The sequence below is a fragment of the Microtus oregoni genome, unplaced genomic scaffold (assembly GCF_018167655.1).
Source record: "Microtus oregoni isolate MIOR12 unplaced genomic scaffold, Mior012 000005F_ref0000423, whole genome shotgun sequence".
NCBI lineage: Eukaryota > Metazoa > Chordata > Mammalia > Rodentia > Cricetidae > Microtus > Microtus oregoni.
This window is the reverse complement of record NW_024543064.1, coordinates 66,149,637-66,270,975: the sequence shown is the minus strand read 5'-3', so window position 1 is coordinate 66,270,975 and position 121,339 is coordinate 66,149,637. Positions and strand designations below refer to the sequence as shown.

The 121,339-nt window shown below is 39.7% G+C and overlaps 1 protein-coding gene across 3 annotated transcripts; it reads left to right on the top strand.

Annotated features, from left to right (window-relative positions):
- The first annotated feature begins 58,500 nt into the window (after positions 1–58,500).
- Positions 58,501–118,313, top strand: Lurap1l (leucine rich adaptor protein 1 like). Of its 3 annotated transcripts, none has more exons than XM_041653069.1 (3): positions 58,501–59,422; positions 104,944–105,358; positions 117,438–118,313. In XM_041653069.1, exons 1-2 carry the CDS (start codon positions 59,132–59,134, stop codon positions 105,316–105,318), a joined length of 666 nt encoding a protein of 221 aa, XP_041509003.1. In that variant the 5' UTR covers positions 58,501–59,131; the 3' UTR covers positions 105,319–105,358; positions 117,438–118,313. The 3 variants fall into 3 exon arrangements, with proteins under 3 accessions (XP_041509003.1, XP_041509004.1, XP_041509001.1); XM_041653070.1 differs by lacking the exon at positions 117,438–118,313 and adding an exon at positions 113,138–113,547; XM_041653067.1 differs by lacking the exon at positions 117,438–118,313 and having other exon boundaries at positions 104,944–105,681.
- Positions 118,314–121,339: the final 3,026 nt, after the last annotated feature.

Below are 121,339 nucleotides of genomic sequence, written 5' to 3'. Positions count from 1 at the left end.
ATTAGGTAGGCGGAGTAAACAGAACAGAATGCTGGGAGAAAGAAGCTGAGTCAAGGAGTCGCCATGATTCTCCTACCGGACACAGCTGCAGGTTAAGATCTTCCCTGGTAAGCCACCTCGTGGGCTACACAGATTATTAGAAATGGGTTAGTTCAATATGTAAGAGCTAGCCAATAAGAGGCTGGAACAAATGGGCCAGGCAGTGTTTAAAAGAATACAGTTTCCGTGTAATTATTTCAGGTGTAAAGCTAGCCGGGTGGTGGGACTCAGCCCGATGCTCCTATTACAACACACCAAAATTTCACAAGAATGATCTTTAGTCCACATGTTAATGTTCTTCTCCTCTGAAACCTCTTGTATCAGGCCCCGCAGTTCAAATAACTCTTAGCACCACTGTCTCCCATGCTCCAAACAGTATGACCCATTAAACACCACTCAATGCATTCACCTGCTTTTCTAACTCATAGTCCCAAGCTTCATATTCCTTCAAACAAAAAGCATGGTCAGGCTATCACAGCAATACTCCAGTCCCTGGTACCAACTTCTGTCTTAATTACAGTTTCTATTGCTGTGAAGAGATGCTATGAATACAGCAACTCATATAAAGGAACAATTCTTTTTTAAAAAAAAAAAGATTTATTTATTTATTATATGTATAGTATTCTCAGTATTCTGTCTGTATGTATGCCTTCAGGCCAGAAGAGGGCACCAGATCTCATTACAGATGGTTGTGAGCCACCGTGTGGTTGTTGGGAATTGAACTCAGTACCTTTGGAAGAACAGGCAGTGCTCTTAACTGCTGAGCCACCTCTCCAGCCCAGGAAAAATTCTTATAAAGGAAAAATTGGGGTGGCTTCCATTTTCAGAGGATTAGCCCATTATCATCATGGCCGAAGGCAAAGTAGCAGGCGGGCACACATGGTACTGAAGAAGTAGCTGAGAGTCCTACATCTAGATTAAAAGGCAACAGGAAGTGGTCTTTCTCACTGGAAGTGACTTGAGCATATATTAGAACTTAAAGCCTGCCTCCATAGTGACATACTTCCTCCAAAAAGATCACACCTATTCCAACAAGGTCATACCTCCTATTACTCCCTTTGGGGCTATATTCTTCCAAACCCCACATTGGCCTTTATTACCTTGAGGTCAGTTTCCTTGGTATCTAATTTTTTTGAGAGTTTGGCCTTTGTTTTTCTGAATCTATTTAAATAACCATGTCTTTTTCAGTTTGTAGTCCTGGCTGGCCTGGAGCTCACTGTGTACATCAGGCTGGCATCTAACTCATAACAATCCATCTGTTTCTGCCTCTGCCTCCCAAGTGCTAGAATTAAAGGCCTGTCCTACAACACTGGTCAAATAATTTTTATCTAATATGTTCTTTAACGATTCTATGCATGCGTAAAGGATGTTGTGATTATTTTAATCCCCTACCATCTCAAACCTCTCTCCCATTCCTAGTAGCCTCCCCTTGTCACTTTCAAATATTTATGTCTCCAGTTTTGCTTTTTTGTTATGATTTGTTTAAGGGTCCGTGAGTTTAACCAGGGTCGTCTGTGTAACCACAGGGAGGTTCATCAGTGGGTACATAACTGAAGACAATGGCTGCTCCTCCTCCATAATCCACAGTGACCAACACATCACACCAACAGGAAGGGAGGAGGGCCCTTTGAGTGCCTTCCCATCCATGACTTACTGCTCTTAAGACCACTCTTTTCAGACCCATTGAAGGCAGCCACAACTGGATGTAAAGTCATGACACCATTGTCTCTGTCATGACCAGAAGACATTCCACAGCACTTCTCCCTATCTTCCAATTCTTTTATCTTCTTTCTCCCACCTCTTCCAAGGTGGGTGAGAGTCTTCAGGGTGTAGTGCTCTAAATGTCCTGTTTAAGGCTCAATAGTCAACTGTTACTTTTCCTTATCACCTTGAGCAGTTGTGTATTTCTGTACTCATGGCCAGTCACTGGAAAGGGGCTTCTCTGATTAGGGTTGGGAAGAGCACTTGTCTTTGGGTACAAACATAAATAGTGAAGGCAGTTTTGCTATGTGACAATTAACAATAGAGTAAGTTTTCAGCGACAGATATGAATTCCTTCTTGTGGATTTGTCAGGTAATTGAATGAAACTAGAAAAAAATTATGCTGAATAGGGTAACCAAAGCTCAGAAGGATGAGGGCCACATGTTTTCTCTTGTATGTGGACTCTGACTTAAGATGTTTAAACTGGGGATTGGAGAGATGGCTCAGTGGTTAAGAGCATTGCCTGCTCTTCCAAAGGTCCTGAGTTCAATTCTCGGCATCCACATGGTGGCTCACAACCATCTGTAAAGAGGTCTGGTGCCCTCTTCTGGACTGCAGACATGCACACAGACAGAATATTTTATACATAATAAATAAATATTAAAAAAAAGATGTTTAAACTGGAGTAGCTGTAGTGGTAGGGAAACTAAACAAGGGCCCTTTGAGTGGAGGATGACTTAAGAAAGTAGGAATAGTGGGACACAGGTTATGTGAAAATAGAGAGGAGGAATTGGGAGTGTGTGGGGGTGTGGAAGCATGGATGGAAATGGAGGTGTGAGAGAAGGTAGGACAATGGTTAAATAAAAGTAAGGATGCAGGAAAATGCCATAAAAAAAACTTCCTTCCCCTTAAGGCAACTAAAAAATATAAGTGGAAAGACAGGTAGAGTAGCACAGGCCTTTAATCCCAGCACTCAGGAAGCAGAGGCAAGCAGATCTCTGAGTTCAAGGCCAGTTTAGTCTACAGACAAGTACCAGGACAGAAAGGACTACACAGAGAAACCCTATCTCAATAAACAAACAAACGTGTGTGTGTGTGTGTGTGTGTGTGTGTGTGTACCACAGGTAGTTGATAAGACTCTATTGCTGAACACACCACACATTTTAAATAGAGAGAGAACAAGCTGGAACTGAGCTGTAAGCGTTCTCCCTGCTGACTAATGGTGTCAGCAAGTGCTATGCAGGCCACTAGGGGAAAAAGATACACATGAACTAGAACAGCAACTTCCCAAGCAAGGTGTGTGCACCTGCACAATAGTAGCATCAATCTTGTAGGGTAATCAACCTCTCTCTGATCAGGTGATTTTTAAAGCATATTTACTTTGTGTATATGCATGTGTCTGAGTATATGTTTGTGCACCACTTACAAGTAAGAACTCTCAAAGCTCTCTGAAGTCAGAACACTCAGAAGGCATCTTATCTTCTGGAGTGGAATTATATACAAGGCTGTACATCCAATCCTCTGGAATGGAATTATATACAAGGCTGTGAGCCACCATGTTGGGTCCTGGGAATTGAACCTGATCCTCTGCAAAAGCAGTATGTACACAAAACCACTGAGCCATCTCTCCAGCCCCTGATTATGTGGGTGCTTTACACTTCATTGTTAGTGTGTTTATTGCACTGATTGACTCATGTATGAAGTCAATCAGGATTTTGCATGTACTTTATCAGAGGCCTGATCTTTCTCTGTGGTGTCTTTTTTCATTTCAGTATCAGGGTAAAGCTGGCCTCAAGTTGATGAGTCTGAAAATTTATGAATTCTATTTTTTTAGTTTAAGGAAAAATATTGGTTTTGATTCTTTAAATGTTTGACAGAATTTATTCATTAAATCATCTTGATCAGATTTTTCATGTATAGGACATTTTCGTTGCTGACTCGGTATTGTTGGCATATTCTTTATTATTCTTGATTTAGTTTTGATAAAGTATATGTCTTATCAATTGTTCTTTTTTAATTGCAGATACATATTTGAATGAAATTCATTAAAGGCTATCCAGTTAGGAGTCAAATAATTTTTCATTAAAATTTATTTCTTTTAATTTTCAGAACATCACAGATATTTCTGCTGTTCATCAAGGACTGAGGCACCCATATATTCTAATAATGCTCACACACACTCAAGCCAATGTTTATTTAATAGTTTATAAGTAATTAATTTAGTTGGCATAAAAAATAATGAGTTTAATTTTGACACTTTCTATGCACTTTTTCATATTCTTAGTGCCCCTTCTCTGCTCGCCTCCTCCAGTCTCCCATTGATCCCTTTTCTCTCTGCAAACATCATCCTTCTGTTTTCATGGTGGATACCCACATAGAATAATATATATTTATATTTATAAAGTATTTGACTCACAAGCATAAGAATCTGAATTCAAATTCTCAGAACCCATGTAAAGCCAAACACTCATCCTTAATCCCCAGAAAGACAAGAAAATTCTCAAAAGCTCACTGAAACTTAGCCTGTCAAATGCAGTTTGAACAGCAGGGACACCTGTCCCAAACAAGGTGGACAGTAAAGACTGAAACCTGAGGATATTCTGTGACCTCTAAATAAGCGCTTTGGCCTGTTCACAGTTTCTCAGTTCAAAGAATGAAGAATCAGATCATCAGAAGTAAAAAGCTGACCAATACGCAAATCCTACAACAGTGACTAAAAAGAGAGAAGATAGAATTGCTAAGGTCCTCCATAAAGGGACTCTGTTAACTGGGATTATAAAATTAACCAATAAATGATTATCTACTAGATGAGTCTCAAAGATTAAAGTTAGGAAAGTGGGAGAAATGACTCAGTGGTTTAGAATGTTTGCTGTTCTTTTTTTGTTAATTAACTTTTTACATATTCAATTTTAATTTTTAATTTTTTATTCATTTTACACACTAACCTTGGTTCCCCCTCCCTCCCAGCATTCCCACCACTCTCCCATCCACTCCTCAGACAGGGCAAGGCCTCCCATGGGGAGTCAACAAAGCCTGGCATGTCAAGCTGAGGTGGGTGCTTGCTGCTCTCACAGCAGATAGGAGTTCAATTCCCATCATGTATTCCAGCTGTAGGGATCTCACACTCTCATGATCCCCATTGCACTTGCATACATGTACACACACATACACCAAGATGCACACATATACACATAAATAAAATAAAAATGAAGTATTTAAAGTTTAAGCTAGACCGGCAGGAGGGATGATTCAGTGATTAAAAGCACCAGTTGTTCTTCCAGGGGACACAGGTCAATTCCCAGCACCTCCATGGCACTTACAGCCATGCATGACTCCAGTTCTGTGGGATCTGACATCCTTCTCTGATTTTCTTGGGCACCAGGCACCCACTTGATATACACACATACATATAGGTAAAACACTCATGTCTGTAAAATAAATAACTAATAAAAAAAGAATATCATTTAAAGGTGGAGACACTCGACCATATATTTAAAAGACTGCACTAAATGTTTCCTAAGAACAATTATTTCAATTTGGTAAAGCAAGTTTCAATTACACAGTTATTTTCGTTTCATTAAATAATACTTTTGGAAAACAAAGCTAATCTTTGTGAGTTCCTCTACATTCCTGGTGGAATCTCTTACATGGATGAGGCATGGGGAAATGCTTATGTAAATAGCAATTGTTTTATGATGAAGCCAGAGCTAATGTAATAAATGATGTACCTCATTTAGGAATAAGAAAGAGATAGTACAATCAGAATTAACTAACACTACCACACAAAGCATAATATTTTAAAACAAAAATATTAATATTTCTATTTTTTTTTATTTTGGTCTATTGAGACAGGGTTTCTCTGTAGCTTTGGTTACTGTCCCAGAACTAGCTCTTGTAGACCAGGCTGGCCTCGAACTCCCAGAGATCTGCCTGCCTCTGCCTCCTGAGTTCTGGGATTAAAGGTGTGCGCCACCACTGCTTGGCTCTATAAACACATTCTGTATAATCCAGAAATATATTTCAACAATTCCCAAAGCCTGAATGAAGCCCTACTAAAATTGTGATATTTTTATTTCCAAATATCTCATTAAATAAGTAAATATACACATTTATTCCCAGCACTCGGGAGGCAGAATCAAAGTGAGTTTGAGGTCAGCCCAGTCTACAGAGCGAGTTCCAGGACAACCAGGTCTACACAGAATAGCTTTGTCTCAAAAATTATTTTTAAAAATCAGATATAATCATGTTTACTTTTATTTCAAGGAAATGAGACAGAGAAATCATCTAGAATTTTCTATAAAATAAAAGCCCATTTTAAATTAATCAGTTGATTTTCTCATATCCTGGGTTCAGTGCTAATTTACAGAACCTGTTTTCTAGCCTGGATGCTTTTATGAAAAGCTAACCCTAACTTCTGCAGAGAAGGAAAACTCAAGTCTAGGTAATATCTCTCAAAAGTTAAAATACTTGGAAATGACAGGGCAACACTAAATTTTATGTCACGTATGTCACATGAAAGGCACAGAGATGGGAAAGCCATTTTGTTGAGACTATATATTAAGTCCTAAAAGGTTACTGTAATTCAGTGAAGTTCATGAAAGGTGAGACAGTTCAGAAAATAGTTAGGGTGTGAGGAAGGAACTTTCACTGTGGGAGCTGTGTAGAAAGTTTAAAAACGGGAGCTTTATAATAGCATAAATAGTAAATGACTTGGCAATACGAGTTATAGTATAACCAGGCAGTGGTAGCATGCACCTATAACCCCAGCACCCGGGAGGCAGAGGCAGGCAGATCTCTATGAGTTTGAGGCCAAACTGGCATACAGAGCGAGTTCCAGGAGAGGTTCCAAAGCTACACAGAGAAACCCTGTTTCGAAAAACCAAAAAGAAAAAAAAGAATTGTAGTGTATAACGTTTACCTAAATTGTGTTAGTATTAATAAAAACTAGGGGGTCAGAAATTGAAATTTAAAAAAAAACTGATAAATCCAAGGAATAGTGGAGATGTGACCAACTAACCCTTCTCAATATTTTCTGATCCAAAAATCCTGGATGTCCCTCTCAGCCCCACCTTCTCTCTTCCTGTCCCCCTCTATCCAACTTCCTCGGTCCTCCAGCATCTCTATGGCTAATCCAGTCAGGCAGTAGCTGACTCTGTCCTTGATTCAAGGTGTTTTGAGCAGCGTGAAGTGCCAGTGAGAACAATTCAACAACAGTAGAGTTATCAAAAAAACAAAAAAAAAAAAAAACAGAAGAAAAATCATGTGAAAGATGAGTTGGATGGAGCCATGAAATATCAGTGCTCTCATCTTCTTGAGTATGTATAAAAAGACAAGAAATGCAAATCTAGTTACACCTACTGGTCCTCAGCTAGCACTTGGGAGGCAGAGGTGGGCATTTCTCTGTGAGTCCCAGGCCAGCCAGGTCTATTTCAAAGAAGAAGAAAAGAGAGCCTCAAGTCTAAACATGCTGGTTAGAAAAAAAGAGGCAAATCAGAGACCCCACCTCTCAAGACGAAAATGCTCTCTTCCTGGCAGTGTGATTTGGACAGGAAAGCTGGCAGGCAACTTACAGGGCTCCATCAGCTTTGATTTAGAGAAAATTGTTAATGAAAGTGATATTCTGGAAGTAGAAATAAAATATGAAGTATTTCAAAATATATAACTATACAAAAGTTTATTCTTAATTTTTCTTGTGTTGTACAAAAAAAAATGTTAGGCATATAATATGGGGGAAAGAGCAGAAGAGACACAGAATAAAATTCACTGTGGCCTTCAGACAGAAATTTAGAACAATTTTTTCAGTTAAATAAATTACATTTGGAGATACACTCTGGCCATCTTTTGTTATTTAGATTTTAAAACAGAAGCTTATGACATGTCACCAAATGGACAACCACGCTGTTATTTTTTTCTAACCTTCAGATTTGGCCAGATTTTGTCAATAAACCTGCTGAAAATTGAATAGAAATCTCCCACAAGATGGCCCCTCTGAGCACATTTTACAATTTGGATTATGAGCAGCAAGCAGCTCGGACTGAAATGAACAGTGCTCGCAGCTGCTGCTCCTTTTCTGGCTTAAAAAAAAAAAATGCTCGTGTGGTAGTTGAGAACAAAAAAGAAGCAGCTTCTATGAGGATGGGAGAGGCATTTGTAATTAATGATCTCCCCATACTGCTAAAAGTCCCAGGTAAACAGCAATGGCAAGCATGTGTTCTTGTTTCTCGTGCAATTACACCCCTTCGTCATAGTCACCGGTCTCCTGGGGACACAGAATGAAAGGTGAGGGGCACAGCATCCAGTGCTTCCACAGACAATAAGTGATCGCCGGACCAAAGACACTGACGGTTAGTGACAAAGGAGGCCCTGGGAATCAGCCCCATTTGGCAGCTGCTAAGAATACAGATATTGAATGAATGGCTAATTTGGTATATAAATATTGAAAGCTTTCAAAGAAAAACTGGCCTATAATTCATATTTACCTTTCTTTAGAAAAATTCCAATTTCTGGAATGCTTGTGAGAATACAAAATGAGCCCTCAAATACATTACAGTGAGATTTAACAGATACTGAAATTTGCACACGTGTTTTCACTATCTCTGTGTGGAGTTATGTCTCCTTTGAGGATGTTTCAGTAGAAATCTCTTATTAAACACAATGAAATTAGCAGGAAATCTGACAGAGAACAAATACCCCTTCCTAATACATAGTTCACAAATTTTGCCAGTCGTCTTAGTAATGATCTTTAGTGTATTTTTTTAAAAATAAACAGCTTTGAAGAAGAAAACTAAAATGATGTAGAAATGTCAACATCTTAGTCCTGGCTGTCCTGGAATTCCATTGCTAAGTAGATCATGCCGGCCTCGAACTCCTTTCCATCTGCCTTTGCCTCCTGAGTATTGAAGTGAAGGCCATGCCCTACCCACCTGGCTGTCCTCTATTACCTCATCTTGGCTCTGAGCAAGTTCATGACTTCTCTAAGCCACAGTTTCTTATATGTCAAATCAGGGTCGGTTTTACAAAACAGAATTTTTTTTTAAACACTCAAAGAGTGAATGTATGTTAAATGTATCTGAAGTGAAGGTGAGTGGCCTAGAATGTAAGAAAATTTAATAAAATTTCAACCTTGTTTCCAATAAAATTCCATGAAAACTTTTTTCCCAACAACTATGTTTTAAAAAACAAAAAAAAATCCTGGCAAAATAACGAGTTTATGCTCCAAAGTTTGATCTCTCGGTTTGCAATAGCTTGTAGCACGCTGGTTTCCAACTGAATGCTCTCATCCCAGCGCCATCGAGGGCATGTCACAGCTAATTATCTGTCATCACGCCCTGTTGCATAGGCGGTACCTTGCCTGCTGCTGCTGGGACCTCACGCTGTCTGTTGATTCATTTGCATTACCTCCCGAGAGTCTCCGCTGTGTGTGGAGCACACAAAGCGGAGCCCAGGGGCTAACTGGCAGGCCCGTCTGAAACGCAGACCGTTTTTAAATCCCCTCCTCATTACTTAGTGAGTAATGTGGGGATGTTCGCTGCTTCACGCGCTCTGGCAATGTAAATGGTCATCTGCTGCTTCAGCTGCTTCCCAGCGTCTGGGGTGCCGAACCACATCGCAGGAGGAACGGCACTAGCACTTATGCAGTGCTTCAATTTCATCTCTAAACTACGCATTTGAGACAGAATCAGCTTGTGTATATCTAGCTTTTCAAATTAAGGGGGAAGTTCTTCCTTAACTGATTTTCCAGGTTAGATTTGAAATACAGAAGCAAATTTTTACACATCTACGCATAGCACAAAGCACTAAACTGCTGGAAACACACTCACACACACATATATAATGTTGCACACACACATATATAATGTTGCACACATTCACACAATATATATAATGTTGCATATACACACACAAACAGAGAGAGAGAGAGAGAGAGAGAAATATATAGTCAGGTTCTGTCCCAATAGTATCTTATTATCATTATGGGGAGTACATAGTTTTCAAGTAATAAAATAAGTTTGATTCAGATTTCTGTTCAGTACCTTTCAGCTACTGAACTCCCAGCAAAGATGAGCTTCATGACAGGGCATCAAAGGGACACAGATTTTGCTTCATCTTTCTTAGTTTGTTAATGAGTGGGAATTATTGGTTTATCTTTCTGTTTTCTCTACATTGTGTTATGCTTTTCATGACAAGATATTTCTATACCAAATAAATTCCTAGTTGGCTGGGAACAAAAAACATAATAATAATAATAATAATAATAATAATAATAATAATGAGAAGTGGGTCAGGAAACTTGTAAAAACCACTGGAACGCCTCAGTGCTTAGAGCCGATTTCCGCTAGGTGTCAGTATAGTCCTAGAAGTCACAGATTCTAGCTGTAAGGCGAAAATAAAGAGCACAGTAAAATGTTTATTGCCAGTCCATACTATGTATGCATTTGAACGGTTTCTCTTTTGAAAACTGAACTAAATTTGCAACTATGAATGTTCATGTGAAGATGGCAGGATAGATTTTGTTCTAGAACAAAACATGGCCAACGTATTTCTACAAACATAGCTGTTCTCTGCGTCTTCGAAACGTGCAACCTTATTATTCAGTGTAGGACAGTGATAGTGGAATTAAGGATGTCCCATGCTGAGACATTAGTATTTTAAATGCTCAATAAGTTTCATTATCCTAGGTGGTTATTGATATAACTGATCATGATTGAACTCAATTTAATCTGCCCATTGGCATAGTCTTGCATTAAACAAAAAACAGTTAATGGATAGTCTATGACTGACAGTCTCTAATGCTCTTGCTAAAATCATTGGAAAACTCAAATAAAATATAAAACGTTATAATGACAACTTCCTCAAATAATGGCAAAATACAAAGTTGTTCCTTATTGTTAAACACAGAAGGGACTAAGCTAGATAGAACACTGCAGTGAAGGTAAATAAATATATGCTTATTCATTTCTCTGCTTAAACTGGTGACAAATTAGCCATTCCTACAGATGGATTATTATTTGCCCCTAGCTCATAAAAAGAATGACACAGAGAATTATTATTAATTATGAAAGCTCAACCTGTGGCTTATGCTTGTCCTACTAGGTCTTATAATTTATATTATATTAATCTATGTTTTGCCTCAGTTTTTTTTAACCTTTCTTCCATCTTGCATCTTCTGCTTCCTCTCTATGTCCTCTGGTACCTAGATTAACCTCCTCTTCTTCTCCTCCTCTCTCTGTCCGGAAGTCCCACCTAATCTCTTCCTGCCTAGCTATTGGCCATTAAGTTCTTTATTAAACCAATCAGAAGGTGCCTTGTCACAGACATTTTCATAGTGTACAAAAAGATTATTCCATAGCATTGTCCTGAGCTCCTGGTCTTCTCAATATGTATCATGACCCCATCAAGAATTCAACTGATCATGTTGCTCACAGTTAAGATCAAAATTCTCCAAAGAATAGATTGCATTCATATCACAAATGAGGGTTTATTTCACACTTAGAAACAAAACAAAACAAAAGCCGTGTGGTAAGCCTAGCACTCAACAGGAGGCAGGGAGATACCTGAGTTTGAGGCTAACTGGGTCTACAGAGAAAGTTCCAGGCCAGTCAGAGCTACGCAAAACAAAATATACTTTTATTTAAATAAAGATTCTTAAATAACATTTTAATGGATCACTAGAGTAACTGTATTATATGTATAAAGTATCGTGATGGCTATTCTTGGTTGTCAACTTAACTACATTGGGAATAACTAAAACACAAAAGTCTCTGGACACCTGTGAGGAATATTTCTTTAAATAGTTTGAAATGGGAAGACCCATTCTTAATCTGGATCTTTTGAACTGGAAAGATACACCTTTAATCTGGGCCACATCTTCTGATGGCAGTTTACAGGTTGTAGTCCAGCTCTGCCAATGATAGCCATCTACTAGCAGAAAGTTCAAGAATCCAGTAATTCTTTAGTCCACGAGATTGAATGTCCCAGTATACACTGTAATTCTGAATAAGTTGGCTCTAATGACAGTGAAGGAATGGACTTGCCTTTTAGAGGGAGGGCATGTAAACAAAGAGCAAAAACTTCCTGCTTCCATTTCCTTTATATAAGCTGCTCTTAACTTCCAAGTCAGTTTTGCTGAGCTGAGCCCAGCATTTGCTTTGGACTGCCTTGTCTCTTGAAGCTAAGGCAAAATCCTCCTTGTCTTTCCTGGCTTCTAGAATGTCAAGGCTTAATTTCCTTAGCTCATGCGCCTTCCTCCAGCTATAAACTCTGAGGCCTGCATCTCCCACCTCTAACTGTGTACATTTGTTTCTGTCACAAAGCCTTCTTTGCTTCTCTTTATTGAGTCTTCCCTTGACTTCACCTTGTCAGGAAATGTGAGATTGCATTTCAGACCCACCCAGGTAATCCACGATAATCTCCCCATCTTGAGATCTTAATCATGTCTGCAAAGTCCCCTTTATCCCACAAGGTAACACTCACAGTCCTGTGGATTATGGAGTAAGCAACTTCTGAGCCAATCCTCAGCACTTCACAAATGGTTCCTTTGTGAGAAAGTGGCTCAGCTATACCAGCAGAGAAAAATGAAGCCAGTTCCAGATTCTTCATGTTTCCTTACTAAACTCTCATGAAAAGTTTATCCTTAACTCTCTTCTGGCTATGATCAGGGGCAATAAATCAAGACTACAAAGCTGACTGAAAGATTCTAAGTCTCTGTCATAAATCTTGAAAGAAATTTCCTGTTCTTCAGTTATTTCCCGCCTACCCACGGGAGTCTGTTGGAGGCTGCTTCTACTGAAGTTGCTTGTGCTCTCGACTCTGTGATCTCCTTAACATTCCTTAATTCCTTCATAAAACCAGTCTGTTTGGTTTTTCCTTTCTTAAATGCTCACATAACTAGAATGTTTCTACTAACCAAATTAAACATTGCAATTCCATAACATTTTATAAACAATGGGCCAGGTGCAGTAGTGCAGGCCTTTGATTACAGCACTCAGGAATCAGAGGAAAGAGGACCTCTGTGAGTTCAAGGTCAGTCTGGGCTCTACACAGCGAGTTCTAGATAGCCAGGACTACACTGTAAAACCTTTCCAGGAAGAAGAGGGGTATTGTTTACACAATAGAGAAAACCAACATTAAATTCACACAGAATCGTGAAAAACTCCAAACAGCCAAAGAAATCTTAAACAAGGCAAGCAAAGCTGGAGGTGTCACAGGACCTGATTTCAAGACAAACTCTGAAAAATAAAAGGAATCATTAGGGAGAAAAACACAGACCAAGCCATGGTAGCCAAGGCAGCATCAGTGTGTGACAAATACTAAGACCGGGGATTTTACAGAGATTCCAGAAATAAACCCATGTGTCCACAACCAACCAATTCTCAAGGAAGGCATCAAATACACACACTGTAGTGAGGACAGCCTCATCAACAAACAGTGCTGGGAAAACTAGATGCCCATGGGGAGTTTTAACTCCATCACTCATTGTCTGGTTAGGGTTCCTATTGCTGCGACCAAACACCATGACCTAAGCGACTAGGGGGGGAAAGGGTTTATTTGACTTACACTTTCCACAGCACTGTCCACCGTCAAAGGAAGTCAGGACAGGAACTCATACATGGCAGGAACCTGGAGACAGGAGCTAATGCAGAAGCAATGGGGGAATGCGTTTACTGCCTTGCTCCCTGTGGCTTGTTCAACCTACTTTCTTATAGAACCCAGAGCTACCAACCTAGGGATGGCCCCACACACAATGAGCTGAGCCCTCCCACATAAATCATTAATTAAGAAAATACTTTACAAACATGGAGACTTCTTACTAATTATGAAAGTTCAGCCCATAGCTCGGGCTTGTCTCTAATTAGCTCTTATAACTTAAATTAACTCATCTCTATTTATCTACACGTTGCCATGTGAGTGGTGACCTTCACCTCTCCTCCTGCGTGTCATGCTCCTTTTGTGTCTGGCTGGCAACTCTGCCTTCTTCTTCCCAGCATTCTCTCTGCTCCCAAAATCCTGCCTAGCTATTGGTCATTTAACTTTTTATTAAACCAATCACAGTGACATATCTTTACACAGCATAAAGGAATATTCCACAATACCATACCTTTTAACTATTATGTATATGAGTGTTTTGCCTTCATGTATATCTGTATACTACATGCCTGCCTTGTGTTCATAAAAGCCAGGAGATTACATCAGAAGCCCTAAGATTAAAGTTATAGATAGCTATTTGATGCCATGTGGGTCCTGGGAAATTGAACCTAGTACCTATGGAAGAGCACCCAATGCTCTTAACCACTGAGTCATCTCTCCAGCCCATAAATATCTCCAAAGGAAATTAAGCCAGTATATCAAAGACATGCATACCCATTTCTACTACAGCACAACTGTCTCCAATAGCTAACATATGGAATTAACCTAAGTGCTTGTCTGGGTTCACAAAAGAAATTTGGTACACACTTGGAGTAGAATGTTATTCAGTCATGAATAAAGTGAAATCCTGTCATTTGCAACAAAACCGGTGGGAGAAGAGAACATTATTTAGTGAAATAAGTCCCATACAAAAGACAAAGACCTCATGTTCTCCCTCATAAGCAAAGGGTGAAAACCTGTATGTAAAGTAATGATAAATAGAACTAGAGAAATGACTCAGATGTCAATAGCTCTTGCTGCTTTGAATAAAACCCAGGTTTGGTTCCTAGCCCCCACAGCAGCTCAACTCTAGTTCCTGGTAATCTGACTCCCTCTTCTGGCCTCTGAAGCCACCAGGCATACAGGAGATGTGAACCCTTTTGAAGTAAAAGTAAATAAATAAATAAATTCTAAGCAGCAATTTCTAAGATGGATAAGGGTGGTTGGAATGGAGGGTGGATAAAGAAACTGTATTTGGCTGAGTGATGGTGGGGAGGTCGAGACAGGAAGATCTCTATGAGTTCGAGGTCAGTCTGATTTACAAAGCCAGGGACACACAGAGAAGCCCTGTCTCAAAAGAAATAAACAAACAAAAAAATCTGTATTTGACTAGGGCATGTTATATACATATTTTGAAATATCACACTAAACCACATCAATATGTACAATGCATTTGAATCAAAATGCTAAAACATTGCTTTAAAAATGCCTTTATGTGCCACAGCCTTCAGAAGAAATGCCAACCCAGCCGCCATACTTGTGAATCTTCTCTGAACTCCAATATGCCCAAGGCATATTCTTGGCTGTTTCTACTCTTGCATCTCAGAAATGCTGCGATTTTTAGGGTGGAAATCATGTCTTATTTTAGTGACGATACCCTGCAGATCACTCAGAACAAAGTAATGACTTCTGCACATAGATATTGATCAGGACGAAGTCTGAAAGGAGTCCATCTTCAGAGCTTAACACCTTCCATCTTCCCCCAGGGGGCACTACGTCATTCTCTAAAGGGATCCCACCACAAAAATAAAAGGGAACCCATGCAAGTATACATACACAAGAGTCAGTGCATTGTCTCAAGTCTGCGGGTGTGGGGGTGGGTAGAGTGTGTGTGCGTGTGTGTGTGCGTGTGTGTGTGTGTGTGTGTGTGTCTGTGCATACACACACACACACACACACACGCACACACACTTGTGCAAGACTAGGAATTAGATCTCTGGTAGGCAGGGATCTACCGTGCCCCAGTCAAGCAGTGATGAGCAAGTTAAGTTCAAGGCCTTTTCCGGACGTATTTACCCCCAATGATATGGGCCTGTTGGTATCCCTGTCTTCGTTCAAATTAACTAACCATAAATTCTGAAATGAGGACCTCTGGATGACCCTTAAAACCTCTAGCTCTCAAAGAGAGAACAGATTTGGAGACCCCCCCACACACAGTGTGTAGATGAGCTGTCTCTTTGTGTGCCGTGTGTCTGTGTACTCACATTTCCTCACCCCTAATAAAAGCCTTTCTTAAGTGGCGGATTCTGGTTGCCAAGTTTGAGGTTTTCCCACAGCCTTCTGTGGTGATTCCTTTTAATTTTTCAGTTGTCAGAGTAACCGACTCTCATCCAGACCCCTCAAGGGTAACATGCCTGCACAGAGTAGGCCTCTTATCACAGCTACCCATTTTTAAGTGCAATATAAACTTGTGCATAGTGGGTATTTCATTTGTACTTTTTACAAAATCAGAAAAGAAAGATTAAACTAGTAGATAACTATTATCACCAATTTTTCTAATTAAAAAAAAAAAGACATAGTGTTTTTGTTTGTTGTTTGGTCACACTGTTAGCACTCAAAGGTAAAACAAAACCCTCTTCCCCACCCCCAGGCATACTGAGTTTCCAAATCTCCATTCTGGACAGATTCTGGACAGGGAGATTTGGAGTCTGATTGTCAAAATCCCTCCCCCTTACAGCTTTAATCTCTGACACAGGCTGTCTCCATTTACATGTTCTTACCTCTAAACTTTGTGATATAGAAGATCAGACACCATGCTTTCTACAACAATGTGCAAAAACCCAGGAAAGAGAGAAAGGAGGGAGGCTTTGGGGAGCACGAGTAAGGAAGTGGGGTGAAGAACAAGGTACTGAAGAATGCATACTAGAAAAGAGAAAGAATGCAGGACAAACAGCATTTCGTTAAGTAATAAATGGTCCTTCTTATCTCTTTAGTATGGCTTGAAAGAAGCCCACCTTCCTGTGGGCCGGCTCTCGGTCAAAGTCTCCCAACAAGTCCAACTAGAATGTCAGGTCTCCACCCAGGCCAGAGTCTACTCTCCAAACCAGCAACTATTTTTGACTCAAAGACTGCCAGTTCCAGGATCTTCTTTTTTTACATCACTTTGTTGTTTTGTTTGTTTGTTTGTTTCTTGAGATGAGATTTTATACTGTAGGCCAGGCTGCCTTAGAAGTCACTGCGAAACCGAGGTCAGCCTCACATCTAAGACAACCCTGTCTCAACGTCCCACGTACTGGAATTTCAGTTGTGAGCGACCATACCTGGCTTCCAACATTTGATGTGAAACAAGCCATTAAATCTAATTTTCCAAGCTACAAAACTGGTTTTACCTGGCCCACTGTTGCTAGGGCAAGTCACCTTCTGTATCAGCTGTTAGGCAAAGTGATCACAGCAAAACTAATCTAGAAGTTGAAACACGGGGTAAACATACACTAAACAAAAGCATCCTGGGAGAGGACCCAGAAAAACAAAGGCCCAAATTTAAAAGATTCCTTAACACTCGGGCCTTTGCTACACCAACTGGAAGGCTACAGACTTTTAACACCTCTGAGACACTAAAGCCCAGGGAATTGGGCAAGAAGTGTGTGTCTACCTCAAGAAACAGCTAATTCCTAGAATACCACAGCTACAGATTCATTTCTTCTACTTTAAAGCTTTTGACCCCTGGTAAACTCACATTGGGACAGGTGACCCTCAAAGTCTTATCACATATTCACATCTAAATAATACCGATCTTATCAGGCCTCAGCCCTTCAAGCAGATATTTTAAAAAGAGAGTCTAGAGAAAAGGTCCTAAAAACCCGGAAGGGGAGGAGGAGGATGTTTACAGAGTAGGAGCTCTGTTTGACAGATAGCCTCCGTCAGCCATGCAGAAGTTTGTAGTTTAATATGTTTGATTTCATTTGTTAATAAAACAAAAAGGAAAAAAAAATAACATCACACAGTAGAGCTTTTATTCAGATGAAATTCTGTTCCTGCAAATTCTCTATTTTCAAAGTTCAGATAATGAGGCTAAAAAGTGTAACTTCATAGATGGCTTGTCTCACAACTGAGCCTCCATGAAAAGAACCCTTGAGTTTGAAATCCTTATTAAAGCAGCAACCTCAAGTTCACAGCTCTTATCTGTGTTTCTAAATCTTTGTCTCTTGTCATTCTACACATATTAATACCTTTGATATATGTGGAAAAATCTGAAGAACATGTTTTAAACTCATCTGCTGGGAGCTGTGATGCCACTGATTCATCTGCTGGCAGCCATGATGTCACTGAAGATGTCTTGAACTAGTGTTTACAACCCAAAGTTCTCTCCCTTGTTGCCCCAGCCATTTCTACCTTCAGCTAAAGATGCTCAAATGCTGGAATGCTACAGAGAAAAGCAAAAACAGTATTAAACAGACTTTCTTTTTATTTAAATTTAATTTCTAGATTAATAAAATAAATTAGATTTCCATTAAATAAATAAATAAATAAGAATAGACTTAATAAAAAAAGAAAAAAACTAAATTATATTTAATATCCAAAATTTAGTATTGAAGCTGACATTGACCTCATCACTATTTCCAGATTTAAGCCTGACGTAACTACCAGCATTTTGCATAAAATGTGGAACTGAGGGCACTGTGGTCCGGGTCTTCTTGCACAAATGCTAAAACACATCTCTACCCATCAGAGGAGTTAAACAAATACATCAAGTTTCTTTGTAAGCATATAGTGTTTGGAAATGCATTGATAGGCTAGATGTCATAGATCCCCTTTAAAACCTAGAGCTTAAATTCTGCAATGACACAGGCCTATTTAGAAATTGCATCATGGTTAGTCTAAATGTGGTTGGCTACAGCTTTTTTTTTTCAGATTGATCAAATGAACTTATAAAAAAAATTAAACAAAAAATATATAGACTGTGGCAAGGGTTTTGCTATATACTCACTTCTTGAAGTCATTCCTACCATGAATAAGGGACTATAATTTACAACACAGAGAGGGTATGGGCTCCAGGAGATCATAACAGAGAAAAACCGTATATGCAAAGCTATGTCATAAGCAAGCGCTTAAGTAATTCTTCTGTGATTAGAGATCCGGGAAGCTCCTGCAAGAGTCAATTCCAAGAGCCAGAAGGTGCTAGGAAAAGAGCTGCCTTGGGACTCACCTGCCTTGGTCCTTCCAAAGAGGCCACACCGCAACCAAACTGTTTGGAATCCCACGAGTCAGTAGAGGAGGAAAAGCAGCTCTGCCTCTCCCATCATCACTTGCGGGATCCTTGTCAGAAATGAGAGACTAATAAGAGAAAGTCAAACAAGCAACAAAGCAGAGTAAGAAAGCATCATAAAATTGATTGAATATAGTTTGATCATAGAAGAGTTCAAAGGAAAACGAAGACATAACTAAATGGATAAAGCAGAATGCTTTATGTTTGGATTGCCAAAAAACAGACAAACATAGTAAATATGACTTAACATGGCTGATTGAAGAGAGGTGATAAATGACCAAACTGGAGGAAACATAACAAGGTGTTATTTGATTCCTCTTGATGCCTCTGCTCCCGGGAAACAAGAGCCTGTCTTTCTTGGTCCTGGTTACAGAAAAGGTCCCTCAAATGAGTTTGTGGCTTGCCTTGGGGGAAGGTAAAAGACCTTCATTTCTGCTTTTATCTTTTTATTCCTTTTTTCTTCCTTCTTTCCTCCCTCCCTCCCTCCTTCCCTTCTTTCCTTCCTTTTTTTTTTTTTTGTTTTTGTTTTTGTTTTTGTTTTCAAGACAGGTACTCTCCTTGTAGTCCAGTAGACCAGGCTGGCCTTGAACTCAGAAATTCACCTTCTTCTGCCGTGGAGTGCAGTGTGTGAAACCACGCACAGCTTCGGCTCTTTTTTCAATGCTCTTCCCATTTAAAATATTCAAATGCCAAGGGAATATTATCCGGAGGTAACAGATCCTGAATTTGCACTTGGGAGTACAATTTCATCAAGTTTTATTGTTTATCAAAAAAGGAACATTATTGCATGTGAATCTCCAAGTTTTTGGTTCTACTGACTTGCAGATGTTTTTTAAATGCTGTACAAGCTTAAATGTGCTTGCCTATAAATAAAGTTGTTTCCCAGTTGAAAAGCTTTTAGAGGATAAAGAATCCATGTACTATGAGGGAAAAGTTGGACACACAAATCGATACATTGATTATGACTTTAATAGGAAACTATTTTTTTCAAAAGATAGGAAAATTAGAGGTACAAATGAAATCCAAGATTCAAAGGGGGAAAACTGGGAATGTGTTTGCTGTGAAACACAGTAGGAGGCTCACATAGCCTTTAAATCCTGGTTATCAGTGTTGTGATTATTATTGTTTATTTTGTGCAATCTCTTTTGGCAGATATTTTGGACCATTTCAAGTTTTCTCTCTACTGAGAATCACTAAGGAAGACCAATTCAAACTCTCAGAACAACATGGAGTGACTCAAAACTGGCGACCTAATCAAAGTGTGGAGGAAAGGCAGCGATTCACTGGGGTTCAGGCAGAGGTCAGGCTCCACTGTTGTATACTCTTCTTTGGAAGGACGTGCTTGGTTCCTTAGCTGATGCAAAATTTATGAGCAGAAAGTCTGAGGTTCAAAATCAAATAGAAACTTTAGGAGAAAGCAAAGTCTCCTGATCTATGATGCACAGAGGTGTCTTGAAAACCCACCTATCTCTTGTGACACAGTTGATGCGCTAGCCTAGCAGTGCAGCTATCTCTGAGAAGTCGCTGAGGTCAGCCTCTCTGTCCAGAACTCTAGATGCATCTCTATACTCCACACTCAGGTGCTAAGCCTGGGAATGGTGGGATAGTCCTACCCAAATGTTTTCAGCATGGGAAGCATCCTCATCCATGCTTCTAAAACCCAGAGAAGAAGCTAGGCAGTTTGTCCTGAGAAAGGATGAGTCCCCAAGTCTAAGCAAGGTGAACTCACTCATCTTTCAGAGAAACCCAGAAAGAGGCCAGAAAGAGGCCAGGAACCACATCTATCCATCCACCATCATAGAAGGTAGCTTCCCAGCCTTTCCTGAAGGATTCGGCCTGATGAAAGCCTTCTGAAATAAATGGATAATGAATGCTATGCACTCTTAATTCAAGGAAGAAACAGGGGAAGCCATCTGTGAGCTGGATGCTCCTGGATTCTCTACAAAGATACATACACAGTCCCCCAAGTAAACAGATATACTCTTTGATATGCTAAGGAAGCTGAGCCTCTAAAGAACCAAGAAACTTTAAAGGTTATTAACAACAGTATGGGAGAAGTAGAATAAATGGGTACCTTTCTTAACACATATGAAAACACAGCTATGAATCTATAGAAAACTTAAATCAATCAAAAGTAGTGAGATGACATCAGTAACAACCAGCCTCTATAAAGAAGAACCAGAATCCATGGACTTTGCTGTTGAGTTTTATCAAGCTGCTAAAAACCAACTAACACCAATTATTCTCTAGTTATTCTAAAATGTTGAAACTTTTAACTTTATTTTGTCATGTCAAACTGACCTGGATACCAGAGAAGAAAGAGTACAACAAAAACAGACCAATATCACTGATTTTGCTGTGACTACTCAGCTAGGGTCCTGTTGAGAAGGTCTATTAGACCTAAGTGGAGTTTATCCAAAAACAGAAGGATGGATCAAGATGCCGAGTTCCAAAGCCATAAGACTCGTGCTAGCAGAATAAAAGATTAGCATTGTATGCCCATTTATGATAAAACAAAAGCATTCCATAGAAGTCAATGTTCTGAGGGTTGAAAACTGTCAGGACATTAGGGACAGTATGAACATATCTCAAATAACAAAACCTATATAAGACAAACTCAGAGCTGACCTCACATAGAATTCAAAAGGACGAAGCTGTTTTCTCTAAGACTTGGAACAATCAGAACCCCACCACCAATACCATCACCACCTTTTAATATTCAGTCAACTGAATATTAGACAGAATTGAGAAAGTAATAATCCAGGGGAAACAAACCAAGGCTCTTCAAATAGGAATGGACCAGTTAGCTGACCATTGTTTACTGTTGACACACAATATATGACCCCATAACATGCCACAACATAGCAATTAGAACAGCACCATGGTGGTCTAAGCTAGCACGTAGGCTACTTTACTACAACTGAAGACGGAAACTGGAAGTGAGTCCATATGCTCACAGACAACTGCTCTTTGTGTCAACACCTAAATATCAGATATGGGACCATGAAACCACTAGAAAAAAAACATGAAGAGAACATTAAGATATAAGTATGGAGAGTGAGCTTTTGAATAAAATGCTAAAAGCACAGACAGTGAAATAAAAAATAAACTATATTCTCTCCAACCAAAAAGCTTCAGCAAAGGAAATGGGTCAAGAAAGCAGAGAGAACAAGTAACGCTTGGTATTACATGTTTTAGAACTGTGTGTCTTCATTCTTTCTCATATTTTAATTAATTAATTTCATTATGTTTGGGGGTAAGTAACACTTAGTTATTACATGCAATCTTTTGATATGCTATTGAATGTGTTCTGCTAGTATTCTATAGAGGAGTTTTAAAACATATTTGGGCAAATTATCTAAATAAACATTGTGTAAAAAAATGGCTTAGGACATTTTACAAAATCACTGGCTATGTAGGCAGGAGTGGTGGCATATGTCCTTATTTCCAGCATTCTGAGGAATAGGTAGAGACTAGAATATCTGTGAGTTTGAGGTCAGCCTGGTCTACATATCAAGTTCCAAGCAGTCCATCAATAAATAAATAAATTAATAAAATTCTGTCTAGTCATCTAGTGTATGAAAAAAAAACTTCAACATCACTAAATACCACGACAGTGTAAATCAAAATAACAGTCACGATAAGACATTATCATACTCCCAATGAAAATGGCTTACATTAAGCCTCTGAGCTACAGTCCTAGTCCCTGCTGAAATTGTAATTTAGGACAGCCTTTCACTATGTAACCTAGGTTGGCCTTAAACAATCAGCTGAACCACCTTCTGCTCCCACCTGACAAGGACCTCAGACTATGGGAGTATGGATCAACAGATGGTTACTTTGTTTCTTATTTTATTAGTATATATTAACTGTATGAACAATAGACTTCATTATGATGTCTTCATGTATATAACTTCTTAATCTCTCATTACACTCTCTTGATGCCTCTTTCCCTTCCCTCATCCCTTCCTCTCCCAAAATCTCCCCACTTATTTTGGTGTTATTTTATTTTAAGTGGTCCTCTTGATGAGTGCTTTATTTGTTGCATTCTGAGACAAGATCTCACTCTTTAATTATAGCTGGACTGGACTTGGAGTGATCCTTTGGCCTCCATTTCCAGGTTGTCAAGACTACGGATATGAGCACCATGCCTGGAAAACAAGTGCTTTTTAATCACAAGGAACTAGATGGGAATTAGAAACGAATCCAAAGCAGAAGGCCATGTGAAGACAGAGGCGGAGGAGACCAAGCAAGGCCATGGAACATCTGCAGCCAAGGGAAGGTAAAGATGGCACAGAACAGATACCTCTGGAGCCACAGAAGGAGCACAGCCTCGTGACATCTGGAGTTTTCACTCTGGTCTCCCTTCCTCCTGAATTTTGTCCTGCTTTAAACCATAGAATTTTTAGAAAACTACCACTGTGTTCTCAGGTAAAGCCATGTATGAATGTAGCAGAGGCAGGCAAGCCATCAATGATTACTACAGCTACTAAAATTGCTGGAGCCTCTGTATTTTTATTACATAAAAATTACATTCTGTCTCTCTCTCTCTCTCTCTCTCTCTCTCTCTCTCTCTCTCTTTCTACTCTACTCCCTATAGTTCTCAATTTCATTTTCTCCTAGTCTGTTGCCTCGTAATTTCATTTTGCCCTTTTTCCTCATGTAATTGATTCTACAAGGGGTTTTTGGTTTGTTTGTTGTTTTGTTTTTAAAATCATTTCTATGTTGGAGTAATTTCTGTCTCCAGCTACCAGTTCATTATTTTTCATTTCAAGTCCTCAAACAGTAAAAACATTTGGCTTATCATAGCATGGTCTACTTCACATGAAATTAGTCTTCATGGTACCAACACGGCTAGCCACAGCTTGTCACATCAATGCATCTTCTTCAGATAATAACTGTAGATATGATACTATATAATATAGACTTTCCATGTTTCTCATGTTCAGAAAGCATCCAGCAGATATGCTGAGAGAAGAATAACTCGGGAACTGCCAGCAGGCTTACCCCATCATAAGGAAGGTCATTTTACTTTACTCTTAGGCCAAGGCTTTGCATGAGTACGGAGATTTTAACAGTGGAATACTATTGCTTTATGTAATCTATTGTGGAAACTTCTGAATTTCCAGAAGAAGAAAATAAAAGTACCTCATTGGTCTACAAAAAGACAAGTCTACAGGAAAGGTTCAAGTTTATTGAAAGTGACCTCGCTGGCTGTCTCTAGCTAACTTTTGTCCAATCACGATTTTACATGCTTACATTTTCTTGAGGTTATTTTATTAGATTGAATAAGGTGTGAGTTTATCTGGGCCAGGACAAGAGGGAGCTAAGATTCTTCCTTCCCTAGCATTTCCGAAATAAATTTGCATTCAGGATACAGGAAGTTACAAAAATACTTTAGGGAATTTCCTTAAGGTGATTTTTAAAAACCAATTTTAATTCAAAAGGCAGCAGCATTTGGCATAGACATTCAGGAGCCACAGGATATAATACTATACACAAAAGCTGAAGCCAATATGGGTAAGGGACAATGGTCATTGTTCCACCCTTCAATTCCATCTGCTCCAACTTAAAAGGTAATTGGAAATGCATTATGCATGACACCTGTAGGCCATGAAACAAAGACAATGGAGTAGAAGGGAAAACAGAATTACTTAAAATTCAATTGGCCTGATGTGTTGGTCATATTACCTTCCTTGTGTGTATAATCAATCCCCAAATTTGGTATATTTATTTAATCTTGTGTTGTTTCGTTTATTGCTCTTTAACTTTTAATAAACAACTGGTGCTCTGAAAATGTATAACTTGTTTGGTAAATATCCATCAATGTATGAGTGCACAATGAGAAATTGTGTCCCAACAATCAGATTATTGTGACAAAAGATTTGGACTACTTTCCAAATAATGTTTACTATTTCCCTTTATATGAATCTCGATAGAGTCTAAGAGATCATGTAAATTGCTTTTCTTTCAATTTTTTTTTTATTGAGAAAAGGAGAAAAAAAAAACAAAAAACAAAAAAAACCAAACAAGTTTCCACCTCCTCCCAGCCTCCCACTTCCCTCCCCCTCCTCCCACCCTTCTCCCCCTCCTCTCACCCTTCTCCCCCTCCCCTCGTTCCTCTCCCCCTCCCTCTCCAGTCCAAACAGCAGTCAGGGTTCCCTGCCCTGTGGTAAGTCCTAGGTCCTTCCCCCCTCCGTCCATATCTAGGAAGGTGAACATCCAAACTGGCTAGGCTCCGACAAAGCCAGCACATTAAGTAGGATCAAAACCCCGTGCCATTGTCCTTGGCGTCTCATCAGCCCTCATTGTTCGCCATGTTCAGAGAGTCCAGTTTTATCCCATGCTTTTTCAGTCACAGTCCAGCTGGCCTTGGTGAGCTCCCAGTAGATCAGCTCCACTGTCTCAGTGGGTGGGTGCACCCCTCGTGGTCCCAACTTCTTTGCTCATGTTCTCCCTCCTTCTGCTCCTCATTGGGACCTTGGGAGCTCAGTCCAGTGCTCCAGTGTGGGTCTCTGTCTCTATCTCCATCCATCACCAGATGAAGGTTCTATGATGATATGCAAGATATTTGTCAGTATTGCTCTAGGATAGGGTCATTTCAGGTTCCGTATCCTCAGCTGCCCAAGGAACTAACTGGGGACCTCAGCTTGGGCACCTGGGAGCCCCTCTAGGGTCAAGTCTCTTGCCCACCCTAAAGTGGCTCCCTTAACTAAGAATTGTGGTTCCGTGCTCCCCTATCCAACCTTCCTTTATCCCAATCCTCCTGTTTCCCCAAGTCTCCCCCCCCTCCTTCCCTTCTACTTTTTCTCTCCCCATCTCCCCTTACCCCCATTCCACCCCACCCCCAAGATCCCAATTTTCTCCCCGGCAATTTTTGTCTACTTCCCTTAGCCAAGAGGATAACTATATGTTTTTCCTTGTGTTCACCTTCTTACTTAGCTTCTTTAGGTTCACCTATTGTAGACTCCGTGACCCTTATTTATGGCTAGAAACCAATTATGAGTGAGTACATCCCATGTTCATCTTTTTGGGTCTGGGATACCTCACTCAGGATAGTGTTTTCTATTTCCATCCATTTGCATGCAAAATTTGAGAAGTCATTGTTTTTTACCGCAGCGTAGTACTCTAGTGTATATATATTCCATACTTTCTTCATCCATTCTTCCATTGAAGGGCATCTAGGTTGTTTCCAGGTTCTGGCTATTACAAATAATACTGCTATGAACATAGTTGAACAAATGCTTTTGTCATATGATAGAGCATCTCTTGGGTATATTCCCAAGAGTGGTATTGCTGGGTTGAGGGGTAGGTTGATCCCGAATTTCCTGAGAAACCGAAACACTGACTTCCACAGTGGTTGCACAAGATTGCATTCCCACCAGCAATGGATGAGGGTACCCCCAAAGTATGCTCTATGTTAACTGTTTCTTTATTTAGGTTTTAGTTATCTGTGTATATGGAAGGGTATACATGTAAGTGCAGTGCCCACCAAGACCAGAACTATCTGACAGATCCCCGAAGCCATCTTGAGAGCAGCAGGAACTGTGTAAGCACCTCCCCAAAGCTCTCTTGAGCACCCTGTTTGTCTAGAAAGTTGAATCTAAAAATGAACATTTCCACTAGAAGTTTCCACCTCCCCACATCCCTTGTTCTGTTTTCCCTTTTTTGTTTTGTTTTGTTTTTTTAAGTTCAATTGTATGTGTATCAGTGTTCTTCCTGCATATTTATCTGTGTTTCACGTGTAAGCCTGGTGCCCACAGAAGCCAGATGAGGACATCTGATCCCTGGAGCTGCAATTATAGATGTTTGTGAAGCACAACATGGGTACTGGGAATTGAACCTGGGGACTCTGGCAGAGCAGCCAATGTTCTTAACTGCAGAGTCATTCTTCAGCTCAAATGCATCCCTTTTTCTCTATGAAAACAAAACCAAAAAACCCACTCCTAACAGAAGTTCTGTCCTTAGAAAACCAGCTTACCTGAAGATCAATGAAAATAGAAAGGATTTTAAGTATTTTATTGCTTATTTACAAACCCACATTTTTATAACACTAGATTTAAATCTAGTAGACTTAATATGGATCCATTTAGACTTTAAGGTTTCTACATCCCTGTTGAAAATGGACTTCAGTTTGATATTGTAAATCTATGAAAACATTAAACCCTCCAACTGTTTATATACGCCATTAAATTGATTGTGATCCACAGTGTCCAGCAGGAGTACCAGGGAACCCAACTTTATTACCATCAAGTCTTCAGCTTATTGCCAAGGGTTCCAGGGCTGTGGTCTTATGCTGCCTCAGGAACTTCAAGAGAACTGTGAGAAGAAGGTCTGGCAGCACATGTGGGCTTCTGCATGTGTTTTACATGCATGTGGGCTACTGCGCATGTTTTACATGTATATGGGCTTCTGCACATGTTTTACAGGCATATGGGCTTCATCGCATGTTTTACGGCTCTCAGCACAACTTCCTGATTACCTTTCTGGAGTCATACTAACTTTGCTTAACAACTCTGTTTCTTCTATTGTCGTTTAATGCTACTATGTAGCTTGTTGTATAGTTCTTTAACTACCAATAAAAGGAAATCCCTCATTCAATGAGATTATAGTCTGGAAGGAGGGCAAGGGTGAGTTAGACAGAGCATGAGTGGACTAACCACTCCTTGGATGGCCGTTTAGAAGCTGGATGTTAGTCATCTAAGGAAACATCTAAATCTATTTGGAAAGGGTGGTGTCAAGAGGAAGTAGGAAGCTGGAAGAAGTGTTGACTCCTCAGGACTGAACAAAGCTACTCGTCTGCTGTCCTTATGACTCCATGAAGACTCTAAAGTTCTCCCTGAAGTCCTTCTTCCTTTCCATGAAATTAAACTGTGAAGCGAAACCACTACAAGGATTTTTAAATTAATTTTTAGTTCTTTAATAAATATTTCATTTTATGTGAATTAGTGTCTCACATATATGTTTGCAAGTACATCATATGCATGACTAGTGCACATGGAGGCCAGATTGGGCCAAGAATCCCCTTGTGTTGGAGTTACAGATGGTTGTGAGCCTCAATGTGTGTAACGGTCTATCCTGTCCCTTGAAGAGGCAAGCCCCACACACTCCTCCCCTTCCACGGAGGCAAGTGGATCTTCCTTCCACTTTCAGCCTGTGCTCTCTCTGCCCTGTATCTCTTTGGAAGAGGCAGCTACTGCCATGGATCTTCTCCTCTTCCCCACTTTCCCTGTCTCTCTCTTTCTCTCTCTCCCTCTTTCCCTGTTCCTTTTCCTTTCATAACCCACTAAATAAATACCCACTTTCTCTGCATGGTGTGCCTAGCCATATCTGTATCTCCCCCACTGTGGCTCCTTGTGGCCCTCTGCCATCTGCCCTCTGCCACCCCTCGGGGACCTGCACCATTTTATCTAAATCATAATATTTAATGCTCTGTGACTCAGCCAGGCTCTCTCCACATTCCCTCCTGCCCATCCGCAGGCCAGTTGAGGACACATGGAACCCTAGGCTCAGGAACTGTGCTTCTTTACAACAGCTCTGCTTGAGCACCAACCTCTAGGCACACCAGCATCTTTGGTGGTGAGTTTTCCCCTTCCAGTCAGCTTAACCATTTCCCTGAACCTGAGGAATTGACCATTGAGCTCCCAGGAATCCTATGGCATTCCTAAAAAAGGGGGAGGGATTGTGCCAACCACAGCCTTCATGGTTATGGTTGAGCCCTTCATTGACATTCATTTCTGGTTGCTTCCCATAGCTATAAATGTGATTGGACAACCCAGGGTAATCCTCCTGCACTCGCACAGCATACACTGAGCAATGTGTTTGCTTTGGGATCCAGGGTCTCTCAGATTTTTCTTTCTCTTTTCTTTTCCTTTTCTTTTGGACCACTCATAAGTGGTCCTTGCTGTGAGAGACTGCTCAGAAAGGCCTCTAGCCTCTCTGGCTTCTGAGTCGCCTGGACCATGACCAGTCAGCTTCATTCACACCCCACCTGTAGAGAAAAGACCTTGTGGTGTCACTTGTTTTGCTGGTTTTCACATTTTCAACTATGGAGTATAAACCCTCAAACTATCAGCCCGTGTCCCATGGCTCTGCTTTTCCTTTCACTGGGCAGCCCCTTCCCCGCCTGTCTGAAAATGCTCTTTTTCTCTTGCTCCCATTCCTTCTATACTATTCCTGCCACTGCTACCGTTGGTCCCATGGAAACAGACAAGATTAGTCAGATCCGTGAGACAGCTGTTTTCAATTCCAGCCTTTGCTCCCTGCCACAGCTTGTGGCATTGAGGCTTGGCGATATGGCAGATCATGCCTCTAGGTCTCTCTTGTTATTATGTTTAAAACTCCCCTGGCTCGGGAGCTGGAGAGATGGCTCAGAGGTTAAGAGCGTTGCCTGCTCTTCCAAAGGTCCTGAGTTCAATTCCCAGCAACCACATGGTGGCTCACAACCATCTGTAATGGAGTCTGGTGCCCTCTTCTGGCCTTCAGGCATACACACAGACAGAATATTGTATACATAATAAATAAATATTTAAAAAAAAAAACTCCCCTGGCTCAAAAAAAAAAAGTGGCTTCTCCATACAACATGTGATTGCTGCTATTTTGATTGAGGTCAGGTGACTTTACCATCATCTTAACTGAGGGCCAGATCAGGTGACCAAGTCCTGCCATATTTACTGAGTTATCCCCTGTCTGGGCCCCTGGTGCTGACTCAGTTACATGTGTGTTTTATGCATTGGCATGCCTTTGGTAGGGCCCACCAAAGGCATCCACTTCACCCAATTCCTGTTCACTGTGTGTGTGTATGTGTGTGCATACATGTAACTTAAATACACCTACGTTTACTGTTAAATGTTATAATTGCCTGTTCATTGTATCTCTTTTCAGACTACAAAACAATAAGTCTCATGTTTTAAATTGGTATGTATTTTTAAGTCTCTTACAGAAAAATACTGTATATGTAATCCAATTCTATTTTAAAATATATTAAGCTGTTTTCTACTATTATCAGTTCTGCCATTAACCTTCTATTGCAGGCAGTTGTTTTTTCTTTCTGTCTTTTGTTGGTTTATTTGCTTTCGAGACAGGGTTTCTCTATAGCTTTTGGAGTTCTGTCTTTTACAAGTGTAAATTTTACCTGTTAAATTGAGAGCCAGTACAGTGAAGCTTGGACACAACTCTCCAGGCAGATTCTATAACTTATCTATATCTGATAAACAGCCCTCAACTGCTCAGAGATCTGGAAAATAAATTTTATCCTTCTCAAAAATTTCTGATGCTTTTTGACAGCTGAGAGATTTTGTCATTTAAAAAAAAAAACAGCCTCACCAAACAAATTTCATTAATATATTCTCTCTCACACTGCCTTTTATAGTCTTAAAGATACTTTTCACTATGCAAAAATATCTGTCACCATCATTCTGGTGCAATTTAAAACTTATGTTTTCAAAACCCCCCAAAAAATCTTGTGAGTTCCAAGCAGCCAAATTAAGGGATCCACCTTAAACAGGTCAGATGCACCTTTCTCAATTCCCTGATCCTATTTTTTCCCCTAAACTTAACTTTGTCCTCTGTTCTGCCATTAACTTAAACAGGTGTAAGAGACACCAGACATTTCCATACCACAAACACCAGACCATAGCAAAGAGAACAGCTACCTCAAGATGTGACCAGAACACAGCTTTCTCAGGTTCCCCCCAAGATGTCACCCACAAATAATCAGGAAGAAGTCTTGAGAATCCGCCATCCCAGTTCCTTTAACCTGTTGTGCCTAACCTCCAGCCTTTTTATTATAAAAAGGAGATGGGAATGTAATAGTCTGTCCTGTCACTTTAAGAGACAAACCTCTCCCACTTCTTCCCCTGTCTGCTGAGGCAAACAGATCTTTCTTCCACTTCTAGCCTGAGCTTGCTCTCTCTCTCTCTCTCTCTCTCTCTCTCTCTCTCTCTCTCTCTCACACACACACACACACACACACACACACAAACACACACACTCCTGCCTCTCTCTGCTCTTTCTCCTCCCCCTCCCCTTCCCTCTTTCCCTTTCCCCTCCGTAACCCACTGAATAAATTATACCCAAACCCTCTGTCTGCATGACTTGTCTATCCATTTCTGTCTCTCACCCACTGCAGCAACTCATGGGACCAGCTGACCCTCCAAGATCTCTTACCCACTGCCTCCCACCTGCCTGGGACCCACAGAGTCCTCGGGTCCTGGGACCCAGCTGTGGCCACCTACAGTTACCCTAAACCACCTGCAGTGGCCAGCTGCTGTCCCTGGGGGAACTGCAGGGTTTAACATTACAATGTGGATGTTGGAAATCCACCCTGGGACCAAGGGAAAGCATCTAGTGGTTTCTGGCTGAGCCCACTGAGCTATCTCCCTGTCTGGGCCCTTTTTATTTTATTTTATTCTTAGGAATTTCATAGATATATATAGTGAAACATATGGTATCTCCCCTTCCCCAACATGACCACTCCTAACTTCATGTCCTATTTTCTTTTATTTTATCCCATAATATCCCAAATCAGTTCTGCACATGTATATGGCTCTGGAGTCATCACTAGAGCAAGGGAAAGCTACCAGAGGTCATATATTTAAAAAAAAAAATGTAGCCAGGCAGTGATGACACACACCTTGTGTCACAACACTTGAAAGGCAGAGCCAGGCAGATGTCTGTGAATTCAAAGCCAACCTGGTCTACAAGAGAGAGAGAGAGATCCAGGATAGTCAAGGGTACACAGAAAAATCCAGTTTCAAAAAAATCTTAATAAATAGCAAAGTAAAAAGAAAAAGAATGAATCTCTTCTCAAAGTAGCTTTTGTTAGAAATATTTAATACAAGCTTCCCATCGACGCAAGAATTCCCAATCAAGCCAAATCAAAACAAGCCAAATTAAGAAATATCCAGGTTTAATGGGAGATCTGCACTCTCAGATGGCCCCAGGGGGAACCAGGAAGCTGTGGGAATGAGACCCCTGGGAGGAAAAAAGGGAGACCACGTGTCCCTCTTTCGGGAGATCACTTAAGTACCCTGGGGAGTGGTCCTGACCCCAGCCCCAGGGAGGGGTTAGGATCTGGCCAGCTGGAATTTGGAGTCCAGACCAGGCCTGGGGGCTGGGATAGATGCAAGGGACTGGGGTCTACACTCTCAACTTGACATTCCAGACTCTTTGGATATAGGGGTGACAGAAAATTGGAATGGTAATTATGACAAACACTTAGGTTCTCTTTGGGAACAAAGGGCATAGACTCAAATCTGGCTACTTCCTGTGGGCATGGGGTGGAGTGGAGAAGGGGAGAGCCAGGTCTCCATGTTTAGCAAGAGGTGTGCCTGGAAAGGCATCCCATGAACTGTCATCCTGGAGAAGGCAGGCATCTGTTCCTTGGGGGAGATGAGAAAGCAGGTGTGAGGTCCTGTCCATTGAGGCTCAAGAGCCCTAGGAGTTAACTGTTTGATGAGTACTCTGTCCTCTAAGGAGAGCGGGACAGGTTTAGGGACATTAGCGTCCACTGGTGTGGTAGCAGGAAGACAACCGTCAGCTTTCAACTGTAGATAAAGTCTCAGTAGGCTATGGTGCCTGGTGAGCTCATCCTCTATCTCTGTCAGTGTTGTGTCTGGGTGGATCCTCTTTCAAGGAATCCTTTCATTTCTAAGTGTCTCATTCTAACTACAAATTCCAAAACAAAAACAACCAAACAAGCAAAAAACTATTCAATTTAGTCCAAAATTGAAATGTTTTTATTTTTATTACTTAATTTATTTTTAACGTATCTGTCATAATTATGTAGTTGTGCTTCGAACTTTTCACGGATATAAGGTCTCTCATTAAACAGAACAACAAAAATATCATATATGAGCATTTTATTCTTATGATCTTCTATGAAAAAGAAATACAAAAATCTCCTAGAAATTAAGAAATAATATTAGGATTTTCAAATCATAGTAGCAACCACATACTCTTTAAAAAGAGACTGTAGGAAAATAAAGTGGAATTGGTTCAGTGTGAAAGTAAGTTTTAGTTTATACCAAAGATTTTTGGCATTTCCAGTGTAGATCCTGAGGAAATAAGCTAGAGGTTCCAATAAGGAAAGCCTGCATTTGTTCATTTAGAGAAGACACTGAAACACAGAGAGCAGCTTCTCGTGGCCAGGCAAGTCTTCTGGACGCGTGAGAGTTTATATCTGAGCAACCCCCAAACCAGAAAGAGAGTTAGATAGACAAGCTGGGGGAAGAGCATTCCAGAGAAGGTGGATCGTGTAAAACTCGCCAGGTATGTGGTCTTTTCAGAGACACACAGGTGGAGCAGAACATCTGGAGAGACAAAGATGCCTGTCCAGCAGTCTTAGAATTTACACAGAGGAGAGTACGGCAAAGCACGGGGCAGGGGGGTAATGAAAGATTTCAAACAAACTACACAGTACAGATATGTTTTGAGAAAAATTACCTAGCTTTTATATAGGAAACAGTGGGAATGAGGAAAGAGAATACGGCAAAGACGCTTGGGGAGTAACCCACAGCAAAGATGATAACTCTAGGGGAGATGGCAACATTAAAAAGAACAGAGGATTGTGTCTTGAAACATTCAGAATTAATCAGACTTGATGATGGGTGAAGGCTTAAAGAAATTGGGCAATCGGAAATTACCCTCCATTTTCTGGATTGTCCAACTGGGTGGCTGGCAGTGTTCCTGAGATACACGACGCTGTATGAGGAAACAAGCGGGAATGGAGAAATACAGTAATTATACTTTTAAATTTCCTAATCAGTCATCTGTGCAAGTATTATTGGGGTCATGAACAGAACAATGTATAGATAATCCTAGCAGCTAAAGGGAGAATTTAGCTGACTGTGGTATTGTTCCAAAGCATTTGGAAAGTTTGGCTTTTTTTTTTTTTTTTTTTTTTTAGCTTGAACGTGTCAGTCATTTAATGGAGGCTTGGAGGCTTGTTCCCACAGTTAGAACCTTCAGCATTAACTGTCTGTCCGTAATGACCTGATTGAGGCCCTACTCACAACTCCCATTCCCAGCAGGGACTTGTGCTTTGGTAATTATCAGCCCTAAACCCTGAAGCAGTGTTCTAGAGTAGGGAGTGTCAGGAGAAGACCCTTATTAACTAGTTAGAACAACATCTATCCACCCTGTGACTTCATTTGGCTCTAATGGAAGGGAGGGTAAATGGGTGGATGTCACTCTTGGGCTGTCTGCCTTTAAAAATAATGGGTCGAAACACTTGTTTTACACTTAATGGATGTGGGAGGAAACTATCAGAAATGAATTTATTTTCATGTTAATTATGTAAAATTTCAAGGTAGAGCAAAATTGAAAAAAAAAAACAGGGTATTTTCTGTCTCTCCCACCTAAATTCACTAATTAACATTACAGCAAAGGTGGTTTACGCCAATTCATTTAGCCACTCCTCTATCCATGAATTTAGGTCCGTGTTTAGTGTGTTTCAAAGGAACTATGGATAACAGCGCAGTGCCTACCAGATATTTTGGGGTGCTTAAAGTTAAGTGGAACTCATCATTTTTTTCTGATTTCTGGTAAAGTTATATGCAGAAAATGTGTGTGCCTCTGTGTAAGGCAAAGCCTTATCAAAGATAAATCCCAACTACACCCAAAAAATGGTCTCACATTCTCTTCAACTCATCCTCTACCTTCCCACAGGAAACCTCTCATCTGCAGCTTTTAATTCTCCAATTTCATCCATGGGAATTCAGATATTAAGCTTAACTTTTTGCTTAACTTTTTAGTCTGCTGTTTTCTGTGTTTATCAACCAACGTGAGTCTTCCGTTTCCCTCTAAAATTTGTAAATACTTTTATCAGTTGAGTTATAGGTAAATGAATGTACCTTGGATTTTGGAATTTTCATTTTCAGTATGAATGTCCAGCATTTCAGCACCATTTGTTGAAAAATTTCCCTTTGCCAGAAGCAGCCTCATTCCCAGGAGCTGTCTTTTACCTGGGGTTACCCTACTTGAAAACGCTCTTGTTTTGGCTTAGCTGCCCGCTTGTTTTCAAGAAGAATATAAAACTTTTTTTTTTTTTTTTTTACATTCTGTCCCTGCCTCATCTTCAGCAACGCAAGTCACAGCAGAGCAGTTCTGTCTGGCCCAGGCCACCCTCCCCCTCGCCCAGACAAAGGTTGTTTATGTACAGGGCAGAGGAGCTGCTCTACCCACTCTGATGATTCAGAGATGCGGGCAATGATTGCGCCTGGTTCTCACAGCACTCTCAGAGCTGCTTCTGTGGCTCAGTTCCCCACCAGGCAAACTGCCTCACCAGTTCTGAGAAAGTGTTTCCAGAGAAATCTATGTTTGGTCTACTCTTCTCACCAGCACACGATATCATGCTTCCCCGTGAAGCCTATATCCTGAAGTCTGAGGGGTTCTATTGTTATAAATGAAGCTTTTCTCCTGCCCCCACCAGTGGTAGATGTCCCCTTGCAGGTACACCCATTGCATTTGGCATATGGCTTATTCTTATTTCTTACCTTATTCATTCTATGCTCCTCTTTCCTGGAGTGTCTCTGGTGAGATCAAACTGTTCATCTTTCTTTACACTCTGGCTGGCATATTAAAACAACTTCCACGATGGTTTTGCTGGATGAAAGAATTATAATTTTCTGAGGAAGATTTTTTTTAATTTTTACAGTTTCTAAAATTTTATTTGTTAGCATTGGGTTAGATGCATCTATGTCACAGTGTACATGTGGAGGTCAGGGGACAATTCTGTGTAGTTGTTTCTCTTCACAGTTGTGTAGGTTCTGGGGACCAAACTCAGATTGCCAGGTTTGTACAGTGCTTTCACCCAGTCTATCTTGGGCAATCTGTACTGCTGGACCATCAGATAGTTTAAATTCCATATTTCTTCCATCATCTCTATATATATTCTTACACTTAAGAGAACCCACTTCTTGGTGTCTTGACTTGAGAAGCTTAGTCATATTCTGAATATCACAGAATAGAGAGAAGCAGTTCTTTTGAAGGAATAATAAACATTGGTAATTTCACCTTGTCCTTATTCTAACTATATTTGAAATTCTAATTATTATATATAGAAATCAGAATAATGATTGCAATATAGCATTTAAAGAATACACTCTCAAGACACACATTGATAAGCATAACCTACAGTTTTCCAAACAGCCTATTTGAGATTCTGAGAGATAGCCTACCAAGCAGATAGGCTCCTAATTCTGTTATTTGTTAGCTGTTTTGAGGTGTCAGGGAGGACAGACTGAGTCATTTTGCAGTAATAAGCACTAAACATCACAATGATAATCAGACCAAGACATTTCATGCTGCTAACACTATCAAATAGGTTGGTATAGCTGACGAACACCCCTGCTCACTGAGGAAAAAAAGGAAAAGGAAAAAACGCCAAGAAGAGTCAGATTCTGATCCAGAAACTTCTTCCCTGAAATGTCACATCATAGATCTATGTATATTTGCTTTATGTTTTTAATAAATTTTAATTTATTCTTTGACTATTGCATATACGCATATAATATATTTTGATCACATTCTCTCTCTCTGTCTTACACACACACACACACAAACACACACACACACACACAAACACACACACACACACAGTGTATCCCTCTCTGATTCCCCCTCCATCTGGAGCCCTTCTTCTTTGGCTCATGCTTTTATGAATTTATCTGAAATAGCGGAGTTTCATTAGGGTTGCTTACATGTGTATGGGTGTGGGCTTATCTACTCAAGCAAGGACAGCTTACTGGTGGCTATACCCTTGAAGAAGCAACTCCCAAGTTTCCAGCAGCCATTAACTGTCAATACTTACACTACGAGGGGTGAGATCTCATGTGTGCCTCCCTCGTTCATGCTGGGATGTTGAAGGTCCACATAATGTACAGGTGACAGCAGTTGCTATGGGTTCCTCAGTGCATGGCTATGGCATATTCAGAAGATAATGTTTCCCAGCACAACTGGCCTTCCTCTGGCCCTTTCTTGTCCACTGTCTTCTGAGATATCCCCTGAGCTTTGGATAAAGGGTGTTGTGGTGATAAAGGTGTCCACAATTGGGCTGATTTCTGTTTATATTATGTTATTATGTGAGGAGATATCTCATATGAATCAACTCTTTTTATAATTGTTATATTTCATTTCCAGTTTAGGATCTAGTTTTCTCACTGAGCATTTATTAGGCACCAGAAAGAGCTTCTTTCACTAAAGAATGGAGTGTCCTATGGATGTTATTGAAGTTTCTTGGCTGAATATGATAATGTCTGTTTCTTTCATGTTCTTGCTTTCTCTGCATCATCCTTCTTTTGTCTTTCCTATTTGTTTGAGACAGTCTTGTTAGTCCCACGTATGCAAAGACAGACCAGCAACCCAAATCATTGCCAAATTAACTACAGCAAGCTTTATTCATGTGCATGGCTGTCGCCCCTAAGGCAGGGTTTAAAAGCTCAGCCCTGGATGTGGGGAAGATAAAGCATTTATAGCTGAGGAGCTGGGGGTTCTCAATGGAGTATTTGGCTCTTGACTAAATGATGCTACAGAAGCAGAGTGTAAGTATAACAAGCTAGTGACAACAGTCTCCTGAAACAAAGGCGTGGTTCCAAGGTGGTCACAGCAAGATGGTCATATAATCCTCTTGAAACAAAACTATGATTACCATTTCCTGTAACAGGAGTACAGAATCACTAGTGGTTAAGGTTACAGGTAGGGTATAGCCCAATCTGTGAGGAACAGATTTAATCATAAATAGAAATGAATCTAATTTATCTTTTCTATATCTTTCAAGCATAAGATGGAGACAGACTGGTTTATCAGTCTCTCTACATAACCCTGGCTATCCTGGAGCTTGCTCTGCAGACCAGGCTGGCCTCACACCCACAGAGATCCGCCTGCCTCTGTCTTCTGAGTGCTGGGATTAAAGGCGTGCGCCACCACCTGACTCTGTGTCATCTTGCTTCCTCAATTACTAAGGCAATATTGGACACTTCACAGATGTGATTGTAGATTTACCTATTTTTTTAAGCTATATCAGTTATTTTTTATTTATTTTGAATTTTTGTTGTTAAATTATATACATGTAGAGTTTCCAGGTCCTCTTCTTGAATTTACCTATTCATTATTATGTGAGTCTCCTCTCCCCCTACCCCCGACTTAGTTCCTTGATCTAAGTCCTGCTGTGATGTGAATGATTGTCTTCCAGCTTCCCTTTGTTTCTCATTTGAATTGTACATCTTCCTTTGTACTTTCCTTTTAATTTATATAATCTTCTTAACTCCCACGGTGAAAGCTGATTTGCTATTTTATGAATTTGGTCAGGTTCTCCCACATTATACTCACATTGTCGACCTACGGTTTCAATATCTAATATCTTCCATTGCTAAATGCCTTTGGAGTACTAACATTGACTCTGCGTATTGGCTCTGTCATCAAAGACTCTGCTCTGTGCTCTTGACCATCAGATCCAAACCTGGAGTTAAAGGTTCATGCACATTTTGGAGAATCACTTTCCCATGCTTCTACTATTAGTTTTATCCAGGGTTTCCAGTTCTCAGTCCTCCTTCTGATCTTGAGCTAGAGAGACATGGTCTTAGCTTGCATTGGACATTTCTTATCAGTGACTTAGCCATTAAGATTAAAACAGAGAAAAGAGCCATGGAGCATCTCTCCACTTTCTCTCCTTCACTGGTCATGAAATACACAAGTGTTGTTTGAACCCCATCAAAACAGACACCGACATAGATTTGGATGAATTGTGTTTCCCTGTTCTTGTGAGAACCTGGTCAGAGGAATCCCTTTCTTTGAGCAAGTGTATGTTTGGAGCTGACACCATCGTCACCTTGCCTGAATCTAATGCTTCAAAACAGCAGAATAGGTACAATCTTAGAAAGAACCATGGAAAGAATTGAAAGAAACTACAAATAAAAAGGAGGCAGAAAACACAGAAGTTTTTCAGTCTTCCTGCCCCAGAGGCTGATTTAATTATACTTTATACAATAAGGAGAAAAGTTATTTTCAAATTATATTTATTTGCAAACTTAATGTATGTAGTATGTACCTTTATGCCCACTCTTGTGTATATGTAAGTGCATGTGTATATGTGTGAATACACACACTCCTACCTATATCAAAGCTCTTATGTGGACGTTAGAGAGTTACTTACAGGTTCTCTTCTTCTACCATGTAAGTCTGGGTGATCAAGCTGAGACTTCTGGCTTGGCAGCAATCACCGTTCACAATGAGTTACCTTGCCAGGTCAAGGGAAATATTTATTTGGAGTTCTCATTGTTTTTACCTAGGGTACAGATGTATATTTAGGCTTCCTTGTACTCTAATCAGGAACTTAGTATGGGATCATCTGTATTCTTATGTCCTCTTTTTAAAATGTTGTTATTATTAATTCCTGTTTATTTTTGAGAAAAGGTCTCACTGTGTAGCTCTGGCTGTCCTGGAACTTGTTGGGTAGACCAGGCTGGCCTTGAACTAAATAGGAATTCTCTGACTTCTGCTTCCAAAGTTCTGAGATTAAGACATGTCTGACATTTATTTATTTATTTATTTATTTATTTATTTATTTATTTTTCCTTTCTTAATGCACCTACTACTATCTCTAGTTGCTCAGACAATCATTTCACCAATTCATGTGGGGCTGGGTTCTATTCAGAGGGATTTGGTTCTCTTCAGGTTAGGAATGCTCCCTAAACCTTTACCCTGATACACAAAATACAATTTCCTAAGTAATTTATGTATAAAATCGCATTGCCTCTTATAAATTGTGTCTTCTGCCTTACGCAGCATTAATCCTTCATACGAAGCTGCTCGGGTTATGTACTTCCAACATAACTCTATCTTTTATTTTCATAAAATGCCTCTCAAATTTTATTTAAGGAGTACCATTCCTGCTCAGAATCCACTTTTTTTATTAGCCTTTAAAATACACACATGTCGGTGGGGATATGGGAAACCTAAGTTCATAGCAAGATTCTGATTGCTTGGTATACTGTGAAGACTGTATTTATATAGCTAGAATTAGATTTACCTGAGTTTTAATGGCAGTTAGCATCGGTCTGCATTCCTAACACCCCTGAAGAGACCCAGACTGACTCAGTTGCACGTTTGTAGGCCCTAAGAGAGCAGGGAACTATTAGTCTACACACAGTGTGAATGGATGTTCGGAAAGAGCACCCTCTTCACCAAAGATAAAGTATAATTAATGAGGGTAAATGGGTCATCGAAAGCTCAATTCATCTTATCTAGAGTATTGATACACTCAGTGAGTATAAACAAATTTAAATTGATTCAAAATGCAGAGGAAATTACTCCAAGAACTCCAGAGCATTTTGGGGAAAGTGTTAAATGCCCTCTTTACAGATTGAAATTCAAATGATCTTTGATATATAGAAAAATTTTATTAATTTCTCTTCAAAATATCCCGTGTATCCCAGCAGACTTCAAATACTAGCAATTAAGGATGACATTGAGCTGCTGATCCTCCTGTCTGCTCCTCCTGAATGCTGGGATCACAGGAGTGTTATGTTGTGCTTACTTTTTGCAAGAACATCTTCCTTCTGTGTTTAGAAGACTATCTAAGCCCTTGACACTCGCTGGTGAAATGGATAAACTAGACTTTCTATACTTTACTTGGCTTTCTTCCTCCCTCCCCCCTCACCGAGACAGGGTTTCTCTTATAGCCCTGGTTTTCCTGAAACTAGCTCTGTAGATTGGGCTGGTGTGGAACTCACAAAGATCTCCCTGCCTCTGCTTCAGCTTCTGCTGGGATTAAAAGTGTGTGCTACCACTGCCTGGCTTACTTGGCTTTCTCCATTTTCAAGTGCAGAACCTTTTTCTTTAAACTTGTTCCCTGACAAACCAGAGCATTGGTTCTCAACCTTCCTACGACTGTGACCCTTTAATACAGTGCCTCATGTTGTGGGGACCACCTACCATAAAATGATTTCATTGCTATTTTATAACTATAACTTTGCCAGTGTTGTGAGTCATAATGTAAGCATCTGATATGCGACCCCCAAAGGGGTCAGGAAGCACACGTTGAGAACCACTGTAGTAGAGGGATTCCTGATATGCTTCAAAGGTGATTTGTTGTTGAGGCAAGTTTTTCTACCCACCCACCCAAGCGTCTGATCCTGTAGTTCTGGACCTTGACCAGTTTTCTGTGTGTTTCATTTCCTTTGTGGAAGCTCTAGCCCTGTCTTTCAGCTTCAAGCTGGTCCATACCCTCAGCTTCCTTCCTTCTCCTTTTCCCCTTTAATCCTATCAAATTAGTCCAGCATCAAAGATCCTGGCTCTCTGCCTACACATTAGCTCTGTGGGGGGCTGTTGGAAAACATAGCTCAACTGTTTATACTTTCAGAAGAGCATTTGCATTTTTAAATGAGCTTGCCTTGGCAGGCAGGTTAGTTCTTTATCTTAAGAACCAGTCCCAATTTGTTTATTTCAGTATACTAACACAAGAGCCTAGGGACCAGTATGAGGCAGAGGCCCCTAAAAAGTAAAAAGTACACCTCCTGCTAAGAAGGTGATCTGGACGGGGTGGAGATCCCTGGAAGTGTGGAGGACACTGTGTATAATATTGTAAGGGAAATACTTATAAAATCAGAGAAGTGGGTAACAGAAAAATATCATGTTTCCTTAAAATGCATCGTCAGTTTGTCACCTGAATCTGAGTATGAAGGAACTGTCACCACTGGCCTAGCAGAAATCACGGTGATATGACAAAGGACTTCAAGGGTTTGAAAGAGGTCTTTTGTGTCCCGAGCTACAGTGTCAGCCCAGTCCCACAACCAAACATTGCAGTGGATTATAGATGTGCATTGCACGTCTTTTATTGAAACTGTAGAAATGCATTCCGCAACAAGAGTTTATGCAAAATAAACGTTACAGAGATTTTATGAAAAAAATAGATTCCATGGTCATGCAAATTTAAGAAATGCATATGATGTAAAAGGGGAGGGACTTTGGAGGGCAAAGAGGCCGTGTGGTGGGTGGAGAGCCCACAGAGGGTGAGGGACAGACGTGCCATGCAGGCAGAGCTTACGTGGGAGTTTTATTGAATAGAAGGATGGGGGAGAGAAGAGAAAGACAAATACAGAGAGAAGGAAAAGGCAAGGACCAGTCTTCCACTTCAGAAAAGCAGCCAAAAAGAGAGCAGAGATGGGTTTGTCTCTCTTTTTTTTGGGGGGGGGGGATTTTACGAGACAGGGTTTCTCCGTAGCTTTTTGGTTCCTGTCCTGGAACTAGCTCTTGTAGACCAGGCTGGCCTCCAACTCACAGAGATCTGCTTGTTGCTACCTCCCGAGTGCTGGGATTAAAGGCGTGTGCCACCACCGCCTGGCTTATGAGTTTGTCTCTTTTTTTTTTTTTTTTTTTGGTTTTTCGAGACAGGGTTTCTCTGTGGTTTTGGAGCCTGTCCTGGAACTAGCTCTGTAGACCAGGCTGGTCTCGAACTCACAGAGATCCGCCTGCCTCTTTTGTCTCTTAAAGGGACCTTTTGTACCTACATACTGACTAAGTAGCAGCCAAGGACCCTGGGTGCATTCTGCCAGATAACAGGTGTTCTTAATTCTGCGGGTTAGACGGTAAAGATGTTAAGCGAGGAAGAAGACACAGACACGTGATGGTCCCAAGTGGGTGCACTTTAATGGGGGAGGGGTAACAGGCAGGTAAGGGGCGTGCAGACACGGTAGGAAAGGCGGGGAAGAGAAAGAAGGGAGGGAGTCGTGGCAGCCTTTGCTTTCTAGGGGGGAATGCAAAGGCTTCTGGGAAATGTGTTCCGCGCTTGCGTGCGCTGGAGTCCAGGGGAACGCTGGGAGCTGTAGTCTTGCAAGAGAACAACAACAGGGGCCAACCTAAGGCCTGAAACCTAGCACCATAAACTTTCTTCTCCAAGATTTAGGATGTCCTTAACCAATTAAAAGCACTAATTTGCTCTATAGTTAAAAAAAAAGTTAATTTTCTTTAGTCAAAAATTTCCAAGTTGATTTCACACATGATTTTAAAAACAGTGAGCCACTCTATCCTAGAAAATAAATGAAAATAGTTTTGGTCACTCCTACCTACCTATTGGCAGAGATGCATTCAGGAGCTTTTACAAATGCCCATACTCATTGTGGTAGTTTGAGTAAAAATGGTCTTTATAGGCTCATAGAGACTGGAACTATTAGGAGACATATTCTTGGTTTAGGTGTAGCTTTATTGGAGGAATTGTGTCACAGGGGGTGGGCTTTGAGGTTTTGAATGCTCAAGCCAGGACCAATGTTACTCTCTCTTTCAGCTGCCTGCCAACTTAGATGTAAAGGTCATACTAACTCTCCAGCACCATGTCTGCCATGTGCTGCCATGCTCCCCATCATGATGACTGATGTGGGAGTGTCATATATCAATCTGTTGATTTCATTGGTTAAGCAATAAAAAAACTGCTTTGGCCTCATAGGTTAAAACATAGGTGGGAGGAGTAAACAGAACAGAATGCTGGGAGGAAGAGGAAGTGCCGAGAAAAGGCTAGATATAATGGGCCAAGCGGTGTTTAAATGAATACAGTTTGTGTGTCGTTATTTCTGGTGTAAAGCTAGCCATGCGGGAGCTGGGCAGGACGAAAAGCAGGCGCGCAGCGCCCTTATTTCAAGAGAGGATAATGGACTGAACCTGTAAGTGAACAATGCCAGTTAAATGTTTTCCTTTATAAGAGCCTCCACAGTTCTCGAAACCTTTCCAGGATCTAAATCCATAAGTGCCCAAGTTCCTTATTTGTAAAAATGGCATACTGCCTTTATTTGAATACTCATATGCTCTGATACACTTAAAAACATCTACATATAATATCTAACACTATGAATTAGTGTTATACAAAACTGTAAAGGGAAAAAAATGACCAAAGTCTGTGCATGTTTAGTAGAGATGAAATCTTCTTCAAATGTCCTCTACTGATTGTTGGGTGAATCTGAGAATACCAAATATACATTGGTCAGATAAATGGAAAGATGGTTGTACATGAGAACTGATGGAAACAGAAGTGGTTTCTACACCTGACTACTACCATACAAGCTGACAGACAAGTCCTTTGTGGGATGGATTCTTTTACCAAACTCAACCTGACGTAACCCTGTTCCCAAGGAAGCACACAGATATGCCCCATAGAGCACTGCGTTTTACCCCATCGCAACCTGAGCAAACCTTCCTTGGGGGGTCAGGTAGGAAGGGAGACCACTTCTCCATGGGTAACTGATCCCTCCCTCTCCTACCAGAATGAAAGATCTACATGTATAAGCAAATAAACATACAAATGCAAAAAAAAAAAAAAGTCTCCATGGTCATGGTGTTTCTTCACAACAATAAAACCCAAACTAAGACACTCATGAACACATGATATCATAGAATTTCTTTCATAATGTGCACAAGTGTTAATTGAGCACCATAAAAACAGGCACCAAACTACATTTGGTTGAAGTGGTTTCCTGCGCTTGTGAGGACCTAGTAGATACAACTGTGAATCTTCCAGGCCCTCACCAAATGAAACACTAAACTCTTCACCATCTCCAGCTTTCTTTGGTTTCAAACATTGTCTTATTGCTTTATTGCTCTATTTCACTATCGGAAAATGGTTGTGAGATCAGTTCCTCTAGTTGCCCCTTTGTTTCTCCTGATCTCTAAATCATTATCTCTGTCCCCATCCTGTTCCATCCTGTCCTGTCCCCCACTTCTCCCACTCCAACCACTGTGAGTTCCATTGTTCTTGTTTTGTCTTTTCCAGAGCTGTGAAGTTAATTGAAGCCTAAGCTCTTGAGGTACTATGTGCATCTCTGAGGGAAAATATGTGGGCAAACAAATATTATCAGCCTTATTATTTAACTGTTAATAACTGCCAGTGGTGTAGTTCTTGGGGGACTGTAGATAGCCCAGGGGAAGTGTATTTGAAGTCAGATACAAATAGTTTGCTTCTAAACGACCTCGGACAAGCTGATTTATATTTCTATGATGTATGTCTGTCTTCCTCATTTGCTGAATAGGAGATTGATAGTTTGAAGCCACTGAAATAAGAAGCGCAAAAGGTCTACAACTTAGCAAGTAGCCAAAGCAGTTATAACCACAGACAAGAATAGCTTCATGGCTGAAACAGCAATGAAATCTGTTACTGCAAATGCCTCTTGTGCTCACCCTTACGGGCAACAGGCTAGGGCATGATTTATTTCACCAACATCTTCTGTAACCGAATACAGATTGTGCTGTATAAAACATTCAATAAACATCGACTGGGTCTTCTTCTTCAGCACTGACCAAATTCTGGAAGCAAGCAGAGAACAGAATAGATCCCTCTGGTAGGAGGAAGAGGACACTCATTTCCACACTTTGTCTCACTTCTAATTGTAACAAGCTTCTCTTTCAAAAAGCTATCCAAATGTCAACTTTCTCCATCTTCCTAGTTAGGTCAGCACCCTGACCTAGAAAAGAAGGTTATTTTTTGCCTTTGCTGTACCTTAGGGAAGAAATAAACATCCTGCTAGTCTGAAGAGAGGGGTTGATGCAAATGACTGCCTGAAGCAAGTGTGTGCGTGGCTTTCACACACCCATTTTCTTAAATGCAAGTACTGACAGAAGTGAGTGTGCGTGGGGTGTCACATACCCATTTCCTTACATGTGAGACAGCCTCCTTTTCTTCTGGTATCCTCTGGGTGACCTCCTAGGTCCTCACTGTCTGGCCTGAAACAATACAAGCTGCGAATAAAGCATAGTGGTAGAAACCTTCATGTTTAATCCACCCTGGCTCAACTTCCCTGTTTTGTGGCAGGGGAGATGGGACATAATCTCTACAACAAAATATGTCCCATGTGGCAGAAACACAATACTTAGTACACTGTCATCACTTTCTGCCAGAAGCAGAGGGAGAGGGAGAAAGAAGGAAAGGCAGTGGGGGAGGGAAGAAGAAAGACCGATTCTGCAAAGTAGTTGGTGCTTTGTGTGACCGAAATCAAACAAAACACAAACAATGGCTAGATCGCTATGACAACAGAGTCCATGCCTTGGTTTCAGGGAAACTTAGGCAGCTGACTGTAATCTAAATTGTTTGTTTTGCTACCTTATATCACGTGAATAGCACTGAGGGCCTCGAAATGTGTGCCTTGGCCATTTATTTAAGAGTTCACTCATCCTGTGTTTCCCACACACATGAATACCAGGCCACAGAGCATGAGTAGCGTGCAGAGCTGAAGCTCTCGCTAACGTTGCCAGAGGAATCTTGAGGCTCTTCTCCTGCCTGTGAGCCATGAAAACCTTGTGTAGTCAGCCCCTTTCCCTGCCTTGCTTTCTCTCTTTCTTCTTTTCCTCTGTCTGTCCTCCCTTCCCTCTCTCCCTCCTTCCCTTTCTCTCATTTCCTTTAACCATTCTTCTTGTCGTGAGAGACGGTTGCTCTGGGTAGCCTATGCTCAAACTCAGCATTCTAATTCGGCCTTCTGAAATCTGTAATTACAGACCTGTTCCTGCACCTTACCAGCTCCAGACAGTGCAACTTTCTCAAGCAAGGTACTAGCCAGAGTTAACTTAAGCATCTAATTAGTCCTATGATTTCTATGTAATTAACTTTATAGTAGAGATGACAAAACTCAAATGCAGAGAGGTTAAGCAACTTGTATCAAAGTCATAGGAGAACTTGAAGCGTGGATGCTCTGAAATCCAATTATAATCTTCCAAGTTGAGCCTTTCAGTGACTTTCATTTTTTTTTTGCATTCAAGAGCATGGTTTAGAACGATGATAATTAGGAAACATCATTGTCTAAGAAATATTTTATGAGGGCAAACAATAACATTAAGAATAGTACTATTGTTGGTAACCTCCACCTGTATGCACAGCATTTGAACATAAATTAATTCTCTGAACGCTTCTGAAAGCTGATAGTTGTATTTGTAAAGCAAATAATGTCTCGCATAGATAGCTCCTAGGAATTTTAATGGAAAGTGGGAGGTAAAGTGTTATGATATCAGGTCACATTGAAACTCCTAACACCCCTTAAGAAAGACTTGATGGGTTACTTATTCTATAATATGTGTTCGAAAACAAAATAAAAGTATGTGAAAACAAAATATAATATGTGTTAGCTTTCCCTACAGTAAAACCCCAAGTTGTAAAGCTTAAACGTGAGTAATAAAAGAACAAGTGATTCATTAGTGCTCATTACAGTATGGTTACCTACAGAAAGTTTGGTGTGAATATGCAATCATGCAACAGTCTTCATTTGCTGAGATCAGTTTTTATAAATGGAGATTATAACAAACAAGACTCCTGGAGAGTTATCGAGACTCAATTTATAGACAAAAGGAAATTGCATTAAAATATAGAATTAGATTCTGGGAAACATTCTTCCCCTGTTTAACCACTATTGTGAGATATATTTCTCCCCACAAATCCTGCTTATCTGTGAGGCCTTTTCTATGTTTTCTAGCACATACGTTGACCACTTTCTGAGCTATATTTTTCTCAATTAGCATATATGTCAGAATATACGATCTACATTTTTAAAAACACACAATCTACTTTCTCAACTAAATTATAAGCCTTTCGACCAGGAGTCGTATATGATTCCTTCCTTCGTTTCCAAGTCAGATGTTTTGCTTGGCACGTTGGGAAGTCGTACTGACCCCTCTGATCCAGTTCGACGAATGCTGATAACTGTGAGAGAAATGTAGACTCAGAGCCCTTGACTGAGGCTGTTATGCAGCAGGCTGAATTCACTTCACTGAATTCTCAAAACACAAGAGTCAGATCTTCTTTATGTCTTCTTTCTCTTATTGTTATTATTCTTCCATAACACATGACACATACAGGCCACAGGGATGGGAGGAAAGGAAAGAAGAAATGGAAGTAAAGTCGGAAGAACAGGGAAAATAGGAGAGAGGAAGAGAGAGTAGAAAAGAGGAAAAATGAGCCTTGGATGTTGAAGAATGAATTAGATATGAGTAAGAAGTGACAAATATGAGCAAAAGGAGATTATCAGCAAGGCTCTAGACCAGTCTCCTAGAACAATAAACTGACCTTGGGTGCCCTTGACTATTTTGTTGAAGAAGTAAAATATATTTCATGGTCTGGAAGCCAAACTGCAACCAGAAAAGCAGTGTTGTATGTAGGAGTAATTTTGTATTAAGTTTAGAAGCAATGGAGACACTTACATCTCTTTAAAGCCATACAAATAAATTTTTAAAATAAAGTAATTACAAAAGCCTGGAAATCACAGCACACACCTTTAATCCCAGTACTTGGAAGGCACAGGCAGGTGTATCTCTATGAGGGTAAGGCCAGCCTGGTCTACAAAGTAAGTTCTAAGACAGCCAGGGCTACATAGAGAGACCCTGTTTCTAAAAACAAAGAACAACAACAAAAAGTATTTAGAGACAATATATTGTAAATTAGAAGAGAAAAACCCTTCATGTTTCTCAAAGAAAGAGCAGTTAGGATCCTGATGTAATCACAGACTGATGAACCTATGCTACAGTAGACTCTTCAGAATAGAAAGCATCAGTACAATGGCGTAACTCCTGAATACAGTAGTAAGGGTGAGAGACAAAGAGAAGACAGTGAGATGCTGAGGTCACAGATCACAGAGCCAACAATTAAAAGAGGAAGTACAGGATATAGCCTGAGAAAAGTGAGAAATTCAATTTTGCACAAGATGGTTTTATAAAATAATAGATAATGCAGATGTTATGGATTCCAGAGCCCAAGAGAATAACCAAAGCAGGTGCCTGGAAGCAGCATGGAGACAGCTCCTAATAGGGTCAAAAACAGTGCCACAGCCAGCCCACAGCAATGGAGATGGAAACAACGCTCAATTATCACCTTCATTAAGTCGCTTACATCTCTGGGTGGTTTTGTCTCCTAAAATATTAATGAGACACATTTATTTTTGTTATACTTATCATGATATAAGGAGGAAACTAAGTGATAATAATTAGAATTTGGGACATTGTCAAATCTTATGCAAGTGGAATTTAGAAATCACGGAAGGAGCTGCACATATTTGCCTAACTCAGGTAGAGAATGTATATGTGTTTCAGCAGATCTTGCAAAGGAATAACACTTACTCATATCTACTTTCCAGGAAGGCTGGAGGTACCACTTGGTGTTAGAGGATGGACATTCAGCAGGACTCCTAACATGGCATAAAGATGATGGGGGAAGAAGTAGAGCAAAGCTAGACACAACACAGGACTTGTTCACTGAAAAAGAATTAGTTGAGCTTTTTTTCTGTCAACTAAGCACTTACATTTTCTTTATTAATTTTATTGTATTTAAAATGCATCTCTGTGAGTTTCTCTGTCACATATGCACAGGCACCCACTGAGGCCAGAGAGGGCATAAGATCAGCTGGAGTAACAGGTAGTTGTGAGTTACCTGACAAGGATGCTAGAACAAAACGTAGGATGTCTTGAAGGGCAGCAAGCACTCTTCGTCAATAGCCATCTAGCTCTCTAGCACAACGTTCAATGATTCTCTGTGTTTTTTTTATTTGAGGTGTGGCACTCGGGGTGTGTGGTGGAGTGTGTGTCTCACCATGCAACTCTAGATGGCCTGAAGCTTGGTGTGTAGACTAGGTTAGCCCAGCATTCACAGAGCCCTGCCTGCCTCTGTCTCCTGAGTTCCTGGCCCTCGTATTCATTACTATAAGATAATAAGGTATTCTCTCTACCCACGTGACAGATGTGTTCTGCAAGGTTTAATAAACACAAGAACAGAGACTCCAAGTTGGTGAAGAAGGAATGAAAGGCTCTGGGTGACAGGACAGGTGGTATTCTCAGTCACTGCAGAACTGTAAAGAGTTGCACTCAGGTGGAGGAAGGGAGCTGAGCCCTGGCAATTTTAACCAACAGAGGGCGAGAGCATTTCCTACTGCTTAAGCACACAATCTCTGGATTCAGAGAGAGGTGTTTACCTTCAGATAAAGCTTCTCCTAAATGTGCACCTGTGTGAACTTGGTCAAACTTTACTGAGCACAAGGTTGTGTCTGTGACATGGTAAAGGGACCTACTTTCTTCTTACATTTTATTTTCTACTTATTTTATGTGGACGTTTGTTGTTTTTGTTCCTGCTTTACCTGCAGCATGAATGTCCATGCACATGTACATATCTAGTGCCCAGAAGTGCCAGAAAAAGGCCTTGGGTTCCCCTAAGACTGGGGTGAGAGATGGTGGGAGTCACCATGTGGATGCTGGGAAGTGAGCCCTGTTCCTCTGGAAGGGCAGCAAGTGCACACAGATGCTGACCATCTCTCCAGGCCCTACTTAATTTATAACCATTATTTTAGAGAATTTACTTTCTATGGCAGCTGTAAAGGCATGATGAAATGCAGAATACTAAACTTTAGTGAACTGTTAAATCTACTTTAAGCAGTATGAGGACACCCCACATTTCTAGTCAAAAACTTGAAAGAAAAGATCAGAAAGAGAGATAGAGACAGAACAACAGAAGACAGAATACAGGAAGCAAGAATGGCTAAAATAGTAGGAAAGAGAGAAAAAGGTTTAAACAAAAGTTAAAAATAATGAGAATGAGTTGTAGGGAACTGGAACGGCCTGCCCAAGAACCTGGGCTCAGTCCACAACACTGGAGGAAGCAGAATGTGATGAGGGAAAATACCAAGAGAAACTTACAGAGACACGAGAGGAGAAAGCGGTGCACACATACAGCTTGCAAGTTCTTCACCGTTCATTGCTCATTCCTCCTCCTAAGAGCACAGTGAAACATTACCATGATGGGAACAGAAAAGAATGCTTAAGGAAACACCCACTGAGAGCAAAAGGAAAAGGGAGAAAGGGCCTTGGCGTTGGACATAGACAGATGATTGACAGTGCGACGTAGGACTTCGAAACTTCGTTATTGCTTATTGAGTTTTGTGCTATTTGCTTGTTTCCTGAGCCAGGGTCTTGCTCTGTAGCCTATGCTGGCCTCAAACTCTACTATTCTCCCATTTCAAGCTCTAGGTGCTGACCTCTACTTCTTTCTTTATTCTTTGTCTTTTCCTTATATGTCTATCTCTGTATTGAAATGCTTGTTTAAATAATGTGAAATGCTGCTGCCAAAATAGGAAAGTAAATAGCAATTAACATACAAACCCTCCGATCTACAAAGGTGTCCTGTCTGCAAGTTATGCTTATACAAAAATAGCACAAAGCTCATAGGAGTAACCAACCAAGATCTGATTGGATTTCAGACCCACTCCACAAGATGGAACCATACCTAATACTGCTTGAGTGACCAAGAGCCTGAGACTAGATAGTCCAGGGATATAGAGGAAAATCAAATACTACTCTTCTACTAAAGGAACATAGCAATAAAAAAGTTCCTCTGAGTACATTCTGCTATACTCATAGATCAATGACTTGCTCAGCCATCACCAGGGAAGCTTTTCCTGTAGCATATAGGAACACAGCTAAAGACCTACAACCAGACAATATGCAGAGAGTGAGAGACCTTGGAACATTCATCCCTAAGCAGTATGCCCACATCAAAACCCTTCTCCTTCTGGCTCAGGGACCTCTGCAGAAAAGGAGAAGGAAAGACTGTAAAAGACAGAGGGAAGCAGAACCTAAGGAAACAACAGAGACTGAGGCAGCATGCACAGAGCTTGCACAGGTCTTTATCAGATGGTGTTCTAGAGCTGAAAGCAGAAGTGATCATCTGCCCCCACCCACGAACCCAGAATCTTTCTGCAATTGATAAACACTTGCAAAAAAGTTAGTTTTCTCCAAGAGAGTCTCAGTGAGGAAACAAGCTATTCTTAAGGATAGGTTGCATGTCCAGCAACAGATGGCCAACAGAAAAGGAACTCAGTGGCATCTTTGGAGGTTCCTTGTCCCATAATGCAGGGTCAGGACTTCTTCTTTTTCTTCTTCTTCTTTTTTTTTTGGTTTCTTTTTTATTTGTTTTACTTTTTCTTGTTTTACTTTCAAAATTTTTGCCGTACAGGGTTTTTTTGCATTTATAATATAGTTTTTGGTTGTATGCTTTTATAGGATTTTTGAGTGTACAAAAGAGTGGGTCTCTGTATCCATGTTTCTTGTGCCTTTTCTAGGGCTCTTTTCCTTCTGTTTGCTTTGCCATATATCAATGTGTTAGGTTTTGTTTTATCTTTTTATTTTATTTTCTTCATTTTATTATTATCCCTTAGATGCCTGTTTGTTTCTAATGAGAGACAAGAAGGGATGGATCTGGATGGGAGTTGGGAAGGTACTCAAAGAAGTAGAGGGAAGGGAAGATTTAATCAGAATATATTATATTAAAATATATTTCCAATCAAAGAGAAAATACATGAAATGCAAGCCTTCTCAGCCAAATATGGTTTGGTCTGTAAGTACTGTTTTAACCAAAGTCGACTCACATAAGTAGGAAAGGTGCTACAACACAAAGCAAAGGCTTCAGATTACACCAAAAAACCTAAGTTCTGTAAAACAGAGGCTACATTCCAGTAAACTAGGAAGTCCTCCCCACACCACTAACCCTCATTCACTCAATTCTGAGTGATTTAATGTCAGGTTATATGTCAACTGAACCATTCCTGTAATGGATCCATGACCCAAATACTTATGGAATCTCTCTGGAATTGACAAGTGGGCAAAAGAAGTGAATAATTCTAAAACCTGTTTTTGTTAGCCAGAGGTCTCACAGAAGAGCACAGTCATTCCATTTAAGATGCTCATATACATCCCTGACCCTGATCCAGTTTTGAGATCAAATCTAGGTTCTGGCTTCACAGATATTTCTGATCATTTATCTTCTCTATTGGCCCCTTCAGAAACAACAGAGAGTTACAGATTCAAACTGAAGATGAAATGCTTTCTGGTACTGCATGCTGGCATGATGTAATCTAAACAGAATTTAGCGTGTTTTTAAAATAAACTTTGAAGAGTTTGAACTACCAAAGACAAAGGTTATTATGGAGTTAAGGGTCAGCCACCACGAAGTCAGCTGTCATAGGTGGCCGGGATCTGGAGAGATCACAGGAACTAAGGAGGAGTTAAGCAACTGCCCTGCACTTCATTTTCATCTTTCTGGAATGTCAGGGTGCCTTGACTTTTTTCTTGAGAAGTTGTCATGCCCTTGGCTTTTGCTTCATCAGGCAGAGAGGAGCAGTCTCTCTGGCCAGAAGGTCACATTCCCACTACCCAACATGGACTAAGTTCACAAGTTTCCATTGGGCATTGTTTCCCAAGCACTTTCACACCTCCTCGTTTCCCTTGGGGTCATCAGTTGTGAGTCAAATCACTAATTTCTATACTATCCAGACCTAAGTTCTCCCAAATGAAGATCTGGTCTCAAGTGCTGACCTTGTCCTTCCCAAGGGTGTGAGAGTTCATAGGAAGTGGGAGGTGAGAATGGGAGCTGCCCTCCCATGGCCCTTACCTTTTACTGATCATGCCTCTTATGCAAGAGCCTCAATTAGTTTTCCCTTTTTTTCTTCTTTCTGTCTCTTATATTTTTGAACTCTGCTTCAGCTGCTGTATAAAGTCCCCTAATTCATCAGAAAAAATAATTTAAGATGTTTTTATATTTTTATTTCTTAAAAGTGTGTGTTGAGCTGGATGTGGTGATACAATTCTTCAATCCCAGCAATTTGGAGGCAGAGGCAGATGGATCTCTTCCCTTAAATATTCTGAACAAGGACTCACATTTATTTGGAGGTAAAGAAATCTGTAGGGGGCTACAGAGAAGGCTCAGTGGTTAAGAACACTGGTTACCTTTCTAGAGGACCTGGGTTCAATTCCCAGCACCCACATGGTAGCTCTCAACTGATTGTGACTCCAGTTCCAGGGAATCCAATGCCCCTTTCTGACCTCTGAGGGCAACAGACACACAAGTGATACCCAGACACACATGTAGGCAAAACACTCTTATACAAAACAAAACAAAACACCCAGAATCAGAGAAACAAACCAAAAACAGAAAGACAACAAAACAAAGTTGGTGGTAGAGTACAATTTAGGAGTAGTCCCAGCCTCCTTACTTGCCATGAATAGAACACGGTGTTTTTATCTGTTGGACTTTAAAATGTGTCTTCACCGAGGAGGGTTAACAGTATTCTTCTCTGGATTGTTTGGAGCATTACACAGTGAAAACCTACAGGGGTTGGTCATCAACCTCCTTCAGGTTGTAACAGCTTCCTCCTAGTACTTTTCTACTTTTTCCCAAATTATCAAAACAATTTATGATTTTTTGAGTTAAAATAACTTTCTGGTACAAAAAGCTTCTTGCAGCCGGGTGTGGTGGTGCATGCCTTTAATCCCAGTATTCAGGAGACAGAGGTAGGTGGATCTCTACAAGGTCAGCCTGGACTATAGAGCAAGTTTCAGGACAGCTAGGGCTATTACACAGAGAAACCCTGTCTCGAAAAACAAAAAAAAAGGAAAAAGAAAAAATAAAAAAGAAAGAAAGCTTCTTGTTGATGATCCATCATATAGATATGAATATGATGGACATAATGACCAGTAGCCATTGCTTTATTACTCTGAGTACATAATTATAGTGCTTATCTTTTATATATGATACAAATGCTTCCCTCACTATGATAACAAAAATAGTCTCACCGAGTCACAAACTGCTTTTAAAAGCACACACACAAACACAGCAAACCTCGTCAGAAGCTTTTGAAAGCTAATTTTTAGTTGTGGTGTCCAGAGTGTGAGATTACTGGGGAATGAGATGACTTCAGTTGTAATTTGCTAACATAAGATACACTGGGATATGATGGATGGGCCTGTGAGACAATAAGATGTCCTTAAAAGAAACAATTCAGATATAGTCATGGAGCAAAGAACCAGCAAATATGGAAGCAGTGGTTGGAGCTGTGCTACCACGGGACACCTTGGTCACTCATGGCTGGAGTCCTTTAGCCTAAAAAACTGAAAATAAGAAATTGTTATTGTTCTGGGCATTCACTTCCCCTGTCACAGTAGTAGAAACTCTGAAGTAGAGGTGTCTAAAAATCAACCCATACCATTTTGAAAGAGATTGTTGTGAATTTTCAGAAATCTCTGCAAACCCATTGCTAACCATACCAATTATTTAGAAATTACATTGTATAAGCGTTTGGCTAAATAAATGCAAACAAATACAACAAACCCTCAAATTTTGTTGTTACCCCCTTATTTTTGTCATTTGATTGCCCTATGTTCTCGAATGTATTTATTTTCATAAATAATTTGCTATTATTTATTTCCATCAATAGTGTAGTTCCTTCCATCTATCTGACCTACAGAGGAGAAGCACTCTACTGAGCTGGGCCACTGAACGTCTTTCCCCAGCTCAGGCTGATTTCTCCATGACAGATATGGATACGATGGAGGCCCTTATATCACTGTAGAGAGTGATAAATCAATTCTTTTCATATTTGCATGGAGCATATTGTAAACATTTACCAATACAAAATCAAAGTTATCATCCTGTAAAGCACACTGGGATGGCTAACAGAGCAAAGCACCAAGATTTCTCCGTCTGCGTCCATTTGGAAAAGCTGAGTTAAAGCATGACAGAGAAAATCAGGCACGAGTACAAATAATGAAGGCAAAGTGAGATTTGACGAGGACGATAAAGAGGGGATAAGGGAGGCTTAGATGCCAGTGACCTACTTTTAGTATTATGTACGAAATCTCTTCAGGAAGAGGCTGGCTCTGATTATAAATATTAACTAGGTTTCAAAGAGTGCTGTGTAAAGGCTCTGTGCTTTTTAGACAGAAACATTTCAGATACACGAAAGGTAGAGCACAGATAGGGTGGTAGGTAGATAGACGGATGGATCGTAGGCAGATGACAAGAGTTATGGCATTCACATGTACAACTTGCTCAAGTTGATTGTGAACCAAATGATGGTAATAGGTATACAGCTCCAAGCCATCAACAAAATCATAGGCGAATTAAATGATGTTATAAATATGGCTTTAGTAGCTATATAATTCTCCTATGTATGGGTAAGGTCATGATATCTTCCTTAGAAGGTGAACAAAAATATTTACGGATACAGCCGTTCTGTGCATTTAAGTCAAAGATCCAAAGAACCTGAAATAGTTACTTCCTAAAACCCTTAAGGGTAATTTGGGCCTGCTGGCAACTTCATTTTCTTTTGCACTGTGGGGAGTGGAGTCTCAGGAAAAGACTGCTTGAGTCCTTGAACTCTGTGCCAGCAGGAGCTGGGCAGATGTTCAGTCAGTGCCAGAGCAAAGGTAGTGGCTGTTCTTGTTTGACCACAGTGGCTGCAGCAGACTAGGGAGTGGTGCTAGCCCCACAGTCAAGTCCTTCTGAGTCTGCTTGGGCTGTGAGGCCTGGGCTCTGACCAGGAAGTGTTCTCAGTGAGGAATGTGTGAAGCATGCCTCACCTCCGTCTGATGTGACCTGGGCATTCTTTGAGAACGTGTCATCTGAGTCCAAAAATACTCCTATTTAATTAACCTACAGGGATTTTCTAGAACAAATAAGAGGCCTCTGTTCTCTGTGAACACAATCCACCAGGAGAGGAAGTTTGGTATCTCTGTGTTTGCTGTGGATTAACATCCATTCCTAGTTTCCTCATGTATTTCCATAAAGCAGAAAGGCCAGTGGAGCTCAGACCTGAGAACCTATCACCTACTATCACCTACTAATGTGTCGAAACTCTCCACCCTCAATGGTTGTACAGCTCTGCTTTTTAGTGCTTTAGGCTTCAGATAAATACCCTGAGATTTGGATAGCACTGAAGTGGATAAGCAGTGCAGTCGGAGTGCTTTGTCCTCGTCTATTTTTTCTCCATGGTGCCCCCCCTCCCCCCGCCCCTCACTGTTCCTGTTGCCACTCCCAGCCCACAGCCCATCTAGAGCCCACTGCTCTGCTTATGACTAATCTCCCACATCACGGCAAGACCTATTGGCCAAATCTCTCATGCATTTTCTCATAGACACATTTCTAAAATTAACAGAAAATGTGCTCAAGACCAAACGTTAAAAAAATCCAATTTTCAGAAGTTTAGAGAGAGAAGTATTATCATATCAGACCAAAGAGAAGATAAATTTACCATATTCTCCTTAGGCCTAGTAAGGATTTTGATTCCAAGTTCTTCCCCAAATTAGGAAACTGGGCCTTCAAAACATTTATATTTTATTTTTTAATATTTATTTATTTTTGTTTTTTGCTGTAGCTTTGGAGCCTGTCCTGGAACTAGCTCTTGTAGATCAGGCTGGCCTCGAACTCACAGAGATCTGCCTGCCTTTGCCTCCCAAGTACTGGGATTAAAGGCGTAGGCCAACACATCCCGGCAACATTTATATTTTAAACAGAAATATCACAAAGGATCATACAGAAACTTTCAAAGTTTAACATAACTAACCTTTTCCTCAACAGCTGAATTTGTTTTATATTTCGCCAGAACGAAGTGTTAACAATACACAACACACTTTGTTTTTATAAGGTTCTCCTTTAGACTTTCTTAAAAAGACAGAATAACATATCTTGTTTAAAGCGATTGTTATTGTCGGCTCCTGTCTGAGTTATGCACTGGGACTGCACTGATGATAATTTAAGGGTGGCTTTTTGAACCAAGTTCAACCTAGATATTGAACACATGAGGTTTGCTTTACACCCAGTTCCGAGCTGGACTTTGAGTTTATAATGAAAAGCTGTCCATGACTCACATGAGAGGCGTCCATGATTACATGGCACAGTCCAATCCTCATGCAATGAGCTTGCGGTTTGCCAGCTTTAAGACAATAATGCAGTTTTATGGGAGAGTTGAGGCTTAATTTTGTTCTCCTTTGATTCCATAAATGGTGGTTTTGACTTTGAAGTGAGCCACCTAACTTATGACTTTTTTTCTTATGACTTTATCTTGTTCAAGAAGAAGAGTGAACAATGCAAAGTCCTGGCTTGCTGACAAGACAATTTCATCAGCATTCTCCCTGACGTGAGATATTTCATTCAGAAGGTCTATGTTTTCTCTCCTTTTAAGGTTTCCTAGATGGGAAAATGATATAAACAAACTCTAAACTCATGTATCTTTTTTTTTTTCTAATGCAAAAGCTGAATGGGAGGGGGGCAGAAGAACAAAGGGCACAACTATCTAGTTGTTCCAGAAGAAAATGTCAACTTTGAAATACTTTAACAGAAACCAAAAATTAAAGTTTAGTGGACTGAAAATGGTATTCTCAGATCTCATTGACACAAATACAATGCTCAAGCAATCTTATAATCTATGGACTTTATGCTAGTTTGCTCTGTAGAAGTATTGCAGATCAATGGTTTATAAAGTTTTGTGTTTTCCTAAATAGATGAAAAATATAGGTAAATTCTCAAAGAAGACAAGAATGATTTCACTAGTTATTCTCAGTGTTTTTCTTCCACAATTAAAGAGAAAGGATCCAGCAATTTCTCTGTTTGAGATTCTTCTGCTTCCTCGGTGTTCATATATCTATACATATATCCAGGCAATTCTAATTTTCATTTTGGTGTGCGGTAGTATACTGGACTATTGCTAGGGCGATTATATTTTATTGTACATTTTCATTGAACTATTGATTGATTAACTCTTTTCAGTCTTCTTTGGGGAATTATTGGGCAAGTTTTCTAATGCTAAGCTCATTGGCTGTTAGGAAGACTGGGGGACGGAAAACGACATAAAATAAAGCCATTTTTTTCTACCTCTAATTTAAAAAATATGTTTAACAGGTTGTAGTTGTCAGTGGGACAACTTTCTACTCAGTAACCTAATATGGGTATGCTCAGCTGAAGTAGGACTCAAAAGTCAGTTCAGGATTGGGAAAATTTTGCTGCTCCTCTTGTCTGTGATATACGGTACAAGGGTTGGCCCTGGTTTGGTCCACCTGCCAGCCGAGTTTAAAGTTTCTGAGGCTCAGAGGAACACAATGACTTGGATGAGACAGCCTAAATGGAAAGGACACTGCTGCCGCAACCAGAGAGCCCTTAAACCCCAGCTAAGCTAACCATCTCTACCTTAAACGCCTCCATACCGCATACGAACCCACTTCTTTCATTGACCAGAGATTTTTGTTTTTTTCTGACGATCCTTGGAGACATATGGCTGGAAAATGAAACGACCCGGGAGTGTGGCTACATCGTTATTCTGTGTGGTGTAATACCAGATGGGCACTGTGAACGGCGCAGGGATGTGAATGGACAGTTTGAAATGAGAATTTTCTCTCCTTGAGCAGGTTCCGTTGCTCTCTCCTGTCTCTTGGTATAACGTACTAGCTTTTGCCCTTCTCTGCCGTATCAATTAACTCAACTTGGAGGTGGAGTGGCCAGAGAAGAAGGAATGAAGCGATCTGACTAATCTTGCTAGCTGCGGAACGGCAGAGCCTGGAAAGCGGCCGGGTGCAGATCTGCCGACTGCGCCCGCGGCATGGAGCGCACGGGCGCCCGCGGGGACCCAGGCCCGGCCCGGAGAACCGGCTGCTGAGCTCCGGAGTCAGCCAGGCCGCCGCCTCCTTGCGCCCTCTGCCTTTACTGTCAGTGTCGCCCCTCTTAAAGAGTCATGGAAGACGGCCCGCTGCCAGACCTCAGAGACATTGAACTGAAGCTGGGGCGCAAAGTGCCCGAGAGCCTAGCGCGCTCGCTGCGCGGGGAGGAGCCGGCGCCCCGAGAAGGGGCTGTGGACCCCAGCGGGGTTGGCGGGAGCTGCAGCAGCAGCAGCAGCTGCAGCAGCTTTGCGCCGTCTGTGTCCTCTTCCTCTTCATCCTCCCCTGCCTCTGGCTCTCCACGACGCGGCCACCCCAGCGCCCTGGAAAGGCTGGAGACCAAACTGCACGTCCTCAGGCAGGAGATGGTGAGTGTGATGCGTCAGCGGTGACCTGGGGACCGGGGTGCCTGAGACCCGGGAGCAGGGGAGAGGCCGGGAGGAGAGCGGGAACTCGCCTCTGGACTAGACTACAGCTAAGCTTGAACCCTGAGGACTTTGCTCGGTCACCGGGTGCTCTTGAAGCTCAGTCGGCCCTACTTTCTAATAGCGTCACTCACTGCGCACCACCATGCAGCTGCCAGCAGATTATCCCGCATCAGCCTACCTAAGGCCCGCAATTGCTGCGCGGGTCTGGGCCTACTGTGAGCTTTGCCTGGGTTCCAAGGGTGGTTTAGTCCAATGCGCTTAACGCAGAAATGCCTTCCAGTCGTTCGAGAGGGGGCGCGGCGGGGTCCTTGCAGTCCGCCTCGGGGTAGTTTGCTTTCCTCTGCCCTCCCCTTGCTGCAGCAGCTGCAGCTGTCCCAAGGCCACTGTGGAGTAGATTCTCCACAGCTGGTTCAGAAAACAATAGCTACTTGCTCTTGATGTGCCTAAGAATGGCTTGTTTCACTGTTTTGATCCTGGAGAGCAGGTGACCCGAGCCCAGGGATTTGCTAATGATTGCCTCTTACCCTTTCCTCTAGTCCTCAATCAGCACTTGTTTTCTCTGCCATTTCTGTTAACCTCGGATTAGGATAATGGGTCAAGTAGATCTAAAACTTGTTATTCCGGATGTATTTAGACTAAAGCATTCATTCATTGGCCTTGCGAGTCTTAGCCTCTCTAGATCTGTTTGTCTTTGCCGTGGTGAGCTGATTGGAGGAAATTATCTCTTTTTAAACCTTCTGAAGAAAATGGCCACAAACCAATAGCACTTTCTGCCACCCAACAGAGGCCCTCAGTCCTCAGGAGGTGAGAAGGGCTTCTTCTTACACAAGCAACCTCCTGTCAGGGTTCACGTCTAAGCATCCTTCCATTCTCACTTTCTGTGATTGGAAGACACTAGTAATAAATTCCAAGCAAAAAGACAGTCTTCAGAGGTCACGACCTATCAAAAGTACTGTAGAATTTCATTCCAAAGACCCTCACTAGATCTCCAAATCTTGTCTAATTAAGGACTTCATGTCTTAAGTACTCACTTGACATTTGAGAATGTTTCCAATATGGAAATATATGTATCTTCCCATATATATATATATATATATATATGTGTGTGTGTGTGTGTGTGTGTGTGTGACTTTGCATTGCAGATTATTTTTGTTACTGTTCATATTTCACTAAATATGTCTAAATACACATATACACATTGTGCATATTAATCACTCCAAATATTTATTAAGTCGTTATCGTATCTTTGTAAGCAATGAGTTCTGAAATAGAAAAGTAAAAGAAAGTGAGATTGCTTAGACTCTAAGCACTCCAAACATCCACCAAATTCAGAGTCACTACTGCAAACGGATACATTTAAATCTAGGCAGTGCTTCTCAATATGTGGCTCGCGACCCATTTCAGGGCCACATATCATATTTATAATGGTAGCAAAATTACAGTTATGACATGACAACAAAATAATTTTACGGTTGGGGTCATCACAGCATGAGGGACTGTATTAAGGGTCACAGCATTAGGAAAGTTGGAAACCACTGGGCTTTAGAGGGTGTAAAGGTTCTTGCCCCAGCCTGATGGCCTGAATTTGCTCCCCAGGACTCACATGGGGACTCAGCTCCTGCAAGCTGCTCTCTGACCTCCACACAAGCACCATGGTGTCACGTGCACGTGTATCGAAACCCTCACAAAGTCCAAAATTGTAAAAACAATTTTTTAAATCAATGAGTTTGTCTACTATGGGCTTTCGAATCTCTTGTGCTTAATTGCCTTTTATTTGTTGTATTGAGTACTGTAGGATGAAGAAAACTGATCATTTGCAATAGATATCTGGAAGACATCTATTTTTCCTAGTGGAAATTTCCAAGTGGATAAAAATTCCTTTCTTTCAACTATATCTTGCTATTTCAGATGACCATGGAATATTAGGTTTTTTTTTAAAGATTTACTTTTGTTGTGTGTATGAATGTTTGGCCTGCATGAATGTATGCACTGCTTTCATACCTGTGTTCTCAAAGGCCAGAAAATGGTGTTTGATACCCCAGAACTGGAATTACAGATGGTTGTGAGCCACCATATGGGTAGTGGGAACTGAGCATGGGTCCTCTGGAAGAACCACAGTGCTCATAACTGGAGCCATCTCTCCAGCACTCTAGTATTAATTTGTAAAAATGCAAGTGGACAACAACAGCAAATTAATGAAACTTCTTTATATTTTCTCTGTGATGCCTGTAGACTGAGAAAAAAATTGTGTCAGGATAGATGCTTGTTGATAAACTTGGTGTTCTAACCAAGATCTCCATTGAGTAAATCTTTCAAACACTAGTTTCAGACATTTAGAAGGCAGTGAAGGTATATTTCTTTGTCATGAAGGCCATCATTCCCCTCTATCTCCATGTTAGTCTTGTTGGTATTCAAAACCTTTGCTTAGGTATAATTGCAAAGCAACTGACTTGTCTTACATAGAGTTGGTGGTTTTGTTGTGAAGATGGGATAGCTACAGCTCAGTAGTTCCTTTTGTGTGCTCCTAGCATTCCAGAGTCGAGGGGGCAGACAGCCAGCATGGACGTAACCTTCCAGACCTATCACCTGAGTCAACCTCCTTAGTAGTAGGCTCAGTCTGACATCTTATTTTAATATTCGCAGATTAGATGGTCTAGAATTATCATCTTGTGTGTGTGTGTGTGTGCGCTTGTTCTCACTATTTTGTCCTCAAATGCATTCTGTCTATGCACAGCCCTTTCTAGGGATCTCCCAGAATTAGACATTTTCTTTTCCTATTAGAATGGACGAGTGCCCCAAGAACACAGTGCAGCAGACACTTGCAATTAGTCTCAATACCTAAGACATTTTTTGGTTTTGTTTTTCAAGACAGGGTTTCTCTGTATATCTTTGGCTGTCCTGGAACTCACTCTGTAGACCAAGCTGGCCTCGGACTCACAGAGATCTGCCTGCCTCTGCTTCCTGAGTGCTGGGATTAAAAGCATGCACCACCATGCCCAGCTTTAAGGTTTTACATATATATATATATATATATATATATATATATATATATGTGTGTGTGTGTGTGTGTGTGTGTGTGTGTGTATATATATATGAATATGATTCCACGACTATCACTGTTCTCTTTTTTTAAAACTTTCCCCCTGAAGGTATATGTGTATTTTGTATGTATGTATGCATGCATGTATGTATGTATAATGTGTGTGTGTGTTTGTGTACAAGTGCATGTATAGGCTGACATCATATGTGTTTCTCAACTGGTCTCCACCTTATATAAATACAGATGCAGTGCTTGTACATCTGGCTAGTCTAGCTAGCCAGCTTGATCACTGCATTACATGAATGCATCTGGCGTTTGTGTGAATGCAGCGGGCCCAGAAGCTGGTCCTCATGCTTGTGTATGCAACAAGTGCATTTCCCATTGGCTGCCTCTGAACCATCTCTTTACCTCTGTCGTCTCCTTTTATGCATCCATGGACAACATCTTTCATTCTCATCTGTAAATGCTGTAACTGCTCTTAGAGATCATGAAGGTAGTTTGTGAATCAGAAAAGTGAGTGGAGAGACTGAAGAGTGGTAAAAAGCTGTTTCTGGCCCAACTCCTTAAAGTTGAAGCCCTTCTTCACGATACAAATAGTGCCACATGTAAGGAAAATATTGGTAAAGACATTTGCAAGTGTAATTGGATACAATAAGCCAATTGTAAGTAATTTCAGGATGTTTTGGGGGAAGGAACAAATATTTCAATGTGAACACTTTTTATTTTGATTTTTGAGATTAGGAGATTTATTAGGACAAGAAAGAAATGTAGCATTACACATGAAATTTATATAACTGGAGGTAGGTGTGAGGCCTCTGATGTAAAATCCTGTGCATGGTGCAACACTTGGGAGGCCACCTAGTCAAAATAATTTCTACAACAAAGGCAGACAGATCTCTGTGAGGTTCAGGCCAGCCACTGGGTATCAGTGAGACCTAGTCATAAAAAACAAAACCAAAACCAAAACACCACAAAATAAATAGATGAATAAACACAATCTACCCAATAGTATTTGTTCCCTGCTTTTCAGTTCATTTTAGTGCATGTCATATTATTTGTACCTAAGGCTAGACTACAACAAAGGAGGTATTCTCATCCACAGTTTGAAAAGTAATTTTTTCTTGGCATAGAGATGGGTCGAGAAAGCAGACTTAGGCTATGCAGTTAGCCAGAGACCAATATCATCACTTGGACTCATGGCACCTTACTCTATGTGTTTTTTTCCACACTAGTCTGTATTCCAGAAATTTCTTTTAAAAATGGTTTAGCTCTTATAAATGTATGATATCTCAAGACAGTACCTTATAAAATGGTCGAAACCCACAGAACAAACCCTCAGGATATGTGATAGGGGTTGTTGTGAGTATGGATTCATTTAATAGTCAACAATTATGTCTCTGTATCACTCCTGCCTTTGACCTTAGGGATTTAGGACAAAATGTCAACCTTAAAAACTCATTCTTGGGGTCATTGAGATGGCTCGATATTTAAAGGCATTTTCTCCTGAGTTCAAGTTTGGAACCTACATGTGGAAGAAGCTGGCTATCTCTAACAGCTGTCTTCTGACCTATACACCACACACACACACACACACACACACACTGTGGTACATGCCACCCCACATATACATCATACACATATATAGAAATAGGTTTTGTTTTTGTCTGTCTTTCTGCTTGTTTTTAAAGTAAGTTTTGAGAGTCTCTCTTTGCTTTAACATTGCTTCTCTGGAGCTTTCTTCCTACAATATATACAAAGATTCATTTTGAAGAATTTTCTTACAATGAAGACTTCATTGGTTATTAAATATGACTACATTTTATAATCTCATAATATCTTAAACCTTCTTCCAGCAAGTATAAGTAATGCCTATCAATTATTTTCAGTGTTTAATAAGCTAGTGTATGCCATACTCTTTCTTTATGAGTTATTCAAAAGACTGTTGAACTATTTCTAAAATCATTTTCATTGATTTACTCTGTAATAAGTTTGAAATGCAGAGGATGATGGTGGCAATCAGCAAAGTGCAGGAAATATTCGTCACAAGGGATCTAATGAATACTCCTGACTTTACCTTTCTAGACCATCATTAGCTGGAAAATCAAAGTATTTTGTGGGCTAGGACATGCACTGACCAGGAGTGACAATCTGGATCCCTGTCAGGGCTGTCCCAAGTGGGGACAACTTGCAGTCTTCAGGTAGGGTGGTGCCCTGTGAAGGCTGATGTGAGAATGCTGTGTCCTGATTTCCATATTGGGGACAGAGGTTGGAAATTTCAGTATCTCTGAGTATAGAAATCTGAACATAGTGCCTTAAACTTTCTTACTATAACACAGTCACACACAGCAACTGATTGTCAACTTTTGTTTCAATAAAGTTTTTGGAGCCATTCCACGGACTAGACACAAATATCCATATGGGAAAAAATGGGGCTTAAGAATTGCCTCGGAAGTGAAGAGCACTTGCTGCTTCTGCAGAGGACCGAGTTTGGGTTCTTAGCCCTCACATACATTCATGCAGGCAAAGCATTCAAACACATAAAATAAAATAAATAAATATAGAAGTATTTTTTGAAAGAAAAGTTCATAAATGTTGCTAGAACACAATTTAAAATGTTTGAAAAATCTTGAAAACAGATTTATACTCAACTTTAATGGCTACTTTTCTTCCTGTTTTTACTATGCCCCTGCCATTTTAACTGGTTTCTTTGCTTTTGTAACTTAGAAAACAAAACAAAAGGCTTTAAAATTCCATAAGAAGCAGATTTTAATTTCACTAAATTAACATCACACTTACTTTGGGCACCTGTCAGGGCAGGCAAGGAGATTTTTATCACTTAGACCCCTCTAGGTAAAAGCTGGGAAATGGAAGGCATTTTCCTTAATGAGTTCTCAAGATGGTTGGAAAGATAAAATGGGAAGATAATTTGGCCTGAAAAAAAAAAAATCACAAACCAATGTGTCAGCAGGTGCCAGATGCCACATTGGAGACTGGGGCTGGGGGGGGGGGGCAGGAGAAGGAGCCCTGGGTGACCCTGGCAACCATGCAAATTAAAGGTTTAACATAGGCATAAAGACAGTAGCTGCTCCTAGGTATCAAACCTGAGAGGAATGGCTAAGGTGTCAATTTAACATATCAAAGCGAACCTGGTCTTCAGTTTCTCTCTGCACCCCTCAGTCTCTATGTGTACCAGGGTATGTCTGGAATACTCATCACCCCAACCTAACCATCTCCAGTCCAGGGATTGAAGCTGGCTCTCCCCAGTTGTCTTTTCCTACGCAATCCAACCTTTCTGTTTACGTGATCTATTATCTACCCTTTAAGCTGCTAGGCTCTTGATCTGGCTCTCTCCTCCCCACCTCTCCTCACATGACTCAGGGTCACATTCACTCCGGACTCTCCCAGATGTCCCTGCCTCTGGCTATGCTCTCCCTTTTATCTACAATAAACTTTCTCTTCCACCTTACCTAGGGGCAGTAAAGTCCTTTTATTTCTTTACTGAAGTCAGCTGCTTCTCTGTCATTTTGCCTCAGAATGTTAGCATTCTTAATGTAATAAGTAAATCCTCTGAGCTATGCTTCCTTAAGGAGTGGCACTAAGATTGACAGTCCTAATGCCATTTTCTAGAAGCTCATAGAAGGTAAATATATATCCATCAAATATCCACAAACTACTGTCCCATCCCATACCCAAGAATGTGCTTTGGAATTATTGACACATATATAAAGTACATTTTCTTCAATTTTTTTTTTTTAAAAAATACATGTGGAGGTGGGGGGTTCCTTGGACTTCCCACAGGACAGGGAACCCTGATTGCTTTTCGGGCTGAGGGGGGGGGGGACTTAATTAGGGGAGGGGGAGGGAAATGGGAGGCGGTGGCTGGGAAGAGACAGAAATCTTTAATAAATAAATAAATTAAAAAAAATACATGTATTGTGTGTATGTGTTTTGTGTGTGTGAGAGAGGGAGAGAGACAGAGAGTGAGAGAGAGTCAGAGAGAGAAAGAGAGAGACAGAGAGACAGACAGACAGAGAGAGAGAGAGAGGGAACAGAGGACAACTTGTAGTAATCAGTTTTCTACTATGTAAGTAGGTAGGTCCTGGGGATTTAACTCAGGTTATCAAAGCTGCTAAGCCATCTTACTGGCCAAATAACTTTACTCTTCCTTCCTTCCTTCCTTCCTTTTTCTTTTCTTGAGACAGTGTTTTTTTTTTAATTTATTTATTTATTAAGGATTTCTGCCTCGTCCCCACAACCGCTTCCCATTTCCCTCCCCCTCCCCCGATCAAGTCCCCCCCCCCCCATCTGCTCGAAGAGCAATCAGGGTTCCCTGACCTGTGGGAAGCCCAAGGACTGCCCACCTCTATCCAGGTCTCGTAAGGTGAGCATTCAAATTGCCTAGGCTCCCACAAAGCCAGTACGTGCAGTAGGATCAAAAACCCACTGCAATTGTTCTTGAATTCTCAGTATTCCTCATTGTCCGCTATGTTCAGCTAGTCCGGATTTATCCCATGCTTTTTCAGACCTAGGCCAGCTGGCCTTGGTGAGATCCCAATAGAACATCCCCATTGTCTTAGTGTGTGGGTGCACCCCTCGTGGTCCTGAGTTCCTTGCTCGTGCTCCGTCTCCTTCTGCTCCTGATTTGGACCTTGAGATTTCTGTCCGGTGCTCCCGTGTGGGTCTCTGTCTCTGTTTCCTTTCATCGCCTGATGAAGGTTAATATTCCTGAGGATGCCTATGTGTTTGTCTTTGGATTCACCTTATTTAGCTTCTCTAGGAACATGAATTATAGGCTCAATGTCCTTTATTTATGGCTAGAAACCAAATATGAGTGAGTACATCCCATGTTCCTCTTTTTGGGTCTGGCTTACCTCACTCAGGATAGTGTTTTCTATTTCCATCCATTTGTATGCAAAATTCAAGAAGTCCTTGTTTTTTACTGCTGAGTAATACTCTAATATGTATATATTCCATACTTTCTTCATCCATTCTTCCGTTGAAGGGCATCTAGGTTGTTTCCAGGTTCTGGCTATTACAAACAATGCTGCCATGAACATAGTTGAGCATATACTTTTGTTGTATGATAGGGCCTCTCTTGGGTATATTCCCAAGAGTGGTATTGCTGGATCCAGGGGTAGGTTGATCCCGAATTTCCTGAGAAACCGAAACACTGCTTTCCAGAGTGGTTGCACAAGTTTGCATTCCCACCAGCAATGGGTGAGTGTACCCCTTTCTCCACAACCTCTCCAGCAAAGGCTATCATTGGTGTTTTTTATTTTAGCCTTGAGACAGTGTTTTACTGTGTAACTGTGACTGGTCTCAAACTTCCAGAGTCAACTAACCGTGCCTCTCAAGTGCTCAAGTTAAAGTAATACACCGCCACACCTATCCTAAGAACATTTTCTGGAAGAAAAGAATTTCTTTCCACTCAGGTTGCAAAATAGAAGCATGCTGCATTGTTGTATAGATTAAACCCATAACAACCATCCTGTGCTGTCAGGAAAATATACCTCCTGTCTGTCATCGAAGAGAGTCACATTTAAAAGATATTTTCCTGCATCGAGACTTGAGTTTTTAAGACACAGCTGTGGAACTGGGATTAATGGAGAAACTCTTTTGAACCCCTGAACAACTATCATTGTCAATCAGAGGCACTGTGTCTCCTGGACCCACTGGAACTGGAGTTACAGAGAGTTGTGAGCCATCATGTAGCTGATGGAAACCAAATCTCTGCAAGAGCAAAAACTGCTCATAACGGCTGAGCTGTTTCCCAGAGCCTTGTTTTTTCTTTTAATCCCAGATTTTTGCTGTTCAGATAGTAGCCCTCCAGTTCAGCAGAGCCTCGGTAGATTTCAGAAGGGGATTTTAAACACAGGTAGGGGTTGGGAAGTTGGCACAGTCCATAAAGTGCTTTCTGAGAAAGCCTGAGGACCCGAGTTTCAGCAACAATACTTGTAACCCCAACACTGGGGGATGGGACAGACAGAGGAGGATCCAAACAGCTTGCTGACCCCATAGTCTAGTTAAGTTGGTGAGCTCCAGGCTCTGCACAGGACCCTGTTCCCCAAATAAGGAGGTAAACGATAGAGAAAATCATCGAACATTGAACATTGATCTCTGTCCTACACACACACACACACACACACACACACACACACACACACACAGAGAGAGAGAGAGAGAGAGAGAGAGAGAGAGAGAGAGGATAAATAGGATAAATGCATGAACACAAACTAGACAAATCTACAGCAAGTTTTGATACCAAAAGTACTAGTGTGTAGAGATTTTTTTTAGCCCATCAGAGTCATACTATGCAACCCTAGCTGGTGTGTAACTGTCTATGTAGACCAAACTAGCCTTGAACTCACAGAGATTCACCTGACTCTGCCTCCAGAAAACTGAGGTAAAAGGCATGTGCCGTCATGCCCACTTATATTCATGACTTTTAGCAGCTCAGATACAGCTATTTTTCTAGGTTAAGTCAATAAATAATCTTCTATCATTCTTTTATTTATATATCTTAGCTATCTATCTGTCTGTCTGTCTATTTCTATCTGTCCATCTGTCTGTCTGTTATCTATCTATCATCTATATACTACCATTCATGTTTTTCCAAAGCATACTTAAGGTGTTGTGATTATGTTGTGGCATTAGAGACTAATAGCAATACACTTTGATGCTTGTTTGCAAAGAGAAGAGAGTGCCAATATTGTTACTGATGTTTTGCTGCGGGCTGTGTGCTGAAAGTTCCTTGATGAGCTTGATATTATTGTAAAAAAAACAAAGGTACTCCCTCCATAACCTATTAATTCTGGCATCGGTACCAGTGCTGCAGAAATTTATCTGAAAGGAATCATAAGTTTGTGCAAAAATACAGTTCATATGTATGTTTATTACAGTGTATCCTTACTAAAAGCCCAACAAATCTCAGAGATAGCTCAGTCTGTTAAGTGCTTGCCAAATGAACATGATGACCTGTGTTCAATCCCACGAACGTGCATAAAAGTGCCTGGCATGATGCTGCATGCTTGTCATCCCAGAGCTGCAAAGAAACACTCAGGGAGTTCCCTGGGACTCACTGGCTATCCAGTCCAGCTTACTTCATCATTTCCTGGACACTGAGAAGCCCCGTGTTACAGGAAGCATAGGACATTCCTTAGGAGGACAGGGGTTGGTTTTCTTTCACGTGCATGCACACATACAAACACACGAAACATTTATACCCTCATTAAAACATGTACATTGAAAAAGAGAGCTGCATAGCCTAAATTAGTAGTGGCAAGTAGGTTATATTTGAGCATAAGATAGAAAATTTGGGCTATTATTAATATAGTAAGCATTATTGACATTTGATCTTATTTTATAAATTTATTTATGGACTAGAGAAATTATATAAACATACTTTGTTAGTTAAAGTTTTCTTTCTTTTTAAATTTCTTTTATTTTTTTTAAAAAGAAAACACACTTTTTCATTTTACATACCAATCCCATTTCCTACTCCTTCCCCTCCTCCCATTCCTTCCACTTACTTTCACACCTCATCTCCCACTCACTCCTCAACCAGGGTAAGGCACATTACTTTGGGGAAGGTCCAAAGCCCTCCCTACTATATCTAGGCTAACCAAGGTATCCATCCAAAGAGAATAGGTAAAAAGGAACCTATTCAGTACAATCAGTAGGGATAAATCCTAGTGCCACTGCCAGGGGCCCCACAGTCTGCCCAGACATACAACTGTCACCCACATTTAGAAGGACAAGTTTGGACCTATGCTGGTTCCCTTCCTGTTAGGCTGGCATTGGTGAGCTCCCATTAACTCAGGTATACTGTTTCATTGGGTGTACCCATTATGGTTTTGACCTCCTTGCTCATATTCTCACTCCTCCCACTCTTCAGCTGGACTTTGGGAATTCAGCCCAGTGCTCTGCTGCAGGTCAGTTCCTCTGATTCCAATAGTTGCTAGATGAAGGTTCTATAGTGATATTTAAGATATTCATCAATCTGACTACAGGGTAAGGCCAATTTGGGCATCCTCTCCTCTATTGCTCAGGATCTTAGCTGTGGTCATCCTTATGGATTCCTGGGAATTCTCTAGTGTCAGGTTTCTTGCTAGCCCCATAATGGCTCCCTCAATAAAAATTCTTTTTTTGCTTTCATCTCTGTCCTTCCTCCAACTTGACTATCTTGTTCCCTCAAGTTCTTTTCCTCCTTTCTCTTCTCCCTTCCTCTTCCCCTTCCACCCTCTCTTCTCTCCCTACCTCTATGCTCCCAATTTTGTCAGGTGATCTTGTCTATTTCGGCTTTCCAGGTGGATCTATGTATGTTATTCTTAGGGTTCATCTTGTTACTTAGCTTCTTGAGGATCATGAACAATAGGCTCAATATCTTTTGATTTACAGCTAGTATCCATTTATGAGTGAATACATACCATGTTCATTTTTTTGGGTCTGGGTTACCTCACTCAGGATGTTTTTTTCTAATTCCATCCATTTGCATGCAAACTTCAAAATGTCATTTTTTTTTAACTGCTGAATAGTACTCTAAAATGTAAATGTGCCATATTTTTTTTATCCATTCTTTGGTTGAGGGGCATCTAAGTGGTTTCCAGGTTCTATTACAAATATGAACATAGTTGAACAAATGGCCTTGTAGTATGATTGAACATCTTTTGGATATATGCCCAAGAGTAGTATTGCTTGGATCAGGTTGATTCTCAATTTCCTGAGAAACCACCATACTTATTTCCAGAGTGGTTGTACAAGTTCACATTCCTCCAGCAATGAAGGAGTGGTCCCCTTATTTCACATTCTCTCCAGCATAAGCTATCATTGGTGTTTCTGATCTTAGCCATTCTAACTGGTGTAAGATGTTATCTCAGAGTTGTTTTGATTTCTATTTCCCTGATGGATAAGGATGTTGAATATTTCTTTAAGTGTTTTTTTGACAGTTGTGATTCCTCTGTTGAGAATTCTCTGTTTAGTTCTATACCTTATTTTTTAATTAGGTTATTTGAAATTTAATGTCTAATTCCTTGAGTTCTTTATACATTTTGGAGGTCAGTTTTCTCTCTGATGTGGAGTTGGTAAAGATCTTTTCCCATTCAGTAGGCTGCCTTTTTGTCTTATTGACTGTGTCCTTTGCTTTAAAGAAATTTCTTCTTTTCAGGAGGTCTCATTTATTTATTGTTGCTCTCAGTGTCTGTGCTACTGAGGTTATATATAGGAAGTAGTCTCCTGTACCCATGCATTGAAAGGTCCTTCCCACTTTTTTTTCTATTAGGTTCAGTGTGGTTGGATTTATATTGAGGTCTTTAATCCATTTGGACTTGAGTTTTGTACATGGCAATAGATATGGATCTATTTTCATTCTTCTACATATTGACATCCAGTTATGCCAGCACCATTTGTTGAAGATGCTTTCTTTTTTCCATTGTATAATTTTAAATTCTTTGTCAAAAATCAGATATTCATATGTGTGTGGATTAATATCTGAGTCTTTGATTCAGTTCCATTTGTAAACCTCTCTGTTTTTATGCCAATACCAAACTGTTTTTATTACTGTAACTCTATAATAGAGCTTGATGTAAGGGATGATGATCCCACTGGAAGGTCCTTTATTGTACAGGGTTATTTTGGCTATCCTGGGATTTTTGTTTTCCCATATGAAGTTCGCTATTTTTTTTTCAAGGTCTGTGAAGAATTGTGTTGGGATTTTGATGGGGATTGCATTGAATGTATAGATTGCTTTTGGTAGGATTACCATTTTTATTATGTTGATCCTGCCCATCCAGGAGCATGGGAAATCTTTTCCATTTTCTGGTATCTTCTTCAATTTCTTTCTTCAAAGACTTAAAGTTCTTGTCAAACAAATCCTTCACTTCTTTGGTTAGTGTTACCCCAAGATATTTTATGTTATTTGTGGCTGTTGTGAAGGGTGATTTTTTTTTTCTGATTTCTTTCTCAGCTTCTTTGTCATTTGTGTACAGGAGGGTTACTGATATTTTGTCAATTGATCTTGTATCCTGCCACATCGCTGAAGGTATTTATCAGCTGCAGGAATTCCCTGGTAGAGTTTTTGGGATTGCTTATGTATACTATCATATCATTTGCAAATAACAAAAGTGTGACTTCTTTCTTTTCTATTTGAATCCCGTTAATCTCCTTTTGTTCGTTTGTTGTCTTATTGCTCTAGCCAGAACTTCAAGAACTATGTTGAATAGATATGGAGAGAGTGGACAGCCTTGTCTTGTTCCTGTTTTTAGTGGAATTGTTATGAGTTTCTCTCCATTTAGTTTGATGTTGGCTGTCGGCTTGCTGTATATAGTTTTAATTATGTTTAGATACGTTCTTGTATCCCTGATCTCTCCAAGACCTTTATCATGAAGGGGTGTTGTATTTTTGTTGAATGCTTTTTCAGCATCTAATGAAATTATAATATTTTTTTCCTTTTACTTTATTTATATGGTGGATTACAGTGATAGATTTTCATATGTTGAACCATCCCTGGGTCTCTGGGATGAAACCAATTTGATCATAGAGGTGGGTTTTTTTGTTTGTTTGTTTGGTTGGTTGGTTGTTTTTTGTGATCTGTTCTTGGATTCAGTTTGCCAGTATTTTATTGAGTATTTTTGCATCTATGTTCATGAGTGAGATTGGTCTGTAATTCTCTTTCTTATTTGAGTCTTTGTGTGGTTTCCATATCAGGGTAACTGTAGGCTCATAAAAAAGAGCTTGACAATGTTCCTTTCATTTCTATTATGTGTAAAACTTTGAGGAGTATAGGTATTAGCTCTTCTTTAAAGTTCTGGTGGAATTCTGTGTTGAAACCATCTGTTCCTGGGCTTTTTTTTTTTTTTTGAAGCTTTTGATGGCTGCCTCTATTTCTGTGCAGGTTATAGGTCTACTTAATTGTTCACCTGATCTTGATTTAATTTTGCTATCTGGAACTTATTCATAAAATTGTCCAGTGTTTTCATTTTCCAATTTCAAGGAGTACAAGTTTTTGTAGTATGACCTAATGATTCTCTTGACTTTCTAGGTGTCTGTTGTTTTGTCCCCCTTTTCATTTCTCATTTTGTTAATTTGGATGTTCTCTCTCTGCCTTTTGATTTGCTTGGATGAGGGTTTGTCTATCTTGTTGATTTTCTCAAGGAACCAGCTCTTTGTTTCATTGATTCTTTGTATTATTTTCTTTGTTTCTATTTTATTGATTTCAGCCCTTAATTTGATTATTTCCTGTCATCTACTCCTCCTGGGTGAGTCTGCTTCTTTTTGTTCTAGAGCTTTCAGGTGTGCTGTTAAGCCACTAGTGTGAGCTTTCTCCAGTTTCTTTATGTAGGAACTTATTGCTATGAACTTTCCTCTTAGCACTGCTTTCATAGTGTTCCACAGGTTTGGGTACATTGTGTCTTCATTTTCATTGAATTCTAAGAAGTCTTTCATTTCTTTTTATTTTTCTTCTTTGACCCAGGGGTGGTTCAATTGAGCCCCGTTCAATTTCCATGAGGTTTTAGGCTTTCTTCAATTAGTGTTGTTGTTAAATTCTAACTTTAAACCATGGTGATTCCATAAGGTACAGGGGGTTCACTCCAATTTTTTTTTTTGTATTTGTTGAGGTTTGCCTTGTTAGCAAGTATGTGGTCAATTTTAGAGAAGGTTCCATGAGGTGCTGAGAAGAAGGTATATTCTTTTGTGTTTTGGTGGAATGTTCCATAGATGTTTGTTAAGTCCATTTGAGTCATGACATGTGTTAATTCTCTTATTTCTGTTAAGTTTCTGTCTGGTTGACCTGTCCACTGGGGAGAGAGGGTGTTGAAATAGTTGGTGTTATGTAAGCTTCTTGTACCTTCATAAGGATATCCTTATGGGAAAGTTTACTTCTATGATTTTGTTGAATATATTTTCTGTGCCTTTGAGCTGGAGTTCTCCTTCTTCTATCCCTAGGTTTTGGTCTTTTCATGGTGTCCCAGATTTCCTGGATGTTTTGTGTTAAGAATTTCTTGGATTTAATGTTTTCTTTGACCAGTGAATCTATTTCCTCTGTAGTACCTTCAATCTCTAAGATTCTCTCTTCCATCTCTTGTATTCTATTGGTTCTATTGCCTCTGTAGTTCCCATTCCTTTACTCGGGTTTTTCATTTCTAGAATTTCCTTGGTTTGTGTTTTCTTTGTTGCCTCTGTTTCATTTTTCAAGTCTTGTACTGTTTGCTTCACCTGTTTGATTGTTTTTTCTTTGTTTTCTTGGGTTTATTTGAGAGATTTATTAATTTCTTCCAACTTTTTGTTTGTCATTTCCTCCTTTTCTTTAAGGGAATTTTTCATTTCTACTTTAAAGGTCTCCATCATCTTCATAAAGTTACATTTAAAGTCATTTTCTTCTGCTTCTTCTGGATAAAATATGATCAAGTCTTCCTGTTGTATGACAACTGGGTTCTGGTGTTACCATGTTGTTGTTTTTTTAGGTTTGAATTAATTCTTGCATTGGCAGCTAACTATCTCTTCCAATTGATGCTGGCAATGTCTTTGCCTCTTGGTCCAATGCTTGCAATGACTGCCTATGTCTTTTGGAACTGTTCTTGGTCTGCTCTGTACTGTCATGATCTGTGTCTCAGGGAGGCACTGAGGTCTTTCTTGGCCCTCTCTCTTGGCCTGCTCTCTTGGTTCATTCCCTTGGTCCACTCTGTGCACTCACAGCTTACACTTCAGAGTTCCTCTCTTGGTCCTCTCTGTGTTTCAGAATTCCACTGAGCTTGTGGGGTGGTGGTGGGAGTAGGGGTAGGAGGTTTGCAGCAGAGTGGGACTTGTAACTTTCAGCATCCAATGAATAGGATGGGGTGTTGGAGCAGCCTATCTGTAGGAAACTCACCTGTTAGCTGGCTAGAGAAGCAGAGCCAGGTTGGGGGAGGGGGGAACCCAGGGTTTTGCCCCAGTATGGAGGGCCTAGATAGTGGGGTGTTTTTCAGGGTTGCTGGTCACTTACCTCTTGGTCCTCTCTGTGTAGTAGCCGACAGTTAAGGTTTTCTAGCGGAACAGAACCAATAGGATGAATATTCATTGTATTAGCTTACTTTCTTTTGTATGAAAAGACACCATGATCAAAACCAACTTAGTGAGGAAAGGCATTCTTTCTTCTCACAGCTTGTAGTCCATCATGAAGATAAGTTAGGGCAGAAACTCAAGGCAGGAACCTGGAGATGGGAATTGAATTAGAGGCCATGGAGAAGCATTACTTGCTCTATTTTATGTAATCCAGAACTACCTACCTGGGCCTGGAACCACCCACAGTGAGCTGGGCCCTCCCACATCAATACTTAATCAAGAAATTGCCATCAGACTTATAGGCCAAGCTGATGGGGAGGTAACTGCTCAATTGAAATCCCCTTTTCCTAGATGAGTCAGCTTGTGTAAAGTTGACGACAGGCAAACAACCAGCACAATCGAGCCCTTGCCAGCCTGGCACACAAACATATCTCTATTAAGTCATAATTCTTGTTTGTTTATCCCCAAGATATGATGTCAACACCACAATATAAACCATAGCATAACTTCAAAATCCCACAGTCTTTAAACAATTCAAACTTATTTTTTTAAAGTTAAATGTCTTTAAAATATCCAAAGTCTCTCAACTGCAGGCTCCTATAAAATTAAAAACAAAAACAAAAAATTTAAATACTTTCAATACTTTCTTCCTTCAAGAGGGAAGAACAAGGGACAGTCACAAACAAATGTAAGCAAAGCAAAAGTCAAAAAAATGTAAATAAAATAGCTGTGCCCAGCATTTGGTCCATCCCACTTAGATAATAATAAGATTAGTAAATACTCTGAGGCAATTGCAAACATTCTACTCAGGGCTCATGATAGCCCAAATGCTGCTGGCTAGAGTAGTTGAAGAAAATGCATTAGACCCACCAAAAATGTTTAAATAAAGGCTTTTAGAGAGAGAAAAATAGTCCTTGTCAAGACTAGAGGATTAGAAATAATTAAGGGCAGAGAAAAGCTTCTTTTTTAGGATTATACATGACCCATGGATGAGAATCCAAACTTTTACTTTAGTCCTCTGACACCATGATGTGACTATAAAATTGTATTGCAGAGACAGTTGTACCCCTAGGACATTAGAAGGGCACAGTGGCTGGGGCGTACTGTATCTGAAATCTTTAAAACAGTTAGCAACATTGTAGTGAACATCCCATAAGTGAGGTTCTCATCATAAGGTGAGTGAACAGAAAGAGGAACACTGGATTTCTCTATAGGATCATAATATTGTAGGGGTTTTGATGAATCAATCTATTTGTGTATGTGTGTCTTCATTTGAAGCTATATTAGTTAGAAAGATCTAAAGTGGTCATCACATAATCTGGTGTTGTAACTAAAGCAGTTACTATATATTCCCTTCTGTATATTTTGGTCTTTACACAGCTGCATGAACACTGTCTTTCCCAAAAGCATCAGTCTTTGCCTTTTGAGAAGTACCATTGCACGGGATTTTCCTGCCTATAACCAGTCTTTCTAACTCAAATCCTCGACAGGAAAAATTCTAAATATGTGGCAGGCATTTAAAAATGATTTGTTTTGTAATATTTTAGTCTTTTCATAAGAGTTGTGAAAAACTGGGCCGAAACCAGTACTGTGCTTACCACTAAACTTCCTATTTATCCATCTCATTCTCTTCCTTCTCTTTCTCTTTCTCTCTCTCTCTCTCTCTCTCTCTCTCTCTCTCACACACACACACACACACACACACTCAAACATTCTTAAATCTCTAAAGACTACAAGTATGATATTTCTGTGCTTCTATGATTCTCAATAACTTAGTGAGTACTTCCCAACACAGACATTCAGGAGCAGGGTGGGGGAGTCTTTTTTCCCTCCTGCATATGTTGAATTCAGATTTATCCTTAAAAGTTTTTTTGACGGATCACTGCTAGGATCTGTCTCACAGAAGCCTACCAGAGATCAATGTTCAATCAACGTTCAACCCCACATTGGTTGCAAAAGTATCAAGTATTTACATTACGATTCATAACAACAGCAAAATTACAGTTATGATGTGGCAATAAAAACAGTTTTATGTTTTGAGGGTCACTACAACAGTCGTATTAAAGGGTCAAGCATTAGGAAGGTTGAGAACTACTGAGTTAGAAGATACAAGTTGGTCTAACTAGAGCATCAGAAAGACCTCAGAACAGCCCGAAATTTCTCTTCTTGCTTGGTTTATGCCAGTTCTGTTCCAGAAAGTCATCTCTTCACTCACTCACTTGATCCATGAGAAACTTTGAAAGGCTAATTGGAAGACTCTGCTCTACAAAAGGTATCCAGTAACTATAGTTTGAATAAAAGATAAAGAAAAAGCATCATTACCTTACATTTAAACAGAATTAATATTCTGCGAGCTGTTTTTATTAGGCAAGTTATGGAGAGGGATGTATACAAACCAAAGAAGGAACTTGCTTGATTATAAGCCACCACCATATCAACCTATAAGTGTCATAGTAATTCATAGGAAAGGGAACTGAAATCTCCATTCTCCGTTGCTGTGCTTGGAACAACATGGAACTGTTTTCTCAGATGTCTGCATTGATTTAGGTTCGTATATAAGTTCTGAGTATGGCCGTCAGACTACGCCATCATCTTCATTGGCACCAGTAATGAAGTTGGCTGAGGGGTTATATTGCCTGCTCTGTAAACTCTTACACAGCCATTTGCTGTTAGTTGACTCTCTTAGGAGCAATAGCACGTGCTCGCATTGCCGAGTTGGAAATAAAGATGCAGAGGTGGAGAGCGTTCACACTGATAAACACAGGCCAGCTTCTCCACTTCCAGAACTGGTTGTTCCAGGTGTAGGGACTTGGCCAATATAAATAGAGGAAATGCATTTCCATTTACACTCCGATTCCAAAAGTCCAGCCTCACTCCTGGGAATGTGCTACAGTTTTACCACATGAAGTGTTGGGTCATGTTTGTTTGCATTCAGTCTCGAGACAAATGGATTCCATTTGGATTTCACCCAGTTCTTACAGAGGAATGTACTGTTACATTTTTTTTTTTGAATCACTGACTTGGTTTTGTTGCAGTAAAGATAAAGGAACTTTTATTTCCAAACTCTCGCTTCTTGCTGGATCAGATGAAACTCATAAGCCCAGCATTTAACAGCATCAATACGTTCCCTAGATGGGGCTCCACATCTTCACCTCAGGAAATGTTTCAGCAAAAGACATGAAGTCAACACAGTCATATTCTTAGGTATTGCAGTATTGCTTCCTGTGATAAGCCCCATAAGGGATACAGGTAACACCCGGAACATGGGTTCAGGTAGTTTACCAGTGAACCAGATAATAATGCATGGGGTTACTATTAAATAATTTAATTTCTATGGCATTAAAAATTCTTGTCAAAGCTCAAAGGTCTCATGATGTGTAATAAAGCTATATTTTCATAAAGAAAATTAGTTTTTTCTTTTCTGGGTTCAGGAGCTATACACTTGTATCTTAATTCCCAACTGGAGCCCCATTTCCCTTCCTCAGACCCTTCCAGCATTCTAAACTCTTGTCATCGGTAGTTCCCTTTGCCTGGCTCTTCCCTCCCTTCCCATGTTATATGTATTTAATTTATTATCCTGAGGATCAAACAATTAAACATTTTACTTAGTATTGGTTTTGATTTTTGGTCCTTTTTTAGATATCTCAATATATGACATTTTTTCATAGCTAGGGCCTGGAGAGATAGCTCAGCAGTTATGAGCACTGCCTGCTCTTCTAAAGGTCCAAAGTTCAATTCCTAGCAACCACTTGGTGACTCACAATCATCTGTAATGAGATCTTGTGCCCTCTTAAGGGAGAGATCTGGTCAGTTGTCCTCATCAACTTAGACCATGAAACCCAATATGGACAAGTTCAACAGAACCTATGAGATGCCCATGCATGCTTCAACATTGCCAGGGCATAAATTTCAATTTTTCTCATAGCTTTAGAATTTATTCAGCTTTAGAATTGAACAGAGTAAAAGAATTCAGAATTAGGAATAGATTCACAGGAAAATAGTTAATTTATAAGATTACTCGGATAAGGGAGATTGGACAATAGCAGCTGATTCAGAGGTGTAATTGCTTGAGCAAACTGGAGGTAGTAAGATGTTGGAGGAGGCTGCTTGTTCGTCCCGGCTGCCCAGCACCAAAATAATCACACAGAAACTGTATTATTTAAATCACTGCTTGGCCCATTAGCTCTAGCTTTTTATTGGTTAACTCTTACATATTAATTCAACCCATTTCTATTAATCTGTATATCACCACGAGGTTGTGGCCTTACAGCAAAGTTTCAGCATGTCCATCTCCAGCAGCGGATCCATGGCGTCCCTCCCACCCTGCCTTCTTCCTCCCAACATTCTGTTTAGTTTTCCCCACCTACCTAAATTCTGCCCTATCACAGGCCCAAAGCAGTTTCTTTATTCATCAATGGTAATCACAGCATACAGAGGTAAATCCCACATCAGTAAGAAGCTTGAATTAATTGTGAAACCTTAATGACCAAGATAGCCAGATGGCTGTGTTAAGACTTAGTAAAGGGGCTGGAGAGATGGTTCAGCAGTTAAGAGCACTGACTGCTCTTCCAGAGGTCCAGAATTCAATTCCGAGGTCCCGCATTGTAGCTTACAACTATCAATAGTGAGATATGATGCCCTCTTCTGACCTGCAAGCATACATGCAGGCAGAACACTGTATACATAATAAATAAATAAATCTTGTCAGGCGGTAGTGACGCACACCTTTATTCCAGCACAGGAGGCAGAGATAGGCGGATCTCTGTGAGTTCGAGGCCAGCCTGGTCTACAGAGTGAGTTCCAGGACAGGTTCTAAAGCTACAGAGAAACTCTGTCTCAAAACATGCCCCCACAAATAAAAAAGTTAGTGAAAATGAGATTAATAAAAAGGTGGAATAATGCTAAATGAGAGAATGACAAACTAAGAAATTTGAGTATGGCTGGATAGTCAGTAAAGACCAATTATAATTGCTATTTTAGGGGACTTATTCAATGCAGGTAGGGGTATTTTTGCATGCTTGTTCATTTTCTTATGTTTCTTTTTTTCAGAGAAAAACAGTTTCCATGTGTTTTATATCTAGTGTTTTAAAAGATATACCTTTGAACTAGCCATAACAAGAAAACATTGTTGATTATTGAGAAATAAAATGTGCAGTAAAGCATGACAGCATGTTTTTGGAACAAGAATAGAAACAAAATATGACTATTAAAATTTTATGTGATACAAATATTTGTTTTTTTCCTAATGTAACCCCACTGTTACAATGGTTTGGTGGTTTCATAATATGATCTCAATAAATTAAAGTTGCCGGGGTTACCATATTTAAGTTTTCCAGAGAAAAATTAGATGTTTGTATCATCCTAATGCCATAGATCCATTATTTTCCATGAACAGCTAGAACAAAAAGATGATGATGCTGCCAAGACTACATCATTTTGTTAGTGGCATTTTCCTTTTATTTGGGTGTTTTTCTTCTGCAGTTGTTTTCCTTGTAGAAGATGAGCTTTTTCATTTCTAGCGTTACATTTTTGGGAGCCCAGTCCTTTGCTTCATATTGTGCTTGCAAATTTTCCCCATGCAACTGTCCCATAAAAATTATTTTATGTGAATGAATGTTTTGCCCGCAAGTATGTCTGTGCACCACTTGCATGCCTGATGATCACAGAGTTCAAGAGTAGGCTTGGTTGATCTGGAGCTGGAGTTAACAAATGGTAGTGAGCCACGCTGTGGGTACTAGGAATTGAACCTGGGTCCTTCGGAAGAGTAGCCAGTGAGTGCTCTTAAGTCCTAGCCATCTCTCTGGCCTCTGTACGTGATTTTTTTTTTTTTTGTGACTGTCTTAAACATCATTTGTATTACCCGAAAATGGTCTTTTGTGTGTGCATTCCTATAATAATGAATATTTAACTTGTTTCCTAGATTGTAATTTTGATGAATACTTTCTAAATTTCATGTTATGTTCAAATAATTCCTAGGTCAAGGAATAAATGTCACTGTTTTTACATGATTTTCAAATTCTTTATGTTTTGTTTTGTTTTAAGATAGGGCTTCTCCATGTAACAGCCTTGGCTGTCCTGAAAGTCACTCTGTAGACCAAGCTGGCCTCTGCCTGCCAAATGCTGGGATTAAAGGCATGTGCCTGCACAGTTGCCGCAATCACCTGACTGATTTTAAGTTCTTTATGGCATTTTCTCTTGTCACATTGCCTCTCGTCTGTAAAAGAGCATGTGCATACTGTTTTCAGAGCTCTTTCATGGGAACAGAGCAACAAGTTAAGCCTCAGAGCGACTGGGAATAAGGCCTGAGTCTCATTCCCACTGATTCATAAGAGAATGACTTCTACCATTTAGCGATCTTATTAAGATTAGGTGAAAGGAAATTCATTGAAGTATTAGCTGTAGTTATGACACTAAAGCTGCTTAAAGACTGTCTGCAGTCTTGTTTATTGTTATTGGGATATATGCCAGGCAGTATGAAAGCAACCTTGAAAAGTAAAAATTAAAACTTTCTGTGAGATTATAAAACAAAACCAATAGGAAAACAATACACCGCTCCACTGCCTCAGCAATGCATGGCTGGCAGAACACCCCTACTTCTGCCATCAGCTGGACTGCACTGAGCAGAACTTAGCACATCATGGCAGGTGCCCCTTTACCCTGCTTCTCTCACAGTGGACTCTGATAACTGCGAATCAGCCCAGCCGAGCCTGCTGGTTCTGAAAAAAATGCCATCACAGTCTGCTCGCTCTATTGAAGCAGCGCAGGCAAAGCCGAGACAAGTTCCGCGTTCAGTTTGTAATCATCTTCCGGAAGCAGGAGAGACATTGGTAACAGAACCAGGTTGTTTGACTGATGTCAGGGGAGTCTAGATACAATACAGATTAGATTTTTCAGAGCTGTGCCCGCCAAGATCTTAATTGCCATAAAAGCAGCTCATGTTCCCGTGAGCAGTTGTGTGAAAGATGAGCTTCTGTTGTTGGACTTGCTCTTTTCGTTCCTGTGTTCAAATGTGAAGAAAGCATGGCAGTTTTGGCTTGATTTAGGAAATTCTATAAGGATTTTGTATAAAAGTTTTTATTTGACTGACACCCTAACAAAACAACAGCAACTTCTTCTCCTCCTTCTCCTTCTTCTTCTTCCTCTTCCTCCTCCTCCTCCTCCTCCTCTTCTTCTTCCTCCTCATCCTCCTGCTTCTCCTCCTCTTCCTCTTCTTCTTCTATTTATACCCAAGAGAAAGCTTATTAATTTGACATTATGGCTTACTATGTGATGAAGAATGCTACATAACAAAATTCAGCCATTCAATTCTCACAGTGTGAGCACCTTTTGTTTTCATTTTACTTACTGGGGAACCACCTCCAAGTGATAGTGGAATTTCCCTTTTTCCAGAGCAGTAATGTAATGTTGCTTCTCTGGACAGACTTCTATCTGAAGGTGTCTCTGCAGTATCGTGGTTGAGTCAGTGTTTTACAAATTAATTTTTCCTATGTCTGCATTATAATAAAGGGCATGTATAAGTGTAAAATTGCAAATGAAAAATTTCAGGTCACACTAGACTAGGGAATCACAACGAGCAAGAATTGTGTACTTGGAATTAGGAGCTGAGGTCTGGACATGTCTTGATGAATATATCATGTACCATCTGGTCTAATAATTCTTGCCACCAACTGACATATTCTGCAGAGGTGTAACAAGTTCCTGTTTACCATTCTCTGATGTTTGCTTATGAATTTTCTACCTGGATAAGACCAACACAGTGACATGAATACCCTGCAAATTGCAGGTCCCATATTTTTGTAGGGCACATAAAAACTGTGGGAAAATTAAGAGCCCATTAAGCCTGCCTTGCATGGATTGCTTCTCCTCCATTCTTTTCACCTATTTTTTATATGAACTGAGAAAAGTGAATCATGCTATTCCCAGCAGCTCTTTAAAATGTGTTGACCCATCTGTTACCATATGTCAGACATCTGCTTTTATCATCGTCATCTGCGGGCCTTCAAAACTGGAGGCAATGAATTAACGTTGAATGGATGCTATTTTGTAGTGCTAGAACAGCTCTTTGTGAGGCATTTAATCTGGCCGTGGCAATTGTCAGAAATTAGCAATATTAGAGGCTAAGAATAGAAAGCAGAAATGTATTTGTATTCTCAGCCACCTTTGTGGAAACAGTAATTGCAAAGCCTTTGTTATTCCTCTTCTGCATTGTTAAAATCTGAGGAGTGATTCCTGCTTGTTATTTGTTGAATTTCCTTTAAAGCAAGCATGGGATAATATATAACAGAGTAGAGTCATGCAGGAATGTTCTATGTCCAGTCTCTAGAGTTGTTTCTATTTGAAGAAGTTATTGTCTTTCTACAATTAAGGTATCATCAAAATATTTTGGAGAAACTTAAGCTCCCTTGCCAGTGTATCATCAATCCAGAATTTGTACATGTATCATAAAACACAGTAGTCCAACTCCACCATTAACTATGCTTTTTTTTATTTAGCATTAGTAATCTACAATTTCTAAACTGAGCTGTAGGCCATCTTTTCATTGTTTCATTGAAACACTTAGGAATTTATCAACCCAGTTCAGACATGTAAATCTTCAGAGCAATATAGTGTCACGGGTAACAGATGTTTAGATTTAAATGTTATAAATGAAAACTATAGTCCCTTAAATATAAGGATTAGGCATATTTTTTCTCTCCTCCTTTCTCTCTCCCTACTTCCCTTTCTCCCCTCTTTCCTTTTTGTTTCCTGTCTCTGTCTCTGTCTCTCTCTCTCTCTCTTGATTTTTGAGATTGGGTCACACAATGTAGCCTGACTGACCTGATCTCATTATGTAGACCAGGCTGGCCTCAAACTCTAGAGATCTTCCTGCCTCTACCTGCCAAGTGCTGGCATTAAAGGTATGTTGATACACAGCTGATTGGATATATTTACTATGCTAAAGTCAACTTTTAAATAAGACTCTTGATCAACTGAATAACCAAATTTTTATCAGAAACAAAATTTGGTGCATTCATTTTCATGCCAGGTGCAGCAGAAGGCCAGCCCAGTCTACACAGAGTCGGTCTTTAAATAAATATAAATGTACATTCTGTCTTCCTTGAACATGCCAAGCATTTTAAAATTTTATGCCACAATAATTTGTATTGTTTACATTTAAGGTGGTGACGAGGATGCTATACTTATATAGTTAAGCCACTACAAAGTTAAGCATATTAACACATCTCAAATGCTAACTTTTGAGAATTTTTTGTGTCAAGATCATCTGAAACTACTCTCTTGGCAAATTTCTAGTATGCCATAATTGTATTATTGACTGTAGTCCTTGTGTGCATTAAATCTGTGGATTTATTGGTCCCACATAGCTGCAATTTCAAAAGCAATGAAATTATCTAAACTCCATTGAGCACAGGGTGCATTCAGTATCTCATGCACTTCCACCACTGTACTGTCATTACGTGGGTTAGAGAGCTGATGTAGAGAAAGTGTTAAGTAACCTGTCCAGCGGACAGAAATGCAAAACCTACTAATGGAAGAATGCTATTTTAACCTGTCCTTTGAAGTCAAAACTAGGCTTGTTTGTTTTAATATGATATCAAGCTGTCTGAGGTTTGTTTTAGCTCATCTACATTTGAAAACTCAAAAGGGTTTGGCAATACTGAGTTTAGATTTTGAGGACGTGGTTGTGTACATTCCTAAAAATGTGGAAATCATGCCTAGTAAATCATTGGAATATTTGATGTGTTAGTAATTTGCACAGTTAAATCATGTCTCTAGCTATCTCTCATGTCAAGTTCAAACAGAAATTAAAATCTCTTATTTTAGATAATTTCTAGGCATAAAGTTAATTGTGACTTCTAAGGCATAAAACAACAGAAAAATTTTAGAGCTTTTACAGCTTGATAAAGATCATAATTCTTTTTTTTATCATGATTCTTATACTTAGTACTAAACTATTTTCTAGTGAGTTGCTTAAGTCAAAAATGTGTCTCTTAATTATAAGTATTATATAGCCATCCTCGTAGGCCCATTCATCCAAAAACTTGAACGACTCCATGAGCTCTAACAGCTGTGCTCCTGGAGGAAGCCTCACATTAGGCTATGACTTCATATTGAGAATATTGAGAATTATGCCGATAGGGACTGGTGAATTAACTGTTCCTAAGTTTACAGAACACTCTGTGCCCCTGTGGCTTCTAGAGGAGCAACAAAGAAAATGTGTTCCTAAACTCACCTATGACTATTTAAAAAACTTTTTCTGTGTCCATCTCATTAGGCTGGTATGAGGATGCTACTTAAAGAGGAAATCTTTTTTTAAGGATTTATTTATTCGTTTGTTTTATGTATGTGAGGGCTCTGTATTCATGCACACCAGAAGAAGGAATCAGATCCCATTTTAAATGGTTGTGAGCCACCATGAAGTTTTTGGGAATTGAACTCAAGACCCCTGGAAGAACAGTCAAGTGCTCTTAATCGCTGAGCCACCTGTCCAGCCCCAAGGAAATCTTATTTTTACCTTTTTGCTTGAAACTAGATCTTGCTGTAGGGTCCAGGCAGTCCTAAAGTCAGCATCTCTGACCTCAGCCTACTAACTAGGTGGGATGAGAGACACGCACAGCCATGTTCAACAAAGAACAGTTTTCAAAATTTCAATTAAAACGTAATGTATGTGAAATTGAGATTGGGAACGGTGAGCTTCACTGCATTTGAAGTCATGTCACAATATCCTTTGTGTTTTTTTGGTTTCTTTCTTTTGAAGACATAAACTGGAGAAACTTAAGAATACCCCCCCCCCCACACACACACACAAAGGGAGAACGATTCAAGAGGAAGAATGTATTGTCTATGAGAATTTAGGGACAGCAAGGTTGAGTGCATGGGGAGGAAATGGAGATCAGAATAAGAATTTGGTGTCAATGGGCTAGGTCTTTCAGCGTCAGCCTCCAAAAGTGCTTTGCCCTGGTTTTCAAACCCCAGCTGAGAAATGGGAAGCAGCCTGCTGCTTCTTCTCATGTGCAAATTAAACCTCTGTTTATTCCCTTCCCAGTCCCTCAGAGTGGACCTGTCACTTTGGACTCCGGAGAATGAGGTAATTACATGCCGTTTGGCATGCAGCACTTGAAGAGTCAGCCGTCCTTCTACAGAGACCTGATTAAATTGGGCCCTTGTCAATTTAAGCAGAAGTTGTTAAATCCCTGTCTTACACGACCAAATCAGTTTTCTCTAATGTCCTTTGCTATTGCTATTGGTGCATTTTTGCCCACGAGAATGAATGGGCTTGAGATGCTCTTAAAACCCTGCACAGTGAAACACACTTTCCGAGGGAGTTCACTCAGCAACTTGCCGCACAGCTAAGTCAAATCTCTAATCAAGAACTACGCAGGAGCTCACCAAAGCCAGCTGGACTAGGACTGATGGAGCATGTGATCAAACCGTACTCTCTGAACGTGGTGGTCAATGAGGGCTGACTGAGAAGCCAAGGACAGTGGCACTGGGTTTTGATCCTACTGCATGTACTGGCTTTGTGGGAGCCTAGGCTGTTTGGATGCTTACCTTACTAGACCTGGATGGAGGGGGGAGGACCTTGGACTTTCCACAGGGCAGGGAACTCTGACTACTCTTTGGACTGGAGAAGGAAGGGGAGAGGGAAGGGGGAAATGGGAGGGAAAAGGGAGGAAGAAAGGAGGTGAAATTTTTTTAATAAAATTTTAATAATAATAAAAAATATATTAATAAAGAACTACACAGGAAAATGCAAGGAGCTTCTCCATGTAAACAAGCTGTCGGCATGGCCCCACCTCAGGCTTTCCCACTTCTGCTTACCACACTGTACATTTTGGCTCTTCCAGATGGATTGTCAGCTTTAAGCACAAAAGGAGGATCATTGTATTTCTGGGCAAGTGGTTATTTTCCTTAGGCTCAACTCAAATGATGTCCCCGCCATATGAGTTCTTTCCTCAGTGACACAGTGTGTCTCCTGTTCTCTGCACATGCTGCCTTCCTCTCTCACTTATTTCTTTAGTATAGGTTGCTGTCTGTGTCCTGCAGTGGGATCAATGGATTGGCTGCCTGATCAATGCATGGGCTGAATATATGTAGAACATTCACTTTTTCACATCTCTGTGCATGACCGTCCTCAGAAAATCATCATCTATGTATACTTTTTTTTTTAATAGTTTCTTCAAGAATCAATGGCAGTTCATTCTGATGTCTTATGGAGCAAGGGGAGAATCCTTCCCTTTTCTTTGCAAACTCTACAATGGCCATGTACTTCTAACAAGTGTTTTTTTTTTTTTTTTTGTTTTTTTGGTTTTTTTTTTGTGAAAGTCAAGGAACTTTAGGGATAGAGGAAATATTAAGAATGATCTTCAGCATTCTTATCTATTAAAGAGGACAATGAAAGCGTGAAAAGACTAGGTGATTTAAGTCATGAGTATGCTACTAGAGGCAACAAAACTAAAATCAAGGTTATGCTCTCTCCACAAGGCCTTCAACTACTCTGCCAATGGATGTTTGGATTGCAAAGCAACCTAGAAGTAAATACATAGCAAAGCACAAATCACTTCCATTTTAAATCTATTTACAGGTTATTTATGCTGGAACTGTATCTGTCTAGATATCCACATGACATATTATATCAAATTCAAAAGTGAAATAAACCTCTAAACAAGTCATATGAGTTTAAAAAAAATGCAAATAGGCTTGTAAGAGGAAAAAAGAGTATAGATAGTTATAAGAAGAAGTAAATGGTTTTAAGATATAAAACAAAGTCTTTAAAGAGACAGTAAAAGTAATAGAAAAGAGTACAGACAGACAGTCATCAATTAAAGGAGTAAAAAAATAAGCCATGTAAAAATGGAATATACACTGAGAATCTGGATTATGTATATTATTGTGTTTTCTTTAAATTTTATGACTGCAGAGAGACAATTGATTCTGGGGGCTGCTAAGTTAAACCAACTTACCAAAGTTAACCCAAAGGTATCTTGACTTCAAAATTTGAGTCTAAGGATATGTAACTACAATTCTTACTTGACAACTATCTTATATACGTAATTTTACTATGTTAAAGTTAAAATCTTTCTTTTTCTTTAAACAGAAAAGTGTGATTTCCCTCTGCATGATGTGAATGTTTTATTACCATTTGTTAATAAAGAAGCTGCTTTGGTCTATGTCAGTGCAGAATAAAGTCAGGTAGGAAATCCACACAGAGATAAAGAAAGAGAATAGGTAGAGTCAGAGAGATGTCATGTAACTGCCGAAAGAGACAGATGCCAGAATCTTACCTGTAGGCCATAGTCTTGTGGTGCTGTATAGGTTAATAGAAATGGGTTAATTCAAGATCTAAGAGCTAGCTCGAAATATGCCTGATTCATTGGCCAAGCAGTGTTTCAATTAAAATAGTTTCTGTGTGATTATTCAGGTCTGGGTAGCTAGGAACGAATGAGCAGTTTTAGTCTACAAAAAAAGTGGGTTGCTTTTATTTCTGTTTTCTCTGCATATATAGAGAGTAGGTGGAGTCAGAGAGACTCCATGTAGCTGCCCAAGGAGGCATAGGCAGGAACCTTACTGGTAGGCCATTGCCTCACTGTGATATTGATTAATAGAAATGGGTTAATTCAAGATGTAAGAGCTGACTAGAAATATGCCTGAGTCACTGGCCAAACAGTGCTTGAGTTAAAGTAGTTTCTGTGTGGTTTTTCGGGTCTAAGTGGCTGGGAATGAATGAGCAGTTTCAGTCTCCATTTTTCCTCATGGAATTCACCTTGTTCCTAACCAAAAGATGTATTTCCTTAGCTATCTTGAAGTATTCAATTCAGTGTATCACTGTACTGGGTAATTGGAATGGCTTTTTATATCAAACAAAAGGTGAGGAATAGATAAATTAGTTAACAATGATTGAAGACCAGGAGACACTAACTTGACAGTCACTTGCTAGGCTACTGCCCCGATTCCTTGGTTTCTGTTCCCTCAGCATCATCTGTACTGTGCTGAAACTACCTCTGTTTGTGTCAGTTCCCATAAGATTCCTCGCAGTGTTTATCGGTGGATACCATATAAGAACGAACGTGTTTCTTCAAAAGAGGCCGAGGACAGGAAACACAGACATAAAACAAGCCTTTGCTGAGGACATCTACAGCGCAGTGAGGGCAGCCATTGGGATGGAAAGGGTGGACGAAGAAATCAATATTCCAAGGGCCAGACTTCTGTGATCTAGAAGAAAAGCTTGCAGAAAAGTTCTCCAGGAAGTGTCTTGGCTTTTTCAAATTTTATTTCATTTATATATTTATGTTTTGTTTCTTCTTTGATTTCCTTGTAGTTGGGATTTGGGCAACCTGATACCTACATCTAGCTCTCTTGTTATTTACAAATCCTTCTGTTGGATCACAGTATGATTTTTCTTTGGCTGCTGTCTAGTTGTCTTCATGGAGGGCCCTGCACCCAGAGAACACAAGAAAAGTTTGGCTAAGAAAGAAATTTTTTAATTCTAGTCCCCCCTCAATTTGGGCTTATATTTAGAAAGGAAAATTGGAAGGATTCTTGGAGTAGACTTAGTTATTTTATTAAAACACTGTCGTGTATACTTGAAAACAATAAATAGCTATAATTTGAAGTTAGAACACTTGAAAATAAAAGGTATGTTTACTTTTTAATTTTATGTGCCTGAGTGTTCTGCCTGTATGTATGTAAATGCACTACATGTGTGCCTGGCACTTGTGAGGATCAGTAGAAAACAGCCTTAGATGCTCTGGGTCTTGAGTTATAGATGGTTGTAAGGTGCCTTGTGGGTGCTGGAAATAGAACCCAGGACCTCTGGAAAAGCAGCCATTGTTCTTAATCACTGAGGTATCTCTCCTGCCCACCATATTCTTCCATAAATGTTTTTTTTTATTATATCATCAGCATCATCATCATCAACGTGTGTGTGTGTGTGTGTGTGTGTGTGTGTGTGTGTGTGTGCGTGCATCCATCCTTTTATGTGGGTCAGATGTTATGTAACAAGACTTTTTACCTGTTAATCCATCTGGCTGGTCTTGTATGTCATAATGTTATTAGTGAGTGGTAAAAGATTTTCTCAGTTTAGTCCACAGACACATATAGAACTTGAAACCTCATTTTCATGGTTTTGGACACAGTACACTAGAAAACACAGGCCACCGACTTCAAAGGGTTATTTTGCACTTTAGCAGAAAAGGAATGTTTTCTTCACAGATCTTAGCAAGATGACAAGCAGACAAAGAGAGCAACCAGCTATAGCCACTGTTGCCTCCCATATTATTTAGACAGGTTTCTGTCTTCCCACAGAGACCATGAAGTCATCCCTTCATGAAACCAGATTGTCAGTTTTAGGTACCCCTGAAGATGTATAAAATGTGAGACTTCCTGGCCGCAATATTCCTTAACTGCTGTAAGTGACTGTTTACACACATTTTGAGGCGTACTTGACTGTGTAATTAAAACCTGCCATTATCTAGTTGTGAAATGGACCTGATGTAATCACAGGGTCAAGTAAAACATGGGCCTGCATAGATTGGAAACAACAAAGCAAGCAAACCAGAAACAAACAAGAAAGAAAGAAAGTGAGAGAGAGAAAAACAAAGAAAGAAAGAAAGAAAGAAAGAAAGAAAAGAAAAGAAAAGGAAACCAAGTTCAGGGAATGTAAAGTGGAAAAACCAATAGTTAGTTAAAAGTTCATTCAAAACAAAATTAGATAAATGTACTGTGGCTATATATTTTCTCAGGAAAAAATTAAGATCAAATCCCTCATCTAGAGATGAAACTGTTAAACGTCCCTTAGAGCAATAAAACTTAAATTTTTGATATAATCCTGGCAGAAGTCATTTATTTGCACATCTTTGAGACACAAATTTCCAAGTTCACTTATGACCCTGTAAGTCTGAGCCAAATTGGTAGTAAACAGCAGATTACCTGAGAAGAAAAATCAACCTAGGCAATCAGATCATGCCCTTAATCTGTTTAAGGCATGCCCTTAATCATCTGAGGATATGTTGAAATTTTATGTTTAGATTCAGAAGTCTATTTCCAATAAAGTTTAAAAGTCTATGATAAAAATAACCTTATTAAGTTGTTTTTGGTCTTTTCTAATAGGCCCAGAGGATAAAAATGAAGGTAATAAGGTTTATTTCTTGAAAGTGAAGTTCTTCAGTTGGGGTGATAGTCTCTGCTATCTCTGTGGATATTACCACAGTGGCACACAGTCTCTTGGTAATGTTAATGTTAAGCTTCTTAATAGCTCTTAAATAAAACAAAAGAAAACCTTTGCTGTTTTGGCTACTATTCAACCACTCCATGCCTCTCCTATCAACAGCCAACGTCTGCTAAGTTTTCTCCTGCTAGTGGGTTATGGGAGAGGCTGGCTGTGTCCGACCTGGACTGTGAAGGCTTTCCATGAAGTTGAAGGGGAAAATAAACAGTCCATACTTGATTAAACTTCAATCTGATTCTCCTTCACTGTGATGCTGTGGATACGCAATTCTTGTGGTAGAATTGATTTTCCCTCTTCCCTTCAGAACTTAAATATTTCTGTAGTTTAAATTGTTTGTTAAAAATACATAGTTTCTGGGATTAAAGGCGTGCGCCACCACCACTCGGGAGGCAGAGGCAGGCGGATCTCTGTGAGTTCGAGACCAGCCTGGTCTACAAGAGCTAGTTCCAGGACAGGCTCCAAAACCACAGAGAAACCCTGTCTCGAAAAACCAAAAAAAACAAAAACAAAAACAAAAACAAAAACAAAACAAAACAAAACAAAAAAAAACAAAAAATACATAGTTTCTTATCCTTATTCTCTTTGGGTTTTTTTTGTTGTTGTTGTTGTTTGTTTGTTTGCCTTTGTTTTTTATGCTGTTCTGGTCTGTTTCTAGACTTCTCTGGTTTTCTGTGGCTGTTGAAGATGAAGAAGGAACTGGGTTTGGAGGCCTTTAAGTGGGGCTCCCTGTTAGCTTTAGTCAGAGTGGGGCTGTTTGCTGTTTAGGCTAGCTGTGGTGTCAGGTGACTGAAATCTCCTCCTCAGGGACTCCTGTTTGACAGTCTATTATCTCTCACTTTTCTCCAGCAGTCCTAACTAGGATCAAAGGCCTGAAGCACTTTCCCTCTTACCCCCCCCCCCCCCCCCCCCCCGTGTTACACACTAGTATCTGGTTTGCTGATGGCAGCTGAAGGCAGAGTGTTCTATAGAGAGCTTGACTTGAGGGGTTTCCCTCTTTTAAGTTGGTTATGCTTTACGGAAAACCTAACTTTAATAGTCTTTGTAAAACAACCTCCTTTAAAGAGAGTCTGCTTAAGGAGAGCAGAAAGATCTGAGAGTACACACTGCAGAGCGTCCCTCTTCCTGCCCGAAACCCAGGAGATCAGGGGAACTCATCATGACTCCTGGAGGTAAAACTGAAAGTGTGGCTACAGGTTTTGACTGACTCACAGGCCGGTGCTACCAGGCCTACACCACCTCACAAACTGCCCTTTAAAACACTGCTGCTGACATTAGTCCTGGCTTGGGGTAGCCTGCTTCTTGACTTCTGGACTTCTGTGTCTGTACGCATTGATTTTATTGACTTGTGTTCCCGGCTTCAGTTTGCCTTGTGACCTCAGTGCTATGGTTATTCTAATGATGTTGCTGGCCTGCAGTTTCTTCAGCTTCTTTTCTTATTGTTTGTTACTTGTTTGACTAGAACCATGATGGGAACAATCAATCAGCTTCAGTAGTGTGTGTGTGTATGTGTGTGTGTGTGTCTGTGTGTGCGTGTGTGTGTGTGATGACATACATATTGACAAATATGGCCTAGGAAGTTTATGATAATGGCATTCTTTTTTAGTATTCCCAGAGCTGTTTTTAAAAGGTGAGACCTGAATAAATCAATAGAACAGAAAGTAGAGGTACTGCAGAGGGTGCTGGAATATTGCAGGTGTTATTACTGGGCTTCCCTTCCCACCCTTGTGTCCACCCATGAGGCTTACAGCACTGCTCCTGTCTGGAGAGTCCTGCCTGTAATCCCAAGTGAAAATATTTAGTTAGTTTTGGGCACTGTGTGGAAAGCAGGAAAAGACTGAGACTCGTGCTTTGTAACAGATCGCAGGTGTAGCCAAAACACTAACAACAGGTGAAAATAAGTACCACAATAAGACTCCAGTGCTTCAGTTATATTTCCTACGCAAAGCCATCATTTTACAGGGCACCCGTTGTAAAGAAAGTGAATTAATGTATAAAAAAATTCTGGTTTATATTATACTTATTACGAGAGAACTTTATCTCATCCCATGCTTCTTCAATATTTTTTTCTCTTTCGAGGCCAACTCAAAGTGAATTTTCAACTTAAATGAATAATTTTGAAAAGAAAAATTATAATAGAAGGCGATTGTAAATTTTGAAACTTCAACAACGGCACTATGTTCATCTTTTAGTTTGTTCCAAATTCTTCTTCATATCATGTCCAAATGTTATGATGTAAGTCTAGATTTGCTAATCAGTGTAATTATTCACTTTTTATTTATATTCAGGAGTATTATGTGAGTTATCTCCATCGAGGGTATCTGCTGTGTCACTAAATATTAAACATTTTTTCCGCTATCACACCTCAGTGTAAGAAACAGCCTTCTCTGGTGAAGAAAGTTTGCCCCGTGGGAAATCAAGATAGCTATTTAAATATTGACTTTGCCTTACTGAGAATAGTCTTTGTTTTTACTGATAAATACTTTACTACTTACTCAGTTGTTAAACACCCAGCTGTTAGATATTAGAAGAATAACATTCCACAAACACAGTGGCCTGCCATTCTCCTTAAGTATCTACAAGCTGAAAACCCTCCAAGCCCTTGCTGATTAAAGTGTGGCTGGATTGCCACAGTGATTATCAGTGATCTGTGCTCCCCCAAATTCAGAGTCATCAAAAAGCAAACTGTTTCAGAATGTCTTTGAGTCAGCGGTCTGAGCACATTTTAACTGAGTGCCCTGACTGAGAGATTCTAGCAGATTCCCACCAAGGTCCAGAGCAGGGGTGAGGCTAAGGACTGCAGTTATCTCTAGGTTCAATTCTGCAAGAATGTGCTTCCAGGCTCACTGAGGTGCCTAGGAATGGTGGGCAGGGCTTTCCCCTTTCTGGCTATTGCCTAGAGCTTAGCAGGTGGATCTCAGATTGACACTAAAACAATAATCCACATATAGAACTTGACCATTTCCATAAACGACATCTTATATTTGAGACAGTGTCTTGCTGAGGAACCCAGGTGGCACCATCATCTCGCGTCAGGCTCCCAAATTCCTGTCATACCTACCTCAACATTAATAATTTCCTTATGTTTTACATTTATCACAAGTTCTGTTTAGTAGTAAAGATAAAGGTAACTCCTTCCTTCCTTCTTTCTTTCTTTCTTTCTCTTCTTCTTCTTCTTCTTCTTCTTCTTCTTCTTCTTCTTCTTCTCCTTCTCTCCCTCCCCTTTCCCCTTCCTCCTCCTCTTCCTCCTCCTCCTCTTTTTCCTCCTCTTCTTCCTCCTCCTCCTCCTCTTCCTCCTCCTCCTCCTTCTCCTTCCCCAAGACAGGGGCATTCTTTTTTTAAATCATATATCTGGAGATAAAATTCCTAAGGTATAAAATGAAAGTCCCTAAAAGTACTTAACACAAAATATTGTAGATTAATAAAGCCTTCTTTATCTTCCCAGTGATTCTAAAACCAACACCTCTTGGGATGCATAAGCTGCTTATTAAGCTTTCAGGAGCTTTGAGAACTTCCTGTCAGACTCACTATTAACACATTAGGTATGGCTGTACGCCTACAGATCAGTGTTATACAAAGGTAGCAAGCACTCAACCACTTCTTGATGATCTTACTCCTTCTACTTCAGTTATAGTCTTGAGGCAAATGTCTTCTGTACATGAGAGGGAGGCTGTACCCATGGAATTTCAATAATATGGTTATCTAAATTAGTGAAAAGATCAGTTGACATGCCAGCATGGATAGGGGAAATTCACTAGGCCTCACCTCCTAGATGAACAACATTAGTGGATGACGAGAATGAAAAACAAGTCTTCCCCAGGGATGAGCCTCCTGATGTTATCCAGTCCCAAATGGTCAGTCCTTAACAGATTATATACGGCAACACTAACACTAAATGGAGTCAGGAGTTGTACTTATAAATTTATATGTATACATGGTACATATGAATATATAAGTATATGTAACATATATACATATATACACGAATAATTAAAGAATAAGAATCCATGAATTTAAGAAGGTTTGGGTAGGGACACTCAAGCAATTGTAGGCAAAACGTAGAAATGATGCAAATATGAAATTCCCCAAAATAAAAAATATAATCTTTCTGTTTGTATCTAAGAGATAAAAATACTCTATATGAGGTGTTCCAAATACCTATCAACTGCATTTGCTGACATCACATTGCTAACTCGAAATTAGCCATGGTAGGAGAATGCATATACAAAAACTGGAAAACACTATAAATAAGTCTTTGTGTTTTAATTAATTGATTCTAGACTTTAAAAGGTCAGAGATGATTTTAATACTGAAGACTAAACTTTAAAATGTCCTTGTTGGGTTTGAGAGATGGCCCAATGGTTAAGAACCCTGGCTGTTCTTCTAGAGGACTTTGTTCAATTCCCAGCACCCTCATGGCAGCTTACAACCTACCCTCTGTAACTCTGTAGGCATCAAGCACACAAGGTGTAATAGATGTATATGCAGACAAAAAATCTGTACACACAAGATACAAAATAAATACATTTTCAAATGTCCCTGTTACTTTACTTACAGTGAAAAGGGACTTGAAATCTTTGTTGTATATTCAAAACCAGTTATACAGTTCACCAAAGGAATTGCTGACATCATGGATAAAGCAGTAACATCACCAATATAAGGCTAACACAGCTTTCAGTGTTAATGCATACTCTTTTACTGTACTAGAAAGTTTAACTACAGGTAACTCGAATTTAAGGATAAATAATTACTGAGAAACGCATCAGTGAGGTGTCAGCAATTCTTTCTTTGTAGGTTCCACACATCAAAGAGTTCATCAAGAACAAATAAGGCATTCTTTGAGGAGCAATTGGTTATCAGATGTTTGTAGCAAAGGCTACCTTGTATGTTACTGCAAATGTATCTATCATTCATTTTCCATATTAACTCAACTTATAATTTGTTTATTTATATGGTACAGTTTGGCTCTTAAATGCAAAAAGTCCATGTGTCCAAAGGCTTGATTTCTGACTTGGGCACGGTACTGGAAAGTGGTAACATATTTATGATGTACAGCTTTCTAGAAGGAAATTGTGTTGCTGGGCATTGTGTCTTGATACTGGAATCCCAACCTGTTTCTCTGTTTCTCATCCATTGCAAGTTAAATAGGCCTCCTTCCCATGCACTCTCCCTGTGGGGTACTATTCTGCCACATGACCAAAGTGTGTTGTGTGAAGACATGAGCCAAATAAATCTTTACACCTTATAAATTGATTATCTGTTATTGCAACACAGTGGTGGGATGTTTCAGTCACTGCTTCATTTCTGTGACGAAACATCATGACCAAAGCAACCTGGGGAGGAAAGGGTTTATTTGCCTTGCCCTTTCATATCATAATCCATCACTGAAGGAAGTCGGGACAGGAACTCAAACAGGGCAGGAAACTGGAGGCAGGGACTGATCCAGAGGCCATGGAGGGGTGCTGCTTACCAGCTTGCTCCCTGTGTGCTGTAAAACCATTATTATACTCCAATCTGGGCTAAAGTGGGACTATATTATTATAATCAACCACACCTGTGACTTAATTGGTCTGTTTTCTTATATAACCCAGGACCATCAGCCCACAGGATTTTCTGGAGGTGTTTTCTCAGTTGAGGTTCCCTCCTTTCTGAAAACTCTAGTTTGTATCAAGTTGGCATGAACTAGCCAACAATACAACAGTAAATAAGTGTGTATGTGTGTATTGGTTGTGGTTGGTAGATGAATACTTGGCATTATACCACCCTGCATCCTCTTAGAAAAGAGACCTGGTCACAACCGGACACACACTTTTAATCCCAGCACTTGAGAGGCAGATGGATCTCTGTGAGTTCGAGGCCAGCCTGGTCTATGAAAGCTAGTTCTAAGACAGGCTCCAAAGCTACAGAGAAATCCTGTCTTGAAAAACCAACCAACCAACCAACCAAACAAACAAACAAAAAAACCTGGTCACTACAGTCACAGAGAAGTAAACCCTGTGACCTAAACCTTATTTGGAAATGCTACTTTAAGGAAAAGATGGAAATGGAGAATAATTGATGTTAGTGGAAAACCTTCTGGTCTATGTTCTGTGTGGAGCAGCTTCTCTGTTGTGAATGTGAGGCGTGTTTAACTCACTCTAAAGAAGTTTTGGCTTAGGTAATTTTCAGTCTGTTGCATTAACCTCAGATGTGCTTCAGACAATTGAAAAAGTTGACATTCAGTCTATTAGAATATGAAAAAGGTATTAGTTTGAGCACAACCTGATGAGATAAGAAAGAAAAGTTGTGCACCTCTCTTTAGCAAGGGGAAGTCTCACCGGAAGGAGCTGAGAAGTACTCATAAGCTGCCCTTGTCCTGGAACTGGTTTCAGGTTTAGTGAAGTCACACGTGCCTCGTTCAAATAACCTAACTCAGCTGTCTGTGTCATCAAAAGTGTCACTGGTCAGCTGGACTGACGGCAGTGTTTCCTCAGTAATGTGGTCATTGGGGAAATTGCTCAGCTATCAGGCTTTGGGAATAGAGCAAACTATTGTAGTTACAGTTCAGTTCTACCAGAGAGCAATGTAAATGAAGGCTGTCAAAGCTGACAAAGGGTGTCAGAGTTCAAAATTAAGCCCTCCCCTTTTCAGTTAGAAACAAATTTTGCTCCGAATTTTGAACCAAACGAGAAAGGTGGGTGTGGTCACAGGCATTTCTCCTGAAGGTTCTAAACCAGAGTCACTGAAGGGAAACGTGGTCCAGTATCTTCCCAGACTGCAGAGAGACAACAGTGACCTCATGGGTCTGCTGAGAAAGGCAGATAGAAAAATGTGCTGTGTAATACAGCTATCAATAAAGCTCTCAGGACATCCAACCATGAGTAGGCAGGAAGTCTCTTGCGATTGTTAGATCATTACGTGGTGATTCATAGAAGGAGCAGAATTAGGTACCAGAAGGTCACACAATGGAGACGTGCATTTCCTGGATAGCTTATGTCAATATGACACCACCTAGAGTAATTTGAGATGAAGGAACCACAATCAACAAACGACTCTACCAGATTGATGGAGGTGGGCCCAGGCCATTGTGGGTGGTACCCCCTGGGCAGATGGTCCTAGGGTGTGTAAGAAGGAACAGTCCTTGAGAAGTAAGCCTGGAAGCACTCCTCCGCGACATCTGCTTCACTATCTGCCTCCAGATTCCCTGTTAATAGACTGTGAGTAGAAGTAGAAGGTGAAAACATACCTTTGCTCACCACGTTACTTTGGTCATGGCATTTTATCACAGTAATAGAAGCCCTAAGAAAATGCATAAGCTAGGACAAGCTGCTGAAAAAGTAATATTCCAGTTACCTTTCCAATATCCCTCCAATTCATGCTTAAAATTTAAATATCTGTAAAATAAGTATGATAAAAATGTTGGAAATAAATATGACTCTAACAGAGTGTTGTCGAGAATCATATACTTTCTCCAACTGTAATTGGGAGGGATAAAGAAAGAAAGAGATGTTCATTGCTCCTTCTGGCTGGAAACTAGGCAAAGAGTCTAGCATTAAAGCCCATCTATCCTCTTTCCCTTGTCCCATAGACTTCATGATGGACTTGCAATGATCTTTCCTTTTCCTAATTCATATCATAGCTTTGGCTCTTTCAGGAATCCTATCATGTGTTTTCCAGTAGGAATGTGTAACTAGGAGACTGTCTGCTTTGTTTACTGAACTTGGTATTAGTAAATGAAAGGGTGAAAAGATAGAGGTCTTTATGGGAGGTATCTTACCTAGTCCTCAAGCATGACAATGCAATGTGAGACATTCCCATTTGGAAGATTCATTCAACAGGGTCAAGATTCTCTTTGAAAGGAAGGAAGGGCATGAGAGGCTTAACCAGTAAAAATATGGCTATGCAAGTATTGTAACTCGAGTTCAGTTCCTGGATCTCTTTTTTGAAGGGGAGAACTGAATCCAGCAAGTTATCCTCTGAATTCCACGCACATGCACACACATGCTGTGATACACATGCTGTGAAACACACATGCTGTGACAGACACATGCCTTTATTTATATGTATTCATCAGACATTTGCACTCACAAAGTAATAATAAGTAAAAAAAATGTTTGCCTGGGAACATAAGTATGATATTCATTAAGTTCAAATGGTGAGGATTCAAATAATTATTTTCACACAATTTTTGATAGGCTAATTATAATTCATGTTAAATTAGAATTTCAGTTTTAACCAAAAGTTTTTTGCTAACATTTCTTGCTGGAGCTTTTGAGCAAGAATTCACTGTCTTCTTATGGCCCATCTGATTTCCTCATAGCAAAAACAAGTTAGTTATCATACAGCCTCAAGGAAGACAAAGAATATGGAAGGAAAGTGTGGCAGTTTAGGATCAGTAATGCTTTCTTATAGAGTAATGCCTGAAATCAAACCTCAGTGGGGAATGGAGACAAGCGTCTCAGTGATCAGGATTCTTCTTTATTTCACAGGACTTGCTTTGCTGTCCATACCAAGCCCTGTGGTTCATAGGGAACAAAATAGAAATCCATGATTTTCCTTTGTTTTGGGGAATCTGAAGTCCCGCACACCGAGCTTGTTTGAGCACAGATCACAGGTAGATCATGTCAAGGGCAGACACGTACCGTGTGTCGCAATCCTCTTACATCACCATCTTGAAGATCAGTTTGCTAACTTGGAGAGAATATTACTTTAGTTTATGCATATGGCTGTTTTTCTTTTTTTATTATTTATTTATTTATCTATTAAAGATTTCTGTCTCTTCCCCACCACCGCCTCCGATATCCCTCCCCCTCCCCCAATCAACTCCCCCTCTCTCATCAGCCCGAAGAGCAGACCGGGTTCCCTGCCCTGTGGTGAGTCCAAGGACCTCCCACCTCCTTCCAGGTCTAGTAAGGTGAACATCCAAACAGCCTAGGCTCCCACAAAGCCAGTACGTGCAGTAGGATCAAAACCCAGAGATGCCCTATCATACAACAAAAGTATATGCTCAACTATGTTCATAGCAGCATTATTTGTAATAGCCAGAACCTGGAAACAACTTAGATGCCCTTCAATGGAAGAATGGATGAAGAAAGTATGGCTGTTTTTCTTGCATGTGTGCCCGTGCACAGGCCTAGTGCCCTCAGATCCCCTGGAATTGGAGTTAGAGACGGCTGTAAGTCAACCTGTGGATGTTGGGAATTGAAATCCAGTCCTCTGAAAGAACAGCCCAGTTCTCTCAGTTACTGAACCATCTCTCCAGCCTCCTCAGTTCTTTGGTTAATTGAAAATGTAACTGCGTTCTTCCTTGGATTCCATCATGCTAATTCATGACTGGTTCCTTTCTCATGAGAAGGACCATGTGGGACCAATGAAATACTCTGGAGAACGTCAGCACAAACACTACAGCCAAGCCCAGTGACCCGACTTTGATCCCTGAGACCCACACTGTGGAGAGAGAGAGAACAGACTCTAGAATGGCTTAAACTCCTGTCTTAGACACTTGTACACCCTCACCCTCTACACAGATAAATACATATATAAATGAACAATTTTTTTTAAAAAAGGATTGTTCGGAAGAGAACAGATCTTGACATTTTTGTTCTTAGGAATAGTTGCTCTTTGTAGATTCTTCATTTCAAATTTTGTACCAACCCAGTCCACCACTTGTTAGAAATGACATGAAGTTTCAGCACTTTCCCCGGAGGCCAAAAACTTACTTGGCACCAACCCGAAGATTAGAAGTGGCAGGGTGAAGGCAAAGCACACAGCAGGAATTGTAAAGATCAGGATAGGTTGTGGGGAGTGAGGAGGGAAAGGGGCCCGATACTGGCATGGCTTTCAAGCAGTCGGTACAGACACTTTTACTGGGGAGGAGAAACGTGGTTTGTTTGGTCTCTTTGTTCAGTTCCTTTCACTGGGTATTTGCAGAACACCTGTGCTGTGCTAGAACAAGTTATCGCCCTTGAGCAAACAGAATCATGTGTGCACTGTGACTCACAGCTTGAAGTCCGCTTCCCTTTGAGATGCTATCTTATACTCTGTAAATTTAAGCCTGGGAGAATCTATACTCAGTGCCAGAGTGCTGAGAATGAATAGAAATAGAAGTATATGCTTGGGAGTGCGTCAATCCTGGGCTGTTTTTTCCTGATGATTTTCCTTCCTTTCAAGCCTTATTACCACCAACCCACACAGAGCTCCAGGCTGCTGACCAAGGGTCCAATCTGGAGCATAACTAGTGTTCAGTCATTGGGCAGAGCTTGACTGAATAGGTACTATGTGCCAGGCACTGTTCTAGGTCTTAACAAGTGGTGATGATTAGTCAGACAAAGTCCTCTGTACTCTGAAACCCCTTCATGCACAATTAATAAGCTAATTAACTCTAACAAGTCATAAATATGCAGGAAATGATAGTCATGAAATTTAATCTGTAACTGTACTTGAGGACTGGGCATGATTAATCAGGAATGGGCTTTCCAGTAACATTGAAGCTCAGAGCTTTATGAGAGCCAATTCTCAGTATGCTTAGAATGAAGTCAAGGGGCTCTCAAGACTCCATCTGAGATCCCCACAGGTTCCTGCCACTGTGGCAAAGCTACACTGTTCTTGGTGCAGTCATCACAAAGACTGACATGAATTACACAGCATAGAAAGGCGGGGCAACCACTGGAGACAGGAGTAACATTGTGATTCAGTTTTTGTGGATTGCTCATACTCCCAGGGCTCATCAATACCATAGCCACACCTTCGTTCTGGGAGAAGGCCCTGTGTAACAGACAAGAGCTCCTGGAAGGGACCAGCAGCAGTCAACCACAGAAACCAGCACACCCAGCAATCTGGCAGACACTGTTTACTGCCCTAGAGCACACGGGGTTACATGCTCTTATATTTATAATCATTATCTGCATCAACAGGCTTCAACCACGTTACTTTCCTAACCCACCCCATACAATGACTCAATAGCATCTGAATGTTTTGCACATAGAAACAAAAGACTTCCTTACTTAAATCATGTTATGGTCAAAAAAAAAAAAAACTTTTGTCTTTTCATAGCCTATTTTCTTTTTATTCTTATTGCTCGATAAAATTGAAAAATATGTATGGGATGTTACCACTCTACAAGACCAAAATTGCTGACCAAAAAAAAAATGTATTCTTAGTACATATTAACCCTTGAGTTATTTAGTTTCTGGAAGTATGAATTTATTAGTGTCTTAAGATATTTCAAAGATCTAAAATTATTAAAAGTACTTAGGAATGATTTTACAATAGAAAAGAATGGTATGGATGGCTCTTTAAGGGACTTGTTGCTTAATTGAAAAGACCAATGTCTACACACTGATTTGTGATATCTATCACCAATCAGTCATAGTATAAAACTGCACAAAATTAAGCAATGTTGTGAGATAGAAACGAAAAGCACCATAGAGACCTTGTGGCAAAGCAGAAGCGACTAGAGTTAGTAACTGGGAGCAGTCCACTTGAAAGATTGAGAAGACGTTGAGACATAGAGTGGTGATGGTCCTAATCAGATCTGGACCCAGTTGGGTGTTTTCCTGGGATAAAACACACATATGGGAACAGATGTCTATTGTCCATCTGGGAAGTGGTTGGGAAATGGTCACACTAATCTTGCCCCATGCCTCTAATAGGCATGTGAAATATCTTCAACTTCAGAGGCTTACTGAAGAATCCTGTAGGAGTTTTTCTATACTCACCAGTGGATTGTGTGCATTGTTGATGATTTGTAAATATTTGCATGATTTGTACTTTGAACTGTGTAGATGGCTTTTAAGGTATGTGTGTGAATTTGGACACAAGGACTCTCAGAATGCCTTCTTCTTGGTCACAGTCATTACAAAGTCATTGAAACACCATAAAATAATGAGCAACTTGAGGCCTAATGAGTTCATATCCTTCTGTTTGGAAATATCATTGAGACCAATTTTTACCTGTTACTTTCTGTGTGGATTTATCCATTGTGCCTTTCACTGAGAATATGTAAAATTGCTTTAATATTTGAGTGAATCCAAGGTATTTTAGAAGCGCACTTTGTACTTCCTTATATTTTCATTATGTTTTGAAAATTCTACTCTAGAATGGAACTTTCTTCTTTCTTCTCTCTGTCTCTCTTTCTGTGTCTCTGCCTGTCTCTTTGGATTGAACCCAGAGCACTTAATTAGGCTAGGGCTCTGTTCGCACAGCACTATCCCCAGCTGTTATCTACCAGAGATTTTACCCCTTCCTGTTTGTTCACACATTCACTCAACCCAAAGTTCACCTTCAGTTATGAATTAACTCCCCGGCAGGAAGTCCTTTTGGATGAAAGCAAATTTCTGATGACAATAGGCTTCTTTTTCTTTGTGGTTTGAGTCACTCAAGAATGAATGGTTTTGATAAGTCTAGAGGCCTCCATATCTGAATTAGTCCTATCTCTGAAAGAGAATTGGCATGATCAGGTTTTTGGCTTGCTATCCCAAGTGGAAGAATGGGAATCCATTTTCAAACTGTAATGGCTGTGAGTAGGCCCTCTTGTGGCCACACAGGTCCCTGCCTCCCAGTTTGGTTCTCAGAAGCAAATGCATTATCCAGCATTCTTTGTGGAGAGGCAGTCGGAAGGATTGCCAGTCTCTACTGTATTCTTAACATTTCTTTCCTGCAGTTTTTATTTCTTTTTAAAAGAACATGAAAGTGATATTTCCTGCAGTATATTGTAACTAGGTTTTTCTAGTGAATGTTTATTTTTCATAATATTGTTTGGCATGTTATCATTTAATAAGCAGAGGTTTCTATAAAACTAGTGAGGATTCTTTCATTTATCCACTTTTTTTGTCAGCCCAGTACCATATAAATATAGATAAGGTATTAGTTTATCCAAAAGAAGAATGCATTTTTTTTAACAGACAAACTTGCCATTTGAGGGGTGTATTCAATTAGTTTGATTGGAGTTGGAAATTCAGTGGAGCTTTATTTGCTCACGGGTAGACTGATGCATATTGCGGGAGTGAGTTCTTGATTCTGACTTCCACCAGAAGCCATCAGTTCACAAGGAAAATGAAAGAAGAACATTTTAAAATTTTTCATGAATTTAAATTGTGGATTTCAGTACATAAGATAAGCAAATTTGAGATTTTGCTAGAACATAGAATAACTAGCATGTGTTTCTTCTCTTCCTCTCTGCCGTAGGTTGACCTCAGAGCCACTGATGTGAGGCTCATGCGCCAGCTGCTGCTCATCAATGAGAGCATCGAGTCCATCAAGTGGATGATTGAAGAAAAGGCCACCATCACCAGCAGAGGCAGCAGTCTCAGTGGCAGCCTGTGCAGCTTGCTGGAGAGTCAGGGTACCTCCTTACATGGCAGCTACAACAGCCTCCATGATGGCAGTGATGGGCTGGATGGCATCTCTGTAGGGAGCTACCTGGACACTCTGGCAGATGATGTACCAGGGCATCAGACCCCTTCAGACTTGGATCAGTTCAGTGACAGCTCCATCATAGAGGACTCACAGGCTCTGCACAAGCATCCCAAGTTGGATTCTGAGTACTACTGCTTTGGCTAACGACCCAGTTTTTTGCATGGGACTGGTGTGCAATTAACTTGTATGTATCCTTCTTCTCTGCTGCTATATTTTTGGTGTGATTTATTTTAATAAGGCAACCTTTTTAAAGAAGCTTATTTTTAAACTGCTTAATGATATTTCTGTTGCTCCTAATATTTCTCATCTAGACTGATTTATTTTTCTCTGTTACATCTTTATTTTTATTTATTATAATAAGCTTTCTCCCCTCTAATAGTAGCACAGATAAGTAGAGGGGAAAGGATAAGCAATAATTGTTTTCGCTTTTGTTTTCAGAGCAAGGGGTCAGGGATTATAAGAAAAACTTTGCTAAATTTTACAATAAACCAAAGTCTGATAACTTCATTTTGTTGCTTGTGTCCTTAAGTGATTTTATACTTTTATGTGCCTGAAAATATGAAGATATTTTACTGTTTGTATAATAAGTTGATCAAAATATTTGGCTAAAGAAAACATTAATTCAAAGCCAAGACATTTTAGTGCGTAATGAGCAATGCTGTCAGTCACAAGCATCGACGTGATTGGCCTTTGGAAGATTCTAACTGCGTAGACTTGGGTCAGTCCACACTGGTGTTAACATTGTAGACTGGTGTTTTATAATCTATGAGTTTAACTCAAATCTCGAGTTTACTTCCATTACAATATGTATTACTCTACTAGATTTCAAAGAGACATGGACAATAGTCTCCATGGACCCTTAGATTTCACTGAGTGGCTTAAAAGAGAGAGACGGGAAGACCGAGAGAGAAGTGAGTCTAATCTTATGCAGGACCATGCTTGTTGGTGGACATACAGTGAAGAGCACTCTCTCAGCAGCATACATGGTGGGACCAGGCAGCCAGATGAGAAACCCTCCCCAGGACGAAGATGCAGCCTCATGGGGCGGAAATGACTACCACATGTATTTTAAGGTCCATCTCAAAGTCCCCTCCCTTCAGTAGTTGCCTTGCCTGGTTACAAGGAAGCTAGTAAGTGTAGTATTTCAACAGGAAACTGTTTAAAAGGCCCTAAATTTAAAGATAGTTAGAGCTTTATCTATATTTTCTTGTATATATTTTGCCACTCTAGTAGAAAGTATAAACATGTACAGTCAGATAGACAGACAGCCAAGAGCAGGGTAAACATGGGGAAGTGAATCCACGAGAGCCTGAGATAAAGGGGTGGCAAATATTTATTGGGAAACACTCATGAACAACAAGGAAGAATCGCCACAGTCCCCTGCTCTGTGGGTGCTGGCAGCTGTGATCAGATCACTGACCATCACCCAAGAGAGAGAGAGAGTGAGCCCCATCTCTCTTTTAAAAGTGATCAAACCCACAGACAGAAGACCACACCTTTAAGTCCAGTACCCCCAAAAGCTGTTGACTAATTAAATTCCCACAGCACAACAAAAACATTATACTATACTATTAAGACCAACATGACCTGGGTATATTTTCATTTGTGCAATAAGTCAAAACACTTTTTTTGTCCTTTTGACATTTACTTTATTTTACTTTATATGTATGGGTTTGAGGTGGGTATGTGCACAAGGATACCTGTGCGTGTGATGGCAAGCTATGTTAGGTCTTCTGGAATTATAGGTATCTGCAGACCACTCAACATGAGTGCTGGGAATCAAACTCTGGTCCACTGAAGGAGCAGCCCAAGCTCATAAGAGCTAAGACATCCCTGTACCCCCACTTAATTTTGATGTGATATTATTATCACCATACGTATTATTCATATACACATTATCATTCACATATATTTTTTCTTGATGATTTCTAGTGAGACAACTTTATTAAGATTTCAAAGTATCCTAAGGAATAATACATGTTTGCGCATTAAACATTTGACAATAAATCAAAAAGACCTTGCACTGCAACCAAGGAATGTCCTTATTCAAGAAATATTTTCTCTGTGTATATAAATTTATTGTTTGTCTCTAATACATACCACTCAATTTCAAATTAAAGTCTGTCATATATATTTTGCACTGTAAAATTTTCACCTAAAATTCTTATAGCATCACAGCCATCTCATGAGGTGAAGATTGCCGCCAATTTGTGTTTAAGGAAATTGAAGTTCATAGAATATAAGCTATGTGTGTGGTGGGGGAGGGGAATGTCAGATTCCTCCAGTGTCAAGCTTTGGGCTTGAATTGGGCTGAGGTCTCTGTTGTTCCTAAAGACTACACTCATTAACAATGGCTCATTTTTTTTTACTCTTTGTTGATATTAAATAATAAAATGTAGTTGAGAGAGCAAATATAGATCTGTCTGCAATTATATAAATGTAACCAACTGTTTTCATGCAATCAGTGTCTCCAGGTTTTCCAATGTGAACTACTTCAATTTCCAGCTTTTTCTTGAAATCACATGGCCAGAGAAGGCGCTCAGAAATAGTTGGACACTTGCCAATTCTTCCTCATCTAGTTCCCTTTTTTTTGTATACTTTCATTTTCACTTTAGTAAAAGGTATTTGATGGAGTTTTTTCTTTAGCTTTAGTCTGTAATCATAGCAAAATATTTTTTAGCATAGATTATCAGATTAAAAGTCAAGAGCATACATTGTGACTCAACAGAGGACACATTCTTCCAAACAAGACTGATGAATTTCAAGCAGAATGCAATAAACTACATAAGCATATGTCTACAGCATAGAGAAGAGGCGATCCTTAACAAGAATAAAGTTGGCTTGTAGCAATAGAAGAGTCACAACTGCAAATTCAAACATCTGTAAGTCCCACCATTTGCCTAGAACAAGTCATGCACCAGCAAGTTCTTGGTACAACTTCAGACTGTGATCTCAGGCTGGCAAATTTCTTTTATATCTTTCTTGTCTAACCAAGTTTCCCAACTATTTGTCCATACTCCCTGTGAATATCTCTTCTTCAGCAAGGAAATGAGAAAAATCTTAAGAGTTCACTGTGAGAGAAACATATGGGATGGTTTCTATTTGGATGTTATATCATAAGGAACCTAGTAGAAACAGTGGTAGAATAGATCATTTTGTGCCTCATTACCAATGATTTTCAATATTTTATAATCTTAGGACTTATTCCATTTTTTTCTTTTGAGATAGCTGTTTCTCTGTGTAGCCCTGGCTTATCTTGGAATTTGCTATAGTCTAGGATGGCCTTGAACTTGGAGACCCACCTGCCTCTGCATCCCAAGAGCTGGTATTAAAGCTGTGCACTACCATACCAGACTTCCTTTTTTTTCCCCAAAAACTAACACACATTGTATGCTTTCGATACTAGAATCACTTAAATAACAACAGTGCTTTCACTAGGGGGAATGTATGCTTAAACAAGACTAGTATTGGCCATTGGTCTCATAAGAATGAACCTATAGAAGATTTCTATTACCAATCTCTGATCTTGAGCCTGATATTTTGTCTTTGTTAGCATCATAGGGAAGTGGGCTAAGAAATTAAATCAACAATGTTTTCCAAACTATTCTGCCTGCACTGATTTTTGTCATAGAAATTGGAATGTGCCTAGGTTACCATAATCTATTTTAATAGAAGTAAAATAATTGAATAAAAGCAATTCAGGCAAGCCAATGCTAATATGTTTTTTGGCACTATTTTTCACTACATGGGGTTAGAGTTTAGAGTTCTAAATAGTCTTCTGTGCTCAGAGATGCAGTATAGACTCCTTGCAGGTGGCTGGATAATAACGCATCTGTATCACCATAAATAACTTCACTTAAAGCATATATAATTCCACAACTCTATCAATATAGTCTTATCCATGAGAACAAATGGCAATTTGGAGATACTGAACCTACTAACAGATCAACAGTAGTTGACACATTCAATCACTCTTTTGAAAGTCTATCTTTGCATGGATCCAGAATGCCACTTTCCCCTTTTTCTATGTTGCCTGCTTCTTCAGACTCCATTGCTGCTATCCCTCCCCCCTCCTTTTATTTTACTGATCTCCAAACCTCAGTGTGCTAGGCTTTATTCTCTTCCAAAAGATCAGTCTGGAAGTTTTATTCAATGCCACAGTTTTGCAGGGCCTTAACATTCTGAGGTTTCTGAACATATATCATATTCCACAGTCTCTTTCTAGAACCCCACTCTCTCATGCCCATCTGCCCACATAAGTTTTATCCTTAATTTCTGATATGTAACTCATTCGGAACATATCCACAACCTTTCACAATCTCCCCAGGTTAAGTAAGTGGTACTTTCTTATTGTCAAATTCCCAAACAAAATTCTCAGCCCAAATCTCTCTAGTCAATCTTAGTAACTCTTTTTCCTCACACAGGATCCAAATTGTATGAGTTCCATCTAGAGCCCTGGTGTCTAATCCAAATCCTTACTAGTGACTATAAAATCCTATGCAATCAGCCCTGCCACTTCTCTGATCCCTGACCTCATCTTCTATCATAGAGCTTATGTTTCATGACAAAACCTCAAAGGCATGACTTTTATTTTATAAAGAGTTTCAAATATACATTCCAACCTCAGAATCATTGCACTTCTTAGTTATTTCTGAAGAGATTTTTTGTAGGCATCTTCTTCTACTTCTAGAGTTTTCTGTGGTCTCTGGTCAAATAGCACTTTTCATAAAAGAGCCTCTTCTGTAGTAGTCCAGAGCACTTTGCCTTTCTTACCCATAGTTATTACCAGCAGACAATTTATGTGTGCATTTTTTGTTTTTCTAAACCAAAGCTAGAGATTATAAGAACACAAATGATTTTTTTAATCCATGTCATATTTCTCACCACCTAAATGAGTATCTTTCACATAGTAGATACCCAGTAAATATTTTATTTATTTATTTATTTATTTATTTATTTATTTATTATGTATACAATATTCTATCTCTGTGTATGTCTACAGGCCAGAAGAGGGCACCAGACCTCATTACAGATGGTTGTGAGCCACCATGTGGTTGCTGGGAATTGAACTCAGGACCTTTGAAAGAGCAGGCGATGCTCTTAACCACTGAGCCATCTCTCCAGTCCCCCCCCCCCCCAGTAAAAATTTTAATTGAAGTGCTTTTACATGTTTGCTTGATGTGTTATGGAGGAACCACACAGTAACTACATTATATTGGAGTGATACAAAGGTACTTAAGATGTGATACTTCCATCAATGAGACGACCTGTCTAGTAAGTTTCTCTGTAATGAGGAAAAATATCCTTACTTCTACCCCTAAAAACATTTGTGTCTTAACCTTTGAAGCCTCTGAATTGGTGACCTTGCATGCCAAAGTAACTTTGAAGATGCTATGAAATTGAAGACCTTGTGAAGATGGACGATGGTCTTGGTTGATCTAAATGGTGCTTTTTAAAAATGAGAGTAGATGAATAAGAGATTCTAAGTATTTTAAAATATTATACTGCTATCTGGGATTCCAAAGGGGGCCATGAAGCAAAGAATGTACAACAAGGAAGAGTTTTTTTCTCTGTAGTGCAGACTTTATTGACTGATACATCAGCCTTGAGCTATCTATGTAATCCCACTGATCATTGTTTGATGTTCAGTAAATCATTCCCATTAAACACTAACCAAACATTTCAATATTCTCACCTATCACTGTGAATTATTTGGTGTAGTGTTATTAGCCCAAAGTCTAGCTGAGCCAAACCAGAGCCAGCACTGGAATTGCATCTATCTGTATTTGACCATGAATTAAATTCCAAACATTTTTTTACTAAAGTTGGCATTTCTTCAAGCCCTTGTATGGGCAGAATCTATTTATTCAATATGGGATGAACTTTGTCAGAGGCTGTGACATTTCATGATTTACCCATGAGGAGCCTGCACTACTAGAGCAATACATGTATTCTTCATTTTAGATTGTTCTCGGAGTAATTTATGACAATTAATTTTACAACAACCAAATTCACCTAGACTTCAGGCACTGAGCTCTGCACTTTCCCCCTGGTGCAGAGGAGGATCTGAGGAGTTGGAAGATTCTCCTTTCCTTCACCCATGGTGCATTTCAAGTTATGCTTCCTTGGTTTTTCTCTAAATCACTTTCACTGTGATTTTTATTGAACATTATATGAAAAAATATTAGCATAATTGTTTTTAAATACTCTCTGAAAGTTGTTTGCAGTGCAAAGGATAGAGATGATGATGTATATTCTACTTAAACTCTCAAAACCCTTTTAAAAAATTCTGAAAATATATGGTGTTAACTCAGAGAAGGTTGCTTAAGGGCATGGAATAATATCCTTTTGAAAATCAAGAAGGAGCCGGGCAGTGGTGGTGCACGCCTTTAATCCCAGCACTTGGGAGGCAGAGGCAGGCGGATCTCTGTGAGTTTGAGATCAGCCTGGTCTACAAGAGCAAGTTCACGGACAGGCTCCAAAACCACAGAGAAACCCTGTCTCGAAAAACAAAACAAAACAAAACAAAAAAAAAAAAGAAAAAAAAAGAAAATCAAGAAGGATGAGACATTTAAGAGCAGCTATTACCATGTGATGGACACAAGATCAATTGTCTTTTGTAGAATACTCTTCAGAAAACTATCTGATCCACACCTATAGGACAGTATTACAGTTGAAAGAATAATATAAATGAAATAACTGAAATTCACTTAAAGTTCAAATTATGAAACATAAAAAGAAAATATTTAAGGGATTAAGTAGCAGAATAACTTGCAACTAAGGGTGGTATAAAACACAAAGATTGATTTGAAAGTCTCTCTGTCTACTTATACTAGATTGTGACCTTGAGAGAAAGGAACTTTACTTCTTTGTATGTCAGTTTTCTTGTCTGTAAAATGAATGTAATGAAACCTGATACAGAATTGTTGAACAACTAATAATGTGCTCAGTACAACCCTTAAGACACACAAAGATGTAATGAATGATGCCACTGTCACTTACAATAGATAAGTAAAGGGGGATTTGACATTTAAGAAGTCATGTCTGCTTGCTCATCATATTGCATACACCCTAATAATATATAGTATAGATAAGATAACTCAATCCAGAAATCATTTAACTAAGTTCTCACTTGACATCCTCTGCAGATACCACAGAGGTAAGTTATACTTGTAGCTCTCCATGACCATGGGACAAAGTTATGACCAACAAACTGTTGGCAGACATGAAACAGGCTTCTGGAAAACCTCTTGCTGTCTTGGAGCTGTTTATATAAACTATGCTTGAACTTGATATTTTGTGGTTTTCACATCCTAACTTGCTATGGAAGTTGTAAAATCCTAGAAGACAGTTCCAGTAGTGAATTTAAAAAAACCTAATACAGTAGTTTTTATGCTGTTCCCGAGATTACTATAAAACAGTTAGTTTAACTGGGCTTATAATTTTTTAAGTAATAAATCTTCCAAGGAAGGCACTAAATTTAGATTCTGTTTCCTTGAGTTTGTTTTCTAGAAACCAACAGATGTACAGAGAAAATTATTGAGAAATTACTTTCTAAAATATTGTCAATTTCCTGCATCAATTTTTATTTTAATTTATGGTAAAAAAAAATGGGTTCACATTTACATGTCAGCTTCCTCAGATCTCTTACAGACATGGCAAGAGATAAAAGATGATGGCTTAGTTTTATATTTCTATATATTGAAATGAAGTCAATAACATGTAAATAGAGTTCTTTTTTCTATTAATTTTATGAAATGAATGTGTAAGAAAATTATAGGCAAAGAAATAAGGACATTATTTATAGTCATATTTAGTGTTTATCACAGGGATCATTCTGTTCTTTCAGCATTCACAAAATGACAAGGATGACCCAGCTAAGACCCCTAGCAAGAGTGAAGAGTGTGCCTTAAATAGTCATTTTCTGCAATCAGATTTGTTTCTACCCTGTTTGTCATCACAGAGCCTATATCCAGTAACTGATGGAAGCAGATGCAGAGATCCACAGCCAAGCACTGGGCCCAGCACCAGGAGTCTGGCTGAAGAAAAGAAGTAGGGTTTTTAAACCAGAGGGGTCAAGGTCAAGACAGGGACCTCACAGAGACAGCTGACCTGAGCTTATGGAAGCTTATGGACCCTGGACCACCAATTAGGCATCCTGCATGGGACTGACCTAGGCCCTCTGCATGTGTTTGACAGTTGTGTAGCTTGAGCTGTTTTTAAGGCTCCTAGCAGTGAGATCAATACTGGTCCATGGCACTTAGCTGGCTTCTAAGAACCTGTGTCCCATGCTGGATTCCCTCACCCAGCCTTGATGCAGAGGGAGAAACTGACCGTGCCTCAACTTGATGTGCCATGCTTTCTTTGTTCATGCCCATTGGAGGCCGGCCCTTTCTGAACAGAGATGGAGGAGGAGTGGGTGGGAAGCTGGGAGGGAACAGGAGGAGAGGAGGGAGGAGAAAATGTGGTCAGTAAGTAGAATAAATAAAAATATTAATAAAGTAAAAAATCCACCAGACGATTTAACAAAAATCTAATTTGTTATCTAATACAAAATGGTCAATTCTAAAGTCACATACATACGAACAACACTAAATAAATTCAGCAAGTTATATTTATATAATTATGCTTGTATATATAACACTAATAATTAAAATATGTCATTCTTTGAGAGGTAGTGAGGAAGGTTACACGGGAAGGGTTTGAGAGTGAATAGGGAAGGGAGGAAGTGATGTAATTATATTCTAAATTAAACTTTCTTAAACAAAAAATTAATTTGTCCAGAAAAAATTAAAAAAATTTATTGGATGACTGATTTTCAAAACACATGTCTGATAAAACAAGAGATCTGAAGGAACATGCCAATAAAAACACACAGAAATACAAACACCTTAAAACAATAGAGAAAATAGTTATTTGACCAAGAGCATAGAGAACATGTTAGGAATTTGAATAAAGTGTTTTGTACACTGTGCTAGTGTTTGTCAACTTGGCAGGCAAACTGAGTTACCTGGGAAGAGGGGAACCCAACTGAGGAACCGTCTTTTTTCAATTGACCAGTAGGCAAGACTGTAAGGTTATGTCTTTCCTGCTTTTGTATGTTTGCTTTTTTATTATTGTTATTAAAAATAAAGTTCATTTCATGCCATATATTTTGATCAGGATTTCCCTATCTTATCTCCTCCCGTATCCTCCCTATCTTTCCACCCTTCCAGCTCTATACCTTCTTTCTCTCTCTCTTTAGAAAGCAAAAAGTCAAATACAAAAGAATAAAATAAGAGAAACAAAAAATAAAACAAAAAGCATAAGAAATATACAGACAAAGTCATAAAAATACAAATCAGAAATCATAATACATAAGACAGAAAATCTCTATAAATACCTTTGAATTTCTTTTCTGTTGACAGTCTGCTGCTGGGTATGGGGGTCTGTCTTTTATTTCTTTCTTTATTTATTTTTCTTTTAAAATTTTATTAATATTTTTTACTTTTTTATTTTTACTTAAAAATTTCCACTTCCTCCCCTCTTCCCATTTTCCTCCCCCTCCCCCTTCCCCTCCCTCTCTAGTTCAAAGAGCAGTCAGCATTCCCTGCCCTGTGCAAAGTCCAAGGTCCTCCACCCTCCATCCAGGTCTAGGAAGGTGAGCATCCAAACAGACTAGACTCCTGCAAAGCCAGTATATGCAGTAGGATCAAAACCCAGTGCCATTGTCCTTGGCTTCTCAGTCAGTCCTCCTTGTCCACCACGTTCAGAGTTTTGTTTTGTTTGGTGTGCGTATTTTTATACACTTGTCAAAAGGAAACTTGAGGAAACAGTTTCCTTTGTTAGCAGTTGTCAATTGGAAACAGATTCTAGGTTGAGCTTGGAATCTCTTATCAACTTCACCCTCTCAACGCTAGAAACCAATATGGTTTGGACTTGTGCAGTCCCCATGAATCTGTGTAGAGTGTTTCTTGATTAATAATTGGTGAGTGAGGGACCAGCCCATTATCAATAGTGCAGACCATTGGGAGCAGAGCAGAACAAATCACCAAGTGCAAGCAACTAGCAGCATTCTTTCATGATCTCTGCCTCCACGTTTCTCCTGAGTTCCTACTTTGAGTTCTCTTCATGTTGGACAGTTATTGGAACAAGTAAGACAAACACGTTCTTTCCTTTCCAAGTGACTCTCAGTCACGTTATTTTACCACAGCAATGGAAAGCAAACTAAGATATATACTTCCAACACACATTATAAACCCAAATAACCCAGAATTCATATCAAACACAATCTGAACACAGCCATCACACTGTGTTTGCAATCCCAGGACTTTAGTGGCTCAAGAGGGAGCATCATGGATTCTATACCACATAGCCAAAAAAAAAAAAAAATGTTTTTGTAAAGGTCAAAGAAGTTCAGAAAACGGCAAAATAGGTTATTAAAAATTAAGTAAATAGAATATTATTGGAAAGAATATTGTTAGTATGCTCATAACTAAATGAACAGAGAATGTAAAAAGCTTGAAAGATAAAAACATCTCAACATAACTATGGTATTAAATGAATAATGGCTACAAAAATTCTATTTTTTCTTAAATTCCCCAAATCTTCCAAAACATATAGCATGCCTAAATTACTAGTGCTGAAGTAAATATATGTTATTCTCTGTAAGTTAAAAACTTCTAAATTTAAAATTTTTGAAAACAAAAACTCCTGAAAGTGTTTATCACATTAAACTACAAAGCCAGAAATCACCAAAGTATTTACTGAGAGAATGCAATTTAACAATGTGCTGAGGAATAAATTATAACCATATAGCCATGAATATCAATAATTTTGAAGTTTGCATAATCAGATAGAAATATATTTGATCCAAATATAAAATAGCTATTTATAGTTTCTGTTGAATGATTGTAATTATGGAAATAAATTCATGTGTGTGAACTGTAAGAAAAAGACTTGTCATTTCTAATTAAGTCTATGCTTGTGTGTCTTTGTTATGAATATATGCAATGAGTGCAGATGAATATGGAAGCCAGGATGTCAGAACCACTGGGAACTAGAGTTATAGGTAGTTGTGAATGACTCCATAATGTAGGTGTTGGGAACCAAACTCAGGTCCCCTCCAAGAGCATTGTGCACATTCAACCATGTAACTGTCCTTACAGCCCATAATTTTAAACTATGTGCAGAATGAGATGCTTTGCTCATTTGTTATTAAATACTAGAACACTGTATACATACTTTGAATTAAAGTTAACTTTAGGGCTGGCAAGATGTTTCAGGGGGAAAAGGTGCTTGAGGACAAGCCCAGAAGTCTCAGCTCATTCCCCAGGCTCCAGAGTGGGAAGATAGAACTGACTTTCAAAAGTTGTCAGACCTCAACGCATGCACTGTGGCAGACACACACACACACACACACACACACACACACACACACACACACACACTTTATGCACATAATAGTAAAAGTAAGTAATTTTTAAAAAGGCAATTTGAAAATAAATTGCCAAGTTTTCTTCCAATTATGCTTAGCACTTTGTCCATACACTTACTAGAGAATCAATTTTTAGGGCTTTTATGATTTATAAATATTATATATCCTTTTAACTTTGATAGTTTAATCACAAATTAATTCCTATTATTATCTTTTATTTTTTTTCCTATTTGGAAGTATTGAGCATCTGCCCTTCCTCATTCACCCTTCAGTATTCTATGAACAGACTCCCTTTTGTTAATTTAATTTTTAATTTGTTTCTGTGCAGTTTGCCTACATGTGTGTCTGTATGTTTGCATTTGTGTGTGTGTATGCATGTGTGAGTGCATTTGTATATATGTGTATGCACACATGCGGGAGTCAGAGACTATCTCCAGGGATTTTCCTAAACCGCTACCCACCTTATTCATTGAGGCAAGGGCTCTCAGTTTTTAAAATTCTCTTTTAAATGTAAAGGCTTTAAGGCTTAGTGCTATCTGTTGGTTCTTTGATCTTTGCTTGAGACATAAAAATTCATAGCTTCATTAATTTATAGTAATTTTGAATTAAGATATTTAATTTTTTTTATTTTTGCACACCATTTTAAAAGATTAAATTTTAGATAGTTTATTATTGGAAATGTTCAACTCCTCTTATGTGAAGCTTGAGATTCATATATTCTAATGAGAAATTCTTTACACTCATGATTAACTGTACTGGAATTAAAGCAGTTCTGCATATGAACTGAGACTCATAAGCAAGCCTGGTTTGTTGATTTATTTGTTTGTGTGCTTGTTTGATTTTTCAGGAATACAATGGACAACACAGCTTTCATGACTATGGAAGAGGAAAAACATTACAAACTCTAGGCCCTCTGCAAGGCATCTCCTTCTTCCCTCATGATGTGACTTGTATCCCTGCACAGAAAGCAGCTCTGTATGAAAGTTCTGGCAATTATTTGGTATTGTTGGATTAATGTGATGTTTATTAATGACTAATCCAAAAGGATTTTTAGTGAACTATTCAATAAAAAATCATGATAAAAGATGTAGATAAGAAATGTGGATATGGTTCTTATCTGCTCTTGAGACTTAGTTCCTGAGCTTTGGTTTTAGGCTCTGGACTTGACATTGAAGAATATATGGATTATATGACTAGTGCCAGAAAAATTGCTCACTAATAAGTTATTTCCCAGGAGGCCTTTCAACATTCTTTTGTTAGTTTTCAATTGAATTTTCTGCAATATATTTTATCACTTGAGTTTGGAGTCAGATTTTTACTTTTCAATCTTGTAAGATTTGTTTGTGATCTGACCATTACATATGTGGGGTGATGCTTGATTTCAGAAGGAAACTCTGAATTAAATGTGTCTCATCCCACTATTGTGAGAATGTCCATTTATGTCTGTCATTGGATGGATGTTTCTATCTGCCAGCTTAACCAAAATTTATTAATATTTGCCACCTTGAGATCCAAAAACGGGATTCTATTTGACTTAAATGTCAACAAAAGAAAGGAAAATCTTGGTTTAATGCAAAGATTCCAGTAGAATCTTGAAATTGTGAAGAAAAGAATACTTTTATTCACAAATAAAACAGGCTATCAAAAAACTATATTCATGTGCTTTATGAATTAAAGTGTTTCATTATTTTAAACATTCTGATTAATCATTGAGTTGGCAAAACTACTGTATTCCTGTTTTGGCAAGAATAGTGACACGGGGCTGGAGAGATGCTCAGTGGTTAAGAGCATTGCTTGCTCTTCCAAAGGTCCTGAGTTCAATTCCCAGCAACCACATGGTGGCTCACAACCATCTGTAATGAGGTCTGGTGCCCTCTTCTGGCCTGAAGGCATACATGTAGACAGACTATTGTATACATAGTAAATAAATAAATATTTTTTAAAAAAAGAATAGTGACACGGAGTTGGAGAAATGGCTTAGTGGTTAATGTGCCTTTTGCCAAATGTGATCACCTTATTTCAATTCTTGGAACCTACATGGTAGGAGATAACAAAGTTTTCCAGGTTGTCTTATGACCTCCACACATGATCTCTGGCATGAATTACTTCCACATACAACATGAAACAAATAAATAAAGTACTTTTACCAAAGAGCAGTGACAGAGGATGTGAAAAAGGAATAGTTTTATGATGATATGCCTCATCTTTGCAAGCAGTCATTCAGCTAAAATCATACTGAAGATATTTTTCTTTAGCTGCAGCGTGTGCATTGTTGGAGTTAAAAAGAGAAAGGTTGACTCTTTTTTCAAACAGCTTGTACCTTGTAAGCTACCATACTGACTAAAATGACTTTGGGGAAAATTACAATGGGAGTCTTGGAAGGAATCTAGGTATTCATTTTTCTCTCAGCTTTGTAACACTGTATTTTTAATCAAGACCAGATTAAATGATGATTATTTCACTAAGTCATTAATGGACTACAAGAGTCACTGAGCTTCAAGACTTTGACTAACTTTGAAATTAGGATAGGAGCTTCAGGAGAGAAAATATGAGAAAGTTTGAGGTTTGGGCCAAACACTAAAAGTCAAAATCTAGAAAAGAATCAAAATTGGCTGTAATACAAATCTAGAGTCAGATCCTGAAAGGAAGTTGTTATAAAAAGAAAATGATGAATGTCTGGTAACGAAAAAGAGCTCCAACTCAGACATGGGATGTTTCACTGGGTCACACATTTGCATGGCCTCCCCTGCGACATTCTGTAGAAGGAAAGTTGATTTTCACTTATTCTTTTGGCTGCATTTGTGTGTCTGTCTTCCAAGATCCATCTAAATATGACCTTAGGGTTAAGTGTAGCTGACTGGCCCAAACAGTTCACAACATTGGTATGGACGATACCTTCAACATCATGGGAAAAGATGAAGAACTCACTTATTCTGTAAATGAATGACTAGGACATGGAAACAACTACCTCATGAGTGTAGACTTTGAAGAGAGCCTGTGCTGGGAAAATTTCATTTTCAAAGTGTGATGGTGAGATAAAGTAGACTGTTAACTTCACCTAAGTCTTACTTCCTACCAAAGTCGGAACCCTGTATCCTCATCAAGCATCTTTATCCAACAACTTCTGCAAAAAAGCATGTGTGCTAGGAAGACACTTCAAAGCGAATGAAAACCATATCAGAACATTGTGTAGGACAAAAGGCTAAATTTTCTGGTTGAAAGAAGGAAATTGCGCAGACTCCTACTGCATAGATTAGACCAAGAGGTGAGTGACTAGACTCCCAGCTGGACAACCCACTCTCTAGGTCCTAGAGTTGCAGTCATTGAGCAGCAGATTCAAATCTGTACAGTTCTCCTATCCTTCATGGTATCAGGAGCCTTGAACATCAACACAGACTGTGGCTGTATCTCAGCCATGAACACAGACAGCTCAGACCAAAACATCATCATAGACTTTGGTGGCAATCAAGCCCCCTTCATTGGCCTATTCCTCACCACTGTCACCTCTCCAGTTATTCCTCTGTCCACAGGACACAAACAATTCTGTCTGCCTCTGTCTTTCCTAAAACACACCATACATTTGCTTATCATAATAGTGTCTGCCTACCTGGAGGTACAAGGCACCAGGTAGGTCAGAGTTTTCTCCTTCGAGTGTTCCAGGCCTGCATGTGGGTCTCCTTGTTGTGCTCAGTCGATAATGGTGTTGGGCAGGACGATGCTTCCTTCCTCCTTGGGGCCTGGATCAGACATCCTTGGGCATGTATGCAGATCTCCTTGTCCTGCTCGGTCCTTCATACCAGTTTTACTTTCTTGGTACCTGCTTCTGTTGCTCCTTACACATCTCTGCCTTTGCCCTTGGAATGACCTCAGTTGATCAGCTATGTGACCATCCTTCATCCCAAGGCTCCTGTAAGAGCTTCAGTGAGAGCCAGAGTGTGAAGGAGACAGACAGTGAAGGAAGAGGAGAATGAGCTCCACTGGCACTACCCTGGGGATTCATCATCATGCTGACTGCAGATCTTTGAGTATGGCTGCATTAAGTTTATGTTTCTGATCATAACAACTCACCTATTGCTCTATAAGTAAGAAGAATGAACACATTGCCTCCCCAGAGTAAATTTTGGTGCAATTGTAGCTGGATTTGCTTTTAGCACATTAGGAGGGATGTAGCTGATTTTTATGTCTCCACCAGAGAAGTAATTTTACAAACACGTTGACGTGTGTCCATTTCCTACATCTTAACAAGGAACACTGCTCAAATGACAATGGAAAAGCAATTCATACAACACCTCGAGTACACTAAAAAGTCTACAGAACCCAAAACATTATGTAAAACAGCTGGTCCTAAATAGAAACAGAGAGTGAAATTTATGTCCAAAAGTAGATTAGCAAAATGTGTAGATAATTCAACAGTTATGGTCCATGTTTTTATTTTAAGCAAATAAAAAAAAACACCTAAAATAAGTTGCACCTGTCTATCAGTAGTGAGCACTGTAATAAATTGCCAACTTTTAGCAGTTTTGCCCATTTTAAGATAAAATAAACTCTTCCTGATACATTGTGAGCATGATCTTCCTTAGTGCTGGGCTTGCTGTAGCAACAGTGTGTGACAAACATCCCACACACCAATCCATAAACAGATATTCTGCAAATGGATACAGGGGCAAAAGGTGATTAATTATGCCTGCTCTAACCTTTTCTTGAGAAAAACTTAATACACAGCTTAAAAACATAAAAGCAGCTTATTTG

What these genes read in the sequence shown, in the direction of transcription:
- Lurap1l (XM_041653069.1), top strand. Translation starts at nt 59,132, where the DNA reads ATGGAAGACGGCCCGCTGCCAGACCTCAGAGACATTGAACTGAAGCTG. An exon ending in ACGTCCTCAGGCAGGAGATG is followed by an intron (nt 59,423 to 104,943) that starts GTGAGTGTGATG and finishes TCTCTGCCGTAG; the next exon opens with GTTGACCTCAGAGCCACTGA.